At 43.1% G+C, this 123,844-nt stretch overlaps 1 protein-coding gene and 1 long non-coding RNA gene across 2 annotated transcripts in view; both read right to left on the reverse strand.

Annotated features, from left to right (window-relative positions):
* Nucleotides 1-30,889: 30,889 nt before the first annotated feature.
* Nucleotides 30,890-121,574, reverse strand: LOC148138228 (uncharacterized). The gene is made up of 5 exons (XM_087981927.1): nt 121,441-121,574; nt 88,833-88,973; nt 58,817-58,955; nt 43,781-43,852; nt 30,890-33,722 (listed from the first exon to the last, which is right to left on the reverse strand). The coding sequence occupies exons 1-4, from the start codon at nt 121,572-121,574 to the stop codon at nt 43,826-43,828; spliced, it is 441 nt and encodes a 146-aa protein (XP_087838053.1). The 3' UTR covers nt 30,890-33,722; nt 43,781-43,825.
* Nucleotides 121,575-123,087: 1,513 nt separating this feature from the next.
* LOC148138229 (uncharacterized) overlaps nt 123,088-123,844 on the reverse strand; it is a 95,639-nt gene continuing 94,882 nt past the window's right edge. The window contains exon 6 of the long non-coding RNA XR_015754016.1: nt 123,088-123,581. This is a non-coding gene — a long non-coding RNA (uncharacterized LOC148138229). The remainder of the gene's footprint in view (nt 123,582-123,844) is intronic.

The raw sequence follows: 123,844 nt of genomic DNA on the forward strand, positions 1-123,844 counted from the left end.
CCAAATCTTTTAAAATCTGTTCAGGTTTCAGACTTGGTCTGACTAAACCTGTCCAAATCACCTACCCGAGCAGCCGAACTGTTCAAACACGGCAGTGAGCACATCTATTAATTAAGTCAAGCACACAGGCAAGCTCACCTCTTCTCGTTATCTGATAAAGTAAGAGTGACAGAGAACTACGTAAAATCCACTGATTAAAGAAAAAATAACAATTTCATTCTTTAGTTCTAAAACCAACATTACACAACTAGAGTTTATAACTGGAAATGTGTTGCTGGAAAAGCGCAGCAGGTCAGGCAGCATCCAGGGAACAGGAGAATCGACGTTTCGGGCATAAGCCCTTCTTCAGGAATGAGGAAAGTTTGTCCAGCTGGCTAAGATAAAAAGTAGGGAGGAGGGACTTGGGGGAGGGGAGTCGGAAATGTGATAGGTGGAAAGAGGTCAAGGTGAGGGTGATAGGTCAGACTGGGGTGGGGGCGGAGAGGTCGGGAAGAAGATTGCAGGTTAGGAAGGCGGTGCTGAATTCGATGGATTTGACTGAGACAGGGTGGGGGGAGGGGAAATGAGGAAACTGGTGAAATCCGAGTTCATCCCTTGTGGTTGGAGGGTTCCTAGCCGGAAGATGAGGCGTTCTTACTCCAACCGTCGTGTTGTTGTGGTCTGACGATGGAGGAGTCCAAAGACCTGCATATCCTTGGTGGAGTGGGAGGGGGAATTGAAATGTTGAGCCACAGGGTGGTTGGGTTGGTTGGTCCGGGTGTCCCAGAGGTGTTCTCTGAAACGCTCCGCAAGTAGCTGGCCTGTCTCCCCAATGTAGAGGAGGCCACATCGGGTGCAGAGGATGCAAAGATGATGTGTGTGGAGGTGCAGGTGATTCTGTGGCGGATATGGAAGTTTCCTTTGGGGCCTTGGAGGGAGGTGAGGGGGGAGGTGTGGGCGCAGGTCTTGCACCTCCTGCGGTTGCAGGGGAAGGTGCCGGGAGTGGTGGGGGGTGTGGATCTGACGAGGGAGTCACGGAGGGAGTGGTCTTTACGGAATGCTGATAGGGGAGGGGAGGGAAATATATCCTTGGTGGTGGGGTCCGTTTGGAGGTAGCGGAAATGACGGCGGATGATGCGCTGTACATGGAGATTGGTGGGGTGGTAGGTGAGGACCAGTGGGGTTCTGTCCTGGTGGCGGTTGGAGGGGCGGGGCTCAAGGGCGGAGGAGCGGGAAGTGGAAGAGATACGGTGGAGGGCATCGTCGACCACGTCGGGGGGGAAATTGCGGTCCTTGAAGAAGGAGGCCATCTGGGTTGTGCGTTTTTGGAACTGGTCCTCCTGGGAGCAGATGTGGCGGAGTCGAAGGAATTGGGAGAATGGGATGGTGTTTTTACAGGGGGCAGGATGGGAGGAGGTGTAGTCCAGGTAGCTGTGGGAGTCGGTTGGTTTGTAGTAGATGTCCGTGTTGATTCGGTCGCCTGAGATAGAAATAGAAAGGTCGAGGAAGGGGAGGGAGGAATCTGAGACTGTCCAGGTGAATTTGAGGTCGGGGTGGAAGGTGTTGGTGAAGTGGATGAACTGTTCAACCTCCTCGTGGGAGCACGAGGCGGCGCCGATACAGTCATCGATGTAGCGGAGGAAAAGGTGGGGTGTGGGGCCAGTGTAGTTGCGGAAGATGGATTGTTCCACATATCCTACGAAGAGGCAGGCATAGCTGGGGCCCATGCGGGTGCCCATGGCTACTCCTTTCGTTGGAGGAAGTGGGAGGATTGGAAAGAGAAGTTGTTCAGGGTGAGGACCAGTTCAGTCAGTCGAAGGAGGGTGTCAGTGGAAGAGTTTATAACTCTAAGCCTCATTTTTCTTTTAGGTTTGTCTGCCTCCCACTATATAACAATATAAACTGCCAATAGAGCCCCTGTTAAATTTATATCAAATCAATTTTCAAAACCAGTTAGCGGTGTCGATCCTCCTCTGTTTTTAGATCTCCCTGGGTCGCCTTGATCTTCTGCTGCACGGATGCTTTCATTTGAAAAAAAAAGCAAGGTATAATTTTGAGAGAGTTTTGAATAGCAGTCTGCCGATGGCAGAAGGTACTTTTTGTATCTGGCTGTATGTGCAAAATACCTGCTTTTAATCCCCAAAACACCGGATCGTCTCGTTCACTTCATGTTGTCAAAACAGTAAAATAAAATTCGATTGGGTTTTAGTATCTTTGGGTATAATGTAAACTGCTTGTTTAAATTCGTATTGCAGTGAAAAGCGTCAGGTATCTACGTTCCAGCAAAAATGCTCCATCTTCAAATATTCCAGCACACTCTGCGACATGACAGGTGCTTGTCAGCTTTCAGTCTCTTTCTGACTTACAGTACACTCCTTCAACGTCAAAGCACAATTGATTGAGCGGAACACACGTAAGGACAAATAGGACATGTCGGTGCGAGAAGCTGCCAGGCATTTTTATGAAGTAACCTCAACACAAGAACAAGGAACAAGAGGAGTCCATTCAGACCCTGGAGACTACTAACCCTCCCTCACACACACTCACTCACTCACTCAATAAGATGATAGTTGTTTCAATTTTATCCTCATTTCTGCATTCATGTATATCACCCTATCAGCATTCATCCCCTCAGTCATCAAAAATCTCATTACATTTGACTTAAAAAAAATCTTTTGAATCCACTGCATTTTCAGGAAGGGAATTCTGATGGTTCACAAACTGCTGATAGAGAAAAAAGAAACTCCTGATCTGAGTGTTAAATGGACGCCTCCTTATTTCTATGCAAAACCAACCCATTCCGAGACTCAGAACGATAAGTTCACAACTTGCATGAGAATATAAAATGTATAATCAGTAAGGTTGTATACTTCTCGAAATTTGGTCATGTAGTTGATTATGAGGAGGATGGTCTATGTGTACGCTGGTATTGTTTAAATGCAAAATTTGCCAGAGCAATGGCTGGTGAGACTTCTGCCTGTTAAGTGCGAGGTGATTCATTTTGAGAACGTTCATCAGGAAAGGGCATAGAAAATGAGTGGCAGATCTGCAAAGAGTGTGGAGGAACTGCGGGATCTTGGTGTACAAGGATCCTTGAAAGTGTCAGCACAGGTAACGGTTTGTTGAAGAAGGCATAAAATATACTTGCCTTCATTAGGCATTCGTAAAGTCTGGAGAAAATAAATTTCGCTACAATTTTGTAAAACATTGCTTTGTCCTCAAATGGAATACTGTGCAGTTTTGCTCGCCATATTATCACAAGGACTGACTTCATTGCAAACAATGCAGAAGGGATTCATAAGGATATTACGTTGGATGAAATGTCTCAGTTAAGTAGAAAGACTGCGATTTGTCTCTTTGGAGCAGAGGAGGATTGGGGAGGGGGGAATTTGATGAAGGTACACAAAACTATGAGAGGCACAGATGGAGTGGATTGTAATAATTACTTCCCCAACCAAATGTGTCTGAGGCCCGATGGCATAACTTCAAAGTGACGAGCAAATGGTTTTGAACTGGAGTCAAATGGGGTAATTTATCCAGGTGTATCGTAAGTATATCGTAGGCCAGTACTCCATATATCGCCTGACCCACTTTTTCTACCTGTGCTGCTACATTAGAGGATCTATCGATAGTTATATAAACTCCCTCTGACGCCCTCTTATTCCTGGTGTCCCATCATTCATCAAGTATTCCCTGACCCAATGACACTCCTCACCCACAATCTGTTGTGCTCTGATGGCGTTGTCCGCACAGCATTTATAATAAATTTAGTTCACTGTGGAAGAGCAGATAGACTATTGGAAAAACATCAGAAACATGACATGTAACACACATGAGGAGGTGTGTCCGCCATCTTTTACTTCAATGTTTAACTCATTCAATTGATTGGGACTCTCTCTTCGATATTAGCTCACTCACTCAAAGCTGACCATCGAAAAGTTCGGTTCTCCCTCAGCACTGAGTGCTCAGCAGTGCGCTCTGCCTTACCACTCACCCTTTGACAGTGCAGTGCTTCCTCAGCATCGACCCTCCAAAAGTGCATCACTCCCTCAGTATTGATCAGCTGAGTGCTCCATCAGCATTAATCCTGTGGCGTTCCCTCAACACCAGCTGGCCAACAGTGACCATTCTCTCAACACTAACACTCCGATTGTCCAGTGCCCCCTCTGCACGAACCCTCCTACAGTGAGGCGTTTTCTCTGCACTGACCTTGTGACACTGCAACACTCCTTGGGTATTGATCTTCCGATTCTGAAACATTCCGCTAATAATACTCTTGTTGTGATCCCATCTGGAACGCATTGTGCACTTCTCATTCCTGAGGAAGGGTGTTCTGACAATGGAGAGACTGCGCCAATGTATGTCAAACTGATTTATCGGACTTATTCAAGTGATGGAACAATTAGCATATGAAGAGAGACTGAATCCATTTGAACTCGTTTCACTGGACTTCATATGAATGAGCTGTGATGCAATGGAATCTTTCAAAATTCTGACAGGATTGAACAGAGGACAGGTAGTTTATTCCAAATAACGCCAGATCGAGAAGAATGTGCTCAAAGTCTAATGTTATGGGGTTTGGCTATATAAAACTGAGATAAAAGGATATATTTTGACGCAGAGAGTGATCAACCTGTGGAATCCTCAGTCAGAGAAAGTGAGGGAGGCCAAAACCTTGAACGTCTGTAAAAAGCAGTTATATATTGTACTTTGGGAGAATGGGATCAAACGGTTTCGGGACGCATGTGGGAAGGAAGGATTCAGCTAGATTAGCAGCGATGGTCATTTTGAATCTTGCAACAGTCTCGCAGATTCGAATAGCCAAATCCTGCCCATGGCTTCTTTGCTTGCACGTTTCCGGAGATGTGAGGATTGGTGAGAGATGATTGGTTTCCAACAACCATGACATATTCTTTCAACCTCAAGCAAGTGAAGAGTCTGTGCCAATTTTCCACTCACTGACAATGCCTGATGACACTCTCTGACATACGCAGAGATTCTGTCAACAGCATTCCCTCTGCAGTGCAATTCTGTTCATCTTTCAAACAGCGCTACAGACAGATATGGATCCTATTGGATATCACACCAGCATCAATTATTTCTGTCTGCAGAGGACCGATGCATCTGTCAATGAACTGTCCGTCTCTTTGTTGGGGAAGGAGGGTGGTCGAGTGAGAGATGGGAACTGACTGGATAACTTTATTGTTTCCTAAGCTTTTTTTCTAAACTGGCATCATGTGATTTATTTCCTAGATTGTCACGTCCTGCCAGTGTCGGTGTGTAGGGCATGGAAAGTGTTGATTGTCCAATGCATGCACAGGTTTTGCATCGTGGCTTGGGGATACTCTGAAAACGGAAGGTAATTGTTCTTGTCAATGCCTTCAGCTGCTTATGGATACCATCTGATGTGAGCAGAATCGGCTGAAAACAGACAAACTGTATCACTGGCAACTCAGGAGTCTGAGATAGATCATCCTCTGGACATTCATTCTAACCAGCGCTGATGCATCAACCTCAGACAATATCCTAGAAGGTGATGTGTGCAACAATATCACAAATGATGATTGCTGACCTCTCAACAGCAAAACGCCCTTCAATGTTGATGGGCTACCAATATCTGCTCAAAAGCATCCATTCTGCAGTCACCTGGTCAATCCCTAGCTGATCATAGGTCATTGAAGCTTTCACCTTTTGGTCCCACATCTTCAGCAAACTGTAAAGTTTTACAGATGCTATGGCAGAAGTATTTTTTATTGTTTAAAACTCACTGGGTTTTAAACCTGAACCTGCTCCATCTGATGTAATTGTTATTAGCAGCATTCTGCTGTCTGACTGTATCCCCAGTATCCTGCTTCTCGTAATAAGCACCTGCCTCCCAATGTGTCCTTTCACAGTCTAAGACAGAGCGCTGTGTGACCTTTTAAGCTGGCAGAAGCCTGCAGCTCACTACAGAGGGCGAAGCTTGATTGCAATATAAGAAATTGTAACATGAATGGATTCGAAGTTGGGATCAACACTTCCCAGTATTCCAACATTAGAAAAATCGCTCTCCTATGAGCTCAATTACATTTATCAGAATCATAAATGAATGAATTTGGAATCGTGGATCTATAGATCAATTCGGATTATTTAACTTTTTACTAGCTTATTCTAGCTATTTTTGACGTCCCAGGTAAGTTTCTGCAGTCAGGGATTGATGCTGGAAAGCAGGCTTTACAACAAGAATGCGCTTGTGGTTTACTGTCCCCTCTGCTGGCGTTACTGTTCATGTGAATTGTCTGTGTGAAATGTAGTGACCATAGGTAACCGTGTTGCTATCCGTTAAATGTACTCTTTCATACGTTTTTTTCAATCAGGAATAGAAAATCAAATGTTTGACAGAACGTTCAACCATTGTTGAACTGGACAGACAACGAGAGAGAGTAAATCATATCATCAAGCCCCAATGATTAAAAAACTCATTTCCGTCCTGCCAAAGTTCGACCACTATTCCTCTTTTTATTTTAATCACTATTCTTTGTGTTGCCTGGTAAGCCTCTGCCTTCCCTTGATTAGGAAATTCAACATGCAACTAGGTGTCAGCACTGGGCATAACAGAACTCGATGTTGCATCGTCCGCAGCATTACCCAGATTTGTAATGAATTACCATTGCCTAGCAGGTCTACCATTAACAATACAAATCTCTGCCAGTTTTACTGCATTTATCACAATTTAATGATCAAAGTTTAGTTTTGACTTCACTTTCAGATCCATCACAAGTATAAGTAAAACATTAGAAAATTAACGATGGTGTCACCAATGTTCTCTACTGTTTCTGTCCTGGAAAGTCTCAATCATGTTATAGAACATAGAACATAGAAGAATACAACGCAGTACAGGACCTTCGGCCCTCGATGTTGCGCCGATCCAAGCCCACCTAACCTACATTAGCCCACTATCCTCCATATGCCTATCCAATGCCCGCTTAAATGCCCATAATGAGGAAGAGTCCACCGCTGCTACTGGCAGGGCATTCCATGAACTCACGACTCGCTGAGTAAAGAACCTACTCCTAACATCTGTCCTATACCTACCCCCCCTCCTTAATTTAAAGCTATGCCCCCTTGTAATAGCTGACTCCATACGTGGAAAAAGATTCTCACTGTCGACCCTATCTAAACCCCTAATCATCTTGTACACCTCTATCAAGTCACCCCTAAACCTTCTTCTCTCCAATGAAAACAACCCCAAGTGCCTCAGCCTTTTCTCATACGATCTTTCTACCATACCAAGCAACATCCTGGTAAACCTCCTCTGCACCCGTTCCAGTGCCTCCACATCCTTCCTATAGTATGGCGACCAAAACTGCACACAATACTCCAGATGCGGCCGCACCAGAGTCTTATACAACTGCAACATGGCCTCAGTACTCCGGAACTCAATTCCTGTACCAATAAAAGCCAGTACGCCATATGCCTTCTTCACCGCACTATTTACCTGGATGGCAACTTTCAAAGATCTGTGTACATGGACACCAAGATCCCTCTGCTCATCCACACTACCAAGTATCCGTCCATTAGCCCAGCACCCCATCTTTTTATTACTCTTACCAAAGTGAATCACCTCACACTTAGCTACATTGAATTCCATTTGCCACCTTTCTGCCCAGTTCTGCAGCTTATCTATATCCCGCTGTAACCTGCCACATCCTTCCTCACAGTCTACAACTCCTCCGACTTTCGTATCATCCGCAAACTTGCTCACCCAACCTTCTAACCCCTCCTCCAGGTCATTTATAAAAATGACAAACAGCAATGGTCCCAAAACAGATCCTTGCGGAACACCGCTAGTGACGGCACTCCAAGATGAACCTTCGCCATCAACTACTACCCTCTGTCTTCTTCCAGCCAGCCAACTCCTAATCCAAACCTCCAACTCACCCTCAATGCCATACCTCCGTATTTTTTGCAGTAGTCTACCATGGGGAACCTTATCAAACGCCTTACTAAAATCCATATACAGCACATCTACCGCTTTACCCTCGTCCACCTCCTTAGTCACCTTCTCAAAGAATTCAATAAGGTTTGTGAGGCACGACCTGCCCTTCACAAAACCATGCTGACTATCCTTGATCACATTATTCCTATCCAGATGTTCATAAATCCTATCCCTTACAATTCTCTCTAAGATTTTGCCCACAACAGAAGTGACACTCACCGGCCTATCGTTACTAGGGTTATCCCTACTCCCCTTCTTGAACAAGGGAACCACATTTGCTAGCCTCCAATCTTCTGGCACTACTCCTGTAGACAACCAGGACATAAAAATAAAGGCCAATGGCTCTGCAATCTCCTCCCTTGCTTCCCAGAGAATCCTAGGATAAATGCCATCAGGCCCAGGGGACTTATCTATTTTCACCCTTTCCAGAATTTCCAACACCTCTTCTCTACATACCTCAAAGCCATCCATTCTACTTAATTGTGACTCAGTACTCACATTGACAACAATGTCCTGTTCCTGAGTGAATACTGACGAAAAGTATTAATTCAATGTCTCCCCAATCTCTTCAGCCTCCACACGCAACTTCCCACCACTATCCTTGACTGGACCTATTCCTACCCTAGTCATTCTTTTATTCCTGACATACCTTTAGAAAGCCTTAGGGTTTTCCCTAATCCTACCAACTAAGGACCTTTCATGTCCCCTCCTTGCTGCTCTTAGCTCTCTCTTCAGATCCTTCCTGGCTACCTTATAACTCTCAATCGCCCCAATTGAACCTTCACGCCTCATCTTTACATAGGCTGCCCTCTTCCATTTAACAAGAGATTCCAATTCCTTATTAAACCACGGCTCCCTCACACGACCCTTTCCTCCCTGCCTGACGGGTACATACTTATCAAGGACACTCAATAGTTGCTCCTTGAACAAGCTCCACATATCAATTACGCCCTTGCCTTGAAGCTTACTTTTCCAAGCCACACATCCTAAGTCATGCCTCACCGCATCATAATTTCCCTGCCACCAGCTATAACTCTTGCCCTGTAGTGCACACTTATCCCTCTCCATCACTAGAGTAAAAGTCACCGAATTGTGGTCACTGTCCCCAAAGTGCTCACCTACCTCGAATTCTAACACCTGGCCTGGTTCATTACCCAGAACCAAATCCAGTATGGCCTCACCTCATAGGGTTATGTTCAAAGTGGAAAAAAAATGCATCAGTGTGCTGCTCGACTTCTTCGGCAAACCTTTGGAAAGCCGAGGTCAGTCTCTTCACTCATCATCACACCCAGCAATATGGAATGACACCATCAGCCTGAGCTGTGTACGACCATATTAAGTCAGGAAGTCCAGTCCATAAATTAAACTAACTGCGTCCAACCATCTCCATCACTGAGTCCATCTCCAATCCGCCTGAAACCATTGCAAAATCAAATCTCATCCGTTGGGTGATCACTCTGGTGATCGATTCTTCTCCCAATCGGACTCCAAAGATATAAGCTTCCTTTAACTGCAAATCACCCGATGCTGGTCAGTCACTAATTAACTGACACCAAGTTTATATGACGCCTGTGCTCACATCGATCAAATAGTCCCATTTGGGCGAGGTTTGGAAATAAAAATGATCATCACTGTGTTCGACTCCCTCAATTATTTCAGATCCCACTCAACCCCAGGATCCTGTCTTTTTCACAAAGTGCTGTTAGTCTCGCGTTTTCAATTCGATATACCTGTTTTCTTGCTTCTGGCAGAGCCTCTCTATTTCTATACATTCTGTCACGTCTTTCGGTTTCTCAGTCACATACACGCTTTCTTTTGCTCACAGAATCACATCAGACCATCCAGCCTCGGCCATCCAGCTCACCAAGCAACTGATGAATATATGAAATATTCCTATCGCCATTCCCACTCCTTTTCTATTGCTCAAAAATGTTTCTATTCTATCTTCTTTTCCATCTGAAGAACTGAGTCTTGGTTAAGATCGTGGCTACTACAATTTCATGGAGGAAGCTCCAGATCCTGACAGTACTCTTTTTGATAACTTGTTGTAATTATCACGTCTGCATTTTTATTATTATTTGAAGCTTGTTTCGTCTCTTCACACAAACTTGAAGAACCCAGCGTCAATGTCAGTCTCACCACAGAAAAATATCTTCTCAAGATTCTCAGTATCTCAAAGAGATTTCCTCATCGCAGAGTCTTCTACTCGTTGTAATGTGACTTTATTTAATCTTCCAAGATTCTTAGTTTTACAGACAAAGTGCATGTGAAGAGTATTTGGAACTGCTGAGCACAATCTCACTATAATGTGTCTCCCATTAGAGGCAGCGATAACGAGGAATTGTCTCTCAAAGGTCAGTGAGGCTGTAGAATTCTTCAATGTAGAAGGCTGTTGCAAATGATCATCATGTATGTTATCGAGGCTTGTGGGAGACAGAAGGATGCGTGTTCGAGTATGATCAAATCAACCACTATCTCACTGGAAGGTGGAACAGTCTAGATAAACTAAGTTGTGTTATTCTGCTCCTACTTCTTATGGTTTAAAGAAAGAAATCTGATGAAGGTGAGGGAGAATAGTACATTTTGGCCGCAATGTAGTCTTAGTAGAGTTTCTATTCTCAATAACACTGGCCCAGGTATTAAAAACTAAATAGTCAAAATTATGAGTTTATTCCACTTATTTTCTTTACTTCTCATTTGACTCCTGGTCGCTGCAGTATTTGCTATGTATTAACCTGCTGCCCAGTCTAATCAGGATTGTTGTTGAAATAAAGGACATTTGATTTTGAAGACTTTTGCCTCGGACTCATCAGGGCATTTTTCACGAACATAAAGTATTGATTTAAATGTAAATTTGAGAGTTTTATTTGCCGTTTCATTACATTGTTTTTGTTACAGTAGGCTCACATAGGATACTGAGAGTGTAGAAAGTGGGTATTCAGCTCACTGAGTCTGCGCCAACCCTGTGAAGTGCAGAACACCCCTCCTCCCTATCATGCCATTTTCCACGGCTACTCCGTCTAACCTGCTCATTTCTGGACTTTGGGAGGATAGCAGTATGTCCAGATGAAACTCTGTAGACACTGGAAGTGTGCACACAATTGAATAGATAGTTGCTTGTGAATTCACTGATTTATCCAGGATTTCTGCTGCCTTTCAAGTCGAATATTTTACATCCATCCTGTTTAGTGAGAGTTCAACTTTCGCACTGTTTTTGTTATAAACGCACCGAACCGAGGTCACCATTAATCTATGTAGAGGTTTTTTTGGAGGGGCGGGGCTCAAGGGTGGAGGAGCGGGAAGTGGAAGAGATGGGGTGGAGGGCATCGTCGACCACGTCGGGGGGGAAATTGCGGTCCTTGAAGAAGGAGGCCATCTGGGTTGTACGTTTTTGGAACTGGTCCTCCTGGGAGCAGATGCGGCGGAAACGAAGGAATTGGGAGAATGGGATGGCGTTTTTACAAGGGGCAGGGTGGGAGGACAGAACCCCACTGGTCCTCACCTACCACCCCACCAATCTCCATGTACAGCGCATCATCCGCCGTCATTTCCGCCACCTCCAAACGGACCCCACCACCAAGGATATATTTCCCTTCCCTCCCCTATCAACATTCCGTAAAGACCACTCCCTCCGTGACTCCCTCGTCAGATCCACAACCACCACCAACCCAACCTCCACTCCCAGCACCTTCCCCTGCAACCGCCGGAGGTGCAAGACTTGTGCCCACACCTCCCCCCTCACCTCCCTCCAAGGCCCCATAGGAAACTTCCATATCCACCACAGATTCACCTGCACCTCCACACACATCATCTATTGCATCCTCTGCACCCGATGTGGCCTCCTCTATATTGGGGAGACAGGCCGCCTACTTGCGGAGCATTTCAGAGAACACCTCTGGGACACACGGACCAACTAACCCAACCACCCTGTGGCTCAACACTTCAACTCCCCCTCCCACTCCACCAAGGATGTGCAGGTCTTTGGACTCCTCCATCGCCAGACCACAACAATACAACGGTTGGAGGAAGAGCACCTCATCTTCCGCCTAGGAACCCTCCAACCACAAGGGATGAACTCGGATTTCACCAGTTTCCTCATTTCCCCTCCCCCCACCTTGTATCAGTCAAATCCCTCGAACTCAGCACCGCCTTCCTAACCTGCAATTTTCTTCCTGACCTCTCCGCCCCCACCCCAGTCTGACCTATCACCCTCACCTTGACCTCTTTCTACCTATCGCATTTCCGACGCCCCTCCCCCAAGTCCCTCCTCCCTACCTTTTATCTTAGCCTGCTGGACAAACTTTCCTCATTCCTGAAGAAGGAACACGGCAAGCTAGGCAATATCAGCAGATGGAGAAATCGACGTTTCATGTATCATCTTTCTTCAACGCTTGGGGTGGGTGTTCGGGGAGGTACAGATAAAGGGGTTGGAGAGGGCAGGTTGAGAATTGGCTTGCAGATGACGTGGTGGAGATTGGTACAATTGCAATATTTGAAATGCATCTGCATGGCTTCAAAAATAGGAAAGTTTTGAAAGTGTTTGGGCCAATTGCTGGCAAATGGGACTAGATTAATTTGTGTTATCCGGTCCACAAAGACGTGTTAGAGTGATGGGTCTCTTTCTGTATAGCACCATTCTAATGCTATGACAATTGTCAGATTGTCAGGTCAGTCCTTCTTTCCCCAAACAAAACAAAAACTCTTAATACCGTTGAGAGGCGCTCGTTTTGTGTTTTATCAAGAAATGGCTGATATAACATCAAACCATGGAGAGTGCATACATCGCAGAATTTGAACGCTGATTGTGAGGTAAGGAGACCCCCACAAGACCTTAAAGCTCAGAATCTCAAAACAGAGACTAGAATAACAGATGAATTGATGACTGCTGAAAAACTTTATTGAAAGTGCCATCATAAGGAGTAGGAATCTGGAAATGATTATAAGTCAATACTAATCTCACAACAGGAACCCACTGCCACTTGTAAATTGATCTATCCATTTTCCTATTCGATCAATAACCTCATTTCTCGGTGTCTTCTTTGCTCTAGTTCATTATAATAATTAAGTGTTTAAAGACAATGCTTCGAGAACACAGAGAGACAACTGAATACTCAGTGAATTGTCGATTTCTGGGAAGAGTGCGAAAATGACGCAAGTTTGAGAACACGTCGACAAATCATTGTAGAGGGCATAGAGATGACAAACTTTCTCAGTTGTAGTTTTGTGAATAAGGTAACAGACATTTAATGACGACTGTATAAACTAGAACTTTCTTAGAATGTCTACAACGTAGGAACAGGCCATTCAGCCCAACAACAATTCAATGAACAGTATCCCACTAAGATCCAATCTCTACCCTTGTTAATCTACATCACTAATGGCCACGTCATCTGTGCTGCACATTGTTGTAATGTGGGATGAAACCCCTGTAGAGCCGTGAAAATTCCAAACAGAATCTCACCCGAGATTGAAATCAAATCCCGATCCGTGGTGCTGTGAGACAGCACTGATTGCCATTGATTCACTATGCCGCCCTTCATCTGCATGATGGGCCAATATTTCTATTCGTTGCAATGCAGAATTGGTTGTCATGTTTAAATTCAACAGGTCACTAGATTAAACATGTACCTCTCACCCTCACAGCTAATATCATAGCGATCCTCATCTTTTTTCGCAGATCATGTGGTCTCTCTGGCTCCATCAGTCGTTATCTGGAGACCATGGCAGTGGCAATCTAATGGTCATTGTGCTCGACGTCATATTGAGATTCATTCCGATTGTTTAATGGGAGCAGTTTTATTTATTGTATTCCTTTCCTGTGTGTAATATCCACGCCATCCTGCTTTATGCAGCTACTGACTGTTCTGTCAGGTTCACCGTCACATTCACCTTTGATCGATTTGTGGCGATTTGTTGCCAGAAACAAAAACATGACTATTGCAATGACGAAACAGCAGCTGTGGTTCTGGGAACAGTAACTGCACTTAGCTGCTTAAAGAATATTTTCTGGTACTTCATGTATATTCTTCAGAGGGCTCGCTGGTTTTGTTCTCTAGAAGCAGGTGACATTGCTCTGGACAAGAATTGATTTTCTGCATTACATTCTGATCACATGTGTTCCATTTGTCTTGATCCTATTTCTGAATATTTTAACTGTCAGACACATTTTAATAACCAGTAGAGCCCGCAGAAGACTTTGGGCCCACAGAAGTGAGAAGAATTCCAAAGATCCAGAAGTGGAGAGTCGAAGGAAATCCATCATTTTACTATTTGTACTGTCGGCTAATTTTATGTTGTTGTGGACAATGTTAATGATCTATTCTGTATGGGAGCGAAAGTATTTATTCAGCGATGTATCATTTTGAATGTCTAACCTTGTACAAGAAATGGGTTTCATGCTGCAGCTCTTGAGTTGCTGCACAAACACTCTTATTTATGCTGTGACACAGACTATGTTCCGAAACCAGTTTAAACAGATGCTGAAATATCCTTTCACTCTTATGATGCAATATGCTCGATGTGGTGATGAGCTTCAAAAAACACAGAAAAAGATTGGACTGAGTCTAACTTGATCTTATAAATAAAACATTTCCAGTAGGTACTTCAAGCATCTCCCCAAGCCTCTCAATTGAATTTCTATGAGTCAATAGCTGTTGAGAAAATCCCAGGAGTTACAATTGATCAGGCACTTAACTGAGTCAATATTATTTATATTTTGGTTGCAATGTTATCAAGAGTCCCATGCATTCTATCAAAATGTGACGCACCCCCTGACTGCCTGACGTCCGACCACTCACTCCAAGGTGCCTCACTCATTGCGGGGACAAGTGCATTTTTAATAACACTCGGGAAGCTCAAAATAGCAAGAAGATCTGTTGCAGGGAGAAATGTCATAGGGGAATCTGAAGTCCTGCGCTCCTTCGCTCCTTCAGAGCTCTGTTTCACATATGTGTGAGAGACCAGAGATTACCCCGTATCCACCTTTGGGTTGGAGTAGAAATTCCCCCTTTTGACAGCTCAGTGCATGCTTTGGATTCCCCAGGGAAATGCAAACTTTTACTTCCGTTCGTGTTACAGTAATTGCAAGCAACATCGATGTCATTGTTAGGCATATACTCCGAACATAAATAAACAATTAAAAAGAAACGCAATCGATGATGGACAACTCTATAGATAGCCTAAGTTCCTCCTGCAATCTCAGAATGTTTGCAAGATATCTCCATCATGTGTGTTTGCGGTCTTACAAAGTTTCTTTCAGTTTTAGTCCTTCCGAGATGTTTGTCAGTTGCAACACTTTATTGATGAAAAACCTCACGAAGGACTATTACAAGTTCTGTACTAACTTGAGAATGGTAGATTAGAAAGGACATTAATTTATATCAATTGCTATAAATGTGATAAGATCAACACTGATATAATCAACAGCTGACAATTGGAGAACAGTAACTCTCTCACTTCAGCCTAAGGCAAAAAAGCAAGACTGTCTGACTTACAACTTTGTTTATGCTACTTACTTCCTGTAATTGGATTTTTAACTGAAGTTTCATTTGAAAATAAACCTTTGCTGTTCCCACTCAAAACACGTTCTATTACTAACTCTCTTTTCTGAATAAGGACATTGGTTCGAATTACACGCAAAAGAGTGAAATTCAACCACTTTACAACTTTCTCAAGCCATTAAATGAAACTCGTTAAGATTCCACAAATAATTAAAGCACAGCCATTTTGTATTTTATACTTTTAATTTTAATGTGCCTTAATCTTTGGATGTACGAATTTGTTCGAATTATCAAAATCTGAACTTAGGTTCCAATTGCTAATCTTTCCCTAATCGTGACTTCTGTTGCCTTGCCCATCCCACACCCACTTTCTGTGCGTTTGTTACTTTTTGATGTCGTATTCAGTATTTTACCTTTCCGAACAGTGCATTAGGATTTTGTATTGATGACAAACGTTTCCTTAAGGAATACAATTAACTTTTAGCTTGATTGTTGCCTTCGTAATTCTTCAATTATCACAACAGTTCTGAACAAGGCAGCATCAAACCGTTCTTTCTACCTTGCAGTAAATATCAAAGTTTGGACCACGGTTAAACTATGCCTTACAAAAACGCCCCTTTTCAAAATGCTTATATACTGACAACTGCCTGTTTGCGGAGAGCTGTTTGACCTCCATCATAATGCTTCATCTGGAGAATCTCATCTTATGGAATATATCTATATGAAGATAGCAAGTTTAGCTATGCACATTTGCTGTATGTAACTGACAGACCCTTTCAGCCATCTTGTGTTATTTGCAAAAAAACCAAGCGAACATATTGTCAACTTTAGTCTTAGGTCGCCACACCAGTACCCCATCCACAACACCATTGCACTATTGTCTGAAGTGTACAGAATATCCTGACAGAAGGGAACTAATGTTTACGGAGAATCAGGTTTTTGAAACCACTTAAATGAGAAGGGGAAATATATCAGTGAACGCTAATGATGGCAAGGTTACATCAAACACCATATTTTTCTGATGTGACATCCTATAACCACTCTCCAGTAATCAATGAATATAATTCCTGGAACACATCTACCAGCAGGGTTGTTCTGCAACATGTCGTCAAGAAAGACCAAATCCAACATTTTAAAGACAGGGAGCTTCTCTCTGCTTCTGAACACGCCCGATTAATATTCTCTACTTTACTCTTGATCTGAAACTGAATGCAAGACAAATATTACCACATAAATACAAAAGTGCAAAAGCAGTTCAGAGGCTTGGAAGACTTGTACGAGAACGTCAACATCTGACTCCCCAGACGCCATTCACTCTTTACAAGGTGCAACTCAGGATTACAGTGGAAAGCATCCGAATTGCCTGAGTTGGTGTAACTCCGCCAATGGTCTATTTCTGGAAAGATAGCCCACTTAATTGGCAAGACATCTGCAGTCCTTCACCCACTCCTCCACTGGTGCACAGTAGTGGCAGTGTGTACGGTCCACCAAGGATGCGGGATTTTAGACATAAGGAAAGACTAGAGAAATTCGGCTTGTTCGCCTCGTTGCAGAGAAGAGGTAACTTTATTGAGGTGTCGAAAATTATGAATAATTTTGGCGGGATAAAGAAGAATATTTAGTTTCAACCTGTTGATAGGTCAGTAAATAGGATTATAATTCCAAGCTTGTCAACAAGAGAGGTGGGAATGAGATAAGGATAAATCTCTTTAGGCCAAGAGTTGCTAGGATTTGCAATGTGCTTCTTAACAAATCATTCAAACTGTTGTGCCACCATTCGAAAATATTCACATAAATTTCCAGGTCCCTGTGCTTTTGTACTGCCCTGTTGTTGTACCATTAGGTGCTATTACTCAGAGTTATTAGGAATCGGAATGCAATTCCTGGGAGGGCAGTGGAGGTGGAGGAGATTTCAGAAGAGAGTTGCATGTATATTTGGAAGTGATGAATGGAGAGGATGACAGAGAGGCGGCTGCAGTATTGTACAAGCTGTGTACCCCTTTTAGGAGCCAGTACATAAACACTGGCTGAAATTGCTTCCTTGTGCACTGTAACACTTCTAAAATTCTCATTTTTTGTAGAGAGATTGGATCCAATGTGATTTTTGATTCCTCAGACAGACCTATGAATTTATGGAATAACCGACCACCAAAAACACCCTTCAGCCCTTCAGGTCTCTACTGCCAAACATGTACTAAAACCACATGAGCACACTTTGCCATACCAAGCCTATATCCTGCAATTTTTTTTTTAAATAGTTGTGGTCTTCCCGCCTCAGCTTGCCCTCCTGGGCAGAGCATTCCGGAACCCTATCATTCTCTGAAATAAAACGTATTCCCTCAGTCCCGCATATTACCCTGCCCATAACCACAAAATGAAACTTTATTTGTTCTTACTATCTTTGTTCTTGACAATCGGTTAAGTGAAGCAGTTACATCGTACCTACTCTGCCCGTGACTCTCATAATCAAATGAACCTCAAATAGGATTCATCTCTATCTGGTACAAATAAAACACCATGAGCTTAGCCAAACTCTATTCACACGTTAACCGCTCCATCCCATTTCATCTGTCAGTCTTTTTCCATGTGTGTGTGTGTGTGTGTGTGTGTGTGTGTGTGTGTGAGAGAGAGAGAGAGAGAGAAAGACTGGAAGAGAGAGAGAAAGAGAGAATAATGAGGCATATTCTGAACGAGTGAAATAAAACGTGATTAATCAAAAGCTCTCTGCCTGTCTGAGCACCAAGTACAGACATGCACAGTTAGTACAAATGACCTTGAATTTATTAAAAAGATTGGCTTCTTCCCTGATAATATACCGTAGCATTTTGAGTGTCTGTGTGTGTATCTATAAGTGTCTGAGTGTTTGTGTAGGCTAGAGGTTATTGAGGTGGACAACTCCCGAGCACCGGATGCGAGCGATCTAAGGTGGCTGAGGGAAGATAGAGAAGAAATAAACGGGGTCCTGTCAAATATCTTTGTAGCGTCCTTAAACACAGGTGAGGTGCCGGAGGACTGAAGGGTTGCTCATGGTGTCCCCCTGTACACGAAAGATAGTAGGGATGTTTTGGTTCACTACAGACCAGTGAGCCTGAGGGCAGTGCTGGGAAAGCTGCTGGGGAAGGTACTGAGGGAAAAAAATCTATTTATATTTAGAGGAGAATGGGTTTATGAGTGATAGGCAGCACGGATTTATGTGTGGACCGTGTGAGGGGGAGTGATCGTGCCTTACCAACTTAATAGAGTTCTTTGAGGAAGTGACCAAGTTGATAGATGAAGGAATGTCTGCAGTTGTCATACACATGAAGTTTTGTAAGGCGATTGAGAAGGTTTCCCATGGCAAACTAATGGAGAAAGTGAAGTCACATGGTGTGCAGCGTGTTCTAGTTGGTGGATAAAGAACTGGTTGAGCAACAGGAGACAGAGAGTAGTAGTTGAACAGAGTTTCTTGAAATGAAGAAAGGTGACCAGTGCTGTGCCACAGGGATCAGTGCTGTGACATCTGCTGTTTGTAATATGCAGAAATGATCCAGAAGAGGGCATTGTTGGTCTGATCAGTAAGTTTGCAGATGATACGAAGATTGGTGGAATAGCAGGAAGCATAGTGGACTGTCAAAGAATACAGGAGAATATAGATAGCTTGAAGAGTTGGACGGAGAAGAGGCAGTTGGAGTTCAATCCAGGCAAATGTGAGTTGACACATTTTGGGATGTCTAATTTTAGAGTGAATTATACATTAAACGGAAGAGCCTTGGGAAAAGTTGATGAGCAGAGATGTCTAGGATTTCAGGTCCATTGTACAATGAAGATTGCTGCAGAGATGGATAGAGTGGTCAAGAAGGCAGATGGTATGCTTGCCTTTATTGGACGGACTATTGAGTATAAGAGCTGGCAGGTCATGTTAAAATTGTACGCATTGTTTCGGCCGCATTTAGAATACTTTGTACAGTTCTTGTCGTCACTTTACCAAAAGGAGGTGGACGCTATGGAGAGGGTGTAGAGAAGATTTACGAGGATGTTGCCTGGTATGGAAGGGAGGTATGAAGAGAGGTTAGGTTAGGTTTGTTTTCATTACAAAAAAAGGAAAATGAGCAGGGACCTGATTGCCGTCTACAAAATCACCAAGGGTACAGATAGGGTAGATAGAGAAAAGCTTTTTCACAGAGTGAAGGATTCAATAACGAGAGGTCAAGCTTTCAAGGTGAGAGGTGAAATGCTTATGGGGAATTCACGCGGCAAATACTTTACACCGAGTTTGATAGGTGCCTGGAACGGGTTGCCAACAGAGGTAGTAGAAGCAGACAAATTAGATTCATTCAAGATGTCCCTGGACAGATGCATGACTAGATGGGGAGCCGAGGGATACATATGCTTAAGGACTAAGCGACACGTTTAGACAGTAGATTTGGATCAGCTCGGGCTTGGAGGGCTGAAAGCCCTGTTCCTGGACTGTGAATATTCTTTGTTCATTGTATATTTGATGTTATATACGTTCATACTACTATGTTTTCTCTGTCTGTGTATGCGTGTGTGTCCCTGTATGTGTCTGCGTCTCTGTTCGTGTGCATGCGTGTGTGTGAGAGTGATAACCTGCCTGCAATGGGACACAATTTGAATTAATGAATGAAAACATGGTTGATCAGAGGCAGAGAGTCTCTCTCTCTCTTTCTGTCTCTCTCTCTGACATTTCTCCTATAATAATCTGTGTTACCTTTTATATGCCTAGGAGTGTTTATGAGGATGTTATAATTACTTGGAACAGCGTCATTCAGTTGCGATAGGCCTGATTGGGTTTTCAGATAGGTCAAGTTATTCTAAATTCGGGTCGTGTTTCATTCAGTAGTCTGTAAATGTTTTGATTACACCTGTGTGGCTGAGCCAGCTGCATCACTCCTGGAACATCCCATTTACAACTGATTATAGTAACTAAAATAAGTTAGGCCCCAGGTACATTTTTGAAATGTTTTGAGGTGGTTTGGCCTTGTCCATAATATAGACAATGAGAGAAAAACCGCTGTCCGATTACAGTTTAGCTTGAGGGAATAAATAGCTATTAATGGGGTTATGGGCCAGACCAGACATCCTATTGTGTGCAGTTTTGGTCGCCATACTATAGGAAGGATGTGGAGGCACTGGAACGGGTGCAAAGGATGTTTACCAGGATGTTGCCTGGTATGGGTAGGAAGATCGTATGAGGAAAGGCTGAGGCACTTGGGGCTGTTTTCATTGGAGAAAAGAAGGTTTAGGGTGACTTGATAGAGGTGTACAAGATGATTAGGGGTTTAGATAGGGTTGACCATGAGAACCTTTTTCCACGTATGGAGTCAGCTATTACGAGGGGGCATAGCTTTAAATTAAGGGGTGGTAGGTATAGGACAGATGTTCGGGGTAGATTCTTTACTCAGCGAGTCGTGAGTTCATGGAATGGCCTGCCAGTAGCAGTGGTGGACTCTCCCTCTTTATGGGCATTTAAACGGGCATTGGATAGGCATATGGAGGATAGTGGGCTAGGATCGGCGCAACATCGAGGGCCAAGTGGCCTGTACTGCGCTGTATTTTTCTATGTTCTATGTTCTAAAAATCTTTAGCAAGTTAGTCCACACATTTTCGCATTTTAAAACCGGTGTTCAAGATGCAACGAGACTGCTGAAACTACTCGATGTTAACCAAAGCACAATTTTCTTAGACACTGTCGTAAAAATAAAATCAAAGGATGAGGATTGGAAACATTAACAGAATTACTGAAATTGCAACTGTGACTAATCACCTGTTCCAATATAGAACCATCCTCTAAACAAATGGCAAATAAAGGAAAATTCAGACGCAGTTTGTACCATACATACTCCAATGCAGGAGAGAAAACATTATGTGAAAATTTAAACAGATAAGCAGCTAAGAGTCATTGAATGAAGCATCCCACTGTTTTGTGAACCCCCAGTAGTTTTTCCCTCGGTCTAGACTTAGAAAGCAGAAAGGAACTAAAAAACCCGGTCTGTTCCATTGTTCCAACTTTTAAAACAAACTCAAAACTTCACAAGCAGTGTTCATGAATACTCTTCAGTGGCCAGGTCTGAACTTCTCATTCAACTTCTCTCTGAAAAGAAACCAGGACAAAATAACCTGTCAAACCACAACATCGATACAATGTACTAACAATGGGCAGTGTGTGGTATTGGTTCATGTAATGACTAGACTTGGTGTGTGGGTTTGAGCAAAAGCATAGGGGAAGGTGCTAGAGCGCTAAAATTGATGAGCTCCATATTCAGCTGCAGGGTTCGCAAGTGGAAAATGAGGTGCTGATTTTATAACTTGTGCTGAGTTTCACTGCCGCAAGCCTCAGATGGAGATGTTTGCCAGAGAATACGGTGGTGTGTTGAATTGAAAAGCCACAGGGTGGTCTCTGTGGACAGAATGTAGTGGGGCAACGAAGTGGTCACATGACCTGTGTTTAAGTTCCCCCTGGGTGGAGGGCACGGCATTGCAATCAGTGAATAGAGTAGACTAGATACAGTGAAGTGCAGATAAAACCCTGAATGATACCTTGGAGTGTGAAGAGTGAGGGAGTAAACAGGCAAGATTTATAGAATCTCCAAATCTACAGAATGTGCCATGAGACTGTGGCGCCGTGTTGCTTACACGCTAACTTTCTGATTTCCAAAGCAGATATGAAATGGGTATTCCAGGTATGGTGCAGCTGGTCAAAACACTCGGCTTAAAACAAAACAGAATTCATTTTAACACTGCAGTCGAAAGACGAACCAAAGATAATGGAAAAGAGAAAAACGTCACTGTTGGAAAATTATTGGTACCGGTTCAGTACCGTAAATAAGGAAATGTACTAATTCGGTATCATTCCATAAACATACCCCTTACACAAAGGGTAAATTCAAAGACAGATTCTTGCAGGCAGCAGGGAACAATATCCAAAGAGATTTCAGAGAATCTCAGTCAGGAACCATACGATGAAGTCTACTGCCCTATCCTCGATTCAAACATCTTGTGACTGCCACAGCTAAACCAAACCGGAAAAAAACCTGAATTGGAAGACACAGGCACTCCCATGCCTTTGGTAAACTAAGCTTTTACCAGACTGCGTGACACCTGTTCATTTACGACCTCTCTTTAAAAATCCGAGGATATAATAACGTTGTTAAACGGACAAAGGTTCCTCGGCTGGAATGGTCCTTGCAGAATGCTGACAGAACGGAGGAGAACATGTGTCTAGTTTTGGCAACCTGCTGAAATGGCGGAAATAGCGGCTAATATTTTTCATGATGTTGATGCTGGTGGGTGAGGATAAGGTAAACTCTATTGATGCTGTAAGGGGGAAGAGAGGAAGGACTGACGTGTGAGAGACAGATTGAATCCAGCTGGGGGCCCTGTAGCAAGACTGCTGTGGAATCCTGAGTTGAGTATAAAGGTGCACATTTCGAAGGTCCTCCCACCAAAGTTGACAATTTGAGAAAAGATGTGATGAAGACGGATAAACTGGGGCAATGGAATAGAGTCTTCAGAGAAAGCAGGGTGCGGAATATATAGTCAATCTAATTGTGGTTGTCAGTGGGCTTATAGTGGTTATTGGTGGGCAATATATCACCAGAAATCCAAATAGATTTTTTGAGGAAGGGAAGGGACCATGTCAGAGGTGGACCAGGTGAAGATGAGAGCAGGGTGGAAATTGGAAGTGAAATAGATAAATGTTTAAAATTCCGATCGAGACAGTGAAGCAGCATGGATAAAATCATGGACATCCCCTAGAAAGAGCGGTGGGTGGGGCCTGTGGTCAGACTGAAACAAGAAAAGTTTCACACAGCCCACAAAGAGACAGGTTTCACTGTGGCCCATGCAGGAACGTGGAGTAGGTGAGAGGATTTAAAACTGCAGATGTTCAGGGTGATCACAAGCTAGGCCAGGCAGAAGACGTTCATGGTAGATGGGGCCTTCTTTTTTTCAAGAAGTATCATGGAGCCCTGCGACTACCCTGATGGGGTGGAGGTGTCAAGGAATTGAATGACCCAAGGGAAAGAAAAATCTGAGTGCAGCCTGCCAACTGGAAATTCAGAAACTTGAATATAGATTAGATTACTTACAAAGTGGAAACAGGCCCTTCAGGCCAGCAAGTCCACACCGACCCACCTACCACCCAGACCCATACTCCTACATTTACCCCTTCACCTAACGCTACGGACAATTTAGCATGATCAATTCACCTAACCTGCACATTTTTGGATTGTGGGAGGAAACTGGAGCACCCGGAGAAAACCCACACAGACACGCGGAGAATGTGCAAACTCCACACAGAGAGTCGCCTGAGGCGGGAATTGAACCCGGGTCTCTGGCGCTGTGAGACAGCAGTGTTAACCACTGCGCCGTCAAGGGAATGGCGGATGCAGATGCGAATGGACAGAAGAAGAGGAGAAAAACATCGAATCGGAGTTGGAACAGAGGCAAAAACGGGCAGAGACCACAAAGATGCCAAGGAAGTCCTGTTTCTGAATTTTTGAAAGGAGGTAGAATTGGGCTGCGTGTGGCTGGGAGACTATGAGCGTGGAAGCAGTCAACGGAAGATCACAGGATGAAACAGCGGTCGTGACAGTTGTGTTCGCCATGGCGGAATGATGGTCCGAGTAGAGGTAGCTGGAGGTTTTCGAAGCTGGCCCTCAACAATTGTAATGTAGACTTGAGTAGAGCACACAACAACAGCACCACACTTGGTGACAGGATTAGTAAAACAATTCGGGTTGAATCTGAGAGAGCACGGAATTGAATCAGTTAATAGGGAGATAGTCTGAGGAATTGAGAAAATGAGGCGACCAATGTGAGCCCAATAGTTCTAATGAAGATGTCGAGTTCAGGTGAAAGTTCAGAGTCCAGGTGAAGGTGAAGTTTTGAAAGCGTGTGAAGGAGTCAGTGGGACAGGGAGAGAATTCTTGCTCGAAGAAATTGTCATGCAGGTGAACAAATACATCAGGATCCATTTGGGATGCTGCTTCTCCTTAAACAAGGTTATTGGATCATTTGTTTTTTTATATTTAGAACGATTGTAAAGACATGGGTTCCAGGGTGTCTCGGTTTAAAGGGTTGTTGTGCCAATTTAATTCTAGCTAACAGATACTACCTCAAGCAAAACGCATTCAAGTTAAAAAGAAAAGTGAAAGTGTATCCTCCCACTCTCTGATATTTCACCTGTAAAAACCAATATTGCATTTTCCCTTTTTTTTAGCAAAGATATATTTATGGCAATTTTCGCAGGTATTTGGAACAGCATCGTTAAGTTGGGAAAACTGTTGAGCTTTCGGTTCAATAAAGATATTATACATTGTGTTCTCTTTTCTTTGTATTAATCGGTAATCTTGCATTTAAATTCTCATTTGTTGAAAATGCAATGGTTGGGCTAACTCCATCACTCCCGGAAAATCCACAACATACATGCATAGAAAAAGTTCAAAAAACAAAGAAAATTACAGCATCAGAACAGACCCTTCGGCCCTCCAAGCCTGCGCCAATCTAGATCCTTTACATAAACCTGCCACCTTGTTTCTAAGTGTCTGTATCTTTTGCTCGCTGTCCATTCACGTATCTGTCCAAGTACATCTTAAACGACGCTATCGTGTCCACCTCTCCTACCATCACTGGCAACGCATTCAGGCACCCAGCACGCTCTGTGTAAAGAGTTTTGCACGCAGATTCCCCTAAAATTTCCCCTCTCACTTTGAATTCTTGACCTCCAGGATTAGAGTTCCGCACTCTGCAAAAAACCTTCTTGTTATCCACCCTATCCATACCTCTCATGATTTGTTAATATCAAACAAGACCCCCTCAACCTCGATCTTCCTCATGAAAGTAATCCGAATGTGTTCAACCTTTCTTGGTAACTAGTGCCCTCCATACCAGGGAACATTCTAATAAAATTTATCTGCACCCTCTCCAAAACATCCACATCCTTTTGTTAATGTGTTGACCAGAAGTGGACGAAGTATTCCAAATTGGGCCGAATCAAAATCGTATACAACTGTATACAATTTTATACAAGCGTATGAACTGGACCATAGCACATAAAATAGCATAAAGGTGAAAACATGCAATTTGAATGATATCTTTTGCAGAATGCGACTGTATTCATGCATATTATGGAGATGAGCTATTCGGGAACATGCAGAAGAAAAGCAAACAGAGCAACACTGGAAGAATGGCTGTGAAAAAGCTGCTGGACCAATAAGACTGGTGAGCAAACACAGCCAACCCCGGTCTTTTTTTAAAAAAAAAATTCCATTCGTGGAAGAATTAAATGTCATAGCAACATTTAGACATATGGGATTACTTCGCAAATTTCATTCTTGCATTTCATGCATGCAATCACAAAATATTATCTTGCGCACTAAAAGACATTTATGAGGGACAATAGTGGTTGCGGAGGGGAGCAAATGGTGAAGCCAACTAATTTCCTGAAAGATGAGCTTGTTGATGTTAGTGGTGGGAAAAATATCCTTGAGCAATGAATACAGCAACTGAAACGTCCCTCAGTAGCATGTTTATGTGAAAGAATTCAATGAACACCAAAGTGATTCTCGTGAGAATATGCTCTTGTGAGCTAACCTCAACTTTAGTGCCGGCAGGCCTTACAAAGAATTGACTTCATTTGTAATGCGCGTTTCTTTAATTTAACTATTTCAGCCAAAGAACATTCTCTGTCTTTGTTATATAACTGTGATTAATGTAACTGGTTGACTCCCCGAAGGATTGATGCATGCATAAATACAGATTCCCTTCCAGCGCCACGGCTGCAACTGATCATAGTATTTCAGCTTCTTCAGAAATATTCACTGTTGTACAAAATGATGAAAGCTGCAATTCTACTGGTGAAAGAGATTTATTACCCGCTACTTGCATGTGTAGCTGTTCCTGGTAAGTTGACATTTTTAAACCAATTTTTTGAAATCAACTTGCTCAAAGATGTTTTGGAAACTTCTGAAGCAGGCAGGACTTAATCCAATTTTCTCAATCCGGGTTAATGGGCACAACCGTTGCCCCACAGGCGGGCCTGTTGATTCATAGGTAATCTCTCTGTGTTGATCCCTGTCATCTTTCTTGTTTATTTGCATACTTGAGTCAAGAGACCACTTTCTTTGCTGCCATTTTCATAATAACAAATTTGGAGAATTTTATGATCAACCTCGCATTTTAATCTCTGCTTTTGCTTCATCTTGCGGGTGTGATAATAATGGTCTTGCCTATTTTTCGAATGTCTTGTACCCCCTTACAAACTGATGTCAGCGCTACATGGCACGGTGGCACAGTGGTTAGCACTGTTGCCTTATAGCGCCAGAGACCCGGGTTCGATTCCCACCTCAGAGTGTGTGGAGTTTGCACATTCTCCCCGTGTCTGCGTGGGTTTCCTCCGGGTGCTCTGGTTTCCTCCCACAGTCCGAAAATGTGCAAGTTAGGTGAATTGGCCATGCTAAATTGCCCGTAGTGTTAGGTGTAGGGGAACGGGCCTGGGTGGGTTGCGCTTCAGAGGGTCAGTGTGGACTTGTTGGGCCGAATGGCCTGTTTCTACACTGTAAGTAACTCTAATCATGACTAAATGAGTTTTGAATGTTTTAATCACATGTAATTGACCGACGTTATCATACTTAATTTGAATCAGGCACTGATGAGTTTTTTTTATTCTATCTCATAGCGAACTTGGCCACAATTTCGATTATTTCACAAAGAAAATGCGGCCTTTCCAAATGTATCACTGTTTACATGTTGGCCATGGCAACAACAGATCTACTCTTCCTGATGAACAATATAATAGTCTATCACATATTCAGTTACCACTTTCCTTTATCATTCCTGTCCCATACTCCTGTTTGCAGAGTTATTATATACATATCTGCTGTCACTCCCGATTTATCTGTTTGGTGCATTGTTTCTTTCACCTTTGACCGATTTGTCGTGATTTGTTGCCAGAAGTTTCAAACAAAATATTGCACTAAAAGAACTGCAGTCACTCTGGTAATAACTATCACGGTTGTGATCGTATTGAAGGAAGTACCAGTTTTGTTTGCTTATGAATCCGAGAAAATTATTAACAATGTGCAGTGGGGCTGCCGGTCACGGGCAGCATTCTTTTCTTCTTCTGCAGGTACAGGTTATGTCTGGTTTTACAGCGCCTGTGTCATTTGGATTCCTTTCACACTGATCATCTTGTGTAATTCATTAACCGTCCAACGAATTGTCCTGGCAAATAGAACCCGTACTGAACTCCGGAGCACCAAATGTGACTCAGAAATGGAGAACCGCAGGAAGTCCATCACTTTGTTATTCTCAATATCAGTAAGTTTTCTCTTGCTCTGGTTGACAAATGCGGTGAGTTTAGGTGTTACCAAAATAACAAACACTGTTTATTACCGAGGTAAGTTCACAAACCCTAAATTTATCGCGATTGAAGTTGGTAATATCTTATCGTTTTTTAGTTGCTTTCTAAACCCTTGTATTTATGCAGCAACACAGAGCAAATTCAGAGCAGAGTTGAAAAATATGGCAAAATCTCCATGGTTATTAATTCGGAGATACGTCAGGTAAAAACCTATGAAATGAATTCAGGCAAGAAATGGTTCTGTGCAATATTTTAGTTTCACGTCTTTCTCCATCAGAAAACATTCTTCTGCCTGGTAAAATTAAACATACTTCATTTCTACTTTCACCTATCCTGGACTTCACACAGCACTTTTGGTGTCAAAATTGTATTCAGTTTGCCTGATACTTTGATCAGTAAAGATAACGCAGTCAGGCACTAAGGTAAAATGATGCTTATACATTTGTGCATCTATCTGAACAAAAAGGATTCCTTTGTAGCCACCCAACTCGAACACGCCTGTTTGAAACTATCAAACAAATTTAATCTAAATATTAAAGACAGTGTGGAATGTCCATAAATCTTCACAATTCCAGCGGACACTGGATCAGAATATTGTTGCTGATGGCACATTATGGGAGAGAGCTTATCAGTGAGAAATTTGACATTGCTCCTTTCACACGACTAATGTTCTGTCGAGGAAACAATCTACATTCAGCCCGTCGATATTCCAAATCACTTCTTTGGTCGTAGACATTTCTTACAAGTGGAGTATCACGTTCATTCAAGCTGTCCTCTCTCACCAATCGTGATTTGTATAGCAGCATCTTCAGTTACACTCCTCACTTTTGAACGTTCGACAGAGTAACCACAATCGACAGAGAAACTGCCATTCAAACACTCTCCATCAGAGGTACCTTTTCAGTGAACAATATCGCAGTAAAAAAAAGTTGACCCAGGGAGATCTTCAGCTCCAAGAAGAATGTCACAAACGACAAAAGTCGCGAAGTGTTTTTGAAATTTAAATTACAACAAGGGATTAACCTCTCTGCTAATTGAAACCCAACACACAGAAAAGTTCACCTTATACCATAATCTGTTAAATTTCGAGAGGCAAATAACTTGACTGGATCTCACTATTTAAAGTAAAAACTAACAATTTTCTTCTTTAAGATCAACAGAAAACATTGAAAACAATAAATCCTGTATTTTAATCCCAAAATTTACCTCCCAAACTGAAATATGGATCCGATAAATTCCCTGTTAAATTTATGGCAAAATCAATTTCAAACCCAGTCATCATCTCCAGATATCCAATTTTCTCTATATTTTCCACTTGAGCGACTTTGGTGTCCTGTTGCACAAATTTCTTTTTGACAGGTATAATAGAGCTATTCGGCTAGCAGACTGTGTTTGTTCGTCGTTGCTTGGCTACTTTTTGCTGTCCTCCCCCCAACAGTTCAAAATGTTCGATTTTATAGCCCAAAACATCGTGTGATTTCCTTGTTTTATGTCATTCTAACAAGTACAATTGAAATTCGATTGGACTTTTGTATTTGGGACATAATTTGAAATGATTGGCCGAATTTGAATTTGCTTTTGTTCCATCACAACGCCACTCATGCTATTTGTTTCGAATAAAGCCTACATTTTAAAATTGTTCAGCACACTCTGTTCTTTCCGTCATTCCTTCTAGCTACCTCTATCTCTTAAAGATACCGTACACACCCACACCATCATAACATTAAGTTGACTTAATTTTAATAAGTGTTTCATTGGAACAATAATGTTGTTTTAGAGTTGGACGCAGATAAGAAGTTGTTATGAGAAGGGGGTGCTTAGACTTGTGCAGAGTTGCTGTTTAATGTTCAGTTTTAGATTTAAAGAATAAATTGAATTTGCTTTCTTTAAATAGTGAAATTTTGGATTTCTCTACTCAAAGTTAACACATCATGATGGGAATTGAGCTTTTCTGGGGGTTTTAATTTCCAGAGAGTTAAGGATCGTTTCGTACCAAAATAAAGCTGAAATTAATTAGCTAATTGTAGAAGCAGAAAGTGGGAAAGGAACTCAATAGTTCTTGCAGCATTGACGGAGAGATAAACAAATGATGCTTTGAGACCAATTACATTTTTCTGCGAATTTCCAGCTGAACATATTCATTCTGTGAAAACGAAAATAAATGTCGTTTTCGTTCTCTGAAGCGTTTTAAACCATAACTTAAGAATGATATCCAACATTGAAAATTTTAAGAAGAGATGCTTGGTTTAAAAGGAAATGATCGTATTGGTGAGTATGAACAGCAAACTCCCAGGTGGCAGTCATCCCATTTCCATAAAGTATATCCTGAAATAATAGTTTAAATGAGATCAGCATTTATTTAATAGACACACGCCGAGAATAAAAGTGTGAAAGGTTGATAAGGAACCATGAGAACATCAATGCTGAATGGGAGAACCATATCTAATACATACTCTACTGTGCAGGCATATATACATTCATTGGTTATTCATTTGTTTCGAGTAAGTGTTAGGTCTATCTGTACCGAGCAGGTTAAAACTGGTTTGAATATTAGCAGGCTTCTTGAACTTTGTAAAATGTTTAGTTAGAGTTAAAAGTGATCAAATCTCCTTCAACTTAGTGACAGGGATAATAACAGGAGTACAAATTAACTAAAGAAAAATCTCAAAAAATATTACAGAGAAACAGCATGTTTAGCCAAACTTTCGGGACACAAAGACTGAAAGACTGTGAAATACTGCATCGCAAAATATCTCTCACAAGGAACCACATCATCATTTAAAGTGAACGGCAATGAATGTAAGTTCGGACTCATTTATAGAAACATGTATGCGTTTGTTGTTAAAGGCGGGTGATTGAAGGCTGCAATGCGTGCTATGGACCAATTCTGTAAATCCAATTACGAAGCATCTTTGAAAAGAAACCATTTGCTGCATGTAGGTGTCACGGCCTACCATGTTTTCTTCGTCAAATTGCCGGAGACCAGTTAAAAGTCAAATACAGGGCTTTGTATCAGGAGTCATATGTAAAACAATGTAAGGAAGGCAATTTCCCCAAAGTACATTACAGAAAGAGAGCTATTTATCTGATAGTCCTTAATTCAAGATTCCTCCCTTTACATGTCCCGCCACGCCCCTCGCCACTTCCCGCCATTACATCATTGATTTCAAAATCCCTAATCAAATTTGTGTTGAGGAAGGGTCATTGGAATTTAAACGTTAATATTTCTCCTCGAATGCTTTAAAGCCTTTTAGATTTCAGTAGCATTCTCTGTTTTGCTGTGCGACAGTGAGAGGATTCACCGTTGTGCTGCTTTCACACTCGTGCAATTAGAATTCCACGTCTTTACCATTCAAGTCATGAAAGTTGTTCTTCGCAGCACTGTTCAGTAGTGTATCAAATGCTTAAACAAACATATCAATGAGGAAGGACTGAAGCAATTAACTTCCAAGTAGCAGACAATTACTGACAAACGTCATGTTGTTCAGGTTGTTACACTTTCCATCGTGTCCAAATTTCATTCATCTGCAGTGATATCATTGATGCAAATCATTCAGAAGAAAGGGCACTGTTGTGGCATGGGGTAAATGTTCTGCTAATTTAAACAGAGAAGCTCACCTATCGCCGTAATCTGTTAAATTTCGAGAGGCAAAGGACGACCCAGCTCTCATTATTTGAAGTAAAAATTAACAATGTTATTCTGAAAGTCCCACAGAGAAAATTAAAACAACAGTTATTTTGTTAACAGCCCTTCTCTTCAACTTATCTTTTACCTCCCACTCTACTACACTGGTCCGATAAATTCCCTCCTACATTTATGGCAAAAATCAATTTCATGCCCATCTTTGGATGCCAAACTTTCTCTGTACATTCCTCTAGGTCGACTTTGGCGTTCCACTGCACACAAATTGCTTATAGATAGGTAAAAGAGATCTATTCAGCTTACAGTCTGTTTGCTGGTACTCTTTGATGTTCTCCGCCTACCTGTTTAAGGCATCTGCTTCCAGTCCCACAAAACGTCGGATCATTCAATTGGGTTAATATCATCCCAAACATTAAAATTCAAATGCGATTTGATTTTGGCATCACGGGGATAATTTAAACTGATTGGCCGAATTTGATTGTATTTTCTTTGTTCCATGGCAACGCAAGTCCAGCTATTTGTTTCAAACCAATGATATATTTTCAAATTGTTCAGCACACGTTGTCATTTCAATCAGTCCTTGCTAGCTACCTCTCTATCTTAAAGGTGCATTACAAGCTTATATCTTCATAACACCATCCCCTTAAGAAAAAGATGGCTTATTTTTTATACATTCATAAGTCACATTATTATAACAAACTTATGACTTTAATCTAAGTTCATATTAAACTCTTCCCTCATAGGCATAACATTGAGTAGATACCAGTCTCGTGTGTATTTTATCAGTTAAATCCATGATAATACATCGGCGATCACATTCTTTAACCAAAGTGTGTTCGATTTGTGAATAAAAGTCTGTAACATAAGACTTCAATGAAATAATCTTCTATTCTTGTCTTTAAATTGTTCCAACTACATACAAGCATTGTGATTTTTATCCACAAACATCTGTGATATATTGTTCATGATGTACACATTAAAATGTTGTACAGCCAGTAGCAAACTCAATAGTTCTTTATCCATCGTAGAATATTTTCTCTGGTGGATGTTGAGATTCTTCAAACAGTAACCAACTTGCGGTTCAATCCGATCACCATCTTCCTGCACAAGTCAGAAACACCCATGTCACTAGTATTGATGGCAACTTCGAAAATTTTCAAAACGTTTGGTGTGGGCTAAAACCGTTTGGTGGTTAATATTGCTTTTAAATGGTCAAATGGCTACTGGCAGTATTTTGTCCACCAAAACTTTCTGTTCTTTTCAGCAAATCGGTTCACGGTGTGACTGCTGAGGCTTGGAACAAACTTCTGATAGAATCGGCTTGGTCGAAGCACCTTTTTGTTTGAAGTTCGTCATGGAAATTCGTCGATAGCCTTCGCCTTTTCTTTCCGTGTTGTCAACCTTCCACGACCGATGTTATGTCCCAAGAATGTCAACTCTGCTTTCACCAATTCAGCATTTTTTAAAACGTTTATTACTAGTTTAGCTTCTTGTAATCGTTCAAAGATTAGATTATATTACTAAACAGTGTGGAAACAGGCCCTTCGGCCCAACAAGTCCACACCGACCCGCCGAAGCGCACCCACCCATACGCATTCCCGTACATTTACCCCAACATCTAACACTACGGGCAATTTAGCGTGGCCAATTCACCTAACCTGCACATTTTTGAACTGTGGAGGAAACCGGAGCACCCGGAGGAAACCCACGCAGACACGGGGAGAATGTGCAAACAGTCAGTCACCCGAGGTGGGAATTGAACGCGGGTCTCTGGTGCTGTGAGGCAGCAGTGCTAACCACTGTGCCGCCCAATCTCTTCCAACCTTATCATTTGATCTTTCCAGCACTTCATAAAGATCACTACATTGCCCAAGTAGACTGCGCAGTTTGTGAGCCCAGCCAAAACTCTGTTCATGAGTCTTTGGAATGTGGCGGGTGTGTTCATCATTACAAAGAGCATCACTATTGATATATAGGGTTCCAAACACAGAACTTTCTTTTGCCATCACTGATAAATGCACCTGCCAGTAAGCACACCGTAATTCCAATTTGGTCATGTAACTGGCTTGTCCAACTTTCTCAATACAGTCCTCCAATCTCGGTATCGGATATGAGTCCAATTTTGTAACGACATTGACTTTCTGATAATCCACATAAAATCGTTGTGTCCCTTCCAGTTTGGGAACGAAGACAATTAGTGAACTTCACTCGATCTGACTCGGTTCAATGATATCCTGGTTGAGCACCTGCTTCTGCACCTGTCTGGATTTGAAATCATTAACTCTACAGGGTTATTTTATCATAACAGTACTCCTTCCGTCTACTTCAAGTACAATAGCATTAGTTTTCCCCATCCAATTCACACATATGTCGTCATACTGCAATAACAAAATTCTCAACTGCGTTCTTTTCTCCGACGAAAGTTAGCTCACTAACTTATCCAACTCTTCAAGGACCTCGTCATTGTTTTAACATATTTTGATGCACATCAAAAGCCACATCTGGATTTGATTCCACATTCTGCGGGGCAGTAACAACACCTGTTTCTCCAGTTCATTATCTCTTCTAATTCTCTGCAGTTGACCTAAACATTGACATATAACCCGCACAAAAGGTTCTTCGAATTCAGTGTCACAAAGTTAGTTCTTTCTTTTTCTAAGGGCTGTTCCTTGGCTTAAGGATACTCTGTCCTTGATTTTTTTTTCAGAGTGGTAATAGATCAGGCCGAACTCCGATCAGACTGGTTTGGCACAGAGATGAAAATGATTTTGAGAGGCCTTTTGTTTATATGTAAACAGATGAGTCTTCAAGCCAAAGTGTTCATATTTTAGAAGTGACCTGCATAATGAAAGGGAAGTGGTCAGCTCTCTAGTTGAGCTGAGCAGTTCAGTCCAGAACTGGTTGGGAGTTCAACAGTGAGCTGAGTGGAATCTCTCTCTCTCCTTCTAACATCAAGCTATGAACATGTGATCCATTTATATTGGTTTTTGAAGGGAGTTTGCTTATTGGGACTGTTGTGCACGTTCAGAAAGGCATACTTAAGTCTAGGTTGGACAGGCTGAGTTATGTAGGGTTTTTTTATTCTGTTCTTCCTGTTTCTTTGTGCAATTTTGTGAATAAATGTTCTGTCAGTTTCAACCCTAGTAGTCGACTTCACCAAATCAGTCCGGTAATTTTCACTGTCCACTTACAGAAACAAATTATAAAGTTATGGTCTGGGCTACCTGCATCAGAATGTTTTGAGAAGTCTGGCCTAGTCCGTAACAGATTGGGGGCTCTTTATGGGATGTTAAACAGCGAGTGTTAGGTGCTAGTGTCTTTGTTTCGGGTTTTGGTTTGTGTCAATAGACAAAACTTGCGACAGCAATGGCACTTTCAGTGGATGTGGTGACTTTAGTAGGTTTGCAATCGGTAAATAAGGTCAAGCTGCAGGTATTAGCAGACAAGCTGAAAATGGAAACTGCCTGCTTCCGTGAGGAAAAGATAGATAATTAAAGCAGTAGCTCAGCATTTAAACTTGCTGAAGAAAACTCCAGAATCTATAGAGATGGCCAGAATGCAATTGCAATTAAAGCAGCGTAAGTTAGGGCGAGAGATAAGGAAAGTGCAGAAGAAGTGAAACAGTTTGAGTTACGATTAAAAGCAGAAGACAGGGAGAAAAAGAGAGCAGCAGAACAGAGAGAATAAGAGAACGAAGAACAAAGCAGGGAAAAAGAGAGAGCTTTTGAAACTCAAAAACTGACACTTAAAAAGGAAAGTCAGCTGAAAAAGCTGGAGATAAGGGCTGAAGTTAACCTTAGCAGGAAAGTAGTGCAAACTCACGTGGAAGACCAGAGAGCTGAAAAAGCAACGTTAGCAGCTGAAGTGGATGACGATTATGAGTTTATTCATAAAACTTGGTTTGGTTTCCAGAATCAATTTCAGTCCATGAGGGATAGAAATTGGATCAAAGAGAAATCATCACGTGAAAAGGGAAAGGTAGATCTCAGTGAAGATCATATGTTCAATTTACACAGATTATTAAATAAACTACTGTTGGGAACAAAAAAATTATAAAGCTCCGTTGTTGTTTACATTGTAATGAAGTGGGCCACATGAAATCACAGTGTCAGTGATTCACAGTAGGAGAAAGTCAGATGTAGGAAAACTGAGCAAGCCTAGAAGTTTTGTTGGACGAGTCACAAAAAGCACAAAAGAATGTAGGCAACTGCCTCAGAGTGTACAAGATGATCAGAGGTTGATTAAGGAAGAAGTGCCAGATCTGCTTAAAAAAAATCCATGCAAGGGTAAAGTTTATTCACATAGGCCAGAGGTAGTAGGTAAGGAGGTTACAATATTGAGGGACACAGTATCCTCTCAGTCTGTATTGCTGAAGGATGAGGAGGTATGCACTCCTGAGGGACTATTGTCAGAAAACGGACTGGTAACAGGAATTCATGTTGAGACAAGTAGTGCTTAATTATGTAAAGTGAGGATAGTGAGTCCAGAGAAGAGCGAAGAAATTTTGGTAGGAGTACTGGACAAACTCTCAGCTCCAGGAATGCAATTTGTCCTTGCAAACGAGATAGCTGATTCACAGGTGCTGTGCTGCCTACTCTAGTTGAAAAGCCAGTGGAGACGCAGGCAACCAACGACATGGAGAATGTTTATCCAGGAATGTTTACTGATGGTGTGATTACAAGATCACAGAGGTAAAAGTTGAAGCAGGAAGGATCAAAAGGGACAGATAAGGAAGCTGACACAGTGTTATCCGAAACTTCCTACGGTCAGATAAGAGGAACAGAGAAGGAGCAAATGGATAAACATGCTAGTACTTTTGCTAATTTAAGCTGATAGAGGTATAGCAGAAAGATGAAGAGTTAAAACAGTTATATCAAAAGACATTCATAGAGAAGGAAATTGAATACATTCCTGTGTGTAATTTCTTAATAAATATTGTCTTATTGAGGAAATGGAGACCATCATGCATTGCAGTGATAGAAATGCGGTGCTAGAAGTGGCGTGCGAGTTACCACTTGGAGGTCATTTTGGGGTGAGGAAAACAAGCTAAAATGCAAAGACATTTTTACTGGTCTGGACTACACAAAGATTAGATTAGATTACTTACAGTGTGGAAACAGTCCCTTCGGCCCAATCCACACCGACCCGCAACCCACCCATTCCCCTCACATTACAGGCAATTTAACATGGCCAATTCAGCTGACCTGCATAGGTTTGGACTGTGGGAGAAAACCGGAGCACCCAGAGGAAACCCACGCAGACACGGGGAGATTGTGCAAACTCTGCACAGTCAGTTGCCTGAGTCGGGAATTGAAACCGGGTTTCTGGCGCTGTGAGACAGCAGTGCTAACCACTGTGCCACTGTGCCACCATGCCACCCAATGATGTAGATGAATTTTGCCAATTATACCATCCATTTCATCTCACCTGAAAACCACAGGCAGTAATAAAACCTGCACCTTTATTATCTATTCCTGCATTTGAGGGACATTTGACAAGAGTCTTTACTGATTGCGAAGGTCCCCTACTTCAACCAAAATATGGAAACAAGTATTTACTAACAAATTAGGTGTATCAATTAGATTTCCAGAGGCAATCCCATTACACAGCATCACAGCAAAAAGGGTTGCAGAAGAATTACTTGATTTTTTTATGAGTTACGGACTACCAATTCAGATCCAGTCAGATGAGAGATCTAACTTCGCATCCAAACTATTCAAGAAAGTTATGGATAACTTGGGAATAAAGCAATTGATATCTATTGCGTTCCATTCAGGATCGCTGGAAGCGCTAGAGAGATGGTATCAAACACTAAAGACCAATTTAAGGGTTGATGGTCAGGATTATCCAGATGATTGGGTTAAGGGAGTTGTGTTTGTTCTTTTTGTTATCAGAGACGCACCAAATGAATCGACCAAATTCAGTCCAGTTGAATTAACGTTTGGGCATGCAGTAAGAGGACCATTAAAATTGATTGAGTAGAAATTAATAAGTCAAAATTCAGAGACCACCGATTTGGCCTTCACTACTTGATAAGGACTGCAAACAGGAAGAAATCTCTCAGAGTGTGTCATGTGACTATGCTCAAAAGGAGTTTTGACAAGGAAGAAAAAAAAGCGAAGAAGGAAGAACCAAGTTCAGAGGATTTTGCATTTGACATTCCTCAAATCAAATTGAACAATGAGGAAGTTGTCAAAATTGGGAGTTACATTGAGTTACATTGCACAAGAAAATGGAAATGACCTGAAAGAGTTATTACTATCAAATGGGGAAATATGTGGAAATAAGGTGGGAAGTACAAACCTAATTGTGCATGATGTAGAGATATAGGAGATGCTGTTCCAGTTAACCAACATCCTTATTAGCATAACCCTTTAAATTTGGAACAGGTTCAAGAAGGAGTTAGACCGCATGATCCAAGATGAAATAATCGAAGAGACTTAGTGACTGGAGCTCACCTGTCGGCATGATGCCAAATCCAGATGACACCCAACGGTTATGTGTGGACTATCACGAAGACAACGCTGTTACAAAGAGTGCTGCATATGCAATTCCAGGGTTGCAGGACTGTGTGCAAAACGTGGGACAAGAAATTTACATTTCTCAGTTGGATTTCTCAGAGGCAAGTACCTCTGTCAGACAGAGGAAAGACAATTTCGGCTTTCGTAACGCCAAATTGACTATATCAGTTCAAAGCTATGCCATTTGGTACGAAAAACTTCCCAGCCACACTTCAGAGACTGATTAATAAGGCCATTGCCTGATTAACCAATTGCGTGGTGATATTGATGACCTGGTGGTTTTTGCTTACTCATGGAAGGAACATTTACAGCATTTATCGGACTTCTTTAAGCGACTTCGGAAGGCAGGCTTTGTCTTAAACCTAGCCAAAAGTGAATTTGTCAAAACCCAGTCACCTTCCTAGACCTTGTTAATGGAAATCGACAAATGGCCCCATGAGATGCAAAACCGCAAGCATTGGAGATTGTCCCACACCGTCGACGAAAAATGAGGTACTGCTTTTACTGGGATTGAGTGGATTTTACCAAATGTTTGTGCCAAACTTTAGCAGTGTGGCTGCTCCTTTCCCTGAATTGTTAAAATAGGGCAAGAAGTTTCAGTGAACAGTGGACAGCGAAAAAGGCATTACACAGCCGAAAACCTATGTTAACCAACGCCCCAGTGTTGGCCACACAGGATTAAACGAAGCCTTTCAAGGTGGCTATTGATGCCAGTGATGTGGGTGCTGTTGCGGTGTTGCTGCAGGAGGATGTTGAAGGGATAAAAAGAACCATTAGGTAATTTTCCAGGAAGTTGAATGTTCATCAACAGAAATATTCAATGGTGGGCAAAGTTACTTTAAAGTTCGTCTTGGCCTTACAACATTTCTGTGTTTATATTAGCAGCAAGGCATCTGAGACAATCGTACACACTGATCATAACTCAGTGATATTTGTAGAAAAATTTAAGGACAAAAATGTCAGAATGTTAGTTGGAACTTGTTATTGCACCCATTCAATTTGACTATTTGACAGGTTGGGAAAACAGGATTGATTTTGTGTTATGGAGACTCGAATAAGATACGGAGGCATTCGGTGGTGGTTGCACTGTGTCCTGAATTTGCATGTAATTATGCATGTTTGCATGTTTATAGGTAATATGATGTGTATAGTGTTTCGACTACGAACCAGATTTTTGAAGGTCTAAAAATTGAAGACATCCTTTGATATTAATGGTAATAAATCAGTCCGGGCTCCGATCAGACTGGTGTTTTAGGCAGATGATAAGGATTTTTGGGAGGCCTTTTTTATATGTAGTCAGATGAGACTTCAGGCCACATCTTTTAGAAGTGACCTGTACAATGAAACGGGAGTGTGATCATCTCTCGAGCTGAGCTGAGCAAGTCAGTCCAGTACTGGTTGGTAGTTCAACAGTGAGTTGTGTAAACTCTCTTCTTCTAACTTCAACCTGGAAGCATGTGTTTCCTTTATACTAGTTTTTAAAGGTAGTCGGTTTATTGGCACTGTTGTGTACATTTGGAACAGCATACTTATATCTAGTTTAGATAGACTGAGTTCTGTCGGGGTTCTTTATTTTGTTCTTTGTGTTTCATTGTGTCATTTTGTGAATAATTTCTGTGTGTTTTAATCCTGGTAGTCAAACTCACTAAATTAGTCTGGGTAATTTTCACTGTACACATACCGAAACAAATTGCAAAGTTATGATCGGGGCAGCCTGCTTAAGAATGTTTCGAGTGGTCTGGCCTAGTCCATAACAGCAAGAATTGTCAACAAAGGTGTTGACTTTATTTCCGCCTGCGGCTAACCTACAATTTGGCATGTATAGCAGGTATGGCAAAGGTTAACCACACCCTTGAGTACTCCAGGCTAGTAAAAATGTTTTTGTACATTAGCCTGAGTCTTCATACCCCGGGACGATATCCCATAGGTAGCTCATGTGTAACCCCTAATGTTTCCCGACTGTATGTTCCCGGGAACACAATTTGGTGCACTACGGCACACTTCTTCTCTGCACCCTCCTGCCACGGTCTCTATTTCCGTCTTAGGATTCCAACTTTTCCCTAATAACTCTCAGGAATATTCTCTGCCTCCTTTCCCCAGTATGCATTCACATACATACCTTTTATCATCTCGTCAGTCTGTTGCAAATCCCTTGTTGTTTCAGAACTAAATACTTCTGACTGAGCCTGCGCCTGTTCAGGTTTTTTTTTTCTCGTACCATAACGTCAAACAAGGTGTCCAGTAACCGATTCTGAACTCTTTCATCTTTCTCTTCATTTTTTGCCTTTCGCTATGACTTGTGATAAAGGGATCTTGATAACACACAGGGAAAATACCAGGATAGTTTTCTTTGAACTCCTCAGTTTCTTGGTCTTCCTTGGGCTTCTCTACAAGAGATGGTGTCACTCCCACCTTCGACCCTGCTAAACCATTTGCTCCCAAAAAGAAAACTGAATTCTTGGAACTCACACTTTATGAATCACTCCTCCTGTTATTTCCCCAATCTTGAGTCGGTACTTCTTACTGATTTTACATAGGGGAACGCTATGTTACTGTCCATTATCCCACAAAGAGCCACACTCTTGGGTAACCGATCAGAAAGAGGGCAAATTCGCTCAACTCTTACTATTAGAGACTGGTTAGATCCTTTATCTCTCAATATTATCACTTCCTGTCCTCTCTCCCTGTTCTTTCTGGGTAAAATGTACCCACATATGCGAATTGTTCATAGAGATCAGTTACTAGCTCCATACTCAGCCTCTGATTCTGCTGTCCACCCTCCTGCAGCTCCTCGGTTCTTCTTGAGGTTTTGATCTCAATAATGTCACTGGCTTAGCTTATTTTACCACATCTTTTCCCTCATCGTCTGTGTTTAACTCCCAGCACTCTCACTTTATGTGTCCCACTTTACCACAGTGGAAACACTTGAGGCCTTTCGCTTATTTTCCATACTCGGAGGCTTCTTTTTGAGCCTCTGGTAAACACTTACTATTGTTTGCTCCACTTTGTTTTCTACTGTCGGATCTCCCTTTTCGCTACTTCTATCCCTCACAGGACAAAATACAGGCCGAAGCATGTCTTATGCACCAACATGTATGCATTTGCCGACTCTCCTTTATTTCTCATTTCCTGAATGATCTGTTCCTCATGTGAACTCTTATCATCTCTGGAAGTGAGTTTTTAAACGCCTCCAGCAGAATAATCTCTCTTAGAGCCTCATAGGTCTTATCTATTTTTGAGGCTTCCACCAAACTACCAAAATGAATATGTTTAATGCTTTCAAACTCAACATTGGTCTGACCTGGTTCCTTCTTTATATTTCTGAACTGCTGTCTATACTCTTTTGGTACCAAGTCATAAACGCTTTAAAGAGCCTGTTTGACCACTTAAAAATCGCTTGACACCTCATCTGACTGTGCGGTAAGTACCTCACTCACTCTGACCATCAGTTTAGTCTGAACTAGCATTACCCATAAATCCTCGGACGACCCCATCTGGCTCGCAAATATTTCAGATGAAATAAAGACTTCGACATTTTTCTCATCAAAATGTGGTAGAGTTCTGGCATTTTGTACTTATCACAACCATCTCTTTTAATGTTCATACTGTTAACTTTACATTGCTGACTAAGGTGCAACTTCTAAAGTTCAAGTTCTCTCTCTTTTTGCTCAGTTAAGAACCTTATCTCTCTTTCTATCTCCATTTCTTATCTTTCTCTTTGCTCAGGTACGAAACTTCTCTCCATAAATGACCAGTACAACATGGAACATTACAGCGCAGAACAGGCCCTTCAGCCGATAATGTTGCGCCGACCTGTGGAAGCAATCTGAAGTGGGCAGCATGGTGGCACAGTGGTTAGCACTGCTGCCTCACAGCACCAGAGACCCGGGTTCAATTACTGCTCTCAGGCGATTCTCTGTGTGGAGTTTGCACATTCGCCCCGTGTCTGCGTGGGTTTCTTCCGCGTGCTCAGGTTTCCTCCCACAATCCAAAAATGTGCAGGTTAAGTAAATTGGCCAAGCTTAATTGCCCGTAGCACTAGATGTAGGGGAAAGTGTCTGGGCGGGTTGGCGTGGACCTGTTGGGCCGAAGGGACTGCTTGACGCTATTTCATTTTCAACCATATGACTGTCCAATGCCCGTTTAAATGCCCTTAAAGCTGACGAATTTATGACTGTTGAAGGAAGTGCGTTCCAAGCCCTCACTACACGCTGAGTATAGAAACTACCTATGACGTCTTTCCTGCATCTGTCACCCCTCAATTTAAAGGTATGTCCTCTTGTGTTGGTCATCACCATCGGAGGTAAAAGGCTCTCACTGCCCACCCAATCTAACTTTTTGATTATCTTGCATGTCTCAATTAAGTCAGATCCAAACTTCTTCTATCTAACGAAAACAGCCTCAGGTCCCACAGCGTTTACTCATAAGACATTACCTTCATACAAGGCTACATCCTAGTAAATCTTCTCTGAATGGTGTGCAAAGAACCACATCCTTCCTATAATGCGGTAACCAAAACTGTAAGCAATACTCCAAGTGCGACTGTACCAGAGTTTTGTTCAGCTGCAGCATGACCTCATGTCTCTGAAATGCAATCCCTCTACCAATAAAAGATGACGCACCATAGAACATAGAACATAGAACATAGAAGAATACAGCGCAGTACAGGCCCTTGGGCCCTCGATGTTGCGCCGATCCAAGCCCACCTAAACTACACTAACCCACTATCCTCCATATACCTATCCAATGCCCTCTTAAATGCCCATAAAGAGGGAGAGTCCACCACTGTTACTGGCAGGGCATTCCATGAACTAACTAACTGCTGTCTATACTCTTTTGGTACCAAGTCATAAACGCTTTAAAGAGCCTGTTTGACCACTTAAAAATCGCTTGACACCTCATCTGACTGTGCGGTAAGTACCTCACTCACTCTGACCATCAGTTTAGTCTGAACTAGCATTACCCATAAATGCCTGTTTGACCACTTAAAAATCGCTTGACACCTCATCTGACTGTTCTTCTGGATACTCACAGACTTTTGAAGTCAGGGTTATGTGCTGCTGATAACCTGCTACGAACCATATGCCTTCTTAACAACCCTGTCAACCTAGTTGGCACTTTTCAAGAATCTATGTACATGGGCAACGAGATCTCGCTGCCCGTCTACACAACCAAGAATCTCACCATTAGCTCAGTACTCTTTATTGCTGTTGCTCCTTCCAAAGTGAATCACCTCACAGTTTCCTCATTATCTCCATTTGCCATCTCTCAGTCCAGCATTGCAGCTTATCTATCACCCTTTTTAACCTGCAACATCCTTCAGCATTATCCACTGACCTCACTGCCATTCGTAAATTGGCTCATCCATCCTTCTACGCCCTCTTCCAGGTCATTTACAAAAATGACAAATAGCAATGGTCCCAAAACAGATCCTTCTGGTACGGATCGTAGTAACTGAACTCCAGGATGACTATTTCCATCAATCGCCACCGCCTGTCTTCTTTAAGCTATCCAACATCTCATTCAAACCACTAAATTACCCTCAATCCCATCCCTCTGCATTTTGTGCATTAGCCTCCCATAGGGAACCTTAACAAGTGGCCTAATGATATCCATATCCACCACATCAACCGCATTACCTTCATCCACCTGTTTGGTCACCTGCTCAAAGAACTCAAGGAGGTTTATGAGGCACCGTGTTGACTGTCTCTAATCAACTTATTCCTCTCTTGACGATTACAAATGTTATCTCCAACACTTTACTCACAACCTAAGGAAGGCATACTGGTCTACAATTACCAGGGTTGTCTCTCCTCCTGTTTTTGAACACGTGGTCAACATTTGCTATCGTCCAGTCTTCTGGCACCATTCCTGTAGAGAACAACGACATAAAAATTAAAGACAAAGGCTATGTAGTCAGCTCTTTGGCGTCCCAAAGAATACTTCGATAAATCCCATCCGGCTCAGTGGACTTATCTATTTTCACACTTTCCAGCATTGCTACCACGTCCTCCTTACGAATTTCCATCCTGTCTTGTCTAGTAGCGTGTTCATCACTATTCTCTCTCTCTCTCTCACTTTCTTCTCTTTCACTCTTTCTTTTATCCCTTTTATCTTTCTCCCTTTGTTTGTCTTCTAACTTAAGTTTCCTCAAATGTAATCGAAGTTTTTATAAGTCTACTGCACTTCTCTTTTGCTCTGACATACCCGCCTGTTTCACTAATTTCCTTACATTTTCAGCTTTACTTTTGTCTTTGGTTAAACCCAATCCTGACGTCTTTGATAATTTTAAGATTATGGTCTTTGCCTTTGTTGCTAAACTTTCTTGTCAAATTTCGAAATCAACGTCAAATCCCAGAAACTCGTTCCCAATTTTAAGAGCCATTTCTGTAACTTTTAATTTAACCAACCACAACTAACCGAGATTAAACACATTGTTTCAGCTATGTTTTATTTAAAGGTCGAGGACACGAACCGGCAAGTGTTTAAATGTGCTGGGCTGTGTTTTTCGTATCCCAAATCTGTCCATATCTCAGACTGGAATTGTCTAAACCAGATCAAATGACGGATGAAACCCCCCCAAACTATTACTACACAAGGTACCCCCTCTACTAATTTCGACCTGACGCACAGACAGGTTCACCTCGCGCTGTTAATTTTGAGTGGCAAAAAACTATCCCAGATTTCACTATTTAAAGTAAGAAAGCCAATTCTATTACTTAAGTACGAGAGAACATTAAAACTAAGTAAAAATGACAATTATATTACTTAGGTACAAGAGAGAACATTAAAACCACTGTTTACAACTCCTCACCCTTTAACGTATCTTTTACCTCCCACTCACCAAACCGGTCCGATTAAAACGAAGAACACCCCTTTTATGATATGCAAAAAAAAACACAGTTCAAAACCAGTCAGCTTTGTCGACATTCCTCTGTTGGATATCGTCTAAGAATTTGCTCTCGGATTTCCTGGGTCATCTCCCCTCATTCTGCTGCTGCTACACAACTTTCCCTCTGGACCGGTCCCTTTCGGAGAAGCATTTGGCTGGCAATCCACACTTTTTGGTTTTCTTGGCAGTACTCCACACAACTGTTCAATATATCTGATTTTATACCCCGAAACAACGGATCATGTCTTTGGTTTGATGCTGTCAAAATGGAGAAAGTGAGGTCTGCAGATGCTGGAGATCAGAGCTGAAAATGTGTTGCTGGTAAAGCACAGCAGGTCAGGCAGCATCCTGTTCCTTGGATGCTGCTGACCTGCTGTACTTTACCAGCAACACATTTTCAGCTGCTGTCATAATGGTAAATGCAAATATCATTGGATTATGGTATGTAGGGCATAATTCAAATTGATTAGAGTCATTGTCATAGAGATGTACAGCATGGAAACAGACCTTTCGGTCCAACCTGTCCATAGCGACCAGATTTCCCAAGCCAATATAATTTCACCTGCCAGCACCCAGCCTATGTCCCTCCAAACCCTTCCTATCAATCCAAATTCCCATAAATGTTGCAATTGTACCAGCCTCCACCACATCCTCTGGCAGCTCATTCCATGCGTAAAAGCGTTGCCCCTTAGGTCTATTTTATATCTTTCCGCTCTCACACTAAACCTATGCCCTCTAGTCCTGTACTCCCCGACCCCAGGAAACGACTTTGTCTATTTATCCTATCCATACCCCTCATAATTTTGTAAACCTCTATAAGGTCACCCCTCAGCCTCCGATGCTCCAGGGAAATCAGCCACAGCCTGTTCAGTCTCTAGCTATAGCTCAAATCTTCCAACCCTGGCAACATCCTTGTAAATCTTTTCTGAACCCTTTCAAGTTTCACAACATCGTTCCAATAGGAAGGAGACCAGAATTGCACGCAATATTCCAACAGCGGCCTAACAAATGTCTTGTACAGCCGCAACATGACCTCCCAACGCCTGTACTCAATACTCTGACCAATAAAGGAAAGCATACCAAACGCCGTCTTCACTATCCTATCTACCTGCGACTTCACTTTCAAGGAGCTATGAACCTGCACTCCCAGGTCTCTTTGTTCAGCAACACTCCCTAGGACCTTACCATTAAGTGTATGAGTCCTGCTAAGATTTGCTTTCCCAAAATGCTGCACCTCGCATTTACCTGAATTAACCTCCAAATGCTGCTTCTCAGCCCATTGGCCCATCTGATCAAGATCTGAAGTAACCCTCGTCGCTGTCCACAACACCTCCAATGTTGGTGTCATCTGTAAACTTACTAACTGTACCTCTTATGCTCGCATCCAAATTGAATTTGTTGTCGTATCATGGCAACACATCTGCAGTATTGGTATCACATACAAATTCTACATTTTACATTAATTCAGCACACTCTGGGCCGCTTTATGTCCGTGCCATCTTTCAGACTGTAAATGATACAATACATACCTACACCTCCATTGCATCAAACAGGCATGGACTCCCCAGCATGCTCACACTCCCAAACCTAGTTACGTGGGCACTGATATCACTCACACGCACATATAAGGACTCTGATACATTTTCACACACAACCACAAACGCACTGTCTCTGTCACAGGCAGAGATACACACATGCACAAACACACACTAACAAAAACATGCACACAGGAATACCACTCTAACACACTTTACACTCTCAGTCACACGCACGCATGCACAGTCACACATCAGGTGCACATGCTCACATGTTAGACAAACGCAGTCATGAACACATCACACTTGCAAACACACAGACCTACAAAAGCACAGACTGTTCACACAGTTGCACACGCACAGATTAATGCATAGAGAAACATTCATATGCTCAAACACATCAGACACACAGACACCCACAGTTATAAACTTATAGTTTCACAAACGTACACATACGCACTCATTCACATATACAAACACAAAATCACAAACATACATATAGAGACATGCACTCACACACAAACATTAACATGCACGCACAAACTCACATACACAAACACACCCAGAACTGACACACAAACGGATGAAATTTACAGAAATACAATATGTCTGATATATGGGCATTCTACAGTATTCAGAAGTGCCTCTCCACAGTAATGCAATATCTACTGAGTGACATGACTGACGTGGAGTAATTGAATCATAGAGGTATATAATATGAAAAAAAACACTTCAGTCCAACTTGTCAATGCTGACAAGGTAACCTAAACTAATCTAGCCCCATTTTTCAACATTCCGCACATATCCCTCTAAAGCCTTCATGTTCATATACCCATACAGATGCGTTTGAAATGCTGCAATTCCACCAGCGTCCTCCACTTCCCCGACAGCTGATTCCATGCATGCATCACTCACTGCGTGAAAAGGAGTGCCCCATAAACATCATTTAAACCTTTCACCTCTCACGTTTGATCTTTGCCCTCTAGTTTTGGACTACCCCACCCTGCATAAAAGTCATCATTATGCATGCTCATTATGATTTATAAACCTCTATAATTCTACCCCTCAATATCTGATGTTCCTGGGAAAATATCCCCTGGCGTTGCCATTGCCTGTTTTCCTCCTTTTGAAAGTGTTGTTCTTGAGACTGTACTTCGCAGTTTGATAAGTTATCTGAATTATCCATGGTGTCTGTGAGAACTGTTCAAATGCAATTGCATAAATCGTTTCCCAGAACACAGAGAGTGCATTCTTTGAACCTCAGGAATACACATGATAGGATGGATTTGTTAGCAGTCGAGGTGACAAAGGGGTGTGGGAGAATAACCAACATATTTCCTGAGTTGAAGACATTCAGTTATGAAGAGGGACTCAACGTCTCTGCATCAGACAGTCCCCACGACGGGGAATCAACTTTGTGAATCTTCCTCCAGGCAAGATGGGAAAATTGATTCAAGGGCTTTTGGTGAATTCAGAAGCATGACCCATCCCTCAGCTTTTGACAGGCTGTCCAGGAACAAGTTGTCCAAATGGAAAAAGCAGTGTGTTCGACAGCTCCAGCTCAACTGCTCAGCGCTATGTTTCTAGACTCAGACTGTAATTCAGAACTTAACCAATTATCTGAGTCATTCGTTGCGGCCCTGAGAACTGTTCTGCTGAAACTGCATAAAATGTAGCACGGTCTACCACGAGACTATTGTGTGTAATGCTGAGGGCGTAGCGATGGTGGAGTATAAAACAACACGTTGCCTGTTCTGATGACATTCAGTTATGAAGAGAGGTTGGACAGACTGGAGTTGTATTGTTCAAAACAGAGGACGAAATGGAGAGCAGACATGACTGACATATGTATAGTAGTGAGAGGTATACACATAATAGACAATCAAAAAAGATTCTCCTTGATGGAGTGATCAATGGCAGGGCAGCATAGATTTACAGGAAGGGGCAGATGACTTAGACTGAATGCATGATTTGTTTTTTATTTCACCCAGAATGTGGTGAGAATCTGGAACTCTGCCTGGCAATATGAAAAACGAAAGAATTGTGACGTCATTGAAGATATATTCAGATATAAGTATACACAGATTTCTGGTGCCCAAGTTCATTTCTCCCTGAAAGTGCTGTCAGCAGATGTGGGAATCAGTTCGGAGGAAGGTGTACTTGGTCTTGTAGTGAATTTTGTGCCGGTTGACTAAGATGATCCCGGACATCAGGATTATAATCTGAGGAAAGATTTGACAAATCAAGCCTCTATTCTCTGGAATATAGATGACTAAAGGCGAAGAGAACTAAGGGTTTTACGACATTACTATGGGGAGACAGTCTCGGTAAAAACAAATTGTTTCCACAGTTTGAAGGTGAAGTCAAAGATGTTCTGGGACAAACAGCTGGATTTCCCTCCCGAGACACATCACACTTCTACCGACAGCACGTGAACTACTTCTGATCAAGTATGTAGCTCACCACCACCTCCTCAAGGACAACTAAATACAGGCAATAAATGCCGGTCTCGGCCAGTGACGCCCACATCAAATTCTAAGAATTACGTGCAGGTCAATCAGGAATGATGATAGAAAGGACTGCTTCCCATAAACGAGATTTGTAACTCTCGATGTTAATTCGAGTGATAAATTTAAATCTGAGACAGACAATTTCTGATTTAGGAAGAATATGAATTTTCTGGGTGTAGGCAGGCATATGGAAATCTCCCACAGATCAGCCAAGTAACACTGTTTGGTTTCTGATGTCAACGTCTAGAAGACGCGATTAATCTTTGATTCCAGTTGCTGTGCATTTCAGCTCTTTTTTTACATTGTAATAGAACCCAAAATTAAATCAGTGGTCATTGTGTCAATGATGAATACCATCAACATACTCCGTGAGCCCATGAAAAGCAAATCCGTGTTGAGTCTTATCATTCACCCTCTCACCACTGTGTGCGACACTAATTTTACTGTTTGGAGCATTGATGTTAAAGGAAGCCATTCATTTGTTTATCGTACCTACAGAGACTTGTGCATATCCCCGTCGGCAAACAGAGGAACCATGTTTGTAACAGTGGCCTATGTGCTCTTTACGTGCTTACTGCTGTTTAAGTGTACGTTCAGCACGTGTTTTTGCAAAACAATCATGCCTTAGTGATGTTTCCTGTCCTCTTAGAAGTCCCATTGTCAATTCTGCGCTCCAGTGACATTACTCTCTGGTGTGCAGTTGTTTGGCTCTTACCTCTGACCCAGGAAGAACTGCAGGACAAACGACGTTTCAGTGGTAAGATCTTGACATTCTTCATGAAGGACATATGCTCGAAATTTCGAATTTCATGCGCCTCCAATCCTGCACAGCCTGCTGTGCCTTTCCAGCACCAAACTTTTCGAGTCTGATCTGGAGTGTTTGCAGTCCTCACTTGGCGTAATTTCAAAGGAAATGAAGCATAAAAGTCAGGAGGTTTTGCTGAGACTCTATAACCCTATAGTAGGGGCACAGCTGGAATATTGAGGAAATTTTTCGTTTCCTCATGTGACGATAGGTATAGTTAATGGGTAGTTCAGAGTTGGTTCAGTGATCGCAAGGTGAGACGGAAAATTAATCATGGAGGCAATCACGGAATAACCAGGGTAATGCAGGAAACTTTATTTGAGGATAATGAGATCAGCCGTGTTCTCACTGAAAAGCAGAGCAGACTTGATGGACTGGGTGTGGTGATGCTGGAAAAGCACAGCCAGACAGAGCTGAAGCACCTAATGAAGTGCTCGTGCCAAAACGTTTATTTTGCTGCTTTGCGGATGCTGCATGACCGGCTGTGCTTTTCCAGCTACACATTTTTAGACTCTGATCTCCAGAATCTTCAGTGCTCATTTCATCCTAGTTGATTGGCTGAATGTTTAACTTCTGCTATTCTGTCTTGGTCTAATATCTGTACATTACCACAGGTTTAAAACTTCACGATATCGATGCTTCTCCAAACTTGACCTTCTGTGACAGACACTGAATTAATGAGGTTACGATTGCAGGTCGTACTTCAAAAAGCCTGTTCTCTCAAAGCGGGTATCTTATCTGTAAAAATAACTATGTTTACCTCTTCCTTTATTACCAGACTTTCAACCCAAACTCTTTGAGCAGGGTTTGGTGAGCGGAGCAGCATGTAAGAAACATTGAATATTATAGTAGAGAAGGAGGACATTAGACTCAATGTGTCTGCCCAGGGGAGAATATAAAATTTGACTTTAGGCTATTGCCAGAAGCAACAAATATATGCAGATTTTTGTTAACCTCAAAATGACTTTTCAATTTAAAATAACATATCAAAATAGCTTCAAGTTGTAATTTGACACTGTGAACCTGTATTACTGCTTTGCTGAGTTAGCTGAATTAGAAGATAAAGCAGACAATGGAGTAATCCTAAAATGAGTCTCAAGACACAAATTGACCACACGGACTAACCTTCAACTGCTAGCATGAGATGATATCTTCATAAGACAATAACCATTTCCAGGGAATATCATTGGATTAACCTGTTGTCAATTATATCACCTTATTACATTTGATTGGTCTTTTCATGTTATTAAGGCTGTGCTGTCACGTTCAAAAACTTTTAATGATGTTTAATTTTCAAACGTCGTTGCTCAATTTCACCAAAGAATACAGAAGCTTTAACCTCTGCGTTGCGGACAAAACTGCGCCCGGTTGCCTTGTTTTATTAAACTGATAACCTTCATTTATACAGACTGCATTCCGTTGATTCTTTTGACCGATCACGAAACCGAGAGGTCCCGCCTGGGATCTACATCTTCACAGGCTTCAGTAACAGTTAAGCAGCATATTCCCTTTCTCCATCTGTATCTCCATATCCCTCCCAGACAGATGTCTATATTTATTTTTGGAATATACTGGCTCTCTTTTGAAACTTCCTTTGGAATCCACCTCCACCACTCTCCCAAGCAGCGTATTACAACTCCTAACATGTCACTGAATAGAAATGATTCTGATTAACAGATGTAGGAATCTGTTTACTTTTAAGCACGCCAAAGCCACTAACACCTTCCCACTCATTGTTGGCAAACTGTTGGAGAAACTCACAGTTCTGCTTCACAATTATCTCCAGTTTAAGATCATACCAATCAGTTCTCAATCGGCTATATGCATATTATACCAGACCTGAAGCAGTGCACACAGTTCTGGTCTTCACAAGCAGTTATTAGAATACACTGCAAGTACGCTGCACGATTGTCACACCAATAAATTAGGCTTAGAAAAGACAGTTAGAGATTAGCATTGTTCCAACTCTGTGTACCTCCCTGCGACGGCAGGTGGATGTCTATTGTGTCTAATTGCGAACATCAATAAACCTATTTCTGTTTTTATTCTCTGTCCTAGCTCGGCACCTTTAATGTATTTTAGAAAGAAAATGCTGCAGTGAAACATCATGTGATAACCTGTTTCCATGTTCGTCAATGGGGCATGCCCACTTTTCCAAATGTGTTGTGTACCTTTCTGATATCAAAGAAGACAAAGCAACATACAACTCTCAAAAGCATCTGAGTTTGCAAATGTACAAATGTACCATCCCAGCAATTCCGGCTCCATTTGATTGTGTCAAACCATTGCATTCTCAGCAACGTAAATAAAACTGGATGATACTGATAAGTCGATATCTCAGTTCACACCATGACAGAGAAGAAGGGGGAAGTCAGAAAATGGGCAAGATACAATGACGGACCTCTTGTGTGTTGGTCTTTAGTTAGACCATAGATTGAGGATTGTGTGAACTTCTGATCGCCACAGTATAGGATATGGAGGTTTGGAGAGTATCCAAAAGGGATTTACGAGGAGGGTGCATGTATGGAATTATACCAACTGTTAGAAGAGATGAGACATTCATAAATTTGTTTAGCTCGAGTATTAGAGATGCTGAGAGACGCGGATACATCAGCAAGGCAAGATATTTTTTTACCCCGGGGCAGAAGTGCGAAATATAGAAATAGAACCCCAACAGTGTGTGGAAAGAGGCCCTTTGATGCAACAAGTTGACACCAATCGTCGAAAAAGTAATCCAAACGAACCCATTCACCTACCCTACATTAATGCACCTAACCTCCACATCCCTGAAGAATATGGGCAATTTTGCATGACCGAACCTGCATACCCGTGGGTGGAAACGGGAGCACCCAAAAGAAGCCGCCGCAGACACGTGGCGAATGTCCAAACTCCACAGAGACAGTCATGCGTGGCTGGAATCGAATGCAAGTTGATGGCACTCTGAAGCAGCAGTGCTGAACACTTAGCCACCATGCGACCTTAGACGTCATGCTTTCAGTTTGACAAAGTTTGAAGTAAGAGCAGAAAAATGGAAATGGAATGTGCAAGGAAAATATTTTTACACATTCAAGTGGCAGGTGTCTGGAACACACTGCCACAGGAAGCTTGTGGCAAAGGATTTGTTAGCAAGGGTGTTAAGGTACTTGGACAGACACATGAGCAGACAGAGAGTAGTGGAACAAAAGTCATAGGCAGGTAGATGGGATTAATTGAGCATGTCATCATTGTCTACACGGACACAACGGCAAAACTACCTGTTCCTGTGCTGTCCTGTAAAATATTTTATGCAGCAGTTTATATCCAAAGTGAGTCTAGATATGCTTGGGCTGTTTTCTATGAATCAGAGAAGCTAGCTGGAAGATCTGTTTGAGCTCTGTAAGCTTCCGAAGGGAACAGAAAGCAGTTACTTCTCAAACTTGATGTTTTAATAACGAGGCTGGACATTTTGAAATTGAATGACTGAAAGCTTTGGGGTGGCATGGCGGCTCAGCTGTTCGTTCTACTGTGTCACAGCGCCAGGAACCCGGTATCGATTCCAGATTTTGGTGACTGGATGGAATTTGCAAATTCTCCCTACGTCTTCGCGGGCTTCCTCTGGGTGCTCAGGTTTCCTCTGACAAGCCCCAAAATATGCTGGTTCGGAAGATTGTCCGTACTACGTTTCCCACAGGGTGTTTCTTTTTCACCATGGGAATTGTTGTGTTACAGGGATGGGCTGGGTCTGAGTGGGATGTTCTTTGGGAGGATCGGTTTGCATGTGCTGGGTGAATACATAGCTTCCATGCTGTAGAAGCAATTTCTATGACTGTAATGTTCACAGGGGAGTTGACGAGGAACGTTTTCAGCCAGCGAATGCTGGGGATCTAGAATACACTGTCCGGGTGACGAGCTGAGTCAGGACTACTTGCAACCTTTAAAATGCCCTTCGATAAGACACTTGACGTGCCCGAACATTCAGAGTTATGCTTTATAATATTGTGTCTCTTGTACCTTTCGAATGTTACCTCACACTTTGCACTTGAAGAGGCTATGGGCCTCCGCTGTACTCGGCTTCTATAACTCTCAGCTCGAACACGGGCAAACCACAGCCTGCAGTTAAAGTCGCTGGCTCATTCTATCCTCTTCCTTGCCACTGAGAGTGCACTTCAGTCATCACACCAAGAACCTCCGTAGCCTCACGTTCTGAGTTGAAAGACTGGAAAGGAAACTGGGAGTCGCACTGGGTTTAAGTAGGAGACACAATTTACGTTGCTTGTTAGTCAACACCAAAACAACACCAGTCACATCAGTTCTTATCCGTATCATTCAAACACGGAAGGAAGAATCTGCTAGATATTGTTTGCATAAGACGTTGGCCGAGCAGTTCATTGAGCAATACACACATAAATAATCTCCCTGTTACAAACACCATATAGAACACAGAGCCATCCAGCATAGTACAGGCCCTTCAGCCCTCAATGTTGCACAGACGTTGGAAACCATCCGAAGCCCAGCTAAACTTCACTGTTCCATGATCATCTGCCATGTTCATCAATTGCGAATTAAAATTCCTTTCGCGTTGACAAGTCTACTATTGTTACAGGCAGAGCTTACTACTCTCTGAATAAAGAAACTACCTCTGACCTCTGTCCTGTATCATTCACCCTCAACTTAAAGTTATGTCGCCATGGGATAGCCATCACGATCAGAGGAAAAAAGACTGTCACTGTTTACCCTGTAGAATTCTCTGAACATCTTAAATGTCTCTATTAAGTCACCTCTCAACTTTCTTCTCCCGAAGGGAAACAGTCTCAACTTATGCGAACTAAACTGTCCACAATACTCCAAATGCGACCGCACCTGAGTTTTGTACAGTTGCAACAGGACTGCATGGCTCCGAAACTCAGTCCCTCCTCCAACAAAGGCTCGTACAAGCATGCCTTTTTAACAGCCCTATCAACGTGGGTGACAAATTTCAGGGACCTACGTATATGGATACCGAGATCTCTCGGCTCACCCACACTGCCAAGAATCATACCAATATCCCAATACTCTATATTCCTGTTACCCCTTCCAAAGTAAATCACCTCACACGTTTCCGCATTAAATTCCATTTTCCATCTCTCTGCCCAGCTCTGCAGCTAATCTGAGTTCCTCTGGAACCTACACCATCGGTCGCACTGTCCACAACGCCATCCGCCTTAGTGTCATGCGCAAATTTACAAACCAATCATACTACGCCCTTATCCAGGTCATTTATGGAAATGTGAAACAGCAGTGGCCCCAAAACAGTTCTTTGCAGTACAGCACTAGTAACTGAACACCACAATGGAAATTCCCATCAACCAGCACCATCAGTCGTCTTTCAGAGAGCCAATCTCTGGTACAAACCGTTAAATCACACTCAATCGCATACCTCCATATTTTCTGCAGTATCCTTCCGTGGGGAATCTTATCAAACGTTTTACTGAAATCCATATACAACATATCAAGGGATTTACCCTCATCGTCCTGTTCGATCACAATCTCAAAGAACTGAATCAGGTTTGTGAGGCACTACCGTGTTGACTATCCCTATATCATTCCTATCTCGCTGATAACAAGTCTTATCATTCTTTTCAACACGTTAGCTAGAGTTGAAGTAAGGTTCTCTGGTCGAGGATTACCCTTGCTTTCCTTCTTGAACAAGGGGACCACATTTGCTATCCACCACTCTTCTGGCACTATTCCTGTAGACAATGATGGAATAAAGATCAAAGCCAAATGTTCTGCAATCTCGTCCTTAGCTTCCGAGAGTTTCCTAAAACAAATCCCATCCGGCCCAGACGATTTATCTACCTTCACAATTTCCACAAGTGCGAACACCTACTCCTTCTGCACCTCAATCCTGTATGGTCTGACAGCCTGTACTTCAGTATTCTCTTCAACAACATGATCATTTTCCAGTGTGAAAGGTGACGAAAGATGTTTATTTAGCTCCTCTCCTATCTTCTCTCACTCCTCACACAATAACCCATGGCTGTCCTTGAATGGGCCTATTCTTACTCCATTCATTGTTTATTCGTGACAACCCTATTGAAAATTTTAGGTTAGCCCGTTATCCGACCTGCCAAAGAATTCTCATGCCCTCTTCTGGCTCTTCTTAGCTCTCTGTTTAGGTCCTTGCTCGGTAACTTGTAACTCTCAAGAACACTAACCAAGCATTCATGTCTCATCCTCACGTAAGCATCCTTCATCCACTTGACAAGAGATTTGAAGTCTTTCCCTGCCTGACAGTTGCATGCTTATCAAGGTCACGCAGTAGCTGTTCCTTGAAGAAACGTCACATTTCAATTGTGTCCATCCCTTGCAGTTTCCTATGCCATCCCATAAATCCTAAATCTTGTCTAATCGCATCACTATTGCTTTCCCCCCAGCTGTAACTGTCGCACTGCGGTGCATATCTAGACCTCTCCATCGCTAAATTAAACATAATCGAATTATGGCCACTATCACCAAAGTGCTCGCCTTGCTCCGAATCTAACACCTGGCCTGGTTCATTACCCAGTACCAAATCCATTGTGGCCCCGCCTCTTGTTGGTCGATCTGCATAGTGTATCAGGAAACAGTCGAGCACACATTGGACAAAAGCTGACCCATCTAAACAACTCGAACTGTATCCTTTCAATATTTGGAATGTTAACAACCTCTTAACATCTACCTTGTTGCTTTCACTCCAACCACAACCAGCTTTGTAATTCTTTCCTCTACATTACTGAAACGTTTTGGAGGCCTATAGAAAACTCCCAACAGGGTGAACCCTCCTTTTCCTCAGCCCACAGTACCTCAGTAGACAAGTCCTCATCAATGTCCTTTATGCCACCGTAATACCGTTCTTGACCAGCAATGCTATATCTCTCCGTCTTTTGCAACCTTACCTGTTCTCACAGAAATATCCAAATCCCGGAATCTGCAACAACCATTCCTGTCCCTGCTCTCTCCATGTCTCTGGAACGTTCACAACATTGAAGTCCCAGGTATCAAACAGGATACTCTTGCGATCTTGAAACCTCATTTATAATCTCACTACTCTCAACCTCCTGTACACTGCAACGACAACTCAGATTCCCATCCCCCTACTGAATTAATTTGAAACCTCCCGAAGAGCATTAGCAAATCCCCGCCACCCCGGACATTAATACCCCTTCGATTCTGGTGTAGATCATCACGTTTTAAGGGACCCACCTACCGCTGGATGAGCTCCAATTATCCAAGTATCCGTATCTCTTCCTCCTCCACTATCCCTGTAGCCATGTGTTCAACTCCTCTCTCTCGCTCTGCGTATTCCATCCCTCGCTAGCGTGTGGCACAAGTTACAAACCAGAGATGGCGACTCTGTTTGTTATATCAACCCTCGCTCCATGAATGTCTGCCATATGTACACATGCCTTACCTACCTATATCGTTGGTGTCTACGTCGACCACAACTTGGTGGTGCTACGTCTCCCCCTAAAATATCCAGAGAACAAGATCCGAGACATCACAAGCCCTGGCACCTTGGAGGCAACACACCAACCGTGTGTCTCTCTCATTCCGACAGAAAATCTCCTTTCTATCCCCATAACTATGGCGTCCCCAATAACTCATGCTCTGCTCTACTCCCCACTTCCTTTCTGAACAGTAGGGACAGACTCTGTACCAGAGATCTGTAGCCCGTTACTTATCCCTGTTATGTCGTCCACCATAATATCCAAAACGGTATGCTTGCTATTGAGGGGAACGGCCACAGGGGATCCCAGCACTGTCTGTCTGCTCCCTTTCTGCCCCTTGACTGTAACCCACCTACCTTTTATCTGCACCTGTGGTGTGATATACCTCTCTGTAACTACTCTCAATTACCCTCTCAGCCTTCCGAATGATCTAAAGTTCATCCATCTCTAGCTCCAATTCCCTAACATGGTACCTGAAGAGCTGGACTCAGGTGCACATCCCGTAGATGAAGACAACGGGGTCATATCAGGACGTGAAATTGCCAGGTATTTTCCGCGGAGCCACCTGAACACGCAACCATGGAACATAAGGAGTCCAGGCAAATCTTCGAGACTGCTACCCCTTCCTCACACACACTAACACACTCAATAAGATCAAAGTTATTTCAATTTTATTCCCATCTCTGTATTACTGCACAGCGCTCGATCAGCATTCTTTCTCTCAGTCATCAAGAATCTCGCTATACCTGCCGAAAAAATCTCCTTTAAATCCATAGTCGATTCAGGAAGGGAATTCTGAAGACTGGTAAACGGTTGAGAGAGAAAAAAGAAACTTCATTATCTCGGTTTTAAATGGGCGCCTCCTTATTTTTATGCAAAAGCACCTTATTTTGAGACATTGGATGATACATTCGTGAGAATGTAAAACAAATAATTTGTAAGTAAGCAGACTGCTGGAAATGTTGTCGTGCAGTTAATAATGGGGAGCATGGTCTCAGTCTATTGTTTGATATTGTTTAACTGCTAAATTTAATGGAGTGTTGGAAGATGGAATTTCATGCCGATCAGTGCGTGGTGATGCATTCTGGGCCCTCTAATAAGCGAAGGATATACAGAATGCATGGCAGGTCCCCAGAGAGCACTTCTGAACTGCGGGATCTTCTTGTACAAGGCTACAGATCCCTCGAGGTGTCAAGTTGGTGAAGAAGGCATGCGAGTTGCATGCCTTCATTAGCCATTCGTAGAGTCTGGAGAAAGCAAATCTCGTTACAATTTCGTAAAATATTGTCAGGCCTCAAATGCAATACTGTGTTGCCCTAATATCAAAAGGACTGATTTTACTGCAGACATTGCAGAAGAGATTCATCAGGACATTGCGTGGGATGAAACGTCTCAGTTAAGAGGAGAGGCTGTATTTTTCTTTATCTTTGGAACAGACGAGTATTGGTGTGTGGGAGAAATCTGATTGATACATTCAATTATAAGTGGCACAGACACCACTCACTTCCCCAAGGCAAATGTGTACCAGACCCGGAGACACAACTTCAAAATGACGAGTAAGTGGTTTAGAATTGTACGCATATTATCTCCAGATGGATTCAAAACTGCTCGCACGAGGCCAGTACTCATATCTACGATAACTCACCTTCTCTACCAGTGCTGCTGCATTCAAGGATCTATCGAAATTCACATCAAAGTCCCTCTGATGCTCCAGTTTTTCCTGGGCTCCCACCATCACGTGTTCAAAATCCCAGTAGCGCTGCTCTCCAAACGTCTGTCGTGCTCTGATGGAGTTATATGCACACAACTTTAATAATTAATTAGTTATAGAACATAGAACATAGAAGAATACAGCGCAGTACAGGCCCTTTGGCCCTCGATGTTGCGCCAATCCAAGCCCACCTAACCTATACTAACCCACTATCCTCCATATACCTATCCAATGCCCGCTTAAATGCCCATAAAGAGGGAGAGTCCACCACTGCTACTGGCAGGGAATTCCATGAACTTACGACTCGCTGAGTGAAGAACCTACCCCTAACTTCAGTCTATATCTACCCCCCCTTAATTTAAAGCTATGCCCCCTTGTAATACCCGACTCCATACGCGGGAAAAGGTTCACACTGTCAACCCTATCTAACCCCCTAATCATCTTGTACACCTCAATCAAGTTACCCCTAAACCTTCTTTTCTCTAATGAAAACAGCCCCAAGTGTCTCAGTCTTTCCTCATACGATCTTCCTTCCATACCAGGCAACATCCTGGTAAACCTCCTCTGCACCCGTTCCAGTGCCTCCACATCCTTCCTATAGTATGGCGACCAAAACTGCACACAATATTCCAGATGCGGCCGCACCAGAGTCTTATACAACTGCATCATGACCTCAGGACTCCGGAACTCAATTCCTCTACCAATAAAAGCCAGTACGCCATATGCCTTCCTCACTGCACTATTTACCTGGGTGGCAACTTTCAGAGATCTGTGTACATGGACACCAAGATCCCTCTGCTCATCCACACTACCAAGTATTCGACCATTAGCCCAGTACCCCATCTTTTTGTTATTCTTCCCAAAGTGAATCACCTCACACTTAGCTACATTGAATTCCATTTGCCACCTTTCTGCCCAGCTCTGCAGCTTCTCTATATCCTGCTGTAACCTGCCACATCCTTCCTCACTGTCAACAACTCCTCCGACTTTCGTATCATCCGCAAACTTGCTCACCCAACCTTCTAACCCCTCTTCCAGGTCATTTATAAAAATGACAAACAGCAATGGTCCCAAAACAGATCCTTGCGGAACACCGCTAGTGACGGCACTCCATGAAGAAACTTTGCCATCAACTACTACCCTCTGTCTTCTTCCATCCAGCCAATACCTAATCCAAACCTCCAACTCACCCTCAATGCCATATCTCCGTATTTTCTGCAGTAGCCTACCATGGGGAACCTTATCAAACGCCTTACTAAAATCCATATATACCACATCTACCGCTTTCCCCTCATCAACCTCCTTCGTCACCTTTTCAAAGAATTCAATAAGGTATGTGAGGCACGACCTGCCCTTCACAAAACCATGCTGACTATCCTTGATCACATTATTCCTATCCAGATGTGCATAAATCCTATCCCTTACAATTCTCTCTAAGACTTTGCCCACAACAGAAGTGAGACTCACCGGCCTATAGTTACTAGGGTTATCCCTACTCCCCTTTTTGAACAAGGGAACCACATTTGCTATCCTCCAGTCTTCTGGCACTACTCCTGTAGACAAAGAGGACATAAAAATCAAGGCCAATGGCTCTGCAATCTCCTCCCTTGCTTCCCAGAGAATCCTAGGATAAATGCCATCAGGCCCAGGGGACTTATCTATTTTCACCTTTTCCAGGATTTCCAACACCTCTTCTCTACATACCTCAAAGCCATCCATTCTACTTATTTGTGACTCAGTATTCACATCGACGACAATGCCCTGTTCCTGAGTAAATACTGAAGAAAAGTATTCATTCAGTGTCTCCCCAATCTCTTCCGCCTCCACACACAACTTCCCACTACTATCCTTGACTGGACCTATTCCTACCCTAGTCATTCTTTTATTCCTAACATACCTATAGAAAGCCTTAGGGTTTTCCCTAATCCTACCGACTAAGGACCTTTCATGTCCCCTCCTTGCTGCTCTTAGCTCTCTCTTCAGGTCCTTCCTGGCTACCCTATAACTCCCAATCGCCCCAATTGAACCTTCACGTCTCATCTTGAGATAGGCCGCCCTCTTCCATTTAACAAGGGATTCCAATTCCTTATTAAACCACGGCTCCCTCGCACGACCCTTTCCTCCTTGCCTGACAGGTACATAATTATCAAGGACACTCAATAGTTGCTCCTTGAACAAGCTCCACATATCATTTACACTCTTGCCTTGGAGTCTACTTTTCCAAGCCACACATCCTAAGTCATGCCTCACCGCATCATAATTTCCCTGACCCCAGCTATAACTCTTGCCCTGTAGTACACACTTATCCCTCTCCATCACGAGAGTAAAAATCACCGAATTATGGTCACTATCCCCAAAGTGCTCACCTACCTCTAATTCTAACACCTGGCCTGGTTCGTTACCCAGAACCAAATCCAGTATGGCCTCACCTCTTGTTGGCCTGTCTACATATTGTGTCAGGAAACTCTCCTGCACACATTGAACAAACACTGACCCATCTAACGAACTTGAGCTATAGCTTTCCCAATCAATATCAGGAAAGTTAAAGTCCCCCATAACAACCACCCTATTACTGTCACTCATCTCCTGAATCACCTTCCCTATCCTTTCTTCAATGATTCTATGACTATTAGGAGGCCTGTAAAAGACTCCTAACAGGGTGACCTCACCTTTCCTATTCCTAACCTCAGCCCAAACTACCTCAGATGGCAAGTCCTCATCCATCGTCCTTTCCACCACTGTAATACTATCTTTGACAAGCAATGCCACACCTCCCCCTCTTTTACCCCCACCTCTGACCCTACTAAAACATTTAAATCCTGGAACCTGCAACAGCCAATCCTGTCCCTGTTCTAGCCATGTCTCCGTAATAGCCACAACATCGAAGTCCCAGGTACCAACCCACGCTGCAAGTTCACCTACCTTATTTCGTATACTTCTTGCATTGAAATATACACACTTCAAGCCACTTTCCTGTTTACAGGCACCCTCCTTTGAAATTGATGCCATGTTCCTAACCTCCCTACACTCCAGGCCCTGTACCCTGAAGCTACAATCTGGGTTCCCATGCCCCTGCAGAGTTAGTTTAAACCCCCCCCCAAGAGCACTAGCAAACCTCCCCCCAAAGATACTGGTGCCCCTCAGGTTCAGGTGTAGACCATCCTGTTTATAGAGGTCCCACCGTCCCCAGAAAGAACCCCAGTTATCCAAAAATCGGAATCCCTCCCTCCTGCACCATCCCCGTAGCCACGCATTTAAGTGTTCTCTTTCCCTATTCCTCGAATCTCTATCACGTGGCACGGGTAACAAACCAGAGACAACAACTCTGTTCGTTCTAACTCCGAGCTTCCAACCTAGCTCCCTGAAAGCCTGTGGAAGAGCTGGTAGACTATTTGAGAAAGATTGGAGACATGACAGACAATAGATATGAGGTGGTGTGGCCACCCTCTTTTACACGAAAGTTTACTTCATTCAATTAATTAGCCCTCTCCCTTCGATAGTTTCTCACTCCTAAATGCTCCCCCTCCAAAATTGCGGTAATACTTCAGCACTGAGGCTTCAACAATGGACTACTCCCTCAGTACTAACCACCTGGCAGCAGAGAGCTACCTGAACACTGACCCTCTAACGGTGCTGTCTTTACTCAAAATCGACCAATCCGCAGTGAAGCATTCTGTCAACATTGACACTCTGACACCTTGGCGCTACCTCCGTAGAATTGCAAAACACTCCGCTAATAATACTCTTGATGAGTTTGCTCTGGAACGCTTTCAACACTTTTCACCTCCGAGGAAGGATGATTTGCCAATGGAGTCAATGCACAAAAGTTTATCAGACTGTTTCATGGGATGGCAGGATTAATATATGAAGAGAGACTGAATCTGTTAGAACTAGATTCACTGGCATTAACACAAATGAGCTGTGATCACAACAAATCATTTAAAATTCTAACAGAAGTGGGCGGCACGGTGGCACAGTGGTTAGCACTGCTGCCTCGCAGCGCCAGAGACCCGGGTTCAATTCCTGCCTCAGGCGACTGACTGTGTGGAGTTTGCACGTTCTCCCCGTGTCTGCATGGGTTTCCTCCGGGTGCTCCGGTTTCCTCCCACAGTCCAAAGATGTGCAGGTCAGGTGAATTGGCCATGCTAAATTGCCCGTAGTGTTAGGTAAGGGGTAAATGTAGGGGTATGGGTGGGTTACGCTTCGGCGGGTCAGTGTGGACTTGTTGGGCCGAAGGGCCTGTTTCCACACTGTAAAGTAATCTAATCTAGAATTCAGCAGAGGGCAGGGAGTGTATTCCCAATAACGCAAGGTCTGGAAGATTGTGGTCAAAGTCTAATGATATGGGGTTGGCTTGTCTGAACAGAGATGAAAATATACATTTTGCCCCAGAGTGTGATAAGCCTGTGGAATCTCCTATCAGGGAAAGCGATGGAGTCCGAAACATTAAACATTTTTCAAAAGGGGTTAGATATTGTTATTTGGGAGAATAGGATCAAAGGGTTTGGAGAAGAAGGTGAAAGTAAAGGAGTCGGTTTGATTATCAGCCATGGGCATGTTGACTCTTGCAACAGTCTAGAAGATACGAGTGGCTTCTTCCTGTTAGAACATAGAACATAGAACTGTACAGCACAGAACATGCCCTTCAGCCCACGATGTTGTGCCGACCATTGGTCCTCATGTATGCACTCTCAAATTTCTGTGACCATATGCATGTCCAGCAGTCTCTTAAATGTCCCCAATAACCTTGCTTCCACAACTGCTGCTGGCAAAGCATCCCATGCTCTCACAACTCTCTGTGTAAAGAACCCGCCTCTGACGTCCCCTCTAAACTTTGCTCCAACCAGCTTAAAACTATGACCCCTCGTGTTAGCCATTTCTGCCCTGGGAAATAGTCTCTGGTTATCAACTGTATCTATGCCTCTCGTGGCTGCTTTGCTTTTCCGTGTTTGGAGAGATGTCAGGAGTGCTGAGAGATGTTTGGCTTAACTAACCATAGACATATTCTTTCAAACTCCAGCCAATCAAGAGTCTGTCCCAGTTTTCCACTGACTGGCAACGCCTGATGTCACTCTCAGATACACGCTGAGCTTCCATCAAAACCATTCCTTCTCGCCTCACCTCTCCAACGCAATTCCCGTTATCTTTGGGTCTGGGCTACAGGCAGATGTTGCTGTGAGTACTCCTTCTGGATGTTCCATCGAACATCAATGATTTCTGTCTGCATAGGACTTATGGATCGTTTAATGAAACCGTTTGTTTCTTTATTGGGTAAGGAGGGTGGATGATTGAGAGAAGGGAACTGACTAGCTAAGGTTATTGATTTCCTTTGTTTTATTCTGAGTAGACCTCACGTGATGTATTTCCCAGATTGTCACGCCCCTGCCAGTGTTGTGCAGGGTATGGAGAGTGCAGTTGTCCCTTACATATATAGGTTATGCATGGAAGTTTGGGGATACTCTGAGAGCAGAATGCATTTATTATAGTCAAAGCCTTCAGCTGCTTGTGAATATCATCTGATGTGAAGACTATCAGCTGAAAACGATCAAACTGCGACACTGGCATCTCCGGGGTTTGGGGTCGATCATCCTCTGGATACTAATTCTGAACATTGTGCAAAATGCTTCAGCCGAGGCTCCAGCGCTGATGCATAAAACTAAGGTGGAGTGTGTGCAAACGTCACAAATGATAATTGTTGATGGGTATCAAATATCTGAGTTGGGGTCAAACCTTCCATATGTTGCAACATTGGAAAAATGGTTTTCCTATGAGCTCAATTACATTTATCAGAATCATAAATGGATGAATTTGGAATCGTGGCTCTATTGGTCAGTTCGGATTATTGAACATTTTTACTATCCCATTCTGGCTATTTTTGGCGTCCCAGGTAAGTGTCTGCACTCATGGATTGATGCTGGAAAGCAGGCTTTACTGCCAGAATGCGCTGGTGGTTTACTGACCCCTTCTGCTTGGGTTAGTGATATTGTGAATTATCTGTATAAAATGTAGTGACCATAGGTAATTGTGTTGATATCCTTTAAATGTACTCTCTCACATGTTTTGTCCCCCAAACAGGAATAGAAAACCAAACCAAATCTGTCACTCTGTCCCTAGATTCGTAATGCAGTGAATTTAAAATTGGCAAAGTAACTTAAATTTTCCCAATTGTTCCGAAATAGAGCTTGTGAAAAATTGAACTTTGGTACTAGCATTATAACTTCACCAAAAATTTTAGTTTGTTACCCATGCCTTGTCTTTGACAGGACAAAGATAAACAGTATGATAATCTTACTCATGACTACAATTTAATCTAAAATATCTTTTCCATGATGTCCAATTGCACACGGACAGACAGCCATCTTTGAGGGGAAAATGACAAAGAAAGTGGACGTATTGTAATTTGCAAGTGCAATTGATCAGGTTAAAATGATAAATTTCAAGGTTTCCTCAAATAATAGATTGTTCACAGGCACAAAACTATATCTCTAATTTCTAAACCAAAGGTAAATGAAAACTGTTTCAGGAGACTTCACCAAGTATTTTCTTCTTTCTTTTGGCAAAATTGCTGAACTGGACAGAAAATTAGAGGGAGTAAAGCATATCACCAAGTTCCAATGATTCCAAAATTTGCTTCCGTTCTGCCAAAGTCTGAAAACGTTTCCTCTTTTTATATTACTCAATATTTTTTTCTTTTGGATGGTTAGTGTCTGCCTTCCTTTGATTAGTAAATTCAACATGCAACGAAGTGCAAACACTGGGCCTAGCAAAACCCGATGCTGAATCGTCCGCAATATTCCCCATGTTTGTAATGATTGACCATTGTTCATCAGGTTTGTCATCAATAAAAAAATTCTCTGCCTCTTCTCCATTTTCTCCTATATTACTGTTCCGAATTTACTTTTGACCACACTCTTAGATCCATCAAAAAATATGAGGAAAGGAATACAAAATTAGAGAGACTGACTCCAGTGTTCTTTATTCTTTACCACTGGAAAGTATCAAGCATCTGCTGTTCGAACTGGGGGGTAAAAACGCATCAGTGTGCTGGTCGATGTCTTCCTCAAATCTTCGGAAAACTGTGGCCATACTCTTCTCTCGTCATCATATCCATCAATATTCCCTATCAACATCGTCCTGAGCAGGACTGTACAAAACTATATTAAGTCCAGATTATTAATTAAACCAACAATGCCTCAACCCACGTCCATCACTGAGTACATTCCAATCCGCCGAAACCCATTGCACAATGAAATCTCATCCGTGTCTTTGGCAAATCTCATCCGTGTCTCTGCTAGTCTCCACTTAGCCCAAGCAGATTGCAAAGTTATAAGCTTCCGTCAACTGCAAATCATCTGAAGCTGCTCAGTCACTCATTAACTCTCATTTGGTTCTCACGTTTGCATCCTTTTTTCATTATCTCAAACTTGTATCGTCCCTACAACCAACATTTCAGCAACCAGCGTCAATATTAGTCTCATCAATCGTTAGAAAGATACCTCCTCAAGGTTCTCAACATCTTGAAGAGATTTCCTTATCGGAGTGGTAGTTTGGCACTTGTTGAAATTTAGAAGAATGAGTGGCGATTTCATTGAAACTTCCAATATTCTTAGGTCAACTGGCAGACTATATGTGGAGAGGTTGTGGGACCATAAATCAAAATCTCCACAGAATGTGTCACACATTTCCGGCAGGGATAGGAGGAATCCCCTCTCAAACGTCAGTGAGTCTGCAGAATTCTTCACTGTAGAGTGCTGTCGCAATTGAGTCATTAATCTCGTCAATGCTGGGAGGGACAGCTTATCAATTAGGAAGAGAATTGAGGGTTGTGGGAAGAGGGCATGAAGTGGGTTTGAGGATGATCAGATCAACCACAAACTCACTGAATTGTGAATCAGTCTAGATAGACCGAGTTGCCTTATTCTGCAAGGAAAGCCTCTGGTTTAAAGTTTGGTGAAAGCGAGGGAGAAGAGTACATTTTTGTAGCCTTAATAGAGTTATATTCTCAATAACACAGGCTGAGGTGTTAGAAGCTAAATAGTCACTGCCATGAGTATGCTGCACTTATTTTCTTTACTTCTCCATTGACTCCTTGTTGCTGCAGGAATACTGTGTAATAACCTGCTGCCTAGTCTAATCAGGATTCTTGTTGAAAAAAAGGAAAGTTCTTCTCGAAGACTTTTGCCTTACACACATTAGGGTATTTCTCACATGCACGAAGTATTGTGCTAAATCTAAATTCTAGAGTGCCACTTGCAGTTTCATTTCATTTTTGTTACTGTTGTTCACATTAAATACTGAGAGTGCAGGAAGAGGTCATTCAGCCCACCGTATCTGCATGCACCCCCGGATACACAACACAGCTCTCCACCTTTTCCTCGCATTTCCCACAGCTAAACCAAATAACCTGCACAGCTCTGGATGTTAGGAGGAATCCAGTACGTCCAGATTAAACCACTAGGTAGGGTGGGAGTTTGCAAACAGATAGTTAGATTGAATAGTTTGAATAGATTGTTGGGGAATGCATTGATTTTTCCAGGATTTCTGTTGAATTTCAAATCAAAAATATTACCCATGCTGTTTATTATGAATTCCATTTTCCTGTTGTGATTTATTCGCAAAGGCACAAAATCGATATGGCAGAGTAGACCATAGTCTATTCGTGATAATGTTTCATAAACCATTTAAAATGACGTTTCTGGGATTGGGGACTTTGAGCTATCGCAAGAGGCTGAAGATTTTCTCTATGCAACATTCAATGCTCATGAGAGAGCTGATAGATTTGTTTTAAACCACGAGATTCATGATAAAGATGAACAACCAAGGTTTCTTTCCTTTCCCAGTGGAAAGGAGTTCAAAAGTGGAGGTCAGGGTTTATGATGTGAGGGATCATAGTGAAAAGGGACCAAAGGGACATTGTGTTTGTTTTTCATGCAGATGGTGCTGAGTGTACAGAATGAGCTTCCAGATGAACTGGTGGAGGTTGGTGCAGTTGCAATCCTTAAAATCGATCTGCATCTACGTGAACAGAAACGGTTCAGAGGGATTTGGGCCAAATATTGGCAGAGGAGACTAGATTAATTTCAGATATTTGTACAAATTAGACTGATGGGTCAGTTTCTGTCACGCACAATTCCGTGATTCTATGAAGTTAAATGTGATCGCTTTCAGATTCCCAGGTCAGTCCTTGGTTCCCCGAACAAAACTACTCTCCGTTTCATTGACAGGTGATCATTTCGTGTTTTACTAAGAAATAGCTGTTATAACAGCAAGTTCTACTCAATTCTGTGAAATGTCTCTGCCGACTTCAGACATTTTAGGGGAATCCCAGCAAACTGGGGATAATATATATCCTTTCGCACGCTTTGCAAAGCAGAATTTGAACAATCATTGTGAAATGATTGCAGAACCCCACGAGAATTATAACTCATGTCGACCCCTGAAAACGCCAAACAGTCTCTCATTGAGACTGAAATCGAATCCTGGATCCTGGGTTTGTGAGGCAGCACAGTTTATCACGGAACCACTGTACCTCCCTACATCTGCTTGCTGGGTCAATATTTCTGCTCATTGCATTACAGGATTAATGGTCACTTTTAAATTCAATTGATCACCAGATTAAACACGTCCCTCTCACCCTCACAGCTAATATCATGGCGATCATCATTCTCTTTTGCAGAACATGTGGTCTCTCCAGATCTGTCAGTCGTTACCTGGAGGCCATGGCAGTGGCGGATCTACTGGTCATTATCCTCGACGTGATACTGAGATTCATTCCAATCGTTTATAGCGAGCATTTTTATTTCTTGAGGTCTATCCCCGTGCGTAATGTTCACGCTATCCTGCTTTATGCAGTCTCTGACTGTTCGGTTTGGTTTACGGTTACTTTCACCTTTGATCGATTTATGACCATTTGTTGAGAGAAGCTGAAACGTAAATATTGCAGTGAGAAAACAGCAGGTGTCGTTCTGGGAACAGTGTCTGCACTGAGCTTCTTAAAAAACATTTTCTGGTATTTCATGTATGAAAGCGCATACACTCTTCAGTAAGCTTGCTGGTTTTGTTCCTCAGGAGGTGCCATGACATTCTTCTGGACTATAATTGATTTTCTGCATTACATTCTGACACCATGTGTTCCATTTGTATTGATTTTGATTCTTAATGCTTTAACTGTCAGACACATTATAATAGTTAATAGTTCACGCAGGAGGCTCCAAGCCCAAAAAAGTGAACAATGTCTCGAAGATCCAGAATTGGAGAGTCGAAGGAAATCCATCATTTTACTATTTGTACTCTCGGCTAATTTTATATTATTATGGTCAGTGTTATTGGTCTATTCTCTGTGGAATCGATTGTATTTATTCCACGATGGATCATTTTGGATGTCTGGAATTGTACATGAAATAGGATTCATGCTGCAGCTCTTGAGTTGCTGCACAAATACTGTTATTTATGCTGTGACACAAACTATGTTCCGAAATCAGTTGAAACACATGCTGAAATATCCTTTCTCTCTTATTATAAAATATGCTCGAATAGGAAATGAGCTAATAAGTTGCTGAAAAATTTTGGGCAGAGTGTCCCTTCATTATTTGAAAGTAAAAATCTCGAGACTAAATCAAAATTTTGCTATGGAGAATTCAAGCAGCTCCCTATATTTCTCAACTGGAGTTTCCAGTCATCAATAGCTGTGCGGAAAATTTCAGTAGTTATAGTTGATTATGTAGCCATATCTTTGACTGCAAATGTTGTAACGAGGCCCACGCTTCCTCCAAAAAGTAGTTCAAACCTTGACTGCCTGACGTCTAGCACTCACTCCAAGGTATACAACTTGAATGAATAACCGCAACCTCAATAACACTCCAGAAGCGTGATATTAAGTAACAAGAAACATCTGCTTCAGGAGAAATATCAAAGAGAAGTCATAAGTCGTATGTTCTTTGGCCCCTTCAGAGCTCCATTACCACATATGCGGGAGTGGTCAGAGACTACCCCGAATCTGGCTTTCAAATGAGCTGCAGTTTCCCTCTTGATCAGAAGGTCATATGCTCTGGTTTCCCCAGTGAAATGCAACATTATATTTCCATTCATGTTACAGTAATTACATGCAACATTTACATCAATGTTCAGCACATCCTCCTAACTGAATAATTCCTTCGGTTAAAAAGACATTCAGTGATGGATAACTCAGTTGTCACCTCTAGGTCCTCCCATGATCTCATGATGTCTGCTAGATATTTCCATCATCTGTGTTTGGGGTCTTAAAATGCTTCTGATAGTTTTATTCCTTTACAGGTATTTGCTACCTGCACACCATTACTTACCATCTCTACTAAATTACGTTCTATGTTGAGAACAGAATTGGAAGAATATTAATTTCTTCTATTCATTACCATTTTAAAAATCAACTTCAATATAATCAATGGTTGATAAATTGAGAACAGCCACTCTCTGACGTCAGCCTGAGAAATCAAACAACAGGCCCCCTGACTTTTAAATGCAGTTTACGATCCCTGCTGCTGACATGCTGTAAGATGACTTTAAACTAACGTTTCACTTTAAATAAATCTTTATGTTTTCCACGTTAAACATTTCCATTACTAATGAACGTTTCTTAATACAACCATCTTTTGGAATTACACTGATAACAGTGAAATTCAAACATTTTACAACTGTATCAAGCCATTAAATTAAACTTGTTTAGATTGCCCAAGAAAACAATAATTAGGGAACAACGACATTATTTTTCTATTATTATTTAATTTCTCTTTGTCCAATTTTCTTGGAAGAAATTGTTCAAACTAAACTGAAATTGTTAATCTTTCCATAGTCTCGACATGTTTTGCAACTGTCCTGAGCCAATGTTATTTTTGGAATTCGTATTTAAACCATTCATTGCATTACTTCCTTAAGAACGCATCGGGCTTCTTTATTGCTGATCAACATTTCCTTCAGCAATGCAACTAATATTCTGACACTAATAGTTTCCTTTGCCTTTCTAATTCTCAGCTGCCTAAGTAGGTCAGAATACTGCAGCAGCGCTTTTCTTTTGACATTCGACTAAATACCAAACTTGGGAACGTGGCTAAACTAATCCTTAGAAAAATGCGACTCTTTAGAATGCTGACATAATGCCTGTTTACAGAGAGTTGGCTAACTTCTTTAATGTTTCGTTCTCTGCAGAATCTCATGTCATCTAGCTAGCTATGTGAAAACTATAAGTTTAGCTGTGACTGTGTGCTGTCCGTAACTGTCCAACACTTTCTTGTGTTAGGTGAAAAATCACAAACGACCATCTTGTCAACAACTGTCTTGTGTCGCAGCAATGGCACCCCATCCATTGCACCATTACACAATTTTCTGTATCCTGGATGAAGGGATCTAATATTTACTGAGAAGAAGCTTTTTGCAAACCATTTAAATGGGAAGTGGAAAGATATCAGTGAACATTAGTGATGGCAAGTTCCCTTCAAGAAACACACTATTTCAATGTGGAACTTGATAACCACACTCTACTGATTACGGAATAGCTGCTTGTGGAATCTAAACAAGTTTGATTGAATGGCGTGATAATGTTGTAAATTGGTTGAATTTCACTCTTATCAGTGGGATTCAAATCAATGTTTTTATTAAGAAAAGGTCATTAGTAATGGAACACGTCTGCTTGTGGCTGTTCCACCACAGATGCAGAATTGTCGGCAAGAAATTTCAAATTCACACTTTTGAAAAACATGGAACATCTCGCTGCCTCTAAACACACACTATTAATATCCTGGGTGTTACTGTTCTAATGAATCTAAATGCAGTATAAATCTTGCCTCATATACAGACGTTACAATGGCAGTTTAGAAGCTTGGTGAAGACATGTGCATTTAACTCTTGATTTCCCAAAGGCAGTTCACCATTTACAAGTTGCAAGGCTGAATGGATACAACTCCAACAATGCTCACGAAGCCCGATGCCATTACAGGCAACGTAGCCCACTTGATGGGCAATACATTTACAGAGATCCACCGACTTCCCACCAATCTACAGGAGCAGCCATGTGCACCATCGAACAAAAATGTAGGATTTTCGACAGAAAGAAAGTGGAGTGAAACTGAGCTTGCTTTCCTCACAGCAGAGAAGAGGTGAATTCCTTCAGGTGTTGAAACTCATGAACAATGTTGACAGGGTAAAGAAGGATGTTTTGTTTCCACTTGTTGGTGCATCAGCAAGTGGGATTGTATAATTAATGAATCTATCGAACCCCTACAGTGTGGAAGCAGGAACTTCAGCCCAAGAAGTAATGCACCCTGACCCTTTACCCCTATCCTATATTTACCCCTGACCTACACATCCCTGAACACGGTAGGCAATTTAGCAGAGCCAAATTACCTAACCTGAACATCAGTGAACTGTGGGAGCAAACGAGAGCACTCAGAGGAAACCCACGCAGATAATGTGAGAATGTGCAAACACCACGCATACAGTCACCCGAGTCTAGAGTTGGACCCTGGTCCCTGGCGCTTTGAGGTAGCAGCGTTCACCACTGATTCACCATGCTGCCTTTAAATTATACTTTCAAGATCATCAGCAAGATAGTTCGGAATAAGATGAGGAGCAAGTCTTGTAGCCAAGAGTTGCTAGGATTTGCAAAGTACTTCCTAAAAACTGTTTCAAACTGCTGATCCACCATCAGAAAATATAGAGATAAATCCCCAGGGCCCTCACTCCAATACTCTCATGTTGTACCATTGGATGTTATTACTTAGGGAGTTATTAGAAAGTGCACTGCCTGTGAGAATTTTGAGTGTGGATTCCCTGGGAGATTTCCAACCAGAGTGTGTGTGTGTGTGTGTCTGTGTGTATACAAATTTGATTAATGAAGAAGGTTATGGAGAGAGGACTGTACAAGAGGATAAGCTGGGTATCTCTTTTATAAGCCAGTGCATATACAATGGCTGAATAGATACCTTGCCGTGGAGGGATAGAGATGTCTAACATGGAAATAAACCCTTCAGCCCAACTGCTCCATGCCGAAACAGATATCCCAACCTTATCTAGTCCCACTTACCAATACCAGGCCCTATACCCTTCCAATCCCTTCCTATTCATATACCCATCCAGGTGACTTTGATATGTTGCAATTGTACAACCCTCCACCAGTTGCTCTGGCATTTTCATGAAAAATAGTTGCCTGTTAGGTCTGTTTTATATCTTTCCCCTCTCACCTTCAACCTATGCCCTCCAGTTCTGCATTGGGGAAATACTTTTCCTATTTATCCATAATATGTTTATGGGATATTACGGGAAATGGATGAACTCCTTTGTTCAGTTGCTGTGTTGGGTCTGTTAATCATTTTATACACATCATTAACGTCACCCCTCAGTCTTCGACGCCCCAAAGTGCTCCCCCACTGACACTACACTCACCTGCCCTGCCTTATTTCCGAAGAGTAGGTCAAGGTTTGCACCTTCTCTTGTAGTTACATCCACAAACTGAATCAGAAAATTTTATTATACACACTTAACAAATCCCTCTCCATCCCAACCATTAACACTATGACAGTCCCAGTCAATCCCTGTTAATTTCTCAGATTACACATCTATTTCGTGCTTAAAGGATGTCTTTGGTGTCGCAGGGCATTTTTTCCGATGATGTCATTCCTCCGATTTGACCGAAAAGAGATAAACGGGGTAAACCGATCGAAGTCATTTGTTTTCTTGTATATTATCTCGAGGAATTTTGTCCAAATATGGGGAATGCTAATGGTTTACCCGATATGCAGATGCATATGTTTCTTTGGCTGATTCCCATATAGATGCCTGTCATTGTACGTGAAACAAACTTCATGTTACAGCTTTTGAGTTGGTGCAAAAAATACTTTATGTTAAGCCGTGACCTGAATTAATTTCAGAGAGCATTGAAGAACTTGTTGAGCTTTCCCTTTCATCCAACTGTTGAATGCATTAAATAGTGAGAAGAAACAAAATATTTACAGTCTCTGAAATCTGTGGACCAACAGATAGCAGAATTTGGATTCGTATTTAGAGAGAGCTCACTCCTTGTAAATTTCCTCACCTACCTCAGAATCAACGTTGACAGATGACAAGACAATTCTCTTCCACAGCTAAATAAACCGGCAATGTCTTGGAACTGTGACGTTGCTGTCACTGTAGCAAGGTTATTTTGCTCGTAGGCTTTCTTTCTGAAGGGAGGTCGTAAAGGCAGAGATCCTAGTATAACAATGGCAGGGGAGTGGCCAGTTCTCCCAGTTCAGTGCCATGTTCTACTTTGGTTTAGCTGTAACGGTGAGAAGCTGCTGCAGTGGAAAAAGTTTCCAAACTTTAGGAGATGATTCTTGACTGAAATGTGTCTCTCATATCTCGCCGCCTTCAAGAACCTGACTTTGAATTTACCTTTTTCCCAAGGGGTGTGTTTATGGGACATTACGGGAAATGGATGAACTCCTTCGTTCAGTTGCTGTATTGGGTCTGTTAAGGTACCAAGAACGAACTTCTTACAAATTCTGCTTTCATTCACAATTTCAACTGTAGCGTTTAAATAAATTATGTTTTGCTGAAGCCGAGTGGCTTGACCAGCTGCATCACACCTGAAACATATACTTAATATCTGCTTTTCCAATAAGGAAAGTTAGTGCCTAGGCTGACGCTTTTTTTTTAGAATTCCTACAGAATGGAAACAGGCGCTTGGGTTCAACAAGTCCATACAGACCCTCGGAAGTGTAACCCACCCAAACCCATTCCCTGACCTACTATTCTATATTTACCCCTCACTAATGCACCTAGTCTACACATCCCTGAACACTATGGGCAATTAGCATGGCCAATTCACCTAATCTGCACATCTTTGGTCGTGGGTAGAAAACAGGGCACTCAGAGGAAACCTACGCAGACATGGCGAGAATGTCCAAACTCCACACAGAGAGTCACCCGAGGCTGGCATCGTTACTGGGTCCCTGGCGCTGCGAGGGAGCAGTGCTAACCACTGAGCCATCTTGCGACAACAAAAGTATGTCAACCAATTCTTGAAATAGTTTGTGGAATCCTCACCTGGTTCACAGCAGAACAAAAATCTATATCCAACGCAGTAGATGCAGCAGTAATGAGATAAAATTAGTGGAGAATAACCTGAACAGAAAAAGATGGGGGACGAAAGGGGCGAAGAAGAATATAATCATTATGACATAAAGGATTAGAGCAGCGGATGAAAAAGAAGAAAAAAAAGGCAGAATACAAGATGGAGAATGGAGATTGGAGAAGGTAAAAATTCGGCCAGTCGTTATAAAGGCAGAGAGGTGGAAATGAGAGATGGGCTGAGAGAGAAGGAAGTCATAGAGAGGAGGAGAGAGCGAGTTGGAATGACTGAATCAAAGAATCACAAACTTTTGAAAAAGGCCTTTCATGTATCCAGTCTTTGCCGCCAAACAACAGGAGACACATAGAAGTATAGAACAGGGGAGAGAGTACAGGATGAACTCAGATAAAGATAATGGGAAGATCGTCAAATTAATTTTCCACTTCACTTTTCCCATCCACAGGGTGTGCCAGCTTCTGTGCAGCCTGGAAATTCCTGATGTTGTGTTGTCAATATTATAACTGCCTCCTAACAATGCTAATCTCTTTCTCTCTCTCTTTCTCTCTCTCTCTTTGTCACCTCCTTCATGCGTTCCTGCTCTCCTGCCCCATCTGATGCTTGGTGCATGGTGATTTCAGCTGCTATTGTGTGCTCCCTTGGGCCATGTTATTATGTTGTTGACGTCGGGCAAACCTGCTTCAATATTGTGCAATAGTTTCAGCTCTGCGATACCACATCCAACATACCAGATCACAAACCATCCAAACGTAATGATCATGTTTGATGACAAAAGCGGGCAGAGCGGAGGGTGCTTATATTTCCACATACCCAGACTCTGGGCGATCCCATCAGTCAGACAAAGACACAGCTGAAGTATTTCTGAATACATCCTCAATTAGACACTTCCTCTTATGAGCTACCTGTCCATGCCCGATGATGGACGCAGACGTTGAGTGCATATATTCAAATGCTCATGAAGAATTCTTCAGGTGAGATTTCCACGCAGGATTTCACGCATTAAATGTATTTAAAATGAATGGCTGGACTCTTTGCTTGTTGAAGGCATACTTGTCACATCGGAAATAGTTGTGGTTATTGGCTGTCAATCATTTGAGCACGATGACATTACTGTAGGAATTCCTCAACGCAGTCATATTCAGCTTTTTCATCAGTGACCTTCCCTCCATTATGAGGTCAGAAGTAAGGATGGTTTCTGATGATTGCCCAATGTTCAGTATCATTTGCTAATCCTCAGATACTGAAACAATCAGGGTTCAAATGCAACAAAATTCAGGCTTGAGGTCACAAGTGGAAATACATCATATACAAATGCCAGACAATGAATAATTCCACCAAAGAGAATCTAAACTCCAGCCTTAGACATTCATAGAACATAGAACAATAGAACATAGAAAAATACAGCGCAGAACAGACCCTTCGGCGCTCGATGTTGTGCTGACCTGTGAACTATTCTCAGCTCGTCCCCTACACTGTCCCATCATCATCCATGTACTTATCCAAGTTTTGTTTGAACCTCCCTAATGTGGCTGAGTTAACTACATTGGCAGGTAGGGCATTCTACACCCTTACCGCTTTCTGAGTAAAGAACCTGCCTCTGTCTTAAATTTATCACCCCTCAATTTGTATTTATGCCCCCTTGTACAAGCTGACGTCATCAACCCAGGAAAAAGACATTCACTGTCGATCCTATCTAATCCTCCGTTCATCTTGTATGTCTCTAACAAATCCCCCCTTAGCCTTCTTCTTTCCAATGGGAACAGACACAAGTCTCTCAGCCGTTCCTCATCAGACCTTCCCTCCAGACCAGGCAACATCCTGGTAAATCTCCTCTGCACATTTTCCAATGCTTCTGCATCCTTCCCGAAAAATGGCGAACAGAACAGTACACAATATTCCAAGTGCAGCCGCACTAGCATTCTGTTTTGTTGCAGCATGATATTACGGCTCGAGAACTCAATCCCTCTATCAATGAAACCTAACAAACCGTATGCCTTCGTAACAGCACTATCAATCTGGGTGGCAACTTTCAGGTATGTTTGGACATGGACTCCAAGATCCCTCTGCACATCCACACTATCAAGAATTTTTCAATTGATGCAGTACTCGGTCTTCCTGTTATTCTTCTCAAAGTGCATCACCACACATTTAGCTGCATTGAACTCCATTTGCCACCACTCAGCCCAATTCTGCAGTTTATCCAAGTCGCCCTGCAACCTGTAACATTCTTCCAATCTGTCCATTACTCCACCGACTTTAGCATCATCTGCAAATTTACTTATCCATCTACCTATGCCTGCGTCTACATCAGTTATAAAAATGACAAACAGCAGTGGTCCCAAAACAGATCCTTGTGGCACACCACTAGTAACTGGACTCTAGGCTGAATACCTTCCATCAAATCAGTGGCAAAATCACTGTATCCCCCACTATCAACATCCTGGGGGTAGCGGTTGAACAGAAAACCTCTGAACTCGTTATATTTTCAAAAAAAAATGTCTTGGGATGTGACTGCCACTGACATGATCAGTATTGATGATCCATCTATAATAGCCCAGAGGGCACTTAAGAGTCAATCATTTTGGTTTTGGTCTGCAGCCCCATGTAGGCCTTCCCTAGAGAATATTTGTGAACCAGAAGGGTTTTCCTGACAATCGACAATGTATTTATAGAACATAGAACATAGAACATAGAAGAATACAGCGCAGTACAGGCCCTTCGGCCCTCGATGTTGCGCCAATCCAAGCCCACCTAACCTACACTAGCCCACTATCCTCCATATGCCTATCCAATGCCCGCTTAAATGCCCATAATGAGGGAGAGTCCACCATTGCTACTGGCAGGGCATTCCATGAACTCACGACTCGCTGAGTAAAGAACCTACCCCTAACATCTGTCCTATACCTACCCCCCCCCCCCTTAATTAAAAGCTATGGCCCCTTGTAATAGCTGACTCCATACGTGGAAAAAGATTCTCACTGTCGACCCTATCTAAACCCCTAATCATCTTGTACACCTCGATCAAGTCACCCCTAAACCTTATTTTCTCCAATGAAAACAACCCCAAGTGCCTCAGCCTTTCCTCATACGATCTTTCTACCATACCAGGCAACATCCTGGTAAACTTCCTCTGCACCCGTTCCAGTGCCTCCACATCCTTCCTATAGTATGGCGACCAAAACTGCACACAATACTCCAGATGCGGCCGCACCAGAGTCTTATACAAGTGCAACATGACCTCAGTACTCCGGAACTCAATTCCTCTACCAATAAAAGCCAGTACGCCAAATGCCTTCTTCACCGCACTATTTACCTGGGTGGCAACTTTCAGAGATCTGTGTACATGGACACCAAGATCCCTCTGCTCATCCACACTACCAAGTATCCGACCATTAGCCCAGTACCCCATCTTTTTGTTACTCTTACCAAAGTGACCATCATTCGACTGTCACTTCAAAAGCAAGAGAGAGGCTGGGAAGCCTGCAGTGAGCAACTCATTTCCTCACTGCATATAACGTGCCCATAAAGTGTAAGGCGCGAGTAGGGAGTCTGATAGAATATTGTCCACTTGCCTGGACAATATTCTATTAGATTCGAGCAGCTCAACAACGTTCGAGAAGCTTGTCACATTTCAGGAAAAAGTACAGTTCGCATCTCCATATCCCTCAGTCCGATCACATTGGGTGCATTGTGTGTGGTTCTGTTCTTCATATCTCTTAATTAGTGTTACTGAAAGCAGTTGTGCTATTTGCAGTATTCGGTTAGAACTCATTATACCAAATGCAATACACCACAGGCTCTTTTTGGTCCATGTTACTCGCCCAGAACACAGACCGGACCCAGCTTTTATTCTCTGTGACTGCATTGGACAAGGGATTCTGGCAGGAATGGATCATCCACACCAAGATTCGGCAAAAGTACCAATGTCCCCCCTCCTTCCTCATGTCATGTCCCAACTTGAAGGATATGCACACGAGATGCGGATGAGCAGTATCACCTACAAGCCTCCTCAGTGCCCCACCCAAAACACCCAAACCAACTCCTTTTTTAACTACCACCGTATTTCATTATGGTTTCTTTATCCCTTTTGTCTTTTATTTCCCTCTGATGGGTCTCGTCTGTCAATGGGAATGGATTTCCACAGGGATGGTTATGGACTGTATCATTGCATTGGCTGGAAGATAGGATTTTGTTATGTATCTGCATAGGAGCCACAAGATATCAACGTGACCCTGACATTTTCTTATTTTCTCATAAGCTACTGACCAACAACCCTAACCCAATGAGCACTTGGAAATGGACAACAGACAGAGATCAGTGCAGTGATTTTCGTTTCCATCTATCAGAAAGTAGCATGCCATTGCATCCACCAATAGAGCAGGGCCTGATCACGAGAACAGAAAGTGAGTCTTACGCGAACTCTCAGACGGCTCTCTCACTGTATAGACGTCTGGAAGATTTGCTGAGATTCTACATGACTCTTGGAGAAGCACAGCTGGAGTATTGAGAACATTTTCCGCTCTCTCACCTGAGAAAAGGTATACGGGTATTAGGGGTAGTTCAAAGCGGGTTCAGACAGTCAGAATTTTAATCAAGGAGATAATCGAAGAATAATCAGGAAAATGCAGGAATGTGGATTTGAGGCCAATCACATCAGCCATGATCTAATTGAATGCAAAGCAGACTTGATGGGCTGAATGTGGATCGAAAAGTGTGGTGCTGGATAATTACACCCGGTCAGGCACGATCCAAGGAGCAGGAGACTCGACCTTTCGAGCATGAACTCTTCATCAGTAAACGTCTACTCACCAAAACCATGGATCCTGCCTGATCATATCAGTCACATCAGCCATGATCGAAGTGAATGCAGAGCAGACTTGATGGGCTGAGTGTGGATCGAAAAGTGTGGTGCTGGATAATTACACCCGGTCAGGCAGGATCCATGGTTTTGGTGAGGAGACGTTTACTGATGAAGAGCTCATGCTCGAAAGGTCGAGTCTCCTGCTCCTCGGATCCTGCCTGACCAACTGTGCTTTTCTAACATCACACTTTTAGACTCTGACCTACAACTTCTGCAGTTGTCACTTTCTCCTAGCTGATGGCTACTTCTGCTAATCTATCTTCTGGTCTGGTATCTGAAAGTTACTGCATGTTAAAAACTTTGCGTTATCTGTCCTGCTCCTAACCTAGCCTTCTGCATTATTCAGACTAACATTGCTGGTCATGACATAATGTGTCTGTTCTCCTAGAGCGGGTACCACCTCTCCAAAAACTAACCATGTCTATCTGTTCCTTTCAGATCGGTCGTGAATATTACAGTACAGAGGAAGGCCATTAGACCGCGTGTGTCTGTCCAGATTCCAGCAAGTGTTAAGCAGCATACACCCACTTTTAACCTGTATGCCCCTCCCAGTTAAATGCATATTTTACGGTGGGGAATATACTGGGTCTCTTTTGAACCTTCCTGTGGAATCCACCTCCATTAATCTCCCAAGCAGCGTATTACAAATCCTAACAACTCGCTGAGGAAAAACGTTGCTGAGTTATGGACCTGGGCACCTGTTCACTTTTAAGCCTGCCAAAGCCTCCAATACCTTCTCACTCATTGTTGGCAAACTAATAGAGAACCTCACAGCCCTGCTGTGCAACTATTTCAAATTTAGGAACAAACTGAACATTTCTAAACCAAATATATCCACCTTCGGCCAGATTTGGAGCAGTGCACACAGTTCTGGCCTTCACAAGTAATTGTGAGAATACACTGCAAGTAGTCTGCACTGTTGTAAACACAACAAACTCTTGTCCGAACAGGGAGGTAGAAATTTGCATTCTTCTTGCTTGTGTACCTCCCTGAGAGCACAGGTGGATGGCCTAATGTCTGCATTTGATGATATTAATGAACCTGTTTGTCTTATGTTCTGTCCTAGCTCCAGTCGTTTCACGTATTTTATAAGAAAGATAATGCAGTGAAGAACCATGTGATTAACTGGGCAGACCTGCTTTTCCATTTGTGTTACATACATTCCTGACATCAAAGAAGACAAGGCAACATACAACGCTGGAATTCATCAAACATTGTAAATGCAGAAATTTCAAGAAGAACGGATACTCTAAAAATACAGTGCGCAGATTCATAGAACATAGAACATAGAATAGTACAGCACAGAGCAGGCCCTTTGGCTCAAGATGTTGTGCCGAACATTTGTCCTATCTCAAGCACATATCCATATAAGTGTCCAATTGCCGCTTAAAGGTCACCAATGATTCTGTCTCTGCCACTCCCATGGGCAGCGCATTCCATGCCCCCACCATTCTCTGGGTTAAGAATCTACCCCTGACATTCCCCCTTTACCTTCCACCCTTCACCTTAAATTTATGTCCCCTTGTAACACTCTGTTGTACCCGGGGAAAAAGTCTCTGACTGTCTGCTCTATCTATTCCCCTGATTATCTTATAAACCTCTATCAAGTCACCCATCATCCTTTGCCGTTCCAATGAGAAAAGGCCTAGCACTCTCAACCTATCCTCGTACGACCTATTCTCCATTCCAGGCAACATCCTGGTAAATCTTCTCTGCACCCTCTCCAAAGCTTCCACATCTTTCCTAAAGTGAGGCGACCAGAACTGCACACAGTTCTCCAAATGTGGCCTTACAAAGGTCCTGTTCAGCTGCAACATCACCTCACAACTCTTGAATTCAATCCCTCTGCTAATGGACGCAAATACACCATAGGCCTTCTTACAAGCTCTATCCACCTGAGTGGCAACTTTCAAGGATCTATGAACATAGACCCCAAGATCCCTCTGCTCCTCCACCTTACTAAAAACCCTACCATTAACCCTGTATTCCGCATTCTTATTTGTCCTTCCAAAATGGACAACCTCACACTTGACAGGGTTGAACTCCATCTGCCACTCCTCAGCCCAGCTCTGCCTCATACCTAAGTCACTTTGCAGCAGACAATAGCCCTCCTCACTATCCACAACTCCACCAATCTTCGTATTGTCTGCAAATTTACTGACCCACCCTTCGACTCCCTCTTCCAAGTCATTAATAATAATTACAAACAGCAGAGGACCCAGAAATGATCCCTGCAGAACTCCACTTGTAACTGGGCTCCAGGCTGAATATTTACCATCTACCACCACTCTCTGACTTCGACCGGTTAGCCAGTTCTCTATCCAAATGGCCAAATTTCCCTCTATCCCATGCCTCCTGACTTTCCGCATAAGCCTACCATGGGGAACCTTGTCAAATGCCTTACTAAAATCCATGTACACTACATCCACTGCTCTACCCTCATCTACATGCTTGGTCACCTCCTCAAAGAATTCAATAAGACTTGTAAGGCAAGAACTACCCCTCACAAATCCGCGCTGGTTGCCCCTAATCAAGCAGTGCCTTTCCAGATACTCATAAATCCTATCCCTCAGTACCCTTTCCATTACTTTGCCTACCACCGAAGTAAGACTAACTGGCCTGTAATTCCCGGGGTTATCCCTATTCCCTTTTTTGAACAGGGGCGTAACATTCGCCACTCTCCAGTCCGCTGGTACCACCCCCATTGACAGTGAAGACGAAAAGATCATTGCCAACGATTCTGCAATTTCCTCTCTTGCTTCCCACATAATTCTAGGATATATCCCGTCAGGTCCTGGGGACTTGTCTCCTCAAGTTTTTCAAAATGCCCAACACATAGAACATAGAACATAGAAGAATACAGCGCAGTACAGGCCCTTGGGCCCTCGATGTTGCGCCGATCCAAGCCCACCTAAACTACACTAACCCACTATCCTCCATATACCTATCCAATGCCCTCTTAAATGCCCATAAAGAGGGAGAGTCCACCACTGTTACTGGCAGGGCATTCCATGAACTAACGACTCGCTGAGTGAAGAACCTACCCCTAACATCAGTCCTATATCTACCCCCCCTTAATTTAAAGCTATGCCCCCTTGTAATACCCGACTCAATACGCGGGAAAAGGTTCATACTGTCGACCCTATCTAACCCCCTAATCATCTTGTACACCTCAATCAAGTCACCCCTAAACCTTCTTTTCTCTAGTGAAAACAGCCCCAAGTGCCTCAGTCTTTCCTCATACGATTTTCCTTCCATACCAGGCAACATCCTGGTAAACCTCCTCTGCACACGTTCCAATGCCTCCACATCCTTCCTATAGTATGGCGACCAAAACTGCACACAATATTCCAGATGCGGCCGTACCAGAGTCTTATACAACTGCATCATGACCTCAGGACTCCGGAACTCAATTCCTCTACCAATAAAAGCCAGTACGCCATATGCCTTCCTCACCGCACTATTTACCTGGGTGGCAACTTTCAGAGATCTGTGTACATGGACACCAAGATCCCTCTGCTCATCCACACTACCAAGTATCCGACCATTAGCCCAGTACCCCATCTTTTTGTTATTCTTCCCAAAGTGAATCACCTCGCACTTAGCTACATTGAATTCCATCTGCCACCTTTCTGCCCAGCTCTGCAGCTTCTCTATATCCTGCTGTAACCTGCCACATCCTTCCTCACTGTCAACAACTCCTCCGACTTTCGTGTCATCCGCAAACTTGCTCACCCAACCTTCTAACCCCTCTTCCAGGTCATTTATAAAAATGACAAACAGCAATGGTCCCAAAACAGATCCTTGCGGAACACCGCTAGTGACGGCACTCCATGAAGAAACTTTGCCATCAACTACTACCCTCTGTCTTCTTCCATCCAGCCAATTCCTAATCCAAACCTCCAACTCACCCTCAATGCCATATCTCCGTATTTTCTGCAGTAGCCTACCATGGGGAACCTTATCAAACGCCTTACTAAAATCCATATATACCACATCTACCGCTTTCCCCTCATCAACCTCCTTCGTCACCTTTTCAAAGAATTCAATAAGGTTTGTGAGGCACGACTTGCCCTTCACAAAACCATGCTGACTATCCTTGATCACATTATTCCTATCTAGATGTGCATAAATCCTATCCCTTACAATTCTCTCTAAGACTTTGCCCACAACAGAAGTGAGACTCACCGGCCTATAGTTACTAGGGCTATCCCTACTCCCCTTTTTGAACAAGGGAACCACATTTGCTATCCTCCAGTCTTCTGGGACTACTCCTGTAGACAAAGAGGACATAAAAATCAAGGCCAATGGCTCTGCAATCTCCTCCCTTGCTTCCCAGAGAATCCTAGGATAAATGCCATCAGGCCCAGGGGACTTATCTATTTTCACCTTTTCCAGGATTTCCAACACCTCTTCTCTACATACCTCAAAGCCATCCATTCTACTTATTTGTGCCTCAGTATTCTCATCGACAACAATGCCCTGTTCCTGAGTGAATACTGAAGAAAAGTATTCATTCAGTGTCTCCCCAATCTCTTCCGCCTCCACACGCAACTTCCCCCTACTATCCTTGACTGGACCTATTCCTACCCTAGTCATTCTTTTATTCCTAACATACCTATAGAAAGCCTTAGGGTTTTCCCTAATCCTATCTACTAAGGACCTTTCATGTCCCCTCCTTGCTGCTTTTAGCTCTCTCTTCAGGTCCTTCCTGGCTACCCTATAACTCTCAATCGCCCCAATTGAACCTTCACGTCTCATCTTGAGATAGGCCGCCCTCTTCCATTTAACAAGGGATTCCAATTCCTTATTAAACCACGGCTCCCTCGCACGACCCTTTCCTACCTGCCTGACAGGTACATAATTATCAAGGACACTCAATAGTTGCCCCTTGAACAAGTTCCACATATCATTTACACTCTTGCCTTGGAGTCTACTTTTCCAAGCCACACATCCTAAGTCATGCCTCACCGCATCATAATTTCCCTTACCCCAGCTATAATTCTTGCCCTGTAGTACACACTTATCCCTCTCCATCACAAGTGTAAAAATCACCGAATTATGGTCACTATCCCCAAAGTGCTCACCTACCTCTAATTCTAACACCTGGCCTGGTTCGTTACCCAGAACCAAATCCAGTATGGCCTCACCTCTTGTTGGCCTGTCTACATATTGTGTCAGGAAACTCTCCTGCACACATTGAACAAACACTGACCCATCTAACGAACTTGAGCTATAGCTTTCCCAATCAATATCAGGAAAGTTAAAGTCCCCCATAACAACCACCCTATTACTGTCACTCATCTCCTGAATCACCTTCCCAATCCTTTCTTCAATGATTCTAGGACTATTAGGAGGCCTGTAAAAGACTCCTAACAGGGTGACCTCACCTTTCCTATTCCTAACCTCAGCCCAAACTACCTCAGATGGCAAGTCCTCATCCATCGTCCTTTCCACCGCTGTAATACTATCTTTGACAAGCAATGCCACACCTCCCCCTCTTTTACCCCCACCTCTAAACCTACTAAAACATTTAAATCCCGGAACCTGCAACAGCCAATCCTGTCCCTGTTCTAGCCATGTCTCCGTAATAGCCACAACATCGAAGTCCCAGGTACCAACCAACGCTGCAAGTTCACCTACCTTATTTCGTATACTTCTTGCATTGAAGTATACACACTTCAAGCCACTTCCCTGTTTACAGGCACCCTCCTTGGAAATTGATGCCATGTTCCTCACCTCCCTACACTCCAGGCCCTGCACCCTGAAGCTACAATCTGGGTTCCCATGCCCCTGCCGAGTTAGTTTAAACCCCCCCCAAGAGCACTAGCAAACCTCCCCCCAAGGATACTGGTTCCCCTCAGGTTCAGGTGTAGACCATCCTGTTTATAGAGGTCCCACCGTCCCCAGAAAGAACCCCAGTTATCCAAAAACTGGAACCCCTCCCTCCTGCACCATCCCTGAAGCCACGCATTTAATTGTTCTCTCTCCCTATTCCTCGAATCTCTATCACGTGGCACGGGTAACAAACCAGAGACAACAACTCTGTTTGTTCTAACTCCAAGCTTCCAACCTAGCTCCCTGAAAGCCTGTCTAACATCCTCAGCACTCCTCCTACCTATGTCGTTGGTGCCAATGTGGACCACGACTTCGGGTTGCTCCCCCTCCCCCTCCAGGACCCGGAAAACACGATCAGAGACATCACGTACCCTTGCACCTGGGAGGCAACATACCAAACGTGAGTCTCTCTCGTTCCCACAAAACCGCCTATCTGTGCCACGAACTATCGAGTCCCCAATTACTACTGCTCTGCTCTTCTTCACCCTTCCCTTCTGAGTAACGGGGACAGGCTCCGTGCCAGAGACCTGAGCCCCGTTACTTACCCCTGGTAAGTCATCCCCCCCACAAGTATCCAAAACGGTATACTTGTTCTTGAGGGGAATGGCCGCAGGAGGTCCCTGCACTGGCTGCTTCCTCCCAGTCCCCCTCACTGTAACCCATCTATCTGCCATCTTTGGAGTTACTACTTCCCTATAACTCTGATCTATGACCCCCTCTGCCTCCCGAATGATCCGAAGTTCATCCAACTCCAGCTCCAGTTCCCTAACACGGTCTTGGAGGAGCTGGAGATGGGTGCACTTCCTAACAACATCTTCCTTCCTAACAAGTATCTCTTCTAGCTTACCAGTCCGTTTCATACTCTCCTCTTCAACAATACGGTCCCTCTCGTTTGTAAATACTGAAGTACTCATTCAAGACCTCTCCTATCTCTTTCGACTCAATACACAGTCTCCCACTACTGTCCTTGATCGGACCTACCCTTGTTCTTGTTATTCTCTTGTTTCTCAAAGACGCATTAAATGCCTTGGGGTTATCCTTGATCCTACCCGCCAAAGATTTTTCATGCCCTCTCTTAGCTCTCCTAATCCCTTTTTTCAGCTCCCTCCTGGCTATCCTGTATCCCTCCAACGCTCTGTCTGAACCTTGTTTCCTCAACCTTATGTAAGCCTCCTTCTTCCTCCTGACAAGAAGTTCAACCTCCCTCGTCAACCAAGGTTCCCTCACACGACCATCTCTTTCTGCCTGACAGGTACATACATATCAAGGACACGTCGTATCTGTTCCTTGAAAAAGTTCCACATTTCAACGACATCCTTCCCTGACAGCCTATGCTCCCAATTTATGCTCCTCAGATCCTGTCTTGCAGCATCATATTTACCCTTCCCCCAGTTGTAAAACCCGCCCTGTTGCACGCACCTATCTCTCTCCATAACCAAGGTGAAAGTCAAAGAATTGTGGTCACCATCACCAAAATGCTCACCCACTAACAAGTCCATCACTTGTTCGTTACCAAGTACCAAATCCAATATGGCCTCCCCTCTGGTCGGGAAATCTACATAGTGAGTTAGAAAAGATTCCTGGACACACTGCACAAACACCGCCCCGTCCAATCTATTTGATCTAAAGAGCTTCCAATCAACACTTGGAAAGTTGAAATCGCCCATGACTAAAACCCCGTGGCTTTTGCACCTTTCCAAAGTCTGTTTCCCAATCTGTTTCTCCACATCTCTGCTGCTATTGGGGGGCCTATAGTAAACACCAAACAAGTAAGCACCTTTTCTATTTCTGACTTCAGCCTATACTACCTCCAAAGGCAGATCCCCCTCGAACTGCCCTTCTGTAGCCGTTATACTATTTCTAATTAGCAACGCCACCCCCCCTCCTTTTTTACCACGCCCCCTAATCTTACTGAAACATCTGTAACCAGGAACCTCCAACAACCATTCCTGTACTCTTCTATCCATGTTTTTGTGATGGCCACAACATCGTAGGCCCAAGTACCGATCCAAGCCTTAAATTCACCCACCTTATTTCTGATACTCCTTGCGTTGAAGTATACAAACTTGAGCCATCTCTGTGTCCGCAAGTATTCCCTGTCAGTGCTACCTTCTCCACAGCCTCCCTACATTCTTGGACATCCTGAAAAACAGCTAACCTACTTGCTGGACTACAAGTCCGCATCCCATCCCCCTGCCAAATTAGTTTAACGCCCCCCCCTCCCCCCGAAGAGTGCTCCCAGGATATTGGTGCCCTTCTGGTTCAGGTGCAAACCGTCCTGCTTGTACAGGTCCCACCTTCCCAGAATGCAGTCAAATTGTCCAAATACCTGAAGCCCTCCCTCCTACACTATCGTTGCAGCCACGTGTTCAACTGCACTTGCCTCACTGTCACGTGGCACCAGCAACAACCCAGAGATGACGACTCTGTCCGTCCTAGCTTTTAGCTTCCAGCCTAACTGCCTGAGCTCCTGAATGACCTCCCCACCCCTCTTCCTACCTCTCTCATTGGTGCTAATGTGCACCACGACTTCTGGCTGCACACCCTCCTCCTTAAGGATTCTGAAGACACGGTCCGAGACGTCTCGGACCCTGGCATTCGTGAGGCAACAAACCATACAAGAGTCTCGCCCATGTCCACAGAACCGCCTGTCTGTCCCTCTAACTATAGAGTCTCCTATAACTAGCGCTCTCCTCCTCTCCCCCTTTTCCTTCTGGGCCTCAGAGCTGCACCTCGTGCCAGAGACCCGGTCACTGCAGTTTACCCCTGCTAGGCCATCTCCCCCAACAGTATCCAAAGCGGTATACTTATTGTTGAGGGGAATGACCACAGGGGATCCCTGCACTGCCTGTTTCCTCCCTTTCCCACCTCTAACTGTTACCCAGCTACCTCTGTTCTCTGGCGTAACTATGTCCCTGTAGCTTATATCTATCACCCTCTCAGCCTCTCTAATAATCCTCAGTTCATCCAACTCCAGCTCCAGTTCCCTAACGCGGTCTGCGAGGAGCTGGAGCTGGCTGCACTTCCTGCTGGTGAAGTTGGCAGGAGCATCGGTGGTCACCCCTACCTTAAACATCCTGCAGGAGGAATATTCCACGGCCCGCGTTGCATAACTCTACACTTAGTCTCCAAAACAAGAACACTAAGTAGCTTACCTGTTCAGCCAACTGATTCCTTTTTTTAGGTTAGAGGAGGATTGAGGGTGGGAGACACTCGTGTAGTGTCTCGGGTTCCTTCTCCACTCAAACTTCTTACTTTCCCAGAAGCCTCTGTTGACGACTCCCGGGTTCCCACTCCTAGTTGAAAAAAGACACAGACTGTGGGAAGGGAAACGTTAATTTAAACTGGTCTCCGCTTACCTTCCGGCTCCCCTCTCTGTGCGCCCGCTGTAGCACTCAAGAACAAACCACGACAAGCAGACCAAACACAGCCAGAAACCCTAACCACCTTACCATACATCAAAGAAGTTTCAGAAATGACAGCCAGACTACTGAGACTCCTCGGAATCCTAGTAGCACACAAACCCACCAACACTCTCAAACAAAAACTAACAAACTTAAAAGACCCAGTACAACCCATGGACAAAACCAACCTCGTCTACAAAATTCCATGCAAGGACTGCCACAAACACAATGTAGGACAAACAGGAAGAAAGTTAGCCACCAGGATACACGAACACCAGCTAGCCACAAAAGAAACAAACACGACCCTCTCTCCCTCAGAGCCCTACACATGGATGAAAAAATCCACCATTTCGACTGGGACAACACATCTATCCTGGGACAAGCTAAGCAAAGACAGAGAATTCCTAGAGGCCTGGCACTCCAACCACAACGCCATAAATAAACACATAGATCTCGATGCCATCTATCAACTCCTTAGAAAACGAACAGGAAATGACATCACCACAAACCCCAGGAACCCCATCCAGATCAAACATATAAATAGAAAGCAGGAGACAATAGCTTCGCTTCACTTGGAGGTCGCCACTGATGATGTTACCTAGCCAAGTAATGAAACATCTGGATATCAAACCTACAGCTCAGCTAGCAAAACTAAAGCTCAACCTGAGCTATAAACCTTCACAAACCTTGCAGAAATTTGTCATCTCAGCAATTCGGGCTCCGTTTGATGTTGCCAATGCAATGAGACATGAACAATCGCTTTCTCAGCCATGTCAATAAAACTAGATGACACTGACACATATTAATTGTCGATATCGCAGTTCACATTTAAATCCATGTCTTAACATCATGACAGAAAGGAAGGGGAAAGTTCTGAAATGAGCAAGATACATTGATGGCCTTTTCATTTTTCGACCTTTGGAGTACTTTTCTCTGAACACGACACTATAGGAAGGACAGAAGAGTGCACAAGAGTGCAGAAAAGTTTTACCAGGATGTTGCATGCATTTGATTCCATCAAGTATCAGGAGAAATGAGACTTGGATTGTTTTTTTCTCGAGTGTTCGAGATGATGGCACACGTGGATATGTCATCAAGGCAACCTTTTTTAACCCCACTGCGGAAATGTCAAATGTTTGGCTTCAGTTTGAGGTGAGAGAGGAAAAAGTGGAAAGGAAATGTACGAGGAGAGTTTTATATGAATAAGGTGGTCGGTACCTGGAACATATTGCCATGGAGAGGTGGTAGAAGTGGATTTGACAGAAAGGGTAAAGAGTTATTTCGACAGAAGCATGAACAGGCAGATAATAGTGGTGAAAAAGCCATGTGTCGGTAGATGGGATTAGTTCAAAATTCTTGGCACACACATGATGGGCAAAAGAACTTGTTCCTGTCCTCTCCTGTTCAATAGTCTATTAGACATTTTATTACAGGATATGCTAGGGATGTTTTCTCTGAAGTACAAAAGCTCGCTGGAAGACCTGCTTGATTTGTGTAACAATGTGTGGAGCACGGGCAGAGAGAACAGAAAGCAGCTACTCCCTTCAGCTGATGGTTCAATATCGAGGTTAGACTTTTTGAAATAGACGACCAAATATTTTGGTGTGGCATAGCGGCTCAGTTGTCCTTCTTGTTGGTTTACAGCGTCAGGGGATGGGATTGATTCTTGCTTTGAGTGACTGGATGGAATTTGCACACTCTACTGTGTCTGCGTGGGCTTCCTCTGGGTGCTTGGATTTCCTCCTACACGTCCAAACATGTGCAAGTTATTAAATTGGACATACTAAATTTTCACAGTGTGTTGATTCACCATAGGAACTGCTGTGATACAGGGATGGTTGGATCTCTGTGGGATGCTTTTTGGGAGGATCAGTTTGGACTTGATGGGTGAGCACACAGCTTCCATACTGTGGAAGGTTTTCTATGAGTTCAAGGTGTGGAGGTGAGTTGATGAGAAATGTTTCCCACCAGAGAGTGGTGGGGATCTGTAATACATTGCCGGATGATGTGGTAAGTCAGTAGAACTTTCAAACTTCAAAGAGCTATTGGATAAGCCATTTGAAGTCCCCGTACAATCAAAGTTTCCAGTTATAATTTTGGGTATCATGCCCCTTTCGGATTTGATCTCACATTTTACATTCAATGGATCGATAGGCCTCTCGTGTGCTCGTGGCTTCTATAAGTCTATGCTCTAACGCACACAAACTACAGCCTGTATCTAATGTCGCTGGCTCATTTTGTACATTTCCCTTTTAGGGCATGCTTTCCACTCAGAGGGCATTTTGTTTATCACAACGAGGACATCCGTTACTTCACGTTCTTAGCTGAAAGACTGGAAAGGAACCTGGCTGTTCGCATTGGGTTGAAGTCAGAGACACAATTTACGCTGCTTGTTGGTCAACACCAAGACACCACCAGTCAAATCAATTCTTATTCACATCGCTCAAACGCGGAGGGCTGAAGCTGCGAAACTTGATTTGCATCATTAAGTGAATGAAGAATTGTTGCAACACGGCGTTGAACAATTCTGCTAATTAAGCAAAATGCACTGAACAGCTCACCTCGCCTCGTTATCTGTTATTGTATGAATGACAGACAACTACCTCCATTCCACTATTTAAATAATAAAAAAGTTATTCTTTAACTATAAAATGAACGTGAAAAAACACTATTTACAACTCTCAGCCTCCTTTCTCTCAAAAGATTGCTATCGACCTCCCACTCTGTAACAAAATACTGACAACAATGAGGCCCCAATTAAATTTACAGCAAAAAAAAATTAAAACCAGAGTGAGGTGTGGTTCCTCCGGTGTGTGTAGTATACCTGGGTCATCTTCAATCTTCTGCTGCGTAGAGTTTTCATATAAAGAAAAAGTACCTTTACCAGGCTGCTTTGAACAGCACATTCTGTCATGAAAAGCGTTTGCCCGCTTTCACTCTTTCAAAAAGTTACAGTACACGTCTGCAACTTCATAACACCTCCACCTTAAGAAAAAAAGTGAACCATGATAATGAAAGGATGGTTTCACTTGTTTTTTTCTCATTCTTAACCCGATCACCATTGAATACATGAGACAGTAATGTAAGCTCATGTGAACATCTGCACACACACGCGGACGTTCACACACATACTCACACACACAGGGAGAGACACACACACACACATATGTATGTATATATATGCATGTATTTATTTTATAACATTGTTATTTGTTTAATCTTATCCATACTTTATCCATGTAATCTCCGAATCGTTCTAAGAACTATGCCAACTGTAACATTCGATATTTCCAGGACTCATGAAAGATCACTACATCATCCAGATAAACTGCACCGTTTGTTAACGCAGCCACAAATCAGTCCATGAGTCGTTGCCATTTATTGGGTGCGTTACGTTAAATAGACATAGCCCATTTGGGGTTATGAACGCAGAAGTTTATTTCACTCTCTCTGATAAAGTTACCTACCAATAAGCACGCAGTAAGTCAAACTTAGTAATGCAACTTGCTTGTCAAACTTTCTCTGTGGAGTCCCCCAAACCTGGACTGTGTTATGAGTCCGATTATGTTCCAACATTGGCCTTCAGATAGTCCACACAAAATCGTTAAGTCCTGCCAGGTTTGGGAACTAATACAATCAGCAAGCTCGACTCGCTTTGACTTGGTTCAATTAAATCTTTGTTCCTTCTTGACCTGCCTGGGTTTGAAAGGATTAAACCTGTAGGGGAGTTGTTTTATCAGAATAGAATTCCCTACGTCTACCTCATGTACAATAACATTAGACTTCCATATCTTACTCCTGTATATGCCCTCATACTGCTCTAACAAAGCTTTCAGTTGCGTTCTTTGGTCCTGAGGCGGATAGTTCACTAACCTACCCACTCCTCAAGGCCTTTCTAATTGTTTTACGTATTTTGAGGCACATCAAACACCACACCACCTGGATTTAATTCCTTAATCGACGGGACAGTAATTAACAAATGTTCCTCCCTTTCCTTCTCTCTATTATAATAAAGTTTCAAAATATTCGCATGACATATGCGATACAGATTATTGTTCTTCGTCATCTTCACCGGATAGATTACCTGACTCAACTTTTTCTCAATTTCATAGCGACCACTCAACATGGCTTCGAAAGGATTACCTTCAACAATATTCATATGTCATCTCACCATGAAAACGTCGGATTTTGTTTTTTTTAATCTGTCACCAGCTTCATTCCATGTTCTGTCCTCTTCTGGTGCTGTTTCGCTAACTCACCAAAACGATTTAATCTGTCCAAATGTGGGATTTCCGACTTCAGTCTCTTTCATTACTTTCAAAGGGTCTCTCACATCATGTGTGAATATTACCTCAAAGGGAGTAATATGAGTAGATTCGTTTGGGGCATCTTTAATGGCAAGCAACACAAATGGGATAACTTTATCCCAATCATACGGGTAATCCTGAGAGTACGCTCTTATGGTCTTAAAGGTCTAATGGCACCTTTCTAAAGCTCCCTGCGATTCAGGATGACATGTACTGGATTAAAGTACTGTATAGTATGATCTCCTTAAAAAAGCTTACAAGTAATACTAAACACTTGCTGTCATTGAATATCTCTGTGTAGTCCATACCGCGTGAAGAAAGCTGCTAACAACTCTAATATCCCTTTTGCCTGAATACTCGGTAATGAAATTGCCTTCAAAGATCTGATAAACACATCCATTATAGTTATCAAGTACTGGTTTCCACTTTTAGTTCTCTGGACGAGACCGAGACAATCAATTATAACACACGTGAAAGGTTCGTTGAATGTGAGATTTGGCAAAGAAGGTATTGGTTTTATTCCTGCTTGTGGCTTACCTATTATTTGGCATGTATGACACATATGGCAAATGTTAACCACATCCTTCTATATTCCAGGCCAATAGAAATGTTTTTGTACCTTAGCTGAATCTTCAATACACCAAGTTGACCTCCTATTGGTAGTTCAAATGCCACCCGTAAAACGTCCTGGCTATATGCTACCGACAACACAATTTGGTGCACTTCTGCACTTTTCTCCTCGGCACTAACCCGCCATGGTCTCCATTTTCGGCTTTTGATTCTATCTTTAAGAAAGAAACCCTTTGGAATATTCGCAGCTTCCTTTTATGACTCAGCATCAACGTATATAACCTTTCATCGTCTTGTCTTTCTGTGGCAAGTGCATTAGCCTTTCAGGACGAAACACTTCTGTCAGACCGTCTGCCTGTTCGGGTTTTTCTTGTACCATTTCACCAAAGAGTGTGTCGGCTATCTGAACCTGAAATCCTCCATCTTTCTCTGTAGTTTTTGCTTGGTGCTGTGGCTTATCATAGTGGGATCTTGTTAGTACACTGTTTGGGAAATATCAGGCTACTTTTCTTTTATCTCCTTAGCCCCCTGGTCTCCCTTGCGCTTCTGCACAATAAGGGGTGTCACTCCCACCTTGGATTGTGCTAAATCGTTCCCAAGAACAACTTGAATCCCTCAAACTGACACTCTCTCAATCACTCACACTGTTATTTCTCCAATCTTGATTTGGCATTCCAACTTGATCTTACATTTAGAAAGGTTAAATTTATGTCCATCTATCCAACAAATTGCCACTGTCTCGGGTAGCAGATTAGAAAGAGTGCAAATACGTTCATCTCTTACCAGTAGACACTGGTTCGATCCAGTGTCTCCCAAAATTATATCTTCTTTCCCTTTCTCTCACTGTTCTTTCTGAGTAAGTTTAGTTTCTTTTACCACATCTTTTCCCACAATGCTTTTCTTTAATGACCAGCGTTATGACTTTATGTGTTCCACATTACAACAGTGGAAACACCTGTAGCCTTTCACCCCCTTTCCACCCTCTTGGACTACTTTTTTTATGCTGTGCTAAACAATTACCAGTGTTCTCTACTTTTTATTTCATGGTATAGGATCTCCCCTTCTCCCAAATTCTATTCCTCACAGGATGAAATTCTTACTGGATGCTAAACTTTGCTTTAAGCGCCAATGTACATTCATGTGCTATCTCACTTGCTCTTCTCAATTCTTGAACTTCCTGTTTCTCCTCAAGAAATCTTATCATCTCTGAACATATGTTGTGAAACTATTCCAGCAGAATAACCTCTCTTAGAACCTCTCTTGATCTATTTTGAACGCTGACATTCATGTCTTAAAATTACTTTATTTCATTCTTTGGAAATCAACTTAAGTCTGATTTGGTTCCTTCTTTATGTTTCTGCACCACTGTTTATGCGTTTTTGCTACCAATTCATAAGCACTCAAAATAGCCTGTTTGACCTGTTCATAATCACTTGACCCCCTCCCCAATCTGAGAGCACTGCAAATAAATCACTAGCTATGCCTAGCGGTTTACTTGAAGTAACAGTACCCAAACGTTATCTGACCATTCATAGAGTCATAGAGGTGAACAGCACGGAAAGAGACCCTTCAGTCCAACTCGTCCACGTCGACCAGATATCCCATCCCGATCAAGTCCCTCCTTCCAGAAACTGGCCAGTATCCTCCCAAACCCTTCTGATTCATACACCCATCCAGATGTTTTTAAATGTTCCAATTATACTAGCCTCCACCACTTCCTCTGGCAGTTCATTCCATACACGTACCATTCTCTGTGTGAAAAAGCTGCTCCTTTCGTCTCTTTTATATCTTTCCCCTTTCACCCTAAATCTATGCCCTCTCGTTCTGCATTCCTCCACACCAGGGAATAGACTTTGTCTATTTATCTGATCCATGCTCCTCATGATTTTATAAACCCGTATAAGGTAATCCCTCAGCCTCTAAAGCTCCAGGGAAAACAGCTCAACCTCTCCCTATAGCTCAAATCCTCCAACCCTGGCAACACCCTTGTTAATATCTTCTGAACCCTTTCAGGTTTCACGACTCTTTCCAATAGGAAGAAGACCAGTATTTGCCGCAGTGTTCCAACAGAGGCCTAACCAATGCTTCTACAGTCGCACCATGCCCTCCCAACTTTTGTACTCAATACTCTGACCAATAACGATAAGCATACTAAATGCCTTCTTCGCTATCCTACGTACCTGCGACTCCACTTTCAATGAGCTATGAGCCTGCACTCCAAGATCTCTTGGTTGAGCAACACTCCCTAGTACCTTAACATTAAGTGTATGAGTGCTCATAAGATTTGCTTTCACGAAATGCAGAACCACACATTTATATAAATTAAAATCCATCTGCCACTTCTCAGCCCATTTGCCCATCTGATCAATATCCTGTCGTAATCTGAGCTAACCTTCTTTGCTGTCCACTATAACTCCAATTTTGTTGTCATCTGCAAACTTACTAACTATACCTCTTATGCTCACATCCTATCATTTATATAAATGTTTAAAAGTAGTGGACCCAGCACCAATCCTTGTGGAACTCCACTGGTCAAAGGCCTCCAGTCTGAGAAAACAACCCTCTACACACCCTCTTTCTTCCACCTTTGAGCCAGTTCTGTATCCAAGTTGCTCGTTCTCCCTGAACTTCATGCGATCTAAACTTGCTAACCAATCTCCCATGGGGATCCTTGTCGAATGCCTCAGTGAAGTCCATATAGATCACGTCTACCACTCTGCCCTCATCTGTTACTTCTTCAAGAAACTCAATCAAGATTGCAAGACATGATTCACCACGCAGAGTATCCCTAATTAGTCCTTGCCTTTCCAGATACATGTACATCCTGTCCCTCAGGATTCCCTTCAACAACTTGCCACCACAGACGTCAGGCTCCGTGGTCTACAGTTCCCTGGCTTGTCCTTACAGCCGATCTTAATCAGTGGCACCATGTTAGCCAACATCCAGTCTTCCAGCACCTCACCTGTGACTATTGACAATGCACATAACTCAGTAAGAGGCCCAATAATCACTTCCTTAGCTTCCCGTAGAGTTCTAGCGTACACCTGATCAGATCCTGGGTATTTTTCCATTTTTATGTCTTTCAGGACATCCAACACTTCCTCCTCTGTAAGGACATTTTTCAAGATGTCCTTACATTCCATATCTTCAAGGACATTTTACACAGTAAATACTGATGCGAAATACTCGTTCAGTATCTCACACATCTCCTGTGGCTCCACACAAAGGCTGCCTTGCTGATCTATTCTCTCCCGAGCTCCCCTTTTGTCCTTAATTTATTTGTCTTCTACCTAGCCTTTTTTTTTCCAAATTAAATGAAGAATAATTTGACATCTTTCTCATCAAAATGTGGCGGTGATTTAACGCATTTGCATTTATGACCACCTTCTATCTTCATGTCCATCCTGTTAACTTGACTTTGCTAAGTCACACCTTTTGAAGTTCAAATTCTCTCTCTAATTCTCTTTCGTTTCTCTATGTTTTCTCTCACCCTTTCTTCACTCTCTCTTTGCTCAACAAAGAGTTGTATCTCTCTTTCTTTTTACTCTCTTTCTTGTTCTTTTTTTCTCTGTGTCTCTTTCTCTCTCCTTTTGTTGATCTTCCAACTCCATTTTCTTCAATGTGTCATTAAGTTTTTTTGCTAATTCTACTGTACTTGTCTGTTTCTCTGACGCACAGAATTTAGATTGACCCCCTGACAATTTCAGCTTTACTTTTCTCCTTAGTTAGACACAAATCTAACCTTTTTTGCTAATTCTAAATATGGTCTTTTCTTTCTTGATAAATTTGGGAATCGTCTTCAATCTCCAGAACCTCTTTAGCAATTTGAGGAACCGTTTCTTTCACTTCTCATGTAAGCAACCACAAGTAACCTAAATTAAACAAATTATATCAACTGTGTTTTATTTAAAAATCTAGGACACTATGCGGCAAGTGTTTGAATCTGCTGGGATCTTTTCAAATCTATCCAAATTTCAGACTGGATCTGTCTAAACCTGTCCAACTCACCGATCCGAGCCCCCAAACTGTTACAACAAGTCATGAACACTTCAGTTTATAGAGTCAAGTACACAGAAAAGCCCACCTCTTCTCGTCATCTGTTAAACTATGAGCGACAGAGAACTATGTAAATTCCACTGATTAATAAAAAAAAATAACAATTTTATTCTTTAACTCTAAAATGAACTGTATAAAACCAGTATTTACAACCCTAAGCCTCCTTTCACTTAAAGGTTTTTCTGCCTCCCACTCCATAATAATATACCGCTCCAGTAAAGCCCCTATTAAATTAACAGCAAATCAATTTTCAGACCAGATAGCAGTCTCAATCCTACTCTTTTTTAGATCTCCCTGGGTCATCTTGATCTTCTGCTGCATAGTTTTTTCATGTGGAAAAAAAACAAGGTACGTTTTAGGAGTGTTTTGAATTACAGTCTCTCGATGGCAAAATGTACTTTTTTTCTCTGGCTGACTGTTCAAACTACCTGCTTTTAGCACCCGGATCGTCTCGTTCATTTGCATTTGTCAAAACAGTAAAATTTCAATTCGTTTGGGTTTTAGTAACTTGGAGCATAATTTAAACTGATTGAGTAAATTCGTACTGCAGTGAAAATAAGTCAGGTATCGAGGTTACAGCCAAATTTTACGTCTTTAAATATTCCAGCACACTCTGTGACATGATATGTGCTTGTCAACTTTCAGTCTCTCTTTAACTTACAGTACACGCCTTCAACGTCATAGCACAATTGATTGAGCAGAACATGCATAAAGAATCTCCCTGTTACAAAAATACGTATGAGAAGTTGCCAGGCACTTTCCATGAAGCCACCGCAACACACAGACGAGGAACAAGAGGAATCAGTTCAAACCTCTGAGACTACTGCCCCTCCCTCATACAGACACATATACAATAAGATCAAAGCTGCTTCAACTGTGCGTGGCACGGTGGTACAGTGGTCAGCACTGCTGCCTCACAACGCCAGAGACCCGGGTTCAATCCATGCCTCAGGCAATTGGCTGTGAGGAGTTTGCATATTCTCCCAGTGGGTGTGCTCCGGTTTCCTCCCAGGAATTGGCCATGCTAAATTGCCCGTAGTGGGCGATGTAGGGGAATGGGTCTGGGTGGTTTGCTCTTCGGAGGGTCGGTGTGGATTTGGTCGGCCGAAGGATCTGTTTCCACAGTGTAAGCAATTTTTAAAAAAAATATCCTTATCTCTGCATTCCTGTGTATCGCCCAATCAGCATTCATCCCTTTAGATCATCAAGAATCTCGCTACATCTGCCCTAAAACAAATCCTTTGAATCCACTGCCTTTTCAGGAAGGGAATTCCAAAGACTCACAAACCGCTGGTAGAGAAAAAGAAGCTTCCTCATCTCTATTTTAAATGAACGCCTCATAATTTGTTTTATGCAATCCCACCCTATTTCGAGATCTCTGAACTATACATTCACAATTTACATGAGAATATAAAACCTATAATTAGTAAGTTTGCATACTTCTCGAAATTTGCTTCTATATTTGATAATTAGGAGGATGGTCCCAGTCTAGTCTGATATTCTTTAGATGCTAAATTGGCAGATGGATTTTTTTTATGTTAAGTGCGAGGCGATTCATTTTAGAAACTCTCATCAGGGAAGAGTATACAACATGCGTAGTAGATCACCAAAGAGTATGGAGGTACTGCGGGATCTTGATATAAAAGGTTCTCAGTCCCTGAAGCTGTCAACACAGTGAATAGTTTGGTGATGAAGGCATCCGAGATGCCTGCCTTCCTTATCAATTCATACAGTCTGGAGAAAGGAAACTTTGCAACAATTTTGTAAAACATTTCTTAGTTGTCAGATGGAAAACTCTAGGCAGAAGGACTGATTTCACTGCAAACAATGTAACAGGGATTCATAAGAATGTTACGTTGGATTAAAAGGTTCAATTAAGAGGAGAGACTGTGTTTTGTCTCTTTGGAGCAGAGGAGGATTGGGGTGGGGGGAAATATGATTGAGGTATAAAAATTGTGAGTGAGACAGATGAAGTAGATGGTGGCAATCACTTCCCCAACCAGATGTGCCTCGGGCCTGAAGGCATAACTTCAAAATGACGAGTAAATGATTTTGAACTGGATACAAATCGAGTAATTTCTCCAGGTGCATCGTAAGCTCCTAGCACAGGGCGAGTACTCCATATACTGTCTGACCCACCTTTTCTACCTGTTCTGCTGCATTGAAGAATCTATTGCTATCCACATCAAAGTCCCTCTGACACTCACTGATTCCTGCAGTCCGTCATTCATCACGTTTTCCCTTACCCAATGACACTGCTCAGCCATATTTGTTGTGCGCTGGTGGCATAACCTTCATAATTATTTAGTTCACTATGGGACAGCAGATATACTATTTGAGAAACATCAGAGACATGACAGATAACAGATTTGTGGAGGTGTGGCTGGCCTCTTTTAGATTAAATCTTTAATTCTTTCAAATGATTGGCACTTACTCTTCGATAGATCTCACTCTCTCAAAGCTGATCTTCCAAAAGTGCTGTACTCTCTCAGTACTTGGTGTCCGGAAGTGCACTCTGCCTAAGCACTCGCCCTTTGATAGTGCAGTGCTTCCGCAGCACTGACCCTCCGAAAGTGCGCCACTCCATCAGCATTAACCACCTGGCCTTGGCGTGCTCCCTCGGCATTGACCCTCCAACAGTTTGGTGTTTCCTCAACACCAGCCAGCCTAAGTGAAACATTCTCTCAACACTAACTCTCCGACAGTGCAGTGTTCTCTCTGAACTAAACCTCCGACAGTGAGGCATTTCCTCAGCACTAACTCTGTGACAATGGGGCAGTCCCTCAGTATTGATCTTCCGATTGTGAAACACTCCCATTCTTGAACGCTTTGTGCACTTTTCACCCCTGAAGAAGGATGTTCTGGCAATGGAGTCACTGCGCCAATGTTTATCAGACAGATTTACGAGACTGATTCATGTGATGGCAGAACTAATACATGAAGAGAGACTGAATCCGTTCGAACTAATTTCACTAGACTTCATATGAATGAGCTGTGATCCGATGGAATCTTATAAAATCCTTAAAGGAATCATCAGAGGACAGGAAGCTTATTCCCATAATGCAAGGTCTAAAAGAGTGTGGTCAAAGTCTCAGGATATGGGGTTTGGCTATTTTTAATTGAGATAAAATGATATGTTTTGATGCAGAGTGTGATCAACTTGTGGAATCCTCAGTCAGACAAAGTGAGGGAGGCCAAAACCTTGAACATTTTTAAAAACATGAGAGGTCTTATTCGTTGGGGAGAATGTGATCAAACGGATTGGGGATGAAAGTGGGAAGAAAGCATTCAGCTGGATTACCAACCATTTTCATGTTGAATCTTGCAACAGTCTAGCTATTCCATTTCTGGAGAGATGTGAGGAGTGGTGAGTGATAGTTGTCTTGCAGCAACCAGGGATATATTCTTTCAAGCTCAAGCCAATGAAGAGTCTGTGCCAGTTTTCCGCTGATTGGTAATGCCTGATGTCACTCACAGACACACGCAGAGATTCCATCAAAAGCATTCCCTCTCACCTCACCTGTCCAATGCAACACTATTCATCATTCAAACAGAGCTACAGGCAGATATGGATCAGAGTGCTCCATTTGTATATCACACAAAACATCAATGATTTCTGTCTGCAGAGGACCGATGGATCAGTCCATCTCTATGTTGGCAAAGGAGAGTGGACGAGTGGGAGATGGGAACTGACTGGATAACTTATTTATTTCCTTAGCTATGTTCTGACCTGGCCTTATGTGATTTATTTCTCAAACTGTCAAGTCTTGCCAGTGTCTGTTTGCAGGGCATGGGGGGAGTGTTTGTCCCATGCATAGATTTTGCATAGTGAATTGGGGATCCTCTGAGAGCAGAAGGCAACTATTATTGCCAATGCCTTCAGCTCCTTGTGGTTACCATCTGATGTAAAGAGAAACGGCTGAAAACAGACAATCTGTTACGTTGGTGCCTCAGGAGTCTGAGATGGATCATCCTCCGCACATGCATTCTGAACAGCGCTGATGCATCAAGCTCAAGTAATATCCTTGAAGGCGATGTGTGCGAAAATACCACAGATGATGATTGTTGATCTCTCGACAGTAAAACGGCCCTCAATATTGATGGGTTGCAAATATCTGCTGAAAAGCATCAATTCTGCAGTCACCTGGTGAACTCTCTCTCTCTCTGATCTTATGTCATTGCAGCTTTTACCTCTTTGTACCAAATCTTTAGCAAACTGTGCAGTTTTACAGATGTGTGGCAGAAGTAATTTTTATTGTTTAAAACTTACCAAGGTTTAAACCTGAACCTGTTCCATCTGATGTAATTGTTATTAGCAGCCTCCAGAAGTCTGATTGTGTCCCGGGTGCATTCTCCGCTATTCTTAATAAGAACCAACCTCCCAACTTGTCCTTTCACAGTCTTAGGCAGAGCGCTGTGTCACCTTTTAAATTGGCTGGAGCCTGCAGCTCATTACAGAGGGCGAGGCTTAATTGGAATATCGGAAATTGTAACAGGAATGGATTGGGAATTGGGATCAACACTTCCCAATATTCCAACATTGGAAAAATGGTTCTCCTATGAGCTCAATTACATTTATCAGAACCATAAATGGATGAATTTAGAATCGTGGATGTATTGGACAGTTCGGATTATTGAACATTTTTACTATCCCATTCTGGCTATTTTTGGCATTCCAGGTAAGTGTCTGCAGTCAGGGACTGATGCTGGAAAGCAGGCTTTACTGCAAGAATGTGGTTGTGCTTTACTGTTCCCTCCTGCTGTGATTGCTGTTCTCGTGAATTATCTGAATAACTGTGTTGCTATCCTTTAAATGTACTCTTTTGCAAGTTTTTCAAGCAGGAATAAGAAACCAAACGTTTGGCAGAACGTCCAAACATCGTTGAACTGGACAGAAAACTAGAGAGAGTAAAGCATACCACCAAGCCCCAATGATTCCAATACCAGTTTCCGTCCTGCCAAAGTTAGATCTTGTAATTTTAATCGATATTCTTTGTGTTGGCTGGTTAAGGCATACCTTTACTTGATTAACAAATTCAACATGCAACTAAGTGCCAGCACTGGGCCTAGCAGAACTCGATGTTGAATCGCACATAGCATTCCCCAGATTTGTAATGAATTACAGACATCTAACAGGTCAGTTGTCAACAAAACAAGTCTCCGCCTGTTCTAATGCATTTCATCCCAATTTGCTGTTTAAATTTCGCTTTTGACTTCACTCTCAGATCCATCAAAAAATATAAGAAATACAACAGAAAATTAGCGAAGGTGTCTCCAGTGTTTTCTGCTGTTTCCGCCCTAGAAAGTCTTAATCATCTTATGTTTGAACTGGGAAAAAATGCATCAATGTGCTGCTCGCGTCTTCTTGAAATCTTTGGAAAACCGAGGTCAGTCACTTCGCTCATCTTCATACACATCAATACTCACTGACAACATCGTCCTGAGCAGGACTGTATACGATAATATTAATTCTGCTATGAAGTAAATCAACTCTGCCTCCAACCACCTCCATCACTGAGTCCATCTCAAAATCCCCAGAACCCATTGTGCAATGAAAACTCGTCCTTGTCTTTATTAAATCCGCACTCTGCTGGTCTATTCTTCACCCAGCCAGACTCCAAAGGTATAAGCTTCTGTCAACATGCTGGTCAGTCACTCATTAACTCTCACCAAGTTTACATGATGCCTGTGTTCACGACGATCATGGGGTACCATCCAGGCGAGGTATCAAAATAAAAATTCTCATCGTGTTCGACTCCCTCAATAATCTCAAACTCCTCTCAACACCGGTATCCTGTCCTTTTCACAAAGTGCTGTCAATCGTGCAAATGCAACTTGATGTACGTTTTCTTCCATCTCTCCCTCTCGCAACGTCTCTCTGTCTCGGTACATTGCGTCATGTCTTTCTGTTTTTTACAAACACGTTTCCTTTTGCTCACAGAATCACATCAGACAACACTGCTGATCTCTACCATTCAGTTCATCAAGTAACCAAATATTTCATATCACCATTTGCACTCCAATATTATTGTTAAAAAAAAAGGTTCCATTTTCCCTTCTTTTCCATCTGAAAGATTGAATATTGGTTAAGATTGTCAACTACAATTTCATGGAGGAAGCTCCAGATCCTGACAGCTCTCCGTCAGACAACATGTTGCAGTTCTCACCACTGCATCTTTATTTATTATGTGAAACCTTTATCGTCTCCACAACCAACCTTTCAGAAACCAGCATGAATGTCATTCTCATCATTCGATAGAAATACATCTCCTCAAGGTTCTCAACATCTCGAAGAGATTTCCTCATCAGAGTGGTAGATTGGCACTTGTTGAAATGTAGAAGAATGAGTGGCGACTTTATTGAAACTTCCAATAATCTTAGCTGAACTGACAGACTACATGTGGAGAGGTTGTGGGATCATAGAGCATAATCACCCATTTCAGGCAGGGATAAGGAGGAATGAATTCTCAAGAGTCAGTGAGTCTGTAGAATTCTTCACTACAGAGTTCTGTCGTAATTAAGTCAGTAATCTCTTCAAGGCTGGGAGAGACAGTTTATGAATTAGGAAGGGAATCGAGGGTTGGGGGAAAGCGGCATGAAGTGTGTTTGAGGATGATCAGATCAAACAGAAACTCACTGAATTGTGAAATGGTCCAGCTTGACCGAGTTGCGTTATTCTGCACCGACAGCTTATGATTAAAAGAAGGCATTTTCATGAAAGTGAGGGAAAACAGTACATCATGGCCGCAATGTAGCCTTAATAGATTTTTACTCTCACTAACACAGGTTGAGATGTGAGAAGCTAAATAGTCACTACCATGAGTTTGCCGCACTTATTTTCTTTATTTCTCCATTGACTTCTGGTTGCCGCAGGAATACTGTGTAATAACCTGCTGCCCAGTCTAATCAGAATTCTTGTTGAAAGAAAGGACAGTACTTCTCGAAGACTTTTGCCTTACACTTATTGGAACACATTTCACAAAACAGAAAGGATTGATTTAAATCTAAATTCGGGGGTGTCACTTGCAGTCACATTGAATACGGAGAGTGCAAGAAGAGACCATTCAGCCCACCGTATCTGCGTGCACCCTATGAAGTGCAACACATCTCTTCACCCTGTCCTCACATTTCGTATGGCTTAACCAACTAACCTGCACATTGGACAGTGGGAGGAATCCAGTATGTCCAGATTAAACACTTGAGATACAGTAGGAGTTTGAATAGTGAGATTCTTTTGGAATGCGGTGATTTATCCAGGATTTCTGTTGTATTTCAAATCAAATCAAATATACTACATCCATGTTTTTATTAAGAATTCCATTTTCCAGCTGTGTTTTAGTCACAAAGGCACAAAACCGTGATGGCAAAGGAGACTGTAACCTTTCCATGTTAAGGGTTCGTAAAACATTTATGAGGAATTTTCTGGGATTGGGGTTTTTGAGCTATCACGAGAGGCTAGAGCTTTTCTCCCTGCAACATCGAATGCTGATGGGTGAGTTGATAGATATTTTTTCAAACGTGAATACGATGAATATCCAAGGGTTCTTTTCTTTCCCAGTAGTAAGGAGTTCAAAAGTAGACGTCATAGTTTATGGTGAGAGGGGACATAGTAAAAAGTGGACAAAGGAACTTTTTTCATGCAGAGGGTGCGGAGTGTGCAGAATGAGCTTCCAGATGAACTGGTCGAGGTTGGTATAATTACAAACTTCAAAATGCATCTGCATGTGTGCATGAAAAGGAAGGGTTCAGAGGGATTTGTGTCAAATGCTGGCACATTGGACTATATTAATTTAGGATATTTGGGAGACGTTAGACTGATGGGTCTGTTTCCGTGACACACAATTCCGTGATTTAGCGACCCTCTCTGTGATCGCTTTCAGATTCCCAGGTCAGTCCTTCATTCCCTGAACAAAAAAAAACCTCGCAATTTCGTTGACAGGTGCTTGTTTTGTATTTTACCAAGAAATAGCGGTTATAATTGCAATTGCACCCAATTCTGTGAAATGTGTCTGCTGAGTTCAGACATTTCAGAGGATTCACTGCAAACCAGGGATAACATATATCCTCACTCAATTATTGCAAAGCAGAATTTGAACACTAATTGTGAAGTAATTTCCGACGTCCAAAAGTCTTTAAAGCTCAGAATCTAAAACCGGAGACTAGAATAACAGAAGAATTGATCACTCTTGAAAACTTTATTAAGAGTGCAATCTTAGGAGTAGGAAACTGTACAGCCTGGGAATGATCATGAATCAGTACTAATTTCACTTCAAAACCCACTCTCTCCTGTGAATTATTCTATCAATTATATTATTCGATCAACAGCCTCATTTCTTGGTGTTTTCTTTGCGTGAGTTCATTGCAATATTTTCAGGCTTGATGACAATATTTCGAGAACACAGACAGGCAACTGAACACTCAGTGAATTGTCGATTTCTGCAAAGTGTACTAAAATTATGGAATTTTGACAACACAAATTCAAATCATTGTACAGCGCACATAGATGACAGACAATCTCAGTTGTTCTTCTCTGAATAAGTTAACAAGCAGTCAATCAGGGCTGTATAAAGTGAAATTGTCCAAGATTGTTGAGAACGTGAAAGCAGGTAATTCTGTCCATTGAAGTAACAACAACCCTCTGAACAATATTATACCGAGACCCAACCCCTACCCCAGTTACCCTACGTTGTCCATGGCCGAGCCGTCTATGGACAGTGAGATGAAACTCATGTCGACCCCTGCAAACTACAAACAATCCCTCGTGGAGACTGAAATCGAATTCAGATCCCTGGTTTTGTGAGGCAGCACTGGTTACCACTGAGCCACCCTTTATGTGCTTGCTAGGTCAACATTTCGCCTCATTGCATTTGAGGATTCATGGTCATCTTCAAACTCAACTGATCGCCTTATTAAACACATACCTCTCACCTTCCCAGCTAATATCATGGCAATCATCATTCTCTGTCGCAGAACATGTGGTCTCTCTAGATCCGTCAGTCGTTACCTGGAGGCCATGGCAGTGGCGGATCTACTGGTCATTGTGCTCGACGTTTTATTGAGACTTATTCCAATTGTTTATAGAGAGCAGTTTTATTTCCTACATTCCATGCCCGTGTGTAATATTCACGCCATTCTGCTTTATGCAGCCACTGACAGCTCTGTCTGGTTCACCGTCACTTTCACCTTTGATCGATTTGTGGCCATTTGTTGCCAGAAACTGAAACGTAAATATTGCAATGAGAAAACAGCAGCTGTAGTTCTGGAAACAGTGACTGCACTGAGCTGCTTCAAGAACATTTTCTGGTATTTCATGTATGAAAGTGCACACACTCTTCAGAAGGCTCGCTGGTTTTGTTCTATAAATTTGGCCAAAGCCTTGACTTTGTTCTGGACAATAATCGATTTTCTGCATTACATTCTGAACCCATGTGTTCCATTTGTGTTGATTCTGTTCCTAAATGCTTTAACTGTCAGACACATTTTAATAGCCAGTAGAGCACGCAGGAGACTCCGGGCACACAGAAGTGAGAAGAATCTCAACGATCCAGAAGCGGAGAGTCGAAGGAAATCCATCATTTTACTATTTGTACTGTCGGCTAATTTTATATTGTTGTGGACAATGATAATGATCTATTCTCTATGGCAGCGAATGTATTTATTCAGCGGTGTATCATTTTGGATATCTGACCTTGTACCTGAAATTGGATTCATGCTGCAGCTCTTGAGTTGCTGCACAAACACTCTTATTTATGCTGTGACACAGACAATGTTCCGAGATCAGTTGAAACACATGCTGAAATATCCTTTCACTCTTATCATGCAATATGTTCGATGAAGCGATGAGCTTAAAAAATACAGAACAAGATTGGACTGAGTCTGACTTGAATTCACAAATAAAGCATTTCCAGAAGGTACTTCAAGAATCTCCCTGAGACTCTCAAATGGATTTCTATGCGTCCATAGCATTTCAGAAAATCCCAGGGGCTACCATTGATCAGACACTTTACTGAGTCAAGAGTATTCATGTTTTAGATGCAATTTTATCAAGAGGCTCATGCATTCTAAAAAAATAGTATCTCACGCCCTGACTGCCTGAAGTCACACCTCTCACTCCAAGGTATCTCACTCCTTGCGTGGATGAGTGCAACTTCAATTACACTGAAGAAGCTCAAAATTAAATAGCAAGAAGATATGTTGTAGGGAGAAATATCATAGTGGAGTCTTAAGTCCTGCGTTCCTTCGCCTCTTCAGAGGTCTATTTCCACAAATGTATGAGAGGCCAGAGACTATGCGGTATCCAGCTTTCAAGTGGGGCAGAATATCCCTTTTATGGCACCTCAGAGCAGAAGGTCAATGCAGAACTTTACTTCCATTTGTGTTACAGTAATTGCATGCAATTTCGACTTCATTGTTAGGCTCATACCCCGAACATAAATAAACAATCAAAAAGAAATGTAATCAATGATGGACTACTCTATGGGCAGTCTAATATCCTCTCACAATCTCAGTATGTCTGCCAGATAACTCCATCATCTGTGTTTGCGTTCTTCCAAAGCTTCTGACATTTTTTAGTCCTTCCCAGATGTGTGCCTGTTGCACCATATTATTGACCAACAGCCTCAATAGTTGTTTATCATGAGGAACTCTTCCAAATCCTTTACTGACTTGAAAATGGCAGATAAGGAACATATCAATTTCTATCAATTGTTATAAATTCTACAAGATAAGCACTGATATAATAAACAGCTGACAAGTGGAGAACAATAACTGTCTCACTTCAGCCCGAGACAAAAAAAGCAATAGGCCCTCTGACTTACAACTGTGGTTTCTGATCCTTATACTTCCCTCCTGTAATTGAAGTTTAAGCTGAAGTTTCATTTTAAAATAAACATTTACTGTTCCCACTCTAAATACTTTCCATTGCTAACTCTCTTTTCTAAATAAAATATTCTGTTTGAATTCCACGGAAAAGAGTGAAATTCAAACATGTTATAACTTTCACAAGCCATTAAATGAAACTCGTTTTGGTTCCACAAATAACTAAGGGACAACCATGTCTTCATTCTGTATTTTGTATTTTATCTTTTCATGTTGCCTTGCCCTCCGCATGTGAGAATTTGTTCGAATTATCAACATCTGCACTTAAGTTCCACTTGCTAACCTTTCCCGAGTTGTGACTTCTGCTACCTACTCCATGCCCCCTGCCCCACTTCCTGTGCCTTTGTTAGTTTTGGAAGCCGTGTTTACACTATTCAGCACTTTATCTTCCCGAATAGTGCATTAGGACTCTTTATTGCTGATAAACGTTTCCTAAAGGAATGCAGTTAAGCTTTTAACTTGCTCTTTGCATTCCTAATTCTACAATTAACTAAATAACGGTAGCATCAGCCCACTCCTACTTTTTAGTTAATATCAAAGTTTGGAACTGCCGTTAAACTGGCCTTACAAAAACGCCCCTTTTTAAAATGCTTATGTACTGACAACTGCCTGTTTGCAGAGAACAGGTTAACCTCCCTAATGTTTCTTCCAATGGGGAAATCTCATCTTATCTAATATGTCGATATGAAGACAGCAAGTTTAGCTGTGCCCGTCTGCTGTATGTAACTGACAGACCCTTTCAGCCATCTTGTGTTACTTGAAACAAAAACAAGCGACCATCTTGTCAACTTTAGTCTTGGGTCACCACAACAGCACCCCATCCACAGCACCATTGCACAATTGTCTGGAGTGTACAGAATATCCTGGCAGAAGGCAAATAATCGAGGAGAAAGTGAGGACTGCAAATGCTGGAGATCAGAGCTGAAAATGTGTTGCTGGAAAAGCGCAGCAGGTCAGACAGCATCCAAGGAGCAGGAGAATCGACGTTTTGGGCATGAGCCCTTCTTCAGGAATGAGGAAAGTGCGTCCAGCAGGCTAAGATAAAAGGTAGGGAGGAGGGACTTGGGGCAGGGGCGTTGGAAATGCGATAGGTGGAAGGACGTCAAGGTGATAGGCCGGAGTGGGGGTGGGGGCGGAGAGGTCAGGAAGAAGGTTGCAGGTTAGGAGGGCGGTGCTGAGTTTGAGGGATTTAACTGAGACAAGGTGGGGGGAGGGGAAATGAGGAAACTGGAGAAATCTGAGTTCATCCCTTGTAGTTGGACGGTTCATAGATGTAAGATGAGGCGTTCTTCCTCCAACCATCGTGTTGCTATGGTCTGGCGATGGAGGAGTCCAAGGACCTGCATGTCCTTGGTGGAGTGGGAGGGGGAGTTGAAGTGTTGAGCCACGGGGTGGTTGGGTTGGTTGGTCCGGGTGTCCCAGAGATGTTCTCTGAAACGTTCCGCAAGTGGGCGGCCTGTCTCCCCAATATAGAAGAGGCCATATCAGGTGCAGCAGATGCAATAAATGATGTGTGTGGAGGTGCAAGTGAATTTGTGATAGATATGGAAGGATCCCTTGGGGCCTTGGAGGGAAGTAAGGGGGGAGGTGTGGGTGCAAGTTTTGCATTTCTTGCGGTTGCAGGGGAAGGTGCCGGGAGTGGGTGTTGGGTTGGTGGGGGGTGTGAACCTGATGAGGGAGTCATGGAGGGAGTGGTCTTTTCGGAATGCTGGTAGGGGAGGGGAGGGAAATATATCCCTGGTGGTGGGGTCCGTTTGGAGGTGGCAGAAATGACGACGGATGATACGATGTATATGGAGGTTGGTGGAGTGGTAGGTGAGGACCAGTGGGGTTCTGTCCTGGTGGCGATTGGAAGGACAGGGCTCAAGGGCGGAGGAGCGGGAAGTGGAGGAGATGCAGTGCAGGGCATCGTCGATCACGTCTGGGGGGAAATTGCGGTCTTTGAAGAAGGAGGCCATCTGCGTTGTACGGTATTGGAACTGGTCCTCCTGGGAGCAGATGCAGCGGAGACAAAAGAAGTCAAATAATATTTACTGAGAATCAGCATTTGGAGACCACTTAAATGTGAAGGGGAAAGATATCAATGAACGTTAATGATGGCAAGAATCCTTCATAAATCATACTTTTCTCATGTGGAACCCCATAACCCCTCTCCAGTGACCAATGAATACAATTTCTGGAACACGTCTATCAGCAGGGCTGTTCTACCACAGATGGGGAGCTGTCCTCAAAAAAGCTCAAAATCACCCTTTCGAAGACAGGGAACTTCTCTCTGCCTCTGAACATGCTCGATTAATCTTCTCAGAGTTACTCTTGATCTAAATCTTGATACAACTCAAATATTGCCACATAAATACAAAGGTGACACAAGCAGTTCAGAAATTTTGTCGAGTAAGTCAACATCTGACTCCCGGAACACCGCCCACACTTTACGAGGCGCAAATCAGGATTAGAATGGAAAGCTTCCGAATTGCCTGAATGGGTGTAACTCCGACAATGCTCCACTTCAGAAAAGGTAGCCCACTTGATTGGCAATACATCTGCAGCATTCACCCCCTCCACCACTGGTGTTCAGTAGCAGCAGTGTGTTTACTAACTACCAAGGATGTGGGATTTTAGACAGAAGGAAAGACTGGAGAAATTCGGATTGTTCTCCTTGGACCAGAGAAGAGGTAACTTCATTGAGGTGTTGGAAATTATGAACAATTTTGGCGGGTAAAGAAGGATATTTTGTTTCTAATATTTGGTAGGTCAGTAAATGGGATTATAATTTAAAGTTTTTCAGCAAGAGAGCGAGGAATGAGATAGGGAGAAATCTCTTTAGCACCAGAGTTGTTAGGTTTTGCAATGTGCTTCTTGACAAATGCTTCAACCTGCTGAGCCACCTCCCTCTGATTTTGTACTGCTCTCATGTTGTACCATTAGGTGTTATTACTCTGAGTTGTGAAGAATTGGACTGCACTACTTTGGAGTGTGGTGGAGATGGGTTCCATAGGAGATTTCAGAAGAGAGTTGTATATATATTTGAAAGTGATGAAAGGAGAGGGCGACAGAGAGATGCAGAACTGGTCGAGCTGGGTATCCCTTTTAGGAGCCAGTACATACACGATGGCTGAAATGGCTTCCTTGTGCACTGTAAAATTTCTAAAATTTGCATTGTTTTGGAGAGAGACTGCAGCCAATGTAATTCCTGAAACATCAAGCAGACCCACGGATTCATGGAATCACAAACTGCCAAAGAGACCCTTCAGAGAAAACATCAATTCCTGTTCATTTCTCAGGTTACACATTAGATTTGTGCTTCAAATAATGTCTTTGGAGACTCAGATCAATTTTGTGCACTCACTCGTGATGTTATTGCTGCGAGTTGAGCGGAAGGAAATGAACGTGAATAATGGAAGGAAGTCATTTGTTTTAGTAGTGGTTATCTCGGGGAGTTTTGTCTTTTTATGAACAATGCTGGTGGTTTATCTGATATGGAGATGCATGCATTTCTTTGGTTGCAGTCCCACATGGATGCCTGACCTTGCATATGAAATAGGTTTTGTGCTGAGTTGCTGGAAAAAAAAACAGTTGCCATTGTGCTGTAACTGAGACTAAGTTGAGAGAACCGTTGTAGAATATGCTGAACTGTCTTTCAATCAAATTGTTAAACGCATTAAACAGCGAGAATAATTAAATTATTTACTGTCTCTGAAATCTGTGTAGATTGCTTTTTCACCTCACGAAATGACTCACATCTCGGTCACTGGTACAGATTCCATCGCTCTACACCTGGTTCTATGTCAAGTGTTTACTTGCCTCTGTACGACACCACATTGAATAAGGCGTTAGCATTTGTACTAAATATTCCTCTTCATCATGCTTGTCTGTGCTAGTTCTGGGTCCATAACTAAGTATGGTGTTTTTTCAAGGTAGAAGAATTTGAGGACTGCAGATGTTGGAGATCAGAGTCGAGATTGTGTTGCTGGAAGCACAGCAGGTCATGCAACATCGAAGGAGCAAGAAAATCGACGTTTTAGGCATAAGCCCTTCCTCATGAAGGTCTTATGCCCGAAATCTCAATTCTTCTGCTCCACAAATGCTGCCTGATTGGCTTTGATTTTCCAACGCCACATTCCTATGTTTTCAAAGTAGCACATAATTCTCATACCAATTGCCCTGTAGAAGGTGGTGATGAACTCCCTCATTTGAGGCACTGTAGTCCGTGCTGGGGTCAGCACATGCAACCGTGCTGTCAGGAAGCAATGTCCAGAGTTTCACCCCCATTTTTATGAAAGAACTGTGATATCGTCCGAAATCATGAAGTGTTCTGGTTTGAAGGTAATCATCATGTTATCACTGCGAATGCTGTCTCTTTTATTTTCTTGTTACTGATCATGGCTGCAGAGACTGCTGCCAAAGGGATCTTTGTGAGCAGCAGCAGTATATACATGGCGCACACTGCTGACCCTATGGGATGGAGCAGAGAGTTGTTTTTCAAGTGGTCGACTGTTTCCCAGGTAGAATCAAGTGTTGATGCCATGGAATTCCCAGTCTCTGACCTACTGATGCAACATGTTGTTATTCAGGTTCAGCTAGAAATGAATAGCCAATGCAGAATGTTACTTGTGCAGCATTCAGTGATGGGAACATCAATGAACTTTAAGGTGGTGGCGGCGGGTACTGCTTTGATTTCATTTGGTTGAAATTAGGACTTTACTGAACACTGTGTGACACTAAATTCATTTGTCATTTGTCAGCACGAGCCTGACAGTTCTCTGCGTCTTGCTGCATTTGAACCGACACTGGTTCCATACAAATATATCTGATCAAAGCTCTTTTCTACAATTCCAGCTGTGACTGGAGATGGAAAATCAAACAGCTAAAGGAAGGAGGATATCCCACAAATATCTCCTTCATCGATAATTGAGGATCACGGTACGTCAGAGTATATCCAAAGGCTGAAACAACTGCATTCATTTTCAGTGATCTGATTCATTTATTGTAGGATCACTGAGCTCTGTCAATCGCATTTAGAATACGCAAAACGTATCTGAGATGTTGTCTTAATATTATGAATAACTGTTTTATGAGTTATTGGTCAGATATCCAAGGTAAACTGTTATATTTCACCTGTCCATCACATGATGTGACTATGTGGAAACAAAAACCTTATGTGGAAATTCAAAAATGGCAAGAGCACATTTTTCTGAAAATAGCCCAGTGCCAAATTTACAAGCAGTTGCAAATGTGAACAATATAGTTGCCAAAGGCACCAATTAACCAATTAATAGCAAAGAATTTGTGGTAGCCCTGGCTGTTACTTTTGCATCATTGTTAGCCACGAGTAAGCTCCAGGAAGACAGGAGGATAGTGAGTGTTGTGCACTTATTATAGAAGGGCTGCGAAGTAAATTCTTGGATGGAACAGAGCAGTAAACTTAACATCTGTGGTCGATAGGTTACTCGAGAAGATTCTGAGATAAGATATGCAAGCATTTGGAAAGACAGGCTTTCATTAAGAATAATCAGCATGGCTTTGTGCATGGGAGATCATGCCTCACAAATTTGTTAGGACATAGAACAGTGTAGCAAAGTTCAGACCTTTCGGCCTTCGATACTGTGCCAGCCGTTCATCATACTCTTGAGATCAATCTAACCTACCGACCTTTCATTGTGCAAACTCACACGTGCCTATCCACTTAAATGTCCCAAATGTATCTGACTCTACTACCACTGTTCGTAGTGCATTCCACGCACCCACCACTATCTGTGTAAAGAACCTACCGCTGACATTTCCCCTTAAACGTCTTCAAATCAGTGTAAATTTATACCCCCTTATGATAGACATTTCCAATCAGGGGAAAAAAATGTCTGTGGCTGTCTCTGCCTCTCAATATCTTGTAAACCTCTATTAAATCACCTCTCATCCTTCTTCACTCCAAATGAGAAAAGCCCGAGCTCCCTCAAACTTTCTTCATAAGCCATGTCCTCCAGTCCAGGCTGCATCCTGGTAAATCTCTGCAACCTGTCTAAGGCTTCCAAATCATTCCTATAATGAGGTGATCAGAACTGAATACAATATCCCGAGCGTGGTTGAACCAGGGCTCTATAGAACTGTAGCAAAATGTCACAGTTCGTCAACTCAATCCCCCTGCTAATGAAAGTCAACCGAAATTGTAGTCCCACTGCCCAGGAAGTTGAGTAGTGAGGTCAGAAATATGGTTTCAAGGTTGCAACAGTTCACCAGCAAGCAGGAAGGTCTATTTCAACGCCAGGAGCATCCAGAATAAGTTGGGTAAACTGGCAGCATGGGCTGGTACCTGGGACTTCGATGTTTGGCCTTTTCAGAGACATGGATATAGCAGGGTCAGTAATGGTCGTTGCAAGTTCCGGATTAGATGTTTCAGTGAGAACAGAGAAAATGGTAAAAGATGGGGAGGTGTGGCATTGTTCATCAAGGACAGTATTATGGTGGCAGACAGGATGTTTGAGGACTTGTCTACTGAGGTAGTATGGGCAGAGGCTAGAAATAGGAAAGGAGAGGTCACCCTGTTGGGAGTTTTCTCTAGACCTCCAAATAGTTCCAGAGATGTAGAGGAATGGATAGTGAAGATAATTCTTGATTGGAGCAAGAGTAAAAGGGTAGTTGTTATGGAGGACTTTAACTTTCCAAATATTGACTGGAAAATCTATACTTCGATTACTTTAAATGTGTCCGTTTTTGTCCAACACACGTAGGATGGTTACCTGACACAGTATGTAGACAAGCCAACAAGAGGCGAGGCCACATTGGATTTGGTACTGGGTAATGAACCTGATCAGATGTTATATTTGGCCGAAGGTATGCACTTTGGTGACGGTGACCACAATTCCGTTATGGTTATTTTAGTAATGGAAAAGGTTAGTTGCATACAGGGGATCCTCGATTATCCGAATGTGATGGGCAGGCATTATTTCGTTCGGATAATCAATTATTTGGTTAACCGATGAAATGCCTTTCCTCTGGGGCTGAGAGTTTTTACAGTCTGCTTCTCATTCAGGAGACTGCAGCAGCACACTGCTCATGAGGCCCTGTCCAACACCGCCCCCCCACCCCCTTCAAACCCCGTACACTCCCTCCCCCTCTCCAGGGCCACCAGACTGGTCACCAACCACTAGACTGCTGCTGCTGCCTTTGTGGGGTATGTCTCCAATAGCACACACACACACAGACACAGACACAACATTTTACTGGTTCCACCTCTGCCCTGTACAGGACAATGATGGAGAGATTATCTGGAGAAAGGGGTGGGGGAGGTGGTGATTTAGGGTACACCCCTCTGTAGAACTCCAGGGAAAGTGTGGGGAGAGAGAGGGTGGGCAGTCATTTGGAGACGGTGCCTGTTTAATCACTGTCAACAAAAGACGTGATCACCTTCAGATAATCTGATTTTTAGATAATTGGTATTCGGATAATCGAGGTTCCTCTCTAACGCAGGATAAGAATTATTGCTGGAGTAAAGGCTAATATGATGCGATTAGGCAAGTTCTAGGATGTATAGGATGGGGAAGGAAACAGCAGGATTGAAATATGGAGCTTATTCAAGGACCAGCTACTGCGTGTCAGGCAGGGAGGAAGTGGTCAAGCGAGGGAGCCGTAGTTTACTGAAGAAGTTGAATCTCTTGTCAAGACGAAGAAGAAGGCTTATGTTAGGATGATACTTGAAGGCTCAGTGAGGGCACTTCAGAGTTACAAGTTCACCACTGAAGACCTGAAGAGAAAGCTTAGAAGAGCCAAGAAGGGGCATGAGACGTCACTGTCAGATAGAATCAATGAAAACCCAAAACCTTTCTATAGGTATACCAGGAATAAAAGAATGACAAGAAAACGATTAGGGCCAATCAATGAAAGTAGTGGGAAGTTGTGTGTGTGGAGTCTGAAGAGATGGGGGAAGCACTAAATGTATATTTTTCTTCAGTGTTCACACAGGAAAAAGAAAAGGTTGTTGAGAAGAATATGGGGATACAGACTTGAGACACGGTGGGATTGAGGTTCACAATGAGGAGGTGTTAGCTATTCTGGAAAGTGAAAGTCCCTTCGGCCAGATGGATTTTCTGGGAAATAAGGGAGGAGATTGCAGAACCTTTGGCTTTGATCTTTATGTCACTGTGTCTACAGGAATAGTGCCAGAAGACTGGAGAGTAGCAACTATTGGCCCCTTGTTCAAGAAAGGGTTTGAGAGAACCCTGGTAATTATAGACCAGTGAGCCTTACTTTAGTTGTGGGTAGAGTTGGAATAGGTTATAAGAGATAGGATTCTGGATCAGTGGTGCTGGAAGAGCACAGCAATTCAGGCAGCATCCGAGGACAGGCAAAATCGCGTTTCGGGCAAAAGCCCTTCATCAGGAATAAAGGCAGAGAGCCTGAAGCGTGGAGAGATAAGCTAGAGGAGGGTGGGGGTGGGGAGAGAGTGGCATAGAGTACAATAGGTCAGTGGGGAAGGAGATGAAGGTGATAGGTCAGGGAGGAGAGGGTGGAGTGGATAGGTGGAAAAGGAGCTGGGCAGGTCGGACAAGTCCGGACAGGTCAGGGGATCGAGTTTCTGGAGGTTAAAAGCTAGGATGAGGTGGGGGAAGGGGAAATGAGGAAACTGTTGAAATCCATATTGATGCCCTGGGGTTGAAGTGTTCCGAGGCGGAAGATGAGGTGTTCTTCCTCCAGGCGTCTGGTGGTGAGGGAGCGGCGGTGGAGGAGGCCCAGCACCTCCATGTCCTCGGCAGAGTGGGAGGGGGAGTTGAAATGTTGAGCCACTGGGCGATGTGGTTGATTGGTGCGGGTGTCTCGGAGATGTTCCCTAAAGCGCTCTGCTAGGAGGCGTCCAGTCTCCCCAATGTAGAGGAGACCGCATCGGGAGCAACGGATACAATAGATGATATTAGTGGATGTGCAGGTAAAACTTTGATGGATGTGGAAAGCTCCTTTGGGGCCTTGGATAGAGGTGAGGGAGGAGGTGTGGGCGCAGGTTTTACAGTTCCTGCGGTGGCAGGGGAAAGTGCCAGGATGGGAGGGTGGGTCGTAGGGGGGTGTGGACCTGACCAGGTAGTCACGGAGGGAACGGTCTTTGCGGAAGGCGGAGAGGGGTGGGGAGGGAAATATATCCCTGGTGGTGGGGTCTGTTTGGAGGTGGCGGAAATGTCGGCAGATGATTTGGTTTATGCGAAGGTTGGTAGGGTGGAAGGTGAGCACCAGGGGCGTTCTGTCCTTGTTGCGGTTGGAGGGGTTGGGTCTGAGGGCGGAGGTGCGGGATGTGGATGAGATGCGTTGGAGGGCTTCTTTAACCACGTGGGAAGGGAAATTGCAGTCTCTAAAGAAGGAGGCCATCTGGTGTGTTCTATGGTGGAACCGCTCCTCCTGGGAGCAGATACGGCGGAGGCGGAGGAATTGGGAATACGGGATGGCATTTTTGCAAGAGGTAGGGTGGGAAGAGGTGTAATCCAGGTAGCTGTGGGAGTCGGTGGGTTTGTAGAAGATGTCAGTGTCAAGTCGGTCGTCACTGATGGAGATGGAGAGGTCCAGGAAGGGGAGGGAGGTGTCAGAGATGGTCCAGGTAAATTTAAGGTCAGGGTGTTGGTGAAGTTGATGAATTGCTCAACCTCCTCGCGGGAGCATGAGGTGGCGCCAATGCAGTCATCAATGTAGCGGAGGAAGAGGTGGGGAGTGGTGCCAGTGTAATTACGGAAGATCAACTGCTCTACGTAGCCAACAAAGAGACAGGCATAGCTGGGGCCCATACGTGTGCCCATGGCTACCCCTTTGGTCTGGAGGAAGTGGGAGGATTCAAAGGAGAAATTGTTAAGGGTGAGGACCAGTTCGGCCAAACGAATGAGAGTGTCGGCGGAGGGGTACTGTTGGGAACGTCTGGAGAGGAAAAAACGGAGGGCTTGGAGGCCCTGGTCATGGCGGATGGAGGTGTAGAGGGATTGGATATCCATGGTGAAGATGAGGTGTTGGGGGCCGGGGAAACGGAAGTCTTGGAGGAGGTGGAGGGCGTGGGTGGTGTCTCGAACGTATGTGGGGAGTTCCTGGACTAGGGGGGATAGGACAGTGTCGAGGTAGGTAGAGATGAGTTCAGTGGGGCAGGAGCATGCTGAGACAATGGGTCGGCCAGGGTGGTCAGGCTTGTGGATCTTGGGAAGGAGGTAGAACCGGGCAGTGCGGGGTTCCCGGACTATGAGGTTGGAAGCTGTGGGTGGGAGATCTCCTGAGGTGATGAGGTTCTGTATGGTCTGGGAGATGATGGTTTGGTGATGGGGGGTGGGGTCATGGTCAAGGGGGCGGTAGGAAGAGGTGTCCTCGAGTTGGCGTTTGGCTTCAGCGATGTAGAGGTCAGTGCGCCAGACTACCACTGCGCCCCCTTTGTCCGCTGGCTTGATGGTGAGGTCAGGATTGGAGCAGAGGGATTGGAGGGCTGCGCGTTGTGAGGGTGAGAGGTTGGAGTGGGGGAGGGGGGTCGACAGGTTGAGTCGGTTAATGTCCCGGCGGCAGTTGGAAATGAAGAGGTCGAGGGCAGGTAATAGGCCAGCACGGGGTGTCCAGGTGGATGCAGTGTGTTGGAGGTGGGCGAAGGGGTCCTCGGAAGGTGGGCGGGAGTCCTGATTGTGAAAGTAAGCTCGGAGGCGGAGGCGACGGAAGAATTGTTCGATGTCACGGCGTGTATTGAATTCATTGATGCGTGGACGGACGGGGACGAAGGTGAGTCCTTTGCTGAGGACTGATCGTTCGTCCTCAGTGAGGGGGAGGTCTGGGGGGATGGTGAAAACTCGGCAGGGCTGGGAGCTGGTGTGGGTGTAGAGCTGGGAGTGGGGTCGGAGCCAGTACCTGGAGTGGGTGTGATGGTGGGGGGAATGGGGGTAAAGTCATGAGCAGGGGTAGTGTTCCCCTCGGGGTTCTGGGGGGTGGGGATAGTGACAGTGGGGTCTGTGGGGGGCGTGTCAGCAGAATGCAGGTGAGTGGCGCTGGTGGGGTCGGAAGTGGTGGCAGACACGGCAGTAGGGGTGGCGGAAGTCACTGTGCGTGTGGCATCGGCGATGATGTGAGGGCCGGAAGTGGCTGTGGGAGTGGCCATGATGGGGGCAGAGATAGGAGTTGTAATCATTGAGAGAGGAATATGTTGATTGGGAGTAGTCAACATGGTTTTGCAAAGGGAGGTCGTGCCTCATAAACCTTACTAAGTTCCTTGAGATGTTTACTAAATGGGTGGATGAGGGTAAAGCGGTCAATGTGGTGTACATGGATTTCAGTAAAGCTGTTGATTCCTCACAATAGGCTCCTGCATAAAATATGGAAGCGTGGGATTGAGGGCGATTTAGCAGTTTGGATCAGACATTGGCGAGCTGAAGACAGAGGAAGGTTGTTGATGGTAAATGTTCATCCTGGAGTTCAGTTACTCGTGGTATACTGCAAGGATCTGTTTTGGGGCCACTGCTGCTTGTCATTTTTATAAATGACCTAGCTGAGAGCATAGCGGATGGGTTAATAAATTTGCGGATGACACTAACATCAATGGAGTTGTGGGTAGTACCAAAGGCTGTTACAGATTACAGTGGGACATAAGCACCAGAGTTGGCCTGTGAGGTGGAAAATGGAATTTAATGTGGAAAAGTCTGAGGTGGATCCCTTTGGTAGGAGCAACAGGAATAAATTGTACTGGGCTAATGGTAAGATTCTTGGTAGGGTAGACGGGAAGTGACCTTGGTGTCCATGTACACAGATTCCTGAAAGTTGCCACACAAGTTGGTAGGGTTGTTAAAAAGGCATACGGCGTGTTAGCTTTTATTGGTTGAGAGACTGCATTTCGGAGCCACAAGGTCTTGCTGCAGCTGCGCAAAGCTCTGGTGCAGCAGCACTTGGAGTACTCTGTACAGTTCAGGTCACCGAATTACAGGAATAATGTGGAAGTTTTGGAAAGGCTGCAGAGGAGATTGACTAGGATGTTGCCTGGTCCGGATGGAAGGTATTATGAAGAAAGGCTGAGAGACTTGAGGCTGTTTTCGTTAGAGAGAAGAACCTGGAATGTGATGGCTAGCACGAGGGGACATCGCTTTAAATTGAGGGGTGATGACAGAGGTAGTTTCTTGATTCATAGTTGTAGGTTGTGGAACGCCCTGTCTTCAACAGAAGTAGGTTCGCCAACTATAAGGGCATATAAATGGTCACTGAATAAACATTTGGATGAAAATGGAATAGGCTTCTGGTTGGTTCCACAGGTCAGCGCAACATCGAGGGTTTGTACTGTACTGTAATGTTCTATGCTCTATATTCTAAGTGCTCTTTGAACAGCCTTATCAACTTTGGTGGCAAGTTTATGGGATCTATGGACATGTGGATATTGCTTCACAGTGTCAACATTCCTTCCTTGCACCCATATTCTACATTCAAATTGGACCTTCCAAACTGAATCACTTCAGACTTTTCCAGATTGAACTTCATCTAACCCTTATCAGCCAGTTCTGCATCCTGTCATAGCCCCAGTGCAAACTACAGCAGCATTTAACACCATCCACAACTCCATCACACTTACTCACCAGTTCACTTCCTCATCCAAGTAATTTATAAAAATCCCGAAGAGCAGAGATGTCACATCAGGATCCTGCAGATAACAGTGATCACCAAGCTCCCGGCTGAATACATTTCGTCGATCACAACACTTTGTGGTCATAATCCATGAGCCTGAGTGAGTACAGGCCTTTGTGGCTGGAATCCCTGGGAAGGAACATAGTTTCTGTCACCTGAACAATCCTCCCACAATCCAAAGTTGTACAGGTTAGGTGAATTGGCTATGCTAAATTGCCTATAATGTTCAGGGACATGTGGGTTCGGTGCATTAGTCAGGGGAAATGTAGAGTAATAGGGTGAACGGCTTTTGCCCGAAACATTGATTTTCCTGTTGCTCGGATGCTGCCTGACCTGCTGTGCTTTTCCAGTACCACTCTGATCTAAACTAGGCAAATGGATGTGGGCGGGTTACTCTTCAGAGGGTCAATGTGGACATGTTGGACCAAATGGCCTGCTTCCACACTGTAGGGATTCTATAACTATACTAACTAAGTAGCTGTAAAGCTTTATCTCCATTTATTTCTTATCATCATGGTGTTTTATCATAAGTGTACTTATGACTAAAAGTAAAAGTCTATACATGACATTCCCATGATTTTTATTATAAAAGACCATAATTCAAATAACTCTTTGGTGTTTGCTTCCAATATGTATATAGTTGTGATGTGGAGGTGCCGGTGTTGGACTTGGGTGAACAAAGTTAAAAATCACACAACACCAGGTTATAGTCCAACAGATTTATTTGGATGTACTAGCTTTTGGAGCACTGGTCAGGCAGCTAGTGGGGCAGGATCATAAGACACAGAATTTATAACACAAGGTCATACTGTCATGCAGCTGATACAGAATATTGAACAATATATGTTTATAGGACTACGCCCCATGCATGATGAAATAAAGATTGATTTTCTACAATTCAAATACTTGTCTGAGCCTTGTTTCGGGTCAGTAAAAACTTTGATACCACCAACATCACCCCCTCTTCCCACAGCACCTTCCAATGTAACCACAAAATGAGCAACGCCTCCCCCTTTTTGTCCTCCCTGCTCACCATCCAAAGGACTGAACAGTCGTTCCAGATGAAGTAGCATTTCACCTGTACCTCCTCCCATCCTATGTACTACATTCACCGCACCCAATGGGGTCTATTCTGCATTGGAAAAACTGACCACAGACTGGGTCACAACTTTCAGAACCTCTCTGCTCTGTAGGCAAGGATAACCCTAAACTTCCCATCACTCGTCATTTTCACACAGTGTCCTGCTCCCATGCCCACTCATCTGTTCTCGGCCTGCTGCAGTGAATATTCCAGTGAATCACAGCACAAATTGAGGGAACAACATCTCATTTTGAGACTAGGCATTTTACAGCCATCTGGACTTAATATTTCTTTTAGGGGTGCCATGGTGGCTCAGTGGTTAGCACTGGTGCCTCCCAGCACAAGGGACCAGGATTCTATTCTGCGTCTCCCCTTTCCTATGTGGGTTTCCTCCTACAGGCCAAAGATGTGCAGGTTAGGTTAGATGGGTCAGCTATGCTAAATTGCCCATAGGGTGTCCAGCTGAAGTGGATTTGCCATGGGAAATGCAGGGTTCCAGGGCGTAGAGCAGGCAGAACGAGTATGGGGGAGATGCTCTTTGGACAGTTGGTCTTGACGTCTTGGCCGAGTAGCCTGTTTCCACACTGTTGGGATTCTAAACTCTTTGCTTGCTACGTTCTCCGATTTCTTCCCTTTCTGTTAGCGTTATTTGTGGCATGCTCTGTTCTCATATCTTCTCTCCCCCTCTGCCAATTGGATATGTGTGCTCTTTCAAGGTAGCCATGATATGGAGGTGATGGAATGGGGTGGACAAAGTTACAAGTCACGCAACACCAGGTTATAGTTCAACAGGTTTATTTGGAAATAGCTCTTCAGTGCGCTGCTCCTTCATCAGTTAGCTGGATCAGGATCATAAGACACAGAATTTTATGGCAAAAGATCATAATGTCATACAACTCAAATAATATATTGAACAAGCCGAGATTGCTGTTCAGTCTTCCATCTTTTCGAATAAGTTAAAGGTCTCGTTCATCAGTATGTAAGTCCGAGAATTTCTTTCAAAGTCGCTTCCTGAAGAGAACTTAAGGTTTTTAAAAGAGTCGTGGCACCTCAGCTCAGACAATGCATTAAATGTGTGAGATTGGAGTCATACCTGTATCCCTATGATGAGCCAGACTGGTTCTATTTACAAAGTAGGAATTTACAAAATGTTACATGGATTGACTGCCTGTAGATTCTATTTTGTTCAAAAAACATACAATGTAACTGCAATTACAACTCAGCAAATGCAAATTCAGCCCATAGACTTATATATGCATGTGTGTGGGAGAGAG

This window comes from Chiloscyllium plagiosum, unplaced genomic scaffold, assembly GCF_037043375.1.
Source record: "Chiloscyllium plagiosum isolate Xiang-an unplaced genomic scaffold, Cpla_swu_hap1 HiC_scaffold_41, whole genome shotgun sequence".
Lineage (NCBI taxonomy): Eukaryota > Metazoa > Chordata > Chondrichthyes > Orectolobiformes > Hemiscylliidae > Chiloscyllium > Chiloscyllium plagiosum.

Coding starts and splice junctions, on each gene's coding strand:
- LOC148138228 (XM_087981927.1), bottom strand. CDS start 121,574: ATGACCACAAAGTGTTGTGATCGACGAAATGTATTCAGCCGGGAGCTT. Junction 58,956..88,832: donor GGAATCAGTTGGCTGAACAG/GTAAGCTACTTA, acceptor TAACTCCATCAG/AGCACGACAGACGTTTGGAG. Junction 43,853..58,816: donor CAGCAGCACTGGTAGAGAAG/GTGAGTTATCGT, acceptor TGTTCTCTACAG/GAATGGTGCCAGAAGACTGG.